Source organism: Chanodichthys erythropterus, chromosome 15, assembly GCF_024489055.1.
Source record: "Chanodichthys erythropterus isolate Z2021 chromosome 15, ASM2448905v1, whole genome shotgun sequence".
In the NCBI taxonomy this organism is placed as follows: Eukaryota; Metazoa; Chordata; class Actinopteri; order Cypriniformes; family Xenocyprididae; genus Chanodichthys; species Chanodichthys erythropterus.
The window spans coordinates 37,081,448-37,225,626 of NC_090235.1; the positions used below are offsets into that span (position 1 = coordinate 37,081,448).

A 144,179-nucleotide genomic window follows, 5' to 3' on the forward strand; every position below is an offset into this window, starting at 1 on the left:
TGGGACGAGGTGGGGTGGCTGCCGTCCAGGAGGAAGCAGAGGAGTCGCCGCCGTCTGCCGGAGCCTGCTGCCGTCCGCCATGAAGGAGAGGAGCAGGGGACGGGGGACTCGCTGCCGGCTGCCCTCAGCCGGAGGAGCCATCACCGGCCGCCAGGAGGCGGTCGAGGATCGGGCCATCCACCAAGCGTCCAGTGCCATCGCATGTGGCACTGCGAGGAAAAGCCTCTCGGCAGGTTGAGGACCGAGCGGCAGTGTGTCTGGGAACCGGACCCAGATTTTTTTTAAAAAAAATTTCCCTCTCTCCCCTGTCTCGTCCTGTCGCTCCCCTTCGCTTCCGTCTCCTTTCTCTCGTCTCGGCCCCGGGGGGGGGAGTAGAGTGCAGTCTCGGGAGGGCGATGGGGGTATGTGGCGACCAGGGCGGGCGAGAGCCGTGAGGGAACGGCGCGAGGCCGGTGGCTCGAGTGTTAATGTGCTTCACCTGGGAGGCGCACCGGCTTTGAGTCCCTCACGGAGGAGCTCCGGGAGCATAAAAGGAGGAGCGACTACAGTGAAGGACGAGAGAGGACCAGGCCTGGACTTTATTTTATGTTTTATTATGTTTGTGTGGCTGGCAGACGTCCACGAGGGTCTGCTGGCATTACTTTCATTTTGTTCTTTGTTTATTTTATATTAAAGTTACGTTGAATGTTCGCCGGTTCCCGCCTCCTTCTTCCCACATTTACGAACTGTGTTACATAACCATAATAAAATTGTCTGATATTCCTTGTGAGGTATAAAATACTGTAATTATTTATTACTTTGCAATCTAACGGTTACATTTCTTAAATTAAACTCAATGATGTATGCAGCCTTCAAATGTGACCTCCGGAGGATGCAGCCCCTTAATTGGGACACAGCTCTTGACTGTGGCCCTGAACTAAGAGAGGGGGGAAGTAGTCATCTGATGTACTCATAACACACCTTAAGTGACATGAGATTAAAAAATCACAACATCATTTGTGACGCTAGTACCAATCCCTACAGCTGGATGTATTCTGTCTAGCTAACAAAGCATGCTTTGTTAGCGCTTTGTTAGCACGTTCACTTTGTCAAAATATTAAATAATCCTGTGGATGAATCTTGAACCATCCTCTATCTTGCCTACCATGAATACTTCAATAGTCAAAGACAATCGGAAAAGAGATTTTTTTTGTGCAATTGCCAATCAAGTTAAACTTCAAATATTCTACTATCCCTATAGTCAAGTCAAGTCAAGTCATCTTCATTTATATAGCGCTTTTTACGATGCAGATTGTGTCAAAGCAGCTTTACATTGATAATTGGTATATAATTTTTCCTTTTAAAGAATAGTGTCAATGCAGGCAGATCAAAAGCACTGTTGAATAAATGTCAAGGATACTGTTGAATATCAAATGTCAAGTCAAATTAAATTAAATTAGGGCTGCACGATTAATTGTATTTTATCATGATAACGATATCTGCTTCTCTCGATTGATTTTAAATAATGGTCACAATATTGGCCCGCTCTATGAAAATGAACATAATTTGGAAATATTGGAAGTAATATTAGGAATTTCACTGTTTTATCTTTTGAAGTTCCTAAAGGTTTTACCAGTTTTCATAATGTTGATCAGCTAGAAATGATTTTTCTTTGCTTTACGAATTTGCCGGGCAATTTGAATCTGGTTTGTCTTATTGCAAACGAATTGTGTTGCTTTAAAATCTAATGTGAATACATATTACAAAGCGCTCACCAAAACCATGTTTTGTATTGATTTACCAACTAACGAAGTTATCATAGTTGGTTAAATTTAAGTCTTTGTGCCACTTACAGGCCTTTTGGGTGAAGTGTAGGTTGGTAAAGAACTTGCAAAATAGCCATAGTTACATTACTCTTTTGATAGAATAAACACGATTAATAATCGTGATTATAATTTTGAGGAAACTGTGGCACTGGCTGTCGTGTTGATGATGTCTTCACAATGGATGATCTAGTCGACTCGATCTCTGCTGATACAGGGCTGCGTTGTGGTCGTGTCAAGGTACCGGTCCTCGGTCTCATCTGGAAACGGCCCCGAATCCGGTTGACTACGGTAAACCTCGGGATAAACAGAAAGACTAATATTAGCGTAGATGCCATTCTTTTTCTGATGTAACAAGTACATCTGGTGTTATAGGAAGTGTTCCCGGTTCCGGCTTAACTAATTTATGCAGCCTAATAATCCTTTAACGGATTTGAAAATATAAATATATAATGTGTTATGTGTATGCCAGGTTAAAGAGATGCGTTTTTAGTCTAGATGTAAACTGACAGAGTGTGTCTGCATCCCGAACAATGCTAGGAAGGTTGTTCCACAGTTTAGGTGCCAAATAGGAGAAGGATCTACCACCTGCAGTTGATTTCGATATTCTAGGTATTATCAGCTGGCCTGAATTCTGAGATCGCAATAAACGTGAAGGACTATAATGCATTAAAAGCTCACTTAGGTACTGGGGGGCTAAACCATTTAGTGCTTTGTAAGTAATTAGCAAGATTTTAAAATCTGTACGATGTTTAACAGGAAGCCAATGCAGTGACGACAGAACTGGGCTAATATGGTCATACTTCCTAGTTCTAGTAAGGACTCTAGCTGCTGCATTTTGTACGAGCTGTAGTTTATTTATCAAGCGGGAGGAACAACCACCCAGTAGAGCGTTACAGTAATCTAGCCTTGAGGTCATGAACGCATGAACTAACTGTTCTGCATTCTTCATTGAGAGCATATGTCGTAGTTTAGATATATTTTTAAGATGGAAGAAAGCGGTTTTACAGATGCTAGTAACATGGCCTTCAAATGAAAGATTGGTATCAAAGAGCACACCCAGGTTCCTAGCTGACGACGAAGACTTAACAGAGCAGCCATCAAGTGTTAGACAATATTCTAGGTTATTACGTGAAGTAGTTTTTGGTCCAAAAATTAGAATCTCTGTTTTTTTCTGAATTTAGTAGTAGGAAATTACTGGTCATCCAGTTTTTTATATCAGCTATGCATTCTGTTAATTTTGTGAATTGGTAAGTTTCGTCAGGGCGTGAAGAAATATAGAGCTGAGTATCATCAGCGTAACAATGAAAACTAACGCCATGCTTCCTAATGATATCTCCCAAGGGTAGCATGTACAGAGTGAAAAGCAATGGTCCTAGTACTGAGCCTTGCGGTACTCCATATTTAACTTGTGATCGATATGATATCTCATCGTTTACTACTACAAACTGATAACGGTCAGATAAGTATGATTTGAACCATGCCAATGCAATTCCACTAATGCCAACATAATTTTCAAGTCTATTTAAGAGAATATTGTGATCGATAGTGTCAAATGCAGCACTAAGATCCAGTAACAGTAATAGAGAGATACAACCACGATCTGATGATAAGAGCAAATCATTAGTAACTCTAATGAGAGCAGTCTCAGTACTGTGGTACAGTCTAAATCCTGACTGGAAATCCTCACAGATATTATTTCTTTCTAAAAAGGAACATAGTTGCGATGAAACTGCCTTTTCTAGTATTTTTGACAGAAAAGTAAGATTTGAGATCGGCCTGTAATTGACTAATTCTTTAGGTTCTAGTTGTGGTTTTTTAATAAGAGGTTTAATAATAGCCAGCTTGGTATGTATCCTAATGACAAAGATGAATTAACAATATTAAGAAGGGGATCTATGACTTCTGGAAGCATCTCTTTCAATAGCTTAGTTGGTATAGGGTCTAACATACATGTTGTTGATTTTGATGATTTAACAAGTTTAGAAAATTCTTCCTCTCCTAAAGCAGTAAATGAAATGAATTTTTCCTCAGGGACACTACAATGCAATGTCTGACACAATACTGTAGTAGACAGTTGCATGGTTATAATTTTCTCTCTAATATTAACAATCTTGCAAGTAAAGAAGTTCATAAAGTTGTTACTGCTGTGCTCTTTGGGAACATCAGAAGTTGAAGCTTTATTTCTTGTTAATTTAGCCACTGTATCAAATAAATACCTAGGGTTGTGTTTATTTTCTTCTAAGAGTTTTGAAAAATAGGCAGATCTGGCAGTTTTTAAGGCCTTTCTGTACTCAATCATTTTCTCTCTCCACGAAATGCGAAATACTTCTAGTTTGGTTTTCTTCCAGCTATGCTCCATTTTTCTGGCTGCAATTTTTAGGGCCAGAGTCTGCTCACTGTACCATGGCATTGGATTAAATTCCTTAATCTTTTTTAAACGCAAAGGAGCGACTGAATCTAATGTGCTGGAAAAGACAGAGGCAATAGTTTCTGTTGCAACATTGAGGTCTTCTAAGCTGTCTGGTATGCTAAGGCGATGAAACTGATCAGGAAAGTTATTTATAAAGCGATCTTTAGTGGTAGAAGTGATGGTTCTACCATATTTATGGCAGGGAGGCAGTTTAGCCTCTTTAACTAAATGTAGTATACACGAGACTAGATAATGATCTGAGATGTTGTCACTCTGCTGCAGAATTTCAACGGCATCAATATCGATTCCATGTGACAATATTAGATCTAAAGTATGATTACGACAATGAGTGGGTCCTGACACGTGTTGTCTAACACCAATACAATTTAGAATGTCCGTAAATGCCAATCCCAATGAGTCTTTTTTATTATCTACATGGATATTAAAATCACCAACAACAAGGACTTTATCTGCAGCTAGTACTAACTCTGATAGAAAATCAGCAAATTCTTTAACAAAGTCTGTATGGTGTCCTGGTGGCCTGTATACAGTAGCCAACACAAATGTCAACTTACATAATGTTACGTAAAGTACCATCACTTCGAAGGAATTATATTTGAAAGACTTTTGACTAATACTGTAAATATTACTATAAATTACAGCAACACCTCCCCCTTTGCCTTTCTGTCAAGGATGTCGATAATCATTACCTTGAGGGCTAGACTCATTTAAAGTAATGTAATCGTCCGGTTTTAGCCAGGTTTCTGTCAAACACAGCACATCTAGATTATTGTCTGTGATAATATCATTTACAATAAGTGCTTTTGAAGAAAGTGATCTAATATTTAACAATCCAAGCTTTATCATTTTTTATTTGTTGAACATCAATTACAATTTTTCCATTAAATGGGTTTAATTCGGGGTACAGACACAGTCTCTATGTGATAATATCTAGGTGTAAGAGTTTCTATGTGTTGGGAATTATCTGACTTCTGTAACGTGAGGCAGCTAGCAGACGGTCGGTTTAGCCAGTCTGTCTGCTTCCTGACCTGGGCCGTAGTTTGTCATGTTTCAGCTCTAAGACTATGTGCCATATTACTAGAGAGAAGAGCAGCACCATCCCGGGAGGGATGAATACCATCTCTTTTCAACAGGTCTGGTCTGCCCCAAAAACTTTTCCAATTATCTATGAAACCTATATTATTCTGCGGACACCACTTAGACAGCCAGTCATTGAGTGATGATAATCTGCTAACTATATCATCACTCCGACGAACAGGAAGGGGACCAGAGCAGGATAGAGATAGATAGAGGATCTTGATGGTGCTATTGCTATACAGTGACCAGGTTTCTGATGGAGGAATATGGGACAGGATGGACAAGCACCCCATTTCACATTGAAATGAGAAATTTTATTTCATGATAATGATATATATCATTAAGTTATATTTTTTTATTTAACCCTCAGGTTGTGTTCAAAACCCTATAACACATGTGATGTTCCCGGTCAAAAATGACCGGCCCATAAAAAAAAGCATATAAATCACTCATTATACCATATTTTCACCCAATCTTGGATTCAATCTTTTTGTCAACAAGTTCTCTTTCAATTAGGACTGGTTTTATATTTTGATTTGGATCTGAATAATCATAGGCCTCATTTATTTGAGAGTAGGCATCTCATTTTTTTAGTAAATTTTTTTTAATTTTTGAATAATTTTGGAAATATTAAATAAAATCTGAAGAAAATTGGTATTGTTGATCACACTAGTCTACTCTAATGTTTCACCAGGAATTTTGTTTTGAAACTTTTGTTTTGTAAAAAAATATGGCACATAGTCACACTTGTGGTGTTCCCGGTCAAAAATGACCGGCCTATAAAAAATAGCTTATAAATCACTCATTATACCATATTTTCACCCAATCTTGGATTCAATCTTTTTGTCAACTTGTTCTCTTTCAATTAGGACTGGTTTTATATCCTGTTTGCATCTGATTAATCGTGGGCCTCATTTATCTGAGAGTAGGCATGGTCAAAATGGTCACAATGGCCGACCATTGAAAGTGAATGGGAGAGACTGAAAATAACAGAACAATTTAGTTTTCAGGAGCATGTTCATTATTTTCATGTACACATATGAGCATATGTGCTTGCAAACATCGAGCCCTTGGACCTGTGCATGTAAACTTTTGCAGCTCGTTTTTGTATTTGGTTGCGTTGTGAACTTTTGCAGCGCGTTTTTGTATTTGGTTGCGTTGTGAATTTTTGCAGCGCGTTTTTGTATTTGGTTGCGTTGTGAACTTTTGCAGCGCGTTTCTGTGTTTGGTTGCGTTGTGAACTTTTGCAGCGCGTTTCTGTGTTTGGTTGCGTTGTGAACTTTTTCAGCACGTTTCTGTATTTGGTTGCGTTGTGAACTTTTGCAGCGCGTTTTTGTATTTGGTTGCGTTGTGAACTTTTGCAGCGCGTTTCTGTGTTTGGTTGCGTTGTGAACTTTTGCAGCGCGTTTCTGCATTTGGTTGCGTTGTGAACTTTTGCAGCGCGTTTCTGTATTTGGTTGCGTTGTGAACTTTTGCAGCGCGTTTTTGTATTTGGTTGCGTTGTGAACTTTTGCAGCGCGTTTCTGTATTTGGTTGCGTTGTGAACTTATGCAGCATGTTTTTGTATTTGGTTGCGTTGTGAATTTTTGCAGCGCATTTCTGTGTTTGGTTGCGTTGTGAACTTTTGCAGCATGTTTTTGTATTTGGTTGCGTTGTGAACTTTTGCAGCGCGTTTCTGTGTTTGGTTGCGTTGTGAACTTATGCAGCATGTTTTTGTATTTGGTTGCGTTGTGAATTTTTGCAGCGCATTTCTGTATTTGGTTGCGTTGTGAACTTTTGCAGCGTGTTTTTGTATTTGGTTGCGTTGTGAACTTTTGCAGCACATGTGTTGTCAAACTCATGAAGAAGTTACCCGTTGTACTCCAGTGAAGTCCACAATATGGAGAAAAATCCTGCAAAGTTTTCCTCAACCTTATTTTCCTTTCAACTGAAGAAAGAAAGACATGGGGTGAGTGAATTATCAGGAAATTTTAATTATAAAGCAAATCCTTCTTCTTTTGAAGCCGGGTCACTGCAGTCACGGCCAGTTTGTGTTTGTGTGTGTGTGTGTGTGTGTGTGTGTGTGTGTGTGGTAATGTCAGATGGATAAATGTATATTAGATGCAGGTTAGGGTAGGATCAAATTTCTCTCTGTGGAAAAGAATGTGTGTAATACTCAAAAAAGTTTGTATGTTTTAACGTGTGTGTGTCTGGGTAGCGTGTGTATAAATGTATCGATACATGCACAGGTCCAAGGGCTCGATGTTTGCAAGCACATATGCTCATATATGTACATGAAAATAATGAACATGCTCCTGAAAACTAAATTGTTCTGTTATTTTCAGTCTCTCCCATTCACTTTCAATGGTCGGCCATTGTGACCATTTTTGACCATGCCTACTCTCAGATAAATGAGGCCCATGATTAATCAGATGCAAACAGAAATATAAAACCAGTCCTAATTGAAAGAGAACAAGCTGATAAAAAGATTGAATCCAAGATTGGGTGAAAATATGGTATAATGAGTGATTTATAAGCTATTTTTTATAGGCCGGTCATTTTTGACCGGGAACACCACAAGTGTGACTATGTGCCATATTTTTTACAAAACAAAAGTTTCAAAACAAAATTCCTGGTGAAACATTAGAGTAGACTAGTGTGATCAACAGTAGCCATTTTTTTCATATTTTTTTTTAATATTTCCAAATTTACCCACAAATTATTTGTTTTTTACTCAAAAAATGAGATGCCTACTCTCAGATAAATGAGGCCCATGATTAATCAGATGCAAACAGAAATATAAAACCAGTCCTAATTGAAAGAGAACAAGTTGACAAAAAGATTGAATCCAAGATTGGGTGAAAATATGGTATAATGAGTGATTTATAAGCTATTTTTTATAGGCCGGTCATTTTTGACCGGGAACACCACAAGTGTGACTATGTGCCATATTTTTTACAAAACAAAAGTTTCAAAACAAAATTCCTGGTGAAACATTAGAGTAGACTAGTGTGATCAACAATACCAATTTTCTTCAGATTTTATTTAATATTTCCAAAATTATTCAAAAATTTTAAAAAATTTACTCAAAAAATGAGATGCCTACTCTCAGATAAATGAGGCCCACGATTAATCAGATGCAAACAGAAATATAAAACCAGTCCTAATTGAAAGAGAACAAGTTGACAAAAAGATTGAATCCAAGATTGGGTGAAAATATGGTATAATGAGTGATTTATAAGCTATTTTTTATGGGCCGGTCATTTTTGACCGGGAACACCACGAGTGTAACAAGGTAACAAAACCCCCACAAAAAATTAAGAAAATGTCCAAAAAAATATTGAGATTTAGTTATACCCTTTGGGAACACAGTCACTAAGTTTCAGTCCAAAGCGATAACATTAACTAGTATTTTCGGGAAAAAGAAAATTGGTGTTCGGGTCAAATTGACCCGAACACAACATGAGGGTTAAAAATGAACAAAGCAGCAATCTACAAACAATAGGACAAATATGATAGTTCCCTTTCGTGGGAACCATCGACGCTACGTCAGTGACGTGATGGGAATCCTCTGCATTTTTGTGTTCGTGAAGCACTATTGTATCCAACCAATGAGAGAACGTGACGTCAGACGCGGGCGACGTCGCGGACCGGAACCTATAAAGCATGCCCAGAAACAAAGAACGCTAGCTTCTGTTGTCTTCAGTAAGCGCTATTTGTATCTTGTCTGTCTTATTTACTGTTGTCTGTCTACCATCTCGCCAGAAAGTGATCTCTTTGTCTGAGGACAAGAGTTTCTAACAAGTGAAACAAGACACATAAAAGACATACATATATATATATATATATATATATATATATATATATATATATATATATATAAAATGACGGAGAAAAGCCAGCGTTTCACTAAGTGTGCACCTCCTTGCCCGCGATTCATCGTGGAGGGAGATACACACGAGATGTGTGTGAAATGCCTGGGAGTTGAGCACGCACAGGCAGCTCTTGCAGAGGTACAGCGAAGGCTGCACTCGTGGGGTTCACAAATGGATCTAGCAGAGGGGGGAGAGACGGGCTCTGCCTTATCGCTTCCCTTACCTGCTAGATCTAGTGTCTCTCCTTTGGTGGTGGAAGCACGCGCTGCGGTTTCTTCCCCGCAAAGGGAGGCACCGGCACTGAATATATCTTCCTCCGAGGAGGTTGATGTTGAAGGTGTCGAGGGTGGTGATGAGGGACCGTCATCCTCATCTCCAGCCCATGAGGAGCTTATGGAGGTAGTGACCCGGGCAGTAGAAAAACTGAAAATAAGCTGGCCCGCGGAGGAGAGCGTTCCAAAAATAAGCTTCCTCCCAGCTAGGTCACTACCCCAGCGTCGGGTAGCCGGCTCCTCGGGATACAGGTCCCAGCAGAGAGCTAGTGTGGCCGCCCGTGCTCCCCCACGGAAAGCTTGGGGACCGGTGCGCGCTGTACAGCAGAAGCCTTCTGGGGGTAGGGCGGATCTGAGGACCATCATTATTTCCCGGAAGGCTTCCCAAAAGAAATCCTGACGGTCATGGATCAGGGTTTCTGAGGGCAGTCCCCTCCGAAGGGGTTCGACGATTAACATCTATCGTTCCCCATCGGTGCCCTCAGGGGGCTGTTCTGCCAACCCTGCCACCCAGTGTGCGACAGGGCGCAGCAGTCCCCGTCGATCCTTTGAGGAGGGTCGGCCAGCACATGATTCGCTTATCTGCCGGTGCGCCGTGCCAGATAAACGAGCCAAGTGCTCAAAAAACACCAGAGACCAGTCTCGAGAGGCTGGCTCCCTTAGTAGAATTTTTGGGGGAATGGAAACTTCTTCCGAATATTTCGAAATGGGTGCTGCTCATGGTAGAACAGGGTTACAGAATTCAGTTCGGTTCTCGTCCGCCCAGGTTCAGTGGAGTGATTCACACAGTGGTAGCTCCAGAGCAGTCTCTGGTAATGGAACAGGAGGTTACGACGCTTTTGCAAAAAGGGGCTATAGAACGGGTTCCCTCTCCCAGCAAAATGTCGGGCTTTTACAGCCGCTACTTCATTGTTCCAAAGAAGGATGGGGGTTGCGTCCGATCATAGATCTTCGTATAATAAATCGATCTGTAAAGAAGTTGAAGTTCAAGATGCTTACACTCAAACAGATTATTCCATAGATCAGATCCGAGGACTGGTTTGTGGCGATAGATCTAAAGGACGCATATTTTCACATTTCCATCCATCCTTCTCACAGGAAGTTCCTCAGGTTTGCTTTCGGGGGCGAAGCAATCCAATACAAGGTTCTTCCCTTCGGCCTATCACTATCACCCCGCACGTTCACAAAGTGCGTGGATGCAGCCTTGGCTCCGCTGAGACTCCAGGGCATCCGCGTGCTGAACTATATCGACGATTGGTTGATTTTAGCTCAAACAGAACGTCTGGCAGCTCAACATCGAGATGTTGTGTTGTCGCACATGAAGAAGCTTGGGCTGAGGCTCAACGCCAAGAAAAGTGTGCTGGTTCAGAGTCAGGTTGCCAACTATCTTGGGGTAATCTGGGATTCCATCACGATGCGGGCGCAATTGACTCCCGCTCGTGTGACTTCCATTCTCGGGGCCGTGAATGGGGTGAAGTTAGGCCGGTCACTCACTATAAAACAGTTTCAGAGACTGTTGGGTCTGATGGCAGCTGCGTCCAACGTTGTTACTTTTGGCCTTCTGCACATGAGACCCTTACAGTGGTGGCTCAGGACCAAGGGGTTTTCTCCGAGGGGAAATCCTTTTCGCATGATCAAAGTCACGCGGCGGTGCCTTCGTGCTCTGGTCATGTGGAAAAAGCCCTGGTTCCTGTCCCAGGGAACCGTGTTGGGAACTTCATGTCGTCGCGTAATGCTTACGACAGATGCGTCCCTCACGGGCTGGGGAGCGATCATGAGTGGTCGCTCAGCTCAAGGTCACTGGGAGGTACACCAGCTCTCCTGGCACATAAATCGGCTGGAGATGCTGGCAGTGTTTCAGGCTCTGAAGCACTTCCTCCCCGACCTGAGGGGCCACCATGTGTTGGTTCAAACAGACAACACTACGGTGGTCTCCTACATAAATCACCAAGGGGGACTGCGGTCTCGGCCACTATGCAAACTGGTCAGTCACATCCTCCTGTGGACCCAGGGGAAATTACTCTCGCTAAAGGCGGCGTATATTCCGGGGTATTTGAATATGGGGGCGGACGCTCTGTCGAGGCAGAGCGCGAGTCTGGGGAAATGGAAGCTTCACTCAGAGGTAGTGGAGCTCATATGGAAAACATTCAGTCGAGCGGAAGTTGATCTCTTTGCCACAGAGGAGTCAACTCAATGCCCTCTGTGGTACTCTCTGAGGCACCCAGCTCCTCTGGGGTTGGATGCCATGATACAGACGTGGCCGAGGCGACATCTGTATGCTTTTCCCCCAGTCTCTCTGCTCCCGGGAGTTCTGGACAAAGTCCGTCAGGAAGGGGTAGACCTGATATTGGTGGCTCCTTTCTGGCCAACAAGAATATGGTTTGCGGACCTAGTATCACTTCTTCACGGCTCTCCTCTGGAGCTTCCAGTCAGACAGGATCTCCTGTCCCAAGCGGGCGGCATGATTTTACATCCCCGTCCAGAAATGTGGAAACTGTGGGCCTGGCCCCTGAGGGGGCAAGGCTCATAGAATCTGGTCTCCCAACCGAGGTTGTGGAGACCATCCTTCAGTCCAGAGCTCCATCTACAAGGAAGCTTTATATGTATAAGTGGAAGGTTTTCGCTACTTGGTGTAGCCATCATAGGGTGGACCCGGTCCACTCATCTGTCAGCTATGTGCTTCAATTCCTCCAAGAAAAGCTTTCAGAAGGCTTAACTCACTCCACATTAAAAGTGTATGTGGCTGCTTTTTCAGCCTATCATGTTCCTATGGGTGGTGTCTCGGTAGGTCGAGACCCCTTAGTTGTTCGCTTCCTTCGTGGCGCACTGAGGCTGAGGCCTTCAGTACGCCCAAAATCTCTGACCTGGGACTTAGCCATTGTGTTACAAGGGTTGGCTGAGGCGCCCTTTGAACCTTTGGAAGATGTGTCAGATAAAATGCTCACATTGAAGACTGTGTTTTTACTGGCCATATCATCCTTGAAAAGGATAGGTGACCTTCAAGCTCTTTCGGTTTCACCATCATGTTTAGAGTTTGCACCAGGCATGGTTAAGGCCTTTCTACATACAAGGCCTGGTTACATTCCTAAGGTCCCCACTAGGGTCCCAGGTCCTATCGTTTTGGAGGCTTTTTATCCCCCTCCGTTTACTAATCCGGATCAGGAAAAACTTAATCTGCTGTGTCCTGTGAGGGCATTGGACGCTTATGTTCACAGAGCTGCCCTGTGGAGAAAATCAGACCAACTATTTGTATGTTATAGGTCCCCGAGTCGAGGGGGCCCAGCGTCTAAGCAGAGGATGAGTAAATGGGTGGTTGAGGCCATCTCATTGTCGTATAAAGCCCTGGGGCGTCCATGCCCCTTGGATGTTAGGGCACACTCAACTAGAGGTATGGCTGCTTCAAGAGCTCACCTTCATCAGATTTTATAATCTTAATGTGAGTAGTACTCCGGGTGCTTTGGTGTTACAAGATAGCAGCCAGGCACTCGGAGGCACGGCGTAGTGGGGACAGCGTTCCCATCACGTCACTGACGTAGCGTCGATAGTTCCCACGAAAGGGAACGTCTTGGGTTACGAGTGTAACCCTTGTTCCCTGAGTAAGGGAACGAGATGCTACGTCACGTTGCCGTACCTCCAGCATGCCTGGGGCGCTTACTTCAGACATATCACTGAAGCTAGCGTTCTTTGTTTCTGGGCATGCTTTATAGGTTCCGGTCCGCGACGTCGCCCGCCTCTGACGTCACGTTCTCTCATTGGTTGGATACAATAGTGCTTCACGAACACAAAAATGCAGAGGATTCCCATCACGTCACTGACGTAGCGTCTCGTTCCCTTACTCAGGGAACAAGGGTTACACTCGTAACCCAAGACGATTTCCAAATTAAATAAACTATGTTTTCCAATTAGGCTACAGTAGGTTTATTTAACATGTATACATTTATTTAACATCTTTTGTTTGATTAACATTAATGACAGACAGGTATTTTAGGCTGCTGTCCCTTTAAAACTTAATGCTAGAATTTTCTGACACATATCTGGTTTTCACCAAGTCCAAGTACGTTCACTTAAGCCATAACATCTTAAGCCATAATTGACTGTATTTACGTGAGATACTCCACATGATGGGCATTTTGACAACTATGTCTGTATTTGACCATGCAGGCGCAAAGATAACTGAATTGAGATTGCGCACTGTCTGACAGCATGCTTCTGGTGTGTATCATTCAGCATGACACCACATTGAGTTCTTTTTGTTTTTCACAACTTACTGCACATAATAACTTGATAAACTCTTTTTGAAGTTTCTCGTTTAATGTACACATACGCTTCTACGTATTCTTCGCGTCTGTCTTGATCTCCCCCGCACTTTCTAATATCGAGGTAATATAGCTGATGATTTCTAATATCTAATCATTTCTGATATATGAACTGCAAGTCAACTAATAACAAATTGTGACTGGATGGTCATTCTCGCATGACAGAAGACTGATACTTGCTTTTATATGATCACCTAGCAAAGACCATTTAGGACAGAAGAAATACGGGACAAAACATGATTTTTTCATAATAAGTTGGGACACTAAATATAGAGCTGAAATACGGGACTGTCCTGGGAAAAACAGGACGTCTGGTCACCCTATATTGCTAGCGGTATCAAGCTAGCCCCCAAGAACAGCAGCACACACTGGATTTAGTAGTGGCATTGGCAGTCAGAGAAGGAGACTCATGTTTAGACATAAATGACCAACAAATCTGTCAAGCAGTTACACTGTAAATGATTTCTGTTGTTTACTTTACTGTGTTCTTAACAGTTCCCTACTGTATAATCTGAGTACAGCATATTACTGTAGATTTGGTCATTTTCACAGCATTGTTACTGTATTCTTAACAGTTTCCAACTGTATAAGCTGTGTACAGTATGTTACTGTAGATTTTCAATGCATTTTGGGAAAATATTAGCCTACTGTATATCTAAATACAGTACTAAATGACAGTGAAAAACAACCACACACCTCCTCACACGCAACGACTCTGTGACAGACTCGTGAAGATTAAAGCCCACAAAATTAGGTTAACTTTTCTTTTTTGTTTTTGCTTTATATGTTTTTGTGGCGAGGGGGGCGTGGTTTAGCGGAATCTGCAGCGGGAGAGAGAGAGAGGAGACGCGCGGTGTCTGAGTGGATTAGACGCAAATGATAATCACCTGTTTCTTGTTTCAGTAATTGGCGTGGAGAGAGTATTTAACGCCAGGAGAAACAGGAGCCTGCGAGAGAGAGAAGGACTGCTGGCTGTTTTCCCCACTTCTGGATCTTTATTATTGGAGTGAACTGTGGATTTGTGTTTGATCATTTTGTGCCTATCTGCACGCTGTTTTGTTATTATTGTTTGTGTGAAATAAACAGCCAGTAGTCACCGCTGACCCTGTCCTCTTCCCTCCTTATCTTACGAACTTTGTTAGTTTTAATCTGGTGTTATTTACAAGATTGCAAGGTTATTTAATCTTACATTTATGGTCCCGATTCATGCCTCATTCTCAGTTTGTCTTTTTCACTCATTGAATGCATAGGCCTATGGGAAAGAGTCATGAACATGAAGCCAATCCGTTCACAAAACCTCCTCTCAGACTTACTTCAGTACAGGGCTTTTAAACATGTTCAGGGGCTGGTGTAACAACTGTCCAATGAGAATATACTTTCATGATATATGAATGTGGTACATATAGAAAAAACAAGTCTAAATATGGTCAACATCTGGTCGAGTGCCCCTGCCTGCCTGGGGATCCAAGAAGACCCCCTCTATACTTACAATACAAAAGACAGGGACCCTTTCTTGGCTGCTTTCCAAGAAACACACACACATATACATTGTGTACATTAAAACCAGATGTGTGACGAAACCATGACATCTAGTCTCCGTTGTACCCTTGCATCCATGAAGACCAGGTGAGGGAAAACAGGGAGAAACAAGGAAAGAAAATCAGGCTGATAAGAAAATCTATCAGTTCCCCCATTTGATCATAAAATGATCACTTAATCATAGCATGACTTTTCCTCACAACACTTAATCACTTTCCTTGACCTTCAATTAACATTTTCCTATATTCTAAAACAGTGGGTAAAAATTCACTGTAGACAACTATTTTGTCCTCTTCCGCATGTAAATGTCTTCATTCTGTGCTTCAGCATCAGGGTGATTTAATCAATTTCTGTTGAATTACTCTTTTTGCTGCTAAGCACTGTGGTGCTCGTCGATCCTTCATCTGTTTTTGGATGCTCTTGATCAGTTGGAGCAAACAGCGGGCTTTTAAGCCACCAGTTGAGTCTGCTCAATCTCCTCGTTGGTCCCCCTAAGGAACTCTTCTGCCTCTGCCAGGGTTAGAGGCACGCCTGGTGTGAACTCAGGGTGTTCCACTTTTCAGCACTGCCCTAGTGTGCTCATGGATCTCACTCTGCCACTCGAATAGTCTTCTCTTGTGGTCCTCACTCTGCCACTCGGATAGTCTTCTCTTGTGGTCACAAGCAGGTGTCAGTCAAATCTGGTTCTATGAAGATACCGCATTCAATCTCCTGATAGCATCTACTCGTACCTTATCTATATATGATGATAGATAGATAGATAGATAGATAGATAGATAGATAGATAGATAGATAGATAGATAGATAGATAGATAGATAGATAGATAGAGGAGACATGGAAGATACACACACAAAATAACAAGACCAAAACAAGACAATAGCATTGTCATTTTCCATACCGTAAAAATACATCAGTACCCAAATTGTAGGACTAACATTTTTTGTAATAAATTGGTGATGAACTGAGAAATCATATTTTCCTTGAGTTTTTTGATATATTAGAGGTCATCATATTTTAAGAATATCCTGTAACTCCAATAAAAGCTTTAATTGACACCAGACCCAGCAAACGACAGGATTTACAAAGTGGGGATCTATGACGTCAAAGCGGGCAGCAAGCACCGCCTCTGCAGAAGAAGATCAACGCATACTTCATCACTGCCTGTTTAGCCCCGCCTACCGAATCGCGCATGACATGCAATAGAATAGGTAGCCTATAAGTAAGTAACATAGGCCTACATGTTGCTAAACCGGATTGAGCTACTAAGCAATAAACATGCCATTGAGGATTACAAAATATTGTGCAGTGCTTGGTTATGCAACATGTAAGTAACTGTGTTAATTCTAATGCCTGCTCTGATATTAATGATTCATGTACAGTCAGATGTTCTTTGTCTGTGTCAGTAAATCAAACACGTTACTAAACATCAACTTGCATAGTTCCCATTCAGTCGGTCACGTTCGACGTACGTCGGACAGACCGACGAATAGGAATCTCGCTAGAGAGGCCAATCTACTTCGAGTGTAACTAAACGAGCCAATGCACATTGGCATGCAATCATATGCATCAGCTGCTCGCCTCGCAGCGCGGGTATATAATGAGCAGCAGGTGCGTTGCATCTTCAGCTTTTCGCTTCGGAGCCGAACGGTGTTTGTTCCTGTTCTCTGCAAGCGAGTGTCTGCTAGAAGACGAGTCAAGCTTTTTGGTTGAACTTCTCTTTTTTTCCGAGTGCGGGCGAACAGCACAGCAGCGGGGTCGACGTCCTCTCTTTTTCTGTTTCGTTTGCCGTTTTTGAGCAAATAGCTGTTTGACAGCGTCAGAAGGCTGTTCTCACGGCCGGTACGGTGCGCTTTTGAGCGCTGAAAAGCCGTTTTTACGGCTGGTAAGAGTGAGCGCCTTCAAAGAGAGAGAAAGCACATGACAGGCTGCACACAATCCCTGTCTGTGTTGCGGTGGCCGTTCCCCTGCGTGCTTCAGCACTTCTAAAAGAGTAAAGTCCCTGAAAGAGCTTACACAAGTAGATCCGCGTCTTTTTAAAGACGACATCCTACTTGTGTTTCTGGATGCGATCGTTCCTGTCCTCACTGACGGCCACGATCACCGTTTCGCATGTCTGGGCGCGTGCTGAAATGATGTTCGTGGGTGTTCATGTTTTCATATGAGAACATGATCACGTCGACACGCCGGTCGTGACTCTTCTTTCTCCGGGAAGCTTGAGTCCCCTCTGTTGTTGGCCAGCTGCCGCTTGTGTGTAAAAGCACAGCCGCGGCTCTGCCCGACACTCTGGGAGACCGTGGAGATCAACGAGAGCAAACCTCTCGCTCCTCTGCGTGTCGTGTGCCGTCGAGCTGCCGGGCTGCAGCGCGGGTTGTCACGGCAACCCAGCACTCGCTCGGCGCTCTAGATGCGCAGTTCCCTTGCGTAATCTCCATTGTAGTGCCCTCTCTGGTGCACGAGAAGAGGTCTACTTTGCTGATAAGGCCTTGGTGACATGAGGTTGAGGGGTTCCTTCGGGGAACCAACCCCCTAGGGCCCCTCCCTCTCTAGCGCATTGCAAGCTGTGCAGTTTCTGGATTGGATTGCTGGTCCTTTTCATAGGGGAACCTAGCATTTCATTCAGAGCTCCAGCTGAGGGACAGACGTCGATTGCAGCATCGGAGAGAGTGCTGTTATGCTCTGGAAACGCTGCCCACTGTAATGGTGTGTGCTTATGCTGACTCAGATTCAGAGTTTACAGCCATGCTTTCCTGGGTCTTCCAGATGTGCATGGAAAACTTGGCAGTATCGGGGTATATTGGTGCCATAAATATGGAATGCCAAAGGTGCCAATCTGCATAAGTTTTTCCTCTCTCACTACCCTCTTGGATGGGGTGGCTGTACACAGACCACACCCACCCTGCATGTGAGGCCAAGGCACTCTTTTTGCATGAGGGTAGTTCTGTGCTGGGGTTGAGCTGCGCTTGTTGACTAACCGTGATCAAAGTCACGGCGCAGGCCCTCAGCCAGACGATGTCCACCTCCGTGGTCCAGAAGTGCCCCCTGGCTTACCTTGTGAGGTGTGAGAGGTTGTCAAGCTAAGTGCTTTCTCAATGCTCCCATCTTACGAGGTGGCCTTTCGGTGACACTGTCGAGGACTGAGCCCAGCGGTTCTCCTCAGTTAGTAGCGGATAGGGGAGCTTCCCATGACAAACCATTGAGTTCCTCTTGGGCCGCCCCTCAGTCTGCTCGTCGCCAAGGGTGTCGTCCCCTGCAAGAAACTCCGGCCCAGCAGGCTCTGCTGTATCCATTGCGGGGAGATGACGCCTCCCGTCTCTGCAGCTGTTTAACTGGTTGGTGAGAATCACCCCTGAGACGGGCGACCCAGAGATGGGTGGGGCTGCTCTTCCACCCCTGGAGGAGGGCCAGGTGGTAAATCCTTTATTGGGTTTGTTTCTGTTCCGCCACTGACCCAAGAGGCAGCGGTACCCAAATTTTAAAGAGCAGTTCCTCCATTTCCAGGTCTGAAGAGGGTTTGGAGAGCAGTGGGAGGAGAAAAACCTCACCACTCTCATCCCCCTCTTCTGTCGCCAGCGGACAGCAGCGAGCAGCGGGCAGCCAAAGCCTCGACTGCTCCCTCTGTCCATCCGTGGAGCCAGGTAAGTGTTGCCTAGCACACTGTGACGCCGCTTCGGGCCGCCTCACAAAGAGAGCCCCCCGAGCCGCGTCCCTGTGTTCCACCTCGCTGCCCTGCTGCGGGTACACCGGTGGTCCCTTTGGTCCTGCTTGTACGGTCTCTGCGAGCCAGGTTAGCGCTCCCCAGTCCGTCTTGCTGGCTCCTTCGGACCATCAGGGTCGGCTTTGCGATTCAGTTCGCCCGGCTCCCCCCCCCAAGTTCAGGGACGTCCTCTTCACTACAGTGAAAGATGCCGATGCCCCTGTCCTGCGTGCGGAGATCGCAGTCCTACTGGCGAAGGACGCGATAGAGCCGGTCCCTCCAGCCGATTTGAGGTCGGGGTTCTACAGCCCCTACTTCATTGTACCCAAGAAAAGCGGCGGGTTACGACCGATCTTGGACCTGCGAGTTTTGAATCGGAGCCTCCACAAGCTACCATTCAAAATGCTCACGCAGAAACGCATTTTCGAGTGCATCCGTCCCCGAGATTGGTTTGTAGCGATTGACCTGAAGGACGCGTACTTCCATGTTTCAATTCTTCCGCGACACAGGCCATTCCTGAGATTTGCGTTCGAAGGTCGAGCATATCAGTACAGAGTCCTACCCTTCGGGCTGGCCCTGTCTCCCCGCGTCTTCACGAAAGTCGTGGAGGGAGCCCTTGTTCCCATGAGAGAACAGGGTGTTCGCATTCTCAACTATCTCGACGACTGGCTCATTCTAGCACAGTCCCGGGATCAGTTGTGCAAACACAGGGATTTGGTGCTCAGACACCTCAGCCAGTTGGGGCTTCAGGTCAACTGGGAAAAGAGCAAACTCGCCCCGGTGCAGAGGATCTCTTTTATCGGTATGGAGTTGGATTCGGTCGAGCAGATAGCACGCCTCACAGAGGAACGTGCTCGGTCAGTGTTGAACTGCCTGAATACATTCAATGGCAGGACAGCGGTCCCACTGAAGTTCTTTCAGAGGCTCCTGGGGCATATGGCGGCTGCTGCGGCTGTAACACCGCTCGGTCTGCTTCATATGAGACCGCTTCAGCACTGGCTTCACGGCCGAGTCCCGAGATGGGCGTGGCAGCGCGGCACATTCCGGGTGCCAATCACTCAGGAGTGCCGCCGAACCTTCAGTCCGTGGTCGGACCCCTTGTTTCTTCGGGCAGGAGTGCCCCTAGAACAGGTGTCCCGGCATGCTGTGGTGTTCACAGATGCTTCTGCCACCGGCTGGGGTGCCACGTAATACGGGCATGCAGTCTCAGGGGTTTGGACGGGACCCCATCTGCATTGGCACATCAATTGCCTCGAGTTGCTGGCAGTACGCCTTGCTCTGAGCCGCCTCAAAGGCCTGCTTCAGGGCAAGCATGTACTGGTCCGTATGGACAACACTGCGACCGTTGCGTACATCAACCGTCAAGGTGGTCTACGCTCCCGTCGCATGTCACAACTCGCCCGCCATCTCCTCCTGTGGAGTCGGAAGCATCTGAGGTCGCTTCGCGCCATTCATGTCTCCGGTGTGCTCAACCGTGTGGCCGACGAGCTATCACGAGCTGCGCTGCCAGGAGAGTGGCGACTCCACCCCCAGGTGGTTCAGCTGATCTGGAGAGAATTCGGAGAGGCTCAGGTAGACCTGTTTGCCTCACCAGAAACCTCCCACTGCCAGTTGTTTTACTCTCTGACCGAGGGGACACTCGGGACAGATGCACTGGCTCACAGCTGGCCCCGGGGCCTGCGCAAATATGCGTTTCCCCCAGTGAGCCTACTTGCACAGACCCTGTGCAAAGTCAGGGAGGACGAGGAGCAGGTCTTGTTAGTTGCGCCTTACTGGCCCAACCGGACCTGGTTCCCAGAACTCTCACTCCTTGCGACAGCCCCTCCCTGGCCCATCCCTCTGAGGAAAGACCTTCTTTCTCAGAGACGGGGCACTCTTTGGCACCCGCGTCCAGACCTCTGGAAACTCCATGTCTGGTCCCTTGGACGGGATGCAGAGGTTCTAGGTGACTTACCCCCTGAGGTACTTAACACCATCACTTCGGCACGTGCACTGTCTACGAGACGTGCTTACGCCTCCAAAGTGGAACCTGTTCGTCGAGTGGTGCTCTTCTCGCCGGGAAGACCCCCGAAGATGCTCGATCAGAGTCGTGCTTTCCTTCTTGCAGTAGGGTTGGAGCGTAGGCTGTCCCCCCTCCACCCTCAAAGTCCATACTGCTGCTATATCCGCTTACCACGACCACTTAGATGGCAAATCTGTTGGTCAGCACGACCTGGTCATCAGGTTCCTTAGGAGGGCGAGACGGTTAAATCCTTCTCGTCCCCTCTCCATACCCTCTTGGGACCTCACTCTGGTGCTGAGAGCACTTCAGATTGCTCCCTTTGAGCCTTTGCTGTCAGCAGACTTAAAGATTCTGTCTATGAAGACTTTGCTGCTGGTGGCATTGGCCTCCATCAAGAGGGTAGGGGACCTGCAGTCATTTTCGGTCGACGAATCGTGCCTGGAGTTCGGGCCGGGTGATAGCCACGTGGTACTAAGACCCCGGCCTGGCTATGTGCCCAAGGTTCCTGCCACTCCCTTCAGGGACCAGGTGGTGAGCCTGCAAGCGCTGCCCTCGGAGGAGGCAGACCCAGCCCTGGCTTTACTCTGTCCAGTCCGCGCTTTGCGACTGTACATAGACAGAACCTAAAGCCTCAGGACCTCAGACCAGCTCTTGTCTGTTATGGAGGCCAGCCGAAGGGAAAGGCTGTCTCCAAGCAGGGGATGGCCCACTGGATAGTGGTTGCCATCGCCCTGGCTTACCAAGCTCAGGGTGTGCCCTGCCCACTCAGGTTGCATGCTCACTCCACGAGAGGTGTCGCATCCTCCTGGGCGCTGGCTCGTGGCGCCTCGCTGACAGACATTTGTAGAGCTGCGGGCTGGGCGACACCTAACACGTTCGCTAGATACTATAGCCTTCGTGTCGAGCCGGTCTCCTCCCATGTTCTCGCCACAGGTCAGAGGCACGGAGAGGCCCCGGCTTAGTGTCGGCTTGCTGCGCTACATGCGCTTCTTTTCTCCAGAGAGTCCCTACAAGGCAGACCCTGTCGAGTCCTCCGATATCCCTTCGGCAGCCGACGTGGCGGAGCGTCTGGCGCCAGGCCTATACTCCGTTGTATCCTTGAGAACCGGGTTTAGGCTGGGTTCCATATGTGTGACCCTACGGGGATCCCATATGGTTGGTTCCACGGTTGCTCCTAAACGAAGCCAGTGTCTTTCCCTCTGGGAGAACCTACCCTTCATCGGGTTGGAGTCACCCCAGCTCTTCCATATGTAGCACAGCCCTACAGGGTTAGTCCATATGTACTTCTCCACATAACTCCTTCGGGGAAGGATGTGGCTTCCGCAGCGTTCCTTTCCCAGCGAAGGGTACGCTTTCCCAGCGTTATCCAATAGTCTCACTGAATGGGTTTTGGGGAACAGCAGTGATCGACTCTCTCTGTGTTAGCCCTGTCCCACCATCCTCAGTCAAGGGGGTTCAGGTGGCTTACAACAGAGCGCTGGAAGGGGGCAGCTCCTGTGGCGCTTTGGTAGGGATTCCTATTCGTCGGTCTGTCCGACGTACGTAGAACGTGACCGACTGAATGGGAACGTCTCGGTTACAAAGGTAACCCTCGTTCCCTGAAGGAGGGAACGGAGACGTACGTCCCGTCGCCACAGTCGCTGTACCCCGCTGATGCTGCCGCCTATCCGGTTCGGCTCCTCAGCGAAAACCTGAAGATGCAACGCACCTGCTGCTCATTATATACCCGCGCTGCGAGGCGAGCAGCTGATGCATATGATTGCATGCAAATGTGCATTGGCTCGTTTAGTTACACTCGAAGTAGATTGGCCTCTCTAGCGAGATTCCTATTCGTCGGTCTGTCCGACGTACGTCTCCGTTCCCTCCTTCAGGGAACGAGGGTTACCTTTGTAACCGAGACGTTACCTCAACAGCATCCTCAAAACATCCTCAAAATGTTGCAGGGAAAATGTTCTAGATTTGTTTGCACTTAACATTATAGGAACATTTTCTGAATTTAAAAACATTCTTAAAATATTTTTGGAACATTACATTCAAATGTTTTCTTTAAAACATTAAAAAACCTTTACAGAATGTTAGCCAAAGTTCTGAGAACGTTCCCTGCTAGCTGGGATATCTGCAGGACATTCTCTTGTTTTATTAACAACTTTATAAAGTTTCTTAATATTTTCCTGATACTGAATTTCAATGTTTCATTCACACAGAATTACAGAGAATTATAAATTCTGCATTTAGAGCTCAAACACGACACACTTCTTCCACACATATTACTAGACTGACCTAATTAAAACAATGATTATAAGAGAAAGAAGATGCATACAGGACTACAAACATATAAAGCATTGACTCCAACATATTAGTAATCACATCATAGCAAATGTTATTCTGGATATAGTTAATACTTTAAGTAATCGACAATTGTCCCTTTTGAGATTCAAGATTGAGTCCTAAGCATAGTTTAACTTTGACCGGAGTCATGGGTGACCGGGTCACGATGGACGGTCACACAAGGGAGGTATTGATAGGACAGATTTGTCTTTAAATCCGTTGATGGGTGTTTTCCTGTTCCGTCCGATAATACAAGAGGGTTTTGTGAGAGAATCAATAGATTTAATGTGATCAGATCCACGTGATGGGTTCTGATTAGTTTATTGCTGATGAGCAAAGAAGTCCTTTAGACAGAGTCCTTTGTTAAAAGAAGTCACGTCATCATTTCTGTAAAAGCTAGGTTTTTCCTGTCAGGAAATGGATCTTTTGGACCAAATGAAGCTTTGTTCAATCATGCCTCTGGCTGATAAAGCCATTTGGTAACGTCTGTCGAACGGGTCCCTACATTATCTTCTTTTATGTTCCACAGAAGAAAGAAATTCTATATATTCAGCAGATTAACTATACTGCAGCATATATTTGCAACACTATACTTCATATATGCAATATACATTGTATTTAGTGAACCAGACTACACCATTACAAAACTCTGAGTAATTGTTGAAATCTTTGGAATCTTTAAGAGACAAGATTGTCTCAGCAACTACTAGGTTTCTTACCAAGTGTCTAACCGAGTAGATAAGTGTTCGGTTTCAAAGACATATTTCGTGTAACCTCCACCCACCCTACTATCAGTGAGAAAATCTGCTCTAAAGATCAAATGATCATGTGCCTGGAAAACAGGTTTAACAGGGATTTAAGAAAAGAGAGACATTTCAGAGAAAAGAGGGAAGAACTTAGTAATTACCTGACATGTCACAATCAGCTCTATGCTTGCCTAAATCTTACAAAATCAAAAATAAATCTGAAATACACCTGAATCTACATGAATGTTGGAGAAATTATAAATGTGTTTGTTTAACAAAGTGGTGGTTGAGAGTATTTAATGGCTCAGACAATTAAAGCCTCTTCACCCAGTGCCGATTTCTTTAAGATTGCAAGGGAAGCTCGGCTTCCCTTATAATGTCACAAAATTAATGGTCAAATATGTACTATTGTATTAACATTTTATTGACTAAAAATGTGTTAGAAAACGTTCATCTCAAAGACGAGTTCATTCAGAATCAGTTACATATAGCAGGTCGGATGACTCGATTTCCTTCTCATACATTCCCGCAGCGTCACAGTGCATTTCCCTATAGAGATCGCTAAGACATGTGACCAACTGGGTGGCAACGTCATCAGAACGCAAAGAATTATGGGTATGTTTGGCCAGTTTACATGGGCTGGCATTGCAGGCTAGTGTTCTGGCATGAAAATAATTAAAAATTAGCGTGATAAACAGAATATAATCCTACAAAATGCAGCGGGCTAAAGAAAACATTGTCGGACCATACCGCCTAAAACTAAATCCTAAGGCAAAGACGAGATATGACGAGAAAATAAAGAGAATCAAAGGACTGGATCCTTAAGAGCAGCGCGACTGGTCAAGGGACGTCAAACTGTTGCCCAACTTCCAGCACCCATATATGTATATATATATATATATATATATATATATATATAATATATATATATATATATATTAGAGAGAGAGAGAGAGATTTTAAGCACCCTCATAAACACTAATTTGTCCTCCTTTTGGAGTTGCGCTGAATCAGCCTAAAACACCCGCTCTAGAATCTTTATTAGGACGCTGCAGCATAGCGTTTAGTGCCGTAAGATCTGGTTCTGGTCAAACAAACGATTGTCTGAAAGCGGTGTCAAATAAATATATATCATTCATTGGTTAAAAACGTAAACAAGCCGGCTGGCTACGTCATATCATCACGTTTTGTATATGTATTTCTGTTATTTCCAGAAGTCCAGAAATTGTATGATTCCAGGCACTGTGCACTTTGCAAGACTTTTTTGAAACAGACATCACAATGTCTTGAATAAATACAAATACTGTGAACAAACACTTTTTGCCTCTTCTGTTACACATAGGTCTACATCAAATTGTCCGGCAATGAATTCTTTTTCAGAATCACTGTATCATGATACCATCGATATAATGGACAAAATTGTATTACGAGTACATTGTAGTCGCGAGTACATCAGAGTCCTATGCAATTATTCTTGCCTCACTAAATGCCGCAAAGTGTCCTCCTTTTTGGTGTTATGGAAATGGCCACCATATATATATATATATATATATATATATATATATATATATATATATATATATAATTTTACACACAAATATATATTTACACACAACTACATGATATTAAGTGTTAGTACACACACGAAGATTTCAGTAACTTCAAGTCGCTGCAACAGGCCCAAGTTTACATATGGATGGGTCCAGAACCTGGAGATTGTAAAAGTGGGGCAGAAAACTGTCTTCCGTTCAAAGGTATGCTAATGTTTTTAGCACACACTCCTCGCTCTCTCTCATCTATCTGCGTGCAGTCAGAATTCAACAAACCATCGTGTGTGTGTGTGTGTGTGAGAGAGAGAGAGAGAGAGAGAGAGAGAGGCGCGGGCGAGATCGAACAGTGGAAACATAAAAACATACTCCGTCATTTTGTTAATACAGGACATCTTTCAAACTGCAAAGTGTTTACTTATATTTGTGTACACACAATAAAACACAACATTGTGCTTTTGTCAAAATGTAACCTACAACTGTCACCCAACCAAAATCTCACACACACGCTGGTTTGTTGAATTCTGACTGCACGCAGATAGATGAGAGAGTGAGGAGTGTGGTGCTTAAAACATTAGCATACATTTGAACGGACGACAGTTTTCTGCCCCACTTTTACAATCTCCAGGTCCTGCATCCATCTGTAAAAAAGACTTGTGCCTGCAGCAGCGACTTGAAGTTACTGTATAAAACAGCAGGTAGACGGCATCTTGAACACTGCGTTCTTCCCTCCATGCAAATAAGTCTGGCGCCTTGTGTATGTTTGTGCCGCGGATTCCCAAAATGCTTTGCGATCACCACCGGGAATACGTCATGATGACGACACATTAGCAATCTCTATTGAAGCCCAGCGTCCATTGACTTCAATGGGGCTGCTTTGAACGTTTTATTTCAGCGCTTCGAAACTAGACGGTCATTGGATAAACGCTGCGATTATGTCCCGCCCACGGACGCTCAGCGTCTCTGGGGGTGAATGGGGATTGGGCTGGCCCGAACTCCGAGCTTCTGCGTGATGATTGGAGGGTCTGTCGAAAGACTGCATCTCCTTTTGACTGACAGCGATTGTGTACTATAAGGAATCATTGAAGCTATTCGCGCTCAGTCCCATCGCGGATTTCTCAAGTTCAGTCGAAATAAAAACTGCTGCAACCTATTTCTTTGATATTTGCTTGGCGAAATTGCTTGATTTTCATCATACATTTCACACAATTATACACCACATTCCTTGTTTCAGTTTTACAGAGTTTAATATTTTTTTTAGATCGTTCATTCATTCATTCCTTCATTAATTCATTCATTCATATAACGTTAAGGCTAGCGTCGTGGGTGAAACTGCGCACGATGGCAGACGGTGCTAATATTGTCGACCAGGCACGTGCACAGGTAGGGCTCAACCTGTGCAGAGCACATGTCCTTTCATTCCGAAGTGCCCTTTTTTTTGGAGGTGTTTTATTTTATTTATTTATTTTCTTCAATAAATTAATGCTATTGGTCACTGTTTACGTCTGTCTGTCTGATTTACAAATATATTTAGCCTAATAAAAGTATTAAAACGAGCTTGTGACAAAATCTTTTTGGATCCGCTCAAACTGTCAGTCAAACCTCTTAACTCCGCCCCCTGAGTGCGCGAACTGAAGTTCCACAGCATTGCAGCTGAACGTCTTGCAACGGTAAATAAATATCTTGTTTGAATAAGTAGGCTACAACATTGTCTTTATGAAAGAAACACTAGTATGTCTATAAAGTTTCATATTTTATACATTTGAGGCCTGAGACCGGCGACCTAGAGAGAGGGAGGGGGCTGCAATCTAAGTTAGTCATCATATCCAACAGCCTACAAATAGCCTTAAATTGCCTGTGCATACAGTACAGTAGTATTACATATTTTATAAATTGTGATTTTGGCCAAATGTATTTTACAACACGAAAAACTGAGCGCTCATAACCTAATGATGACGTAGCCTAATGTGATGATGTCGTTTTAATGACAAATATTGCACATTTGCACACATTCGCTGGTCAAAAACCCGGCGTAACTGCATTTGAGTTTGACACGAAGCGAATGATCCTCGTCAGCTAGGTAAAATATATTTCTAAGAAATTTCTTCTTTGATTTATGCATGGCTATCTGCCGATACACTTAATTCATTAATATTTAACGTTAATCACATTATATATGGTCACACAGTATGGTTAATGTTTACAACGTTAATATGTATTTGCTCGCTAAATAATTTTTTTAATCTAGTATTGTATACTCCCCGCTCGTCTTCACATGTATAAACATGGTTTTACTACATAATGTACAAACTAAAAACATTACAGAATCATCAGGTCACTGTGCTTCTTTATATTTAATCATGCAGAATGTGTGTATTAATGTGTGTTGACAGTGAAGTCATAAACATCTTCAAGCACATGGCTCACAGATGATTGCTGTATAATTAGTTTTAAAGAAGCCCTGAAACCCTGTATATATATATATATATATATATATATATATATATATATATATATATATATATATATATATATATATATATATATATATATATATATATATATATATATTAGGGCTGTCAATCGATTAAAAATTATTATTGTTTATTTTTATTTATTTGGTGGGGTGCCCTTTTTCATTTTTAGCACATGCCCCACAAAAGGTCTGTGCACGGCCCTGTTGTCGACCTGATTTTGGCGAAGCCATTTGAAAGTGTTCCTTACGAGGAAAAACTTAGAATTAAACAGCAGGGCAGATCAACACCTAAGATTGATTTAGTGCAAAAGATAGCAGGTCTTTTCAGCTCTCCTGGTATGAAAAAGTTAGCTGTCTGACTGGAAGTGCTGTGACAAATAAAATGTACTGCTGGCCATGCCTCTTGATGAAACCATCTCACGGATGTGTTGTTTGGTCAAAGGTGGGGTTTGGAGATCTGGAGATCTGTCTAACTTTGACAGGGCATATAAAAGACATGAAAAGAGCAATGAACATGTGAGTGCATGTGCAAGATTAAGTTGCATGGGCAGGATCAGGGTTGAGCATGCAATAAATGAAGGTGCTCGCATTCAAGTGGCTAAACGTAATGAAATAGTCAAACAAAACAGGGCCTTCCTAAACCGCCTTATTGATGTGACATCCTTGCTTGGCCGGCAGGAGCTGTCATTTAGGGGACATGATGAGAGTAGTGAATCCTCCAACAAGGGGAATTACAGGGAGTTCACAGAAACATTAGCTAAATATGACTCTGTCCTGTCCACACAATTCGAATCCTCAACTGTGTTTTCTGGTATGTCCCATACTATTCAAAATGATTTGATCTCTGCTCTTGCAGCCACCGTTTCTGATCAGATCAGAGATGAAATTCAGGATGCTCCCTTTTTTGGATGGCAGGTGGATGAAACAACTGATATATCCTGCCGTGCCCAACTCTCTGTCATCGTTCGCTATGTGGATAGTGCAGGTAAAATTCAGGAGCGCTGTATTGGATTTTTTGATGTTTCGGGGGGGGCGAGATGCCCAGTCCGTTTTTGAAATATTAAATGAGAACATGCAGGGCTACAATTTTAAGGACAAGCTTGTGGCACAGACCTATGATGGGGCTGCTGTCATGGCTTCAGATCTCAATGGTCTGCAGGCCAAAGTGAAAGCAATAGCCCCCAGTGCAATGTTTGTGCATTGCTATGCACACCGACTGAATCTGGTGCTGTCACAGGGGGCTAAATGCTTGCCTGAATGCAGAATTTTTTTTGCATCACTCTCTGGATTTGCCAGGTTTTTTTCAAAATCCACAAAGAGGACATCTTTTCTGGAGTCTGCAGGCTGTTCAAGGTTGCCCAGAAACGCTCCTACTCGATGGAATTTCACATCACGGATAGTGAGCACTGTGGCAAACAATTATGATGGCCTCCTGCAGACATTTGAGAACATCATTGCAGATACAACAATGGATGATGATACACTGGATTGTGCCAAAGGCTTTGTGAGGAAACTGGAGGATTTTGAGTTTGTGTTCATGTTGTACACATATGAACAAATCTTCTCTGAGACTGATGTGGTCTTTGATATTGTCCAGCAGAACAGAATTGAATCTCTTCTTGCATTTGTCAAAGAGAAGAAGTCAGAGGGGGCTTTCCAAGCCATTTATGCCAAAACAGCAGATCTCACATCAGACCCACGAGATGAGCCCATGAGAAAGCGCCGTCTGACCCAATTGCAGGATCCCCAAGTGCGATACAGAAATCTGTACATGGCCATCCTTGATAACATCTTGGAGCAGATTCCTCGACGTTTTTCAAATTTGGAAAGAATGCTCTTCTTAGAATTAGTCAATCCAGGGAAATTTGATGACATGAGACAGGTATTTCCAGAGGAGGCATTCCAAAGTGTCCTGAAAAGTTATGGCCATCACTTTGATTCAGGAAGACTGAGGTCAGAACTTCAAGTCCTGTATTCAGATCAGGACTTGCAGGGTAACAGGGGAAAGCTGTGTGATTACTTGGTGTTCCTTAAAGACATGGAGTTTGACAGTGCAATGCCTCAGCTTTACAAACTTTTCTCATTAGTGGCAACAATTGGAGCTACATCTGCAGGTGTAGAAAGGAGCTTCTCCTGTTTAAAGCGACTCAAGTCCTACACCCGAAACACAATGGGCCAAGGCCGTTTAAGCAGTCAAGCTCTGCTGGCCATTGAGAGGACACTGGTCAAGTCACTTGAAAAGACTCCTAGTTGGTACGACAGGGTCACAGACCATTTTCTTGAAAAGGAACGTAGGGCAGAATTTACTTTTAAATAAATAGACAATTTTATGATGTAGGCCGAAAATGAGCTTCCCCTCTCTGACAGACCAGTAGCCGCCACTGTCTTCACCACATTGTTTACCCTATTGCCTTTATCCTACTTGAATGGTTTTGTTTAAATGTAGTTCCAAACATAGGTTCGGGAGGAGCCTAAACATTCAGTCCTGTCATTCATCATTACAAGCATATAAGCAGCAGTCACTGCGTCATCCTAGCGACAAGAATTCTTCCAGCATCCCTCCTCCACCCCATCTACTCCTCTATTTCTCTTATTCTCCCTCTGCGCAGTACTGTTATAGGGGGGTTCAACTCGAAGCTCAAGCCGATGCTCGGGTTCGAGCCTCCTTCGAGGACAGCAAGCCAAGTTTGTTTTACCATTAACCATTCAGACTGAATGGGCCGGCGAACTTGTGAATTGGTTCATGTTTAAAAAAAAACTGTGACTGGAATTAGAACTTGAAAATAACTATTTCAAATATAACATGGATCATTCAGTATATGATATGTGTAGCTATTCATTGTGTAAGCTTGAGTAAGTGTGTATGGACGGGGATTAGTTTGCTATAATTTGGGTACAGAATTATCTTCAGAATTGAGCTTCATCAGATAAAAAATAAAAAAATCCTTAAAGGTAAAAATGATTCATAAATATGTTATTGTTTTTGTACATTTTATATAGGAGGTTAACTACTGTATATTAATCTATGATATGCTCTCATATAGATATAAAGATAAACATGGGTGAGTGGGTGGGAGTGGTAGATAGGAGGGGTGACTGCTTTAATCCCGTATCACTATGTTAAGCGGTCTTAATGTATTTTTATAAATGTATATCAACTGTGGAAGGCGTAGGACCATAAAATGTTTGTTCAATTGGACTGTTTGGTCCAAGCGGTCCAATAGCATCTGTTCCCTGTCGGTCAACGTGTGTTTGCATACCACTGCGCAGCCTGTTCACGCAGACATCATACGTCATCAGCGTGTTTCTTGTAGGTGGTGCAGAGTCAGCGCGAGAATGACAGATGAACAGCACGTTTCCTTCTGAACTGACAACAAGTGGGTCTGGAAAAGTAACCAATAATGTTGTCTCAGGTCGTCAGGTTAAAGTTAGCATTTTTTCCCAGAACTCCTACAGCACCTTTAAGTACCACCCAGGGTGTGACCGAACCAGCCTGTGTAGATATGTTTTTGTGAGGCTGTCAACTAAATTTAGTCTCTCTCTCTCTCTCCCTCTCTCTGTGTGTGTGTGTGTGTGTGCATTTTTTTGATTTATGAGGACACAAATTTGTACAATGACATGGGTATTACACTGGTATTTGTTACAATTGCTGGTTAGGAGCATAAACACGCACGACGAGGAGTATAGAAGTATAACTTTCTTTAATAAATCCACAAGGAGAGTAATCCATTAACAGGTACAACGAGGAGACAACCAAACACCACATGAACGATACCGGACAATACTACACAGGAAACACAGGGCTTATATACACAGAAACATAAGGAGGTGATAAGACACAGCTGAATGTGATGATTAAGGTGATCTGTAACCATGGTGATAAAATAGTGGTGGGAAATGGAACAACAACAAGTCCAAAACAGAGTACACATGTGACATATCGCCCCCTCCCGGAAAGGTGCGTCCTCACGCCGTGCAGAGGGGAAAATGAAGATGCTGAAGCTGGTGTAGGAGGTGGCTCAGGAGGTGGACGACTAACCGGGAGGAGGCGAAGTGCAGGAGTTCAGGGTGATGCAGGTGATGGAGTCCAGGGAGGTGTAGATGGTGATAAAATCCAATGAGTAGCCTTGAGCAGGGGAGTCCAAGTGATGCTCCAGGCCACAGCCAGGACGGCGACCCACGGCGGCGATGCTGGAGGGAGGCGCCAAGGTGGTGAATCTCTCCAATCAACCTTGGGGAGGCGTGGAAGCAGCGCAGCCAATGGAGATGGATCCTTAAGCAAAGACAGAGAGCCGAAGGAGCGGAGTGATGCCGATGGTCTCGGAGTCCACGACGGAGTTGAAGCAACGAACCCTGAGGCGGAAGCAGGGTACTGGAGGGCTGAGGTGGAGCTGGAACGACTGAGGGCCGAGGCGTAGTCTGAGGGAAGGCGGAGCCAATCGGATCCGCAGGGATGGAGGGTCGGAGAAACTCGAATGACCCTCCAGTGGAGCCGAATACTCAATGGTCTCTGCTGTAGACGAGGGTGGAAGGAGCAGCGGCGGAGGAGTCAGGACGATGAGCCACGGTGTTATGACGTGATCTGAGGCCGGAGGCGGAGCCGCAGGATCCTCATCGCCTGACGCTGGCTCACAGCAGGCCCCAGGTGTAGCCACGCCACTGAGAGGAGGCTGGTGTAAAACCGGGGGAATGATGTGAGACAGCAAGGGCTGGGTAGCAGGCATGGTTGAGGGCTGGTGAACAGAGGAACTGAAAAATAAAAAGTCTTGAATAGAGGTTTGGAGAGGAGATGGGAGAGGGAGGCTGGGCGGGACCAGTTCATCCAAAATGGAAATGACCGTTTCAGGAGGAATTAACTGAGGTAGGGAATCCTCTTCAAACTCACAACAAAAGTCTCCAGTGTCTGCCTGGTACTCACTCTCAGTGGCAGGAGTGTGGGTGGGGCTCCATTCCAAACCCTCGTCTTCCTCACTGACTCTCTCGGTGACGGATGTAGCAGTCGACTCGCACACCTGGTCAGACGCGCTGGGCTCCAGCTCCGCGGCAATGTTACGCTCAGTCGTTCCACTCATCGCTAGCTCTTGCATCGCGGTGGAGGTGCGCTCTCTGTCATCGGTGGGGTCGCGCTGACTTTCCATGCCGTCTGGAGATTCCTGGCTGGGCACTGGAGTGGGAGTGGGAGTGGGACTGGCGTCGTAGTTGCAGAAATCCACGGTCATAGACAAACCACAAGACACCAGCACCCACTCCACGTATTCAGGGAAGCTCCCTTGAGGCCCTTCCCCGGAGAGCAGCGCTTTGGTGGTGGTGTTGAGGCCGGTATACAGTAAGTTGCAAAGGCTGCTGTCTGGGAAATGTGTAGCTGGTGCTAGGAATAAAAAATTGTCCAAATGTGCCTCGAGGGAGCGGTCCTTCTGCTCAAGGCAGAGCAACAAAAAAGCGAGTTTGTACATCGTGACGGTAAAAAGTGAAACACAAAAAACACTGACATGAAAAACAAACACACGCCGCAATCTCTATAACTGTTTTGGTCCGGTATTCTGTTACAATTGCTGGTTTGGAGCATAAACATGCACAACAACGAGTATAGAAGTATAACTTTCTTTAATAAATCCACAAGGAGAGTAATCCATAAACAGGTACAACAAGGAGACAACCAAACAACACATGAACGATACCGGACAATACTACACAGGAAACACAGGGCTTATATACACAGAAACATAAGGAGGTGATAAGACACAGCTGAATGTGATGATTAAGGTGATCTGTAACCATGGTGATTGTCACAAATACGGTTCCCATGGCTCTTCCTCCCAGCCGCCAGAGGGAGCCGTCTCCTGAATTCTGATCATCTTCCAATTCGGACTACATTACCCATAGGCCCTCATTCCTGGGACTGATTGCATACGCACCTGCACTGCATCACACTCACACTACTTAAGACACACACGCTGGCTGCGTCCGAAATCGCCTACTCAATGAGTAGGTACTTAATTTCATTAAAAAAGAGTAGGTACTTAACAGCCAAATCTCGTCGAGTATGAATGAGATCCGATAATAATCCGCCATGTTGACGTTATCATGTGACCTACGACTTTCATCACAAACGCAGCAACTGAAAATATATGAGTGACAGGTTTAATTCTTCTATCTGTAAATATCTTGATATTGATCAAATAATTTTGTAATTGTAGTACAATTAATATATATTTGGGTTTATTTAAAGTTCTTATATTATTAACTAGCTAATGTGATTTATGTTTTGTTATAAAAACCCCAATTCGCTTGAATATATTGTTAATTTCTTTATTTTATATGCAAAAATGTCCATCCACAAGCAAAAGTGGCATAAATCTCATTTGTTTTCCTCTTTTTCTTGTTGAATTAGCTCTATTTTCAGAGTAATGTAAGAGTAATGGCCCCAATGTTCCAATTACAACCATTGTATTTTCCCTGATCTTGTATGTAATTATAGGTCCTGCAATAAAAATATAGATATGAGTGACAGGTGCACTAACACCTCACAGCACCAGTAACGCCATAACACTACCTAGTGCGGTTTTCCTCAGTGTTAGCAATGTCTGCACAAAGAAGACGTCAGACAGCTACTCGAAGATCTCGCCTCTGGAGAAGACTGATTTTATACTAAAAAAATGTAAGTATAAACTACTTAAAATTAAGATTACTCCAGAATGAATTGCTCTGCTAGCCCACCCCAACACTTACATACAATAGTAATGATAAATGCTGACCAAAACTTAATTATTAATTACTTTTCATTTTACTTCTTTAGTAAAACAAGGAAAATGTAATGTTTCGTTATATGACAGCTGTGCATGAATACACACTAGACAAATACAGCTAATGTGAATACATTTCCATTTACAGTCAAGCAATGAATTAATGCATGAAGTAATATATAAATTCACTGATAATAGCATAATTAATAAATAAGTAAATTAATAAAAGTAATAATGACAATAAATTAATGCATATAGTCAACAACACAAAGCTTTATTCAAATGTATTGATCTAACAATCCCATATTTACAGTCCTGTTGTCATCTCAACATGTCTGTGCCAATTCTGCAGCTTTATTCTGATGAAGCAGCTAATGAACACCTTCATCCATCATGTCCCTCACTGCTGCTCTTCTCAATGGGGACATTGTTGATTCAGAGGATGAGGAAGACCATGATGATGGACCCCTGAACCCTCAACCTTGAAGCAGGAGTGGAAGAAGATGTGCGGGACAATCTGCTGCTGCAAACATTCATGTGCTCTCCATCAGCATGACTAAATAAACATATTAAAACATTTTACAGTTCATTCATGTCAGCATTCAGTTTCTTGTCATATTTCATTTCATATTTTTACAATTACTTGATAATTTTTGTCATAGCTTCATTACATTTGTGGTGTGGTGGGCTAAACCACTGAGCTGGTCAGCAGAAGGTTGCTGGTTCGATCTCTGCAGCATCACCTCCAGTGTGTCCTTGATCAAGACACTTGGAAGGAGGAGTGATGGAGGATCTCGTCCATGACACTGAACCATTTCCAGGATCTGCTGTGGCTCTCCATCCTCCGTGCTCACACCAGTCTGAGGACATTTCACATCCTACAATAATACAAAAGCAGTCATTTTAACAGTGTCATTTGATTTCTGTATTAGAAGTAACAAAATGATCTTACTTTATATTTTGTTTCAGGTTTTCCTCTTTTTTTTCTAACAAATGCCACCATCACCTTTCCTTGCAGGTCCTGCTCCACCACAAAACATCTGCAGCAAACCTACAGACATCAAGAACCAGAAAAGTGCTGTAATAACTCTGTTTAAATTCCAATAATTAAAATAAACTACAACTTAAGATTTAAATAGAATTTATATTCATTTCTGTAGTATACTCACTCAAAGCCTTTGATGGCATCATTCTTTCATCACCGGATAAACACACGTGATAATTTGTCCCTGTAACATCAGACAAGATTCAAGTTTCCTCTGAGATTTATGTGCTCAAATCTACATTCACATGTTGATGTGTTAACTCACTTCTTACCCAACACAAATGTTCCTTAATTTATTAACAGTATAAAGGACAAATAAAATAGATTATAAACTTATGTGTAGTTACTGTAGATTTATTTATTTACATTATTTTCATTCATGTAATGTAAACAGTGTTGACAACAGTGAATAATAGCACAAACACATCACTCATAATACATAATCCATCATAAGTCATAATACTTAAAGATGTTGTCAGATGTTAAATAAACATTTAATAAGCACCTTTAAGATGTATATGGTTTATAATATGTAAATCCTCTTTGGAGAATTAAGTTATGTGTGTTTACTAGAGAATAGTCCACCGGAAGGGGATCAGGTGCGCGCGTGATCAGCGCCAGGCAGTGGATTATGGGAGATGAAGTCCGGATGAATTTAGTACTAATAATAATAATAATACATTTTATTTGTAATGCGCTTTTCTTAAACCCAAAGTGCTACAGTAATAGAATAAAACAAAAACAACAAAAGCAATACAATTCATTAGAGAAAGACAGCCTTAAATAAATGTGTCTTAATCAACTTTTTAAAATGATACAACGTTGGTGCATTTCTAGTACTCCGGTGACGGAGCCCTCAGGTGGTGATCGGAGGCAGCCACAGAGGCCGCATTTGTGACACTTATATTGTAATCTCACAATAGCAGTATATTTTAGTCCATACATTTGAGAGACATGTTCTTAAATGTGACTCATGTCTTGCTTGTATTTGTTATATCCAGTGTTGGTTAAGTTACTCAAAAAAAGTAATCCTCTACAATTTACAAATTACTACATTAAAATTGTAATTTGATTACATTACTGATTACTGCATGTAAAAAGTAATCAGATTACTAATTACGTTACATTCAAGTTACTTTGAAAACCTATAAAACCTACAAAGATAAACCACAAAGTGAAACTCATAGTTCTTTCCGTAATTTAAAATTGACTGAAAAATATTACAGAATTATGAAAACAGCAACTTGACCTAAAGTTCGAATGCATTACTAGAACTTAAACTTAACATTCTTAGAACCTGCTTAACAATGAAAACTGTAGTCTCTTTAAATTTGTCTGTACAGTTTGGCTTATCTACAACATTCCTTGCTGTATGCAGCATGTGTGTGCTATCTTAACTGTGTGTATATTTGTATGTAACTGCATTAAAGAAAGGAAAAAATTCTTTTAGAAATGCATTTTACCTAATATTTTTTCCTTGTAATGCAATTTTATTGACACCAGTAACTGTCATCAAATTACATAAATTTAAAATGTTATGTGTTACATTACTGCGTTATCAGGAAAAGTAATTAGAATACAGTAACTGTAACTTTGTAACACGTTTTACCCAATTCTGGTTATATCATATAACAAATACAAGCATGGAAAGTTTTTTACACTTCTTTAATTGGCTCCGCATGTTGTATTAACTGTTCCAGTCATTCTCAATGTTTAGTTGGCTGTTATTCTCCTGTGTTTTGTAAAATGCAATACTGCAAACAGTTAGTAGCCTCAATTCCCAAACATTTAAAAAGTGTAATTAAAAGGAAAGGTGATTTGACACAGTGTGAAACATGTCTCTATTTCAACTTTTTTGGAGTATGTTGCAGCCATCAAAATCAAAATTTGTTTATATTTACAAAATACAATTAAGTTGTACTAAGAACAGTACAGTTGTACTAAGGTTAAAGATAATTAACAAATCAAAGATTCTTGATTTTATTGCATTTTACAAAATGTACCAACTTTTCTGGAATTGGGCTGGTATGTTTACGGTTGTGTTTACGGGTATGGTTAGGTTTGGGGAATAAAATATATCGTTTGTACACTATAAAAGTCATTATGTGTATGGAAAATCCCCATAAAATGTGTGAAACCCAATGTGTGTGTGTGTGTGTGTGTGTGTGTGTGTGTGTGTGTGTGTGTGTGTGTGTGTGTGTGTGTGAATAATCAAGTATCTCTGAACTCCCCAAACCAGATTGCTCTGCTCATTCTTCACATTCAAATGCTTCTTTACACCTGCACATATTCTTTGCTCTCCCCCGTGTCAAAAAACTCCACCCTCTTTATCATGACCATATAATAGACGTATTCAAACAAGCCATCTAGCCTGCTGCTGTCCAAAGACCCGTTCACCTCAGAAAAACCATCTGAAGATCTCTCCTTTTAGAATTCATTTTGCTCACTGCTTTTCACATTGTCAACATGATGAACAGAATTGTGCTTGGAGTCATTGCAGTGATTGGATTCTTCACTCTATGTAAGTCTACAGAGAAATAGGTTATTATGACAGGGCAATTCTTTTAATTTGATGGGAAATGAAGCAATCCATCAGGTCAACAAATTGTTAAAACAAAATTGTATTCATATTTTAATTTATATTAAATAGGTCAATTAATGTCTTTAAACTCAATTGATAGCTGAAAATGATTTGTTTAAAACATGTAGATAGTGACTGGTAACTAAAACTAAAGGACCTCTGGGTAACCAGCAACACACAAATCTTCATGTGTATTGTATATGAATAACATGGCTTAATTATTATCAATCAAAATATTAGAGCATTAAATATTCCTTGAATGTTTTATTTATCATTTATGTATGTATGTATGTATCCACCCATCCATCCATCTACAGTAGCCTACCAGTTTAATACATGCGTGGAATTTGTTTGGGTACATAGTTATTATGATCATATAAATCAAGCATAGGCCTATAACGTCAGTTCTGGCAGACACATTCATAAACATAATAAATACATAGACGCCTCATTGGCTCGCTTTGGACTGTTGCTGCGATAAGTCAACGAGTCCGCCATATTGCACGGTGCAAAACTCCTCGTTAAACAAATCCAAGTAAATGGGGAGCTGCTGCTTTTCTGGACAAAAAGTGCAATAAAGTTTACATTTCTCAACCAATTTCAACTGTTTATGATCTGCGTGGAGTACGAAAAATGTTTTGTCTCCAATTACTCAGAATCTCACTAGTTAGAACTTGAAAATTATTAATTGTCATAAGGAATTGTAAAAACTGTTTTGGTTCATTTTTCAAGGTTAATGATTGTGGAGACATCCATAATACCTAATATAATTTAATGTACATGAAATGTGCACATCAATTTTAATTGTGGAAATGGCTTGTTCTGTCTTCAAGAATGGCATTTTAGTTTTTTTCACTCATGCCTTTGTCTTTTCCTCTTGAATCACATCACAGGACACCACAGGACAATTTCAAATGAATGTAAAGATAATTTGCACCTCAAAACCTTATTATTCGGAATTTATTATTTATTTCTATACGTGTTGCCTCCTAACTTTATGCTTGCAGTTTAACACACAAATCTTTGCTTTATTATTTATAACACAACAATAAATGTCTATAGAAATTATATTAAAAAAGACAAAATTGTCTTCATTTTAAATGGACAGCATTATATTTAACTGTGTCTGGCAACTTTATTGGAGTCGAAAGAAAGTTAAAAAAAAAAAAAAATGCTATAGACCTAAGCATTTCACAGATTTACTGTCAGTACACTAGTTATACAAATGTACTAAATTTATTTATTTCGATTCAAATGGATTGCAACAAGACATAAAAGGATTGGGCTTAAAAGATTCCTGATCCTGTGGCTCCCTCTAGTGGACAACATTAATAGCACAGCTTGCACTAATTATAAGACAACCCAGTATAGAATAACTCCAGTAGCAAACCTATTATAATAACGTCGTTTCCATTATTGTGCAGTGTTGCTATATGGCAACACAGGCATTTTATCGATTTACCAAAAACTAATTTCATAAATACTTTTTTGAGTGGTGAATATGTCATCATACCTTACCTGAGATGATGTTAACAATTTTTTTGTGAATGTGTTACGAATGGGAGGCTCAGGCAGGAGATCCAAGTGCAGCGTTTTATTAAGAATGAGAATGGTCGTACAGGCAGGGTCAATCAGGAACAAACAGGAGCAGCAAAGGACAGGCAGGGTCGTAGTCAGGGTACAGGCGGTAGGTCACAAGGCAGGCAGATAAAACTCACAGGTCGGTATACAAAGCAAGGATCAGGACAGGCAGCAACGGGTCAAAAACAAGAAACAGGCCGGAACGATAACAAGCAGGCAGACAGGATAGAAACGCTCAGAAATTGCAACAATAGTTAAACAATACTTCGCGGTGAGGTGGTGTGAGTGGAAGTCCTTTATAGTCCTGATAATGAGCAGCAGCTGGGTGTGGTGATTAGTGATTAGTGTTAAGTGTGTGCAGGTGAGTGGCAGAGAGGATGATGGGAGATGTAGTCCGGGAACTGACAGGAACAGACGGTGATCATGACATAACGCCCCCCTCCCGGAAGGCGCGTCCTCGCGACCTAAAGGAACAGCTAGGGAGGGGGGGGTGGGTGCATTGGAGATCTAACAGTAGCCGGGAACGGGATCTCCAATGCAGCCCTAGGGACTCAGGCAGCCACGGTGGGTCAGGTGGCTCGGGCGGCCACGGCAGGTTAGGTGGCCTGGGCGGCCACGGCAGGTCGGGTGGTTCAGGCAACCACAGCAGGTCAGGTGGTTCGGACAGCCACAGCAGGTCAGGTGGCTCGGGCGGCCACGGCAGGTCAGGTGATTCGGACAGCCACGGCAGGTCAGGTGGCTTGGACGGCCACGGCAGGACAGAGTCCATACATGGCCCTAGTGGCCTACAGTCCATGAATGGCCATAGTAGTTCAGAGGCCCTTAAAGGCCATGGTTGAGCAGGGTCCCCACCCACAAGCTCCCCACCCCTAGGTATACTGCCCCCCCCCCCAAAAAAGTTCTTGGGGAAATCAAGGGAGGCATTGGCGGGTTCATGGGCAAGGAGCTCGGGTGGCGCCAGCAGGGCAGATGGCCTGAGCGGCAGCGGTAGAGCAAATGGTCCAGGCGGTGGTGGCAGGGCCTACCAAGGCTGCTCTGTGGCCTTATCAAGGAGAGCGGGCAGTTCGGTGACGGCCTCCATGGCCGTATCAAGGAGAGCGGGCAGTTCGGTGACGGCCTCCATGGCCGTATCAGGGAGAGCAGACAGCTCCGGGACGGCAGCGGGCTCGGGCTGCTCCGGGACGGCAGCGGGCTCGGGCTGCTCCGGGACGGCAGCGGGCTCGGGCTGCTCCGGGACGGCAGCGGGCTCGGGCTGCTCCGGGACGGCAGCGGGCTCGGGCTGCTCCGGGACGGCAGCGGGCTCGGGCTGCTCCGGGACGGCAGCGGGCTCGGGCTGCTCCGGGACGGCAGCGGGCTCGGGCTGCTCCGGGACGGCAGCGGGCTCGGGCTGCTCCGGGACGGCAGCGGGCTCGGGCTGCTCCGGGACGGCAGCGGGCTCGGGCTGCTCCGGGACGGCAGCGGGCTCGGGCTGCTCCGGGACGGCAGCGGGCTCGGGCTGCTCCGGGACGGCAGCGGGCTCGGGCTGCTCCGGGACGGCAGCGGGCTCGGGCTGCTCCGGGACGGCAGCGGGCTCGGGCTGCTCCGGGACGGCAAAAGAGCTTGAGTTCCTCAACGCACGTAGGACAGCCAAGACATAAAAAGTGAGCACAGCCCTCTGGGCCAAGACAGGACAGACCAGGAGAGCAGGCTGTGCTGGAGCGGACTTACTGGCTGGAGCGGACTCAATGGCTGGAACAACCCCTGCATCCTTGAGCACCGCAGGGGCGGCCATCTTGCCCGTGGGCACTGGCAAAGCAGCCATTTCGTCCATCGCGTCCAGGGTGCTTAAGTCCACTGCAATCGGCGAACAAGAGTCCATAGCAACCGGCGAGCTTGAGAGCGTTGAAACCGGCGAGCTTGAGAGCGTTGAAACCGGCGAGCTTGAGAGCGTTGAAACCGGCGAGCTTGAGAGCGTTGAAACCGGCGAGCTTGAGAGCGTTGAAACCGGCGAGCTTGAGAGCGTTGAAACCGGCGAGCTTGAGAGCGAAGCGGCCACCGGGCTTGAGAGTGAAGTGGCCGGCGGAGACTTGGGGATGCCAGCTGCTCGGACTGAAATCAACGGTGGATCGGTCACACTGGAACGCAACCCTCTCCGCTCCCGGACTGATCTAGAGACCTGACGTGACGTGACTCTGGGCGATCGGCGGAGACGTGACGTTGCTCATGGAGATCAGCTGGGACATAGACTGGTGTTGTTGTAATGGTGGCCGCCATTTTGTGAATGTTCTTTGATGCGGCGTCCATTACGTGATCAAGCATGGTGTCGCGTTCTTCTGCGACACCCACAGTAAAGGGAGATCCGCTCAGTAGTAAAGCCTGTTCAATATACTGTTCCAACGTCCCGTTGGGATCGTGTATCGGCATGACGGCACTGAGCGGGTCAGATAGTCCACCGCGAAAAAATATCATAAGACACTCCTCGGTAAAGCAGGTCAAATGTGCCAGTTCAATAAAGTCTGTTACATAATCCTCAATGCATCTATCTCCCTGACGGAGACCGATCAACTGGGCGGATGGATTCATGGTGGTAATGACAGGAACACTCACGAAAGCTGCTGGATCTGTGTTGGCGAAGTATTCTGTTACGAATGGGAGGCTCAGGCAGGAGATCCAAGTGCAGCGTTTTATTAAGAATGAGAATGGTCGTACAGGCAGGGTCAATCAGGAACAAACAGGAGCAGCAAAGGACAGGCAGGGTCGTAGTCAGGGTACAGGCGGTAGGTCACAAGGCAGGCAGATAAAACTCACAGGTCGGTATACAAAGCAAGGATCAGGACAGGCAGCAACGGGTCAAAAACAAGAAACAGTCCGGAACGATAACAAGCAGGCAGACAGGATAGAAACGCTCAGAAATTGCAACAATAGTTAAACAATACTTCGCGGTGAGGTGGTGTGAGTGGAAGTCCTTTATAGTCCTGATAATGAGCAGCAGCTGGGTGTGGTGATTAGTGATTAGTGTTAAGTGTGTGCAGGTGAGTGGCAGAGAGGATGATGGGAGATGTAGTCCGGGAACTGACAGGAACAGACGGTGATCATGACAGAATGTGACATGGGAGGGTCCTTGTTTGTTACTGACGTTTTAGTTTGCTTTCAGCAACTACCGACAAGAGATGGCAGGCTGTCAGAAATCGCACCACAGAAAAAAATTGCATGTCATTTGACTTAACCAAAGCACATCATTGGCTAAACTAAGGTCTTCTCTTACCAACAAAAAAAACGAGAATGTTCTTTTAAAGAGACAGTGGCAAGGAAATGAACACAAAGAGTATGTTGCCATATGGCAACACTATGCGCTAGAGGCAGTGTTGGGAAGATTACTTTCAAAATGTATTCCGTTACAGAATACAGAATACATGCCCAAACATGTAATTTGTAACGTATTCCGTTACGTTACTCAATCTGAGTAACGTATTCTGAATACTTGGATTACTTCCACATTGAATTGCATTTTAGAAGTGTAGGAATGCGGCCATCAAATCCTGCTTACTAAACAGGCCTATTCTGGTGTGTTTTTCTGTTCCAACTGGCTGAATGTGTTAGGCCCAAGTCTCCCTGAAAGTGCAACATTTTTTAATTTTCTGTAGAGGAACAAAGACTATTAGGGTGTTTATGCAAAAGAGTTTTGCTTGGTTAAAAAAAGAGTAGAATTTGCTAATTTTCCTTTTTCAGTTTCTTTATTTACTTTATTTTAATTGTGAACATACAAATATTCTGTTTCTGTAAATCTTCCATAAAAAAAAAAAAAAATGTCCAGATTGTTACAGCTAACTATATTCACATTAATGTTCTTTCATCAAGATAGACACACTAATAATGGTCCATCAAAATAAAACAGTCTCAAACTGAATGTGATGGCAAAATAATATTATTTTTTTAAACTATGCCACCAAATATAATTTTAACCTCATGAAACAATGTTATATTGAAAAACATTCTTGGTAATGTAACAACAAAGGCTAGCAACAAATCAGCCTATCCAAAATGTCAAAGTTGAACATAACATAGGGTGAAAAACTTTTTTTCTAACATTTGCAGTAGGCATTGTAAGGTGTTGATTTTATATGAATGTCAGGTGAAAAAAAAAGACAATTGTTTTTATAATAATGAGATTGCCAATTTACATGCTTTAAAAAAGCCTATGAACCTAAAGACCAATATGTTTTGAACCACCTACCTACATATTTGACCCACCTACTCTACATGTCAACACTCCAGTAAAGTCGGTTGTATCGCAGCAGGAGAGCCTGCTCAAAGTGCTTATCTGTCATTTTGTTACGGTGTGGAGTGAAAATAAGTCCTCCCTGGCTAAAAAGCCGCTCGACAGGAGCACTTGATGGCAGAGTAGTATTGTACTTTAAGAAGAGGTCTCTGATCATTGGATACATCTTCAATGAAGCCAATGACTTGTCTGGATCCTGGAGATACCTCTGCACCTCTTCCTCGGCTGATGAACTTGTCATCTGTGTTGTCTCAAAAGTGAAGAAGTTTTCATCATCTTCTGGATCACCTCCAACTGCTGCATTTCCAGTGGTGCCGGCATCCTCTGAAGGCTCTTTATGAAGAAGACGAGACTCTTGGACCATTGCTGTTTTCATGGCTCCCCTCTCTTCATCAGCAAGCCACCACAGTCGAAACTTTGGGATGGTGGAAGCCGCCATCCTTGCCTCATGGGAGGCCAACACCTGCCCAAATCGAGTGTCAATGGCTTTTATAACAGCTGAGAGGATGTGGGCTGAGAACTGCACTTGGGTCAACTTTTCAGCTAACTTGGCTTTTAGGCTGAGAATGGTGGGAACTATGTATCCAAAGTAACAGTTCTTTTCTCCCTGGAGCAGGTTGATTGAGTAGGCAAGAGGTTTCAGTATGGCTGTGTACTCTATTAGAAACATTGTCTCTTGAGGATGCAGTTTGGCCAATTTCAGCTGGTCACAGATTCCATTGAGCTGACTCTCAGTGAGACTCATCAACTTCTCGATTGCATGATACTCTGAGCTCCACCTAGTCACTGAAGGTACCAAACATCTCATTTGGGCAATTTCCTCAATTGCATCAGCAGCACCTGATGAGCGATGAGCCTTATTCCAGATTGCAGCACATTTAGACATTGCACTTCTGTATAATTTTCGAGAAACACCCTGTGAGGCAGCTTTGTCAAGATCAGTTGTGGCAATAAGATTCAAGGTATGCGCGGCACATCGATGGTGAGGTGGCAAAAAAAAGTTTAGCTCCTCTTCCTCTTCCTGAAGAACTGCAGAGACATCAGCAAACTGCACATCATCTGTGTTATCCATCTCATCATCCATTTCACAGCCTCCATATTCACTGAATGCCTTAACGAAATTGCTACCATTGTCAGTGACTGTGGCACTGACTTTGCCTTGGATCTGGAATTCTGCATGAATCTGACTAACTTTGGCAGCAATGACATCATAGGTGTGGCGGCCCCTTATCCTTTCACATGCCAATGCAGCAGACTTTCGATCTAATGTCTCTGGCTCAATCCAATGACACGTGATTCCCATGAAACTCCTATGATGAGCCGTCCATATATCTGCTGTTGTGCACACGGTTTGAACATCCTGAAGAGTTTCAGTAATTGCCTCCTTCATATTTTGAAATCCCCTTTCAATGCGCTGCATCAATGTTTTTCTGCACATGTGTGTCCTACCCCCACTAATTCCTGCAATCATCTCACGGAATGAGGCATTGTCCACCAAAGAAAAGGGCTGCACATCTGCAATTATGAAATTAAGAACCAAGGAGTTTACTTTACTTTGGGTGATTGATGCTGAGGTGCTGCAGAGTGTTGCTTGTTTGAGAGGAGGTGGGGTGGGCATGGCACTTCCTTCACCACCATCATCTGATGCCATTTCTGCTCTATGCAAGACACTGGAATGCTTCCTCTAAAATAAAGAAAGACACAAAGAGCACAAATTAATAACACTGAAATTGTTTTAGCACTATCCTGAACCCATGTTGCTAGCCAAGTGGTATGAGTATGCTATATTTACTTATTTATTAAATCCATGAAATTTTTTAATGAAACGTTGATTAAAATTAAAATAAAATTAATACAAAACGAAATTAACTTTACAGAAAGCCTTTGTGCTTTCTGTTTGAGGTCTCTGTGAAAGTTTTAAAGCAGTCTTTTAGTGCTGAAACACCTCATATGTGCCACTCACAAGTATAACAAGGGTCGTTCCTTACCATTAATGCTTGGAAAACACACATACATTTCCAACAATTAATAATAATGGCCAGCGCAGTGGCTGGGATATAGCCTAGTACATAAACCTACCAACGTCCGTTGCCATGGTTTTTGGAATGATTTTGCTTTTCGTGCGAGAAAAAAAAATGTAAAAAAAAAAGTTTTAGTCGCATAACATTGGTTAATGGAAACACCGTCATTTCAAAATAGTTTTTTGTCGACATTTAGAAAAAAAAAAATCGCAAAAGTTTTGCTCAAATCTGTAATGGACACGCAGTTCGTCGATATGAGTGTCATCGTGATTTCGGTTTCATATCACATTGCATATCGTTACAGACCTGGTAACGTTAGCTACCTGATACAACTATAAAATAGCAAGGTGACCAGTAAAATTACAGCAGACGACTAAACCTGGCTAATTTAAAGAAAAAAAAATACTTACTTTAAGATGCTTCTTCAGGTTGGAAGTGGAGTCTTTGGACGCTGAAAGGAGGTTGGTTGCTGGTAAGCAGAGGTTGCATTGCACAGATATATTTCATTCTCCCTCTTTTTTTAGTGTGAAATGCTGTTTAAATTTCCAAGATATAAACGCATTCTTGCCCTGGCTCTGTTGTTTCGGCTCCATCTCTACCTGTAGCTGAGCTCCCGCTGCTTCTCTTCCGACTGATCACGCAAACCGCGCATTTTTTCGTTTTTATATTGGGGCTTCTGGGAAATGCATGAAGTTGCCTTATTTTTATTTTTTTTTATATATATATATAAACGTTATTTAGAGATTGTGAAACAGAGAAGTATCCTCATGTAATCCATTGATTTCAACAATGTAACTGTATTCTAAATACCAACTATTTAAATTGTAACTGTAACGGAATACAGTTACTCATAATTTGTATTCTGAATACGTAATGCCGGTACATGTATTCCGTTACTCCCCAACACTGGCTAGAGGGTTAAGAGTCATTTGCATTTGCCTGATTTGATAGGCGTCATAGTATAATTTCAAATGCTATGCATTGTGTTTTGAACCCTGTTAAATATATCTGTAGGGCTGTCAATACCAGAAGTGGAGCATTCCACAGACGCAATCCATGAACCGCATTATCAGACCGTTTTCTAAGGATGCATGATTTAAAATGCACCATTTAAAATCATAATACAGCATTGCATGATGCTATGATTCTTAAATCTGTGCTTACATAGGAGAATACATTAATAAAAGTTTAAACCCTTGCTCTGAGCATGCATGTTTGATGTCCACATGTAACCCAGTTAAAAACATGAAGTAATAAGTAATGCTTGTAGTATCATTTAATAAGAGTATATAAATAGTGTGATTAAAAAGGTTGGAATTCATATGATAAAAATGTTAAAAGCAGTTTCATTATTATGTTGTTGACTTTTATTGGATAAGTTAGGTTAAAACTGTTAAAATCATTTTAAAAATGATTGTATGTTGTTTTATGTAAAAGATAAGGTATTTCTGAAAACTGTCTAAACCAGCATTTATGGGGTTAATAACAATCGGCAGTAGAGTGATGGTCGGTATTGCAGGACGGAGAGAGGAGGGGACGATGAGGAGGAAATAGTGAAGCAAAAGAGTGAGAGTGACACAGAGATTTTCTGAGTAAAAAGGTAGAATTAGTAGTGCACAACTGAGTATGTAACTTGTTTCTGATGATTGTCTGCGCGACAACCAGATGAGAAGAGTGACAAGGTGCATATTGAGAAACGGGAGGAATTTCTACGCGAAGTTCAAAGACTGTTTACTTTTGTGCTATTGCTAATGCTAACGCTGAGTTACATTGAAGTACATGCTGAAGTCAGTTCATTACAAGTGAACGACATTTTCCAGTTAAAGTTTGACTCTCAGTTGAACTGTTTGATGCGGTTATCTGCTGTTTTCAATCTGAAGACGAAGAGAGGACTCATATAGAGCTTGAAGCAACCAGGATTTCGCTCGTGAGCTTTACTGAAAACTTGGAGGAGAAAAGGGAGACTGACTTCGTGTGGTAATGCTGATCGGATGATGCGACTGCACCCGTGACTGTTGGAGAAAGGACGGGACAGAAACATTATCGCAAGGTATCTTTTGTTTTGTTTGCTCGCTGACGAGTGAAGCGGCCATTAAGTTTTGGGCCACTACGAACACAAGCCACGCATCAGGCCTGCTACGGTATTTTAGTTTTATAAAAATTTGGTTGCCGGCTTTATATTGTATTGAGGTGTGTTGTGGGCCCACAAAAAGTCTTAAAGTGATTTGAAAGGTGATATATTGAGGTTTTCTGAATTAATCCATTTGAGGGTTAATAGAGTTTACATTGTTTCCTGTGCATTTGTATATGACACAGTATTGACAGTGTTTACATTGTTGTGTTAAGAAGAGAGACAATTCAATTACAGTATTTTCATTTAAAAAAGAGAAACATTTTATGCTGAAGGTTTAAAAGGAACGATTATATTTTTATTTAATTTGTTTATTTCCTTTGAGATAATAATTTATTTTTTAAGTAAATAACTGAGAGATATTTTCTAAAACATTGTGTTGTGTTATTTTATTACTTACCTGGAAAGAGGTTATTATTATTTTTTCGGGGAGAGACATACACAGACACATGGCTAAAATCTTTATTAAGACTACAACTTAAGAAAAGTGAATTCATAGTTAGGTTAGGAAAACATTTCATGGGTGTACTTTAAAAGAGAAATCCAAGATCAAATTTAAAACTGAGTTAAGTGTTAAACACATTCAATTAATACCTTGAAAGAACCCAAAGCCCTGCCCTAGTTAATATAAATACTGAGGGGAGCGCTACATAAAATGGAGGCACCGCTGGGATCGTTTTGGATTTTTCAGTAAAAAAATGAAAAATAAAAAAGTTAAAAAGTAAAGTGACCCACTTAAGATATTAAGCTAATTTACAACCAGTATTAACATGGAAAAAACTGAACTAGTATCAGAGTTAAAACGCTGGTGCCGTGGTGAGGGTTTGGATGAGACTCATGCACTTATGACCATCGTCCCGGAAGAAGTAGAGATCAGTGAGGTGGAAGAAACACTGGAAACTATTAAGTCGTTAGGACGGGTGCGTGTCCGTGGGAGAAACTTCAGTGCAAGACTAAACCAACGGATGGTTTTGTGTGAGAGTAAAGAGACTGTGCAAGAGGAGAGGGTTCCTTCTGAAGTTGTGCCTGTTAAGGGTGGCGAGATGTGGCCTGTTATCATTATAGGAGAGGCTCAGACGGCTGCTGAAGAGTTTAATATTAAACTAAAAGGGTTGCTGCAGGCTGAAGGGAAAACTATGGAGGACCTCAAATCATTATTCCCCAGTACACCCCCGCCCACTACCCCCACTGAATCCATCCTTCGCGCTGTCGGAGATTTGTTGGAAAAGACAACTAAACCAGCTGATGGTGGGAGTTATGGTCGACTACGCATGTTCTCAGGAGCCCTACCAACGCCACCAGGTGAGGAACCATTTGATCATTGGCTGGAGCAAGCATGGCTTTTGGTGGAGGAGACTGAAGGCTCTGATAGAGAAAAAAGACGCAGACCTATTGGAAGTTTAAAGGGGCCCGCACTAGAGATTGTGAAAGCAGCACGCCAAATCAATCCTGATGTCAGCCCGAAAGAGTGTTTAGAAGCCCTTGAAAGTGCTTTCGGAAGTGCTGAGTCGGGTGATGATCTCTACTTTGCTTTCCGATTGATGCAACAGCAAAAAGGAGAGAAACTATCAGATTTCCTTCGACGTCTAGAGAGGTCTCTAGCTAAGGTGGTTCAAAGAGGGGGCCTACCTGCTGGCTGTAAGGATCGAGCCCGCCTGGAGCAACTGCTGAGGGGTGCTATCGCCTCAGACTTGATGCTGATCCAGCTGCGCTTGAGAGAAAGGAAGGCTGCACCCCCAAATTTTCTACAGCTGTTGACTGAGATTCGTGCTGTGGAAGAGTACGAAACCGCTAGAAAGAAGCTTAGTGCATCAGTACATCAAGTTCATGCTAATACAGAAGTGGATACAAGGCAAACTGAGATCCAGAACTTAAAGGCTGAATTAAAAGAGCTAAAGTCAATGGTTGCATCAGTAGTGACCAAATCCACTGCAGTCAAAGATGATTACCGGGAGGTAAAAACCAATAGTGCACCACCTGGCTCTGAAAACCGGCAAGATGCTGAGCTGGCTGCTTTGAAAAAACAAGTGAAACGACTAAAACAGAAAACTAGCAACAAGATGCCTGAGCATGATGCTGCAGTCACTGTTTCAACCATGGAGGCTTCTAAACCGGTTCCAAACTCCCCCAAGGGAGCCCCTAAGAGGTCAGAAGAGAATTTCTGCTATAGGTGTGGTGAGAACGGACATTTTGCCACAAAATGCCGAAACCCTGAGAATCAAGCCAAAGTTATCAGAAAGCTAATTCATGCTTTGAAGGTGACAAAAGACAGACAGCAGTCTGGGGATACCACCACCTATGTAGCTAACTGTGAGGTCAAGAAAAGTGTAGTTACCTCCTCAGAGCCGGCTGGCCTCCCTGAAGGTTTGATTGGTCCACCCAGTATAGTACCTGTGAAAGTAAATGGATATAGCTGTGATGCCTTGCTGGATAGTGGCTCACAGGTGACTATTATCTTTGAGTCTTGGTATCAAACTTACCTGTCTGATGTCCCAATACGCCCCGTGTCTGGTTTAGCCCTGTGGGGATTAAGCGATTCTGAGATCAGTTATCCATACCGTGGGTATGTAGTGGTCGACATCGAATATCCAGCCAAGGTTGCAGGTGCTGACCAGATGGTGACAGTTCTCGCTCTTATCTGCCCCCAGCCCCGAACTGCAGACCAGACTCCTATCATTGTGGGGACCAATGCCAGTCACATCCGACGTCTCGTACAGCAGTGTAAGAACCATGGTGTTGACATCACGCAGACACTGGGGATACAAGCATGTTACAGAGACAACAATCTAACAGCGCCTTGCACAGCTACAGCCCTGGAAGAGGAGGGTGATATTGGCTGTGTGTTATGGCAAGGCCCTGGCCCACTGACTCTGCCCCCTGGTGGTGACTGTACTGCAGTCTGTAGAGTTGAGTACAAGCTCCCGGTTGACAAAGAAATCTTGATGGTTGATTCGTCTCCTTTAGCTCCACTCCCCGCTGGTGTGCTATTTCAGCCCCTGGCGGTGCCCAGCGAAGAGGTGAACGTCAATCATTTCAGAATCTTGATCCAAAATGAGTCCTTGACAGAGACAGCCATACCAGTTGGAACAGTTATAGGGCATATGTATCTGACTGATGCAGTCATTTCTCTTTCTCCTTCCAAGACAGCTGACACAGAGTTCGATGCGAACTTGATCAACTTCGGAGACTCACCTGTCTCAGATGAGTGGAAAGAGAGACTCCGTCAAAAGCTATCCGCAAGGTCCCAGGTGTTCTCGTTACGGGAATGGGATGTTGGATTGGCAAAGGGAGTAGAGCACACAATCCGGATGTCAGATCCACGGCCATTCAGGGAGCGCTCTCGTCGTCTGGCTCCAGCTGACCTGGAAGATGTGAGAAAACACCTCCAAGAACTGTTGCAGGCGGGGATAATTAAGGAGTCTCGTAGTCCCTATGCATCCCCCATTGTAATCGTTCGCAAAAAGAATGGAGCTGTGAGAATGTGCATCGACTACCGATTGTTAAACAGCCGAACAATCCCAGATCAGTACACAACACCTTGTATTGATGATGTGCTAGATTCAATGACTGGAAGTAAGTGGTTCTCCGTTCTTGATCTGCGGAGTGGTTATTACCAAATCGCTATGGCCGAGGAAGACAAGGAAAAGACGGCATTCATCTGCCCACTGGGTTTTTTCCAGTTTGAGAGGATGCCGCAGGGAATAACTGGAGCCCCAGCCACGTTCCAGAGATTGATGGAGAAGGCTGTGGGTGACATGAATCTGCTCGAAGTCCTTGTCTACCTTGATGACTTGATTGTATTTGGCCGAACTTTAGAAGAGCATGAAGAGAGACTTGTTAAAGTCCTTGATCGCCTGGCAGAGGTTGGATTGAAGATCTCATTCGACAAATGTCAATTCTGCCTCCCAAAGGTAAAATACCTTGGACATATTGTGTCGGCCAATGGAGTATCGCCTGACCCAGACAAGATCGAGGCAGTTACAAGTTGGCCACAGCCTACACATCTTAAGGCTCTTCAATCTTTTTTGGGATTTTGTGGCTACTACCGCCGTTTCATCGCCAATTATGCAGCAATAGTCAGGCCATTGTCTGAACTCACAAAAGGCTATGCTCCGACCCAGCGGGGCAAGAAGACTGAGAAAGACCACACAAAGACTTACCTCAAAGAGTCTGAGCCCTTTGGTGAGAGATGGGACCAGTCCTGCACACAGGCTTTCCACAAGATTATCCACTGCCTTACCCATGCACCTGTGTTGGCCTTTGCGGATCCCAACAAGCCGTATGTCCTGCAAGTAGACTCCAGCTTGAGAGGGCTGGGTGCTGTTCTATATCAGGAACACAGTGAGGGTCTGAGACCAGTCGCCTTTGCTAGCAGGAAACTAAAGACATCTGAGCGGAACTACCCCATTCACCAGCTGGAGTTTCTGGCCCTTAAATGGGCAGTTGTGGATAAATTCCACGATTATTTGTATGGGGTCAGATTTACGGTCCGGACGGACAATAACCCGCTTACATACGTGTTATCGACTGCCAAGCTCAGTGCTGTGGGGCACAGATGGCTCTCTGCCTTATCCACCTATGATTTCGATGTCCAGTACCGACCAGGCAGACACAACATAGATGCCGACCTGCTCTCTAGGAATATGCCTGAAGAGGATTCGGAGGAATGGGAGACCATACCACAGCCTGGTGTGAGATCCATCTGCAAACGAATCTGCATTCCGAGTTTAGTGGGTGGTCCACAGAGGTATATAGATCAGTTGGGAGCTTCGCCTGATTGTGTGCCTGATATTTATGCTTTCCCAACTCACCTGGAGTTGAAATCCTTGGGGCAGATGTCAAAACAGGAACTGATTGCAGCTCAGGAGGATGATGCCGCCATCAAATCTGCCATACAAGCTGTTAAATATGGCAAATGGCCAGAAGAGAATGGATCTTGTTCAGAGCACTCTCGTCTAAAAAAAGAGATAGGGAAACTGATGATGAAAGATGGGCTACTCCATCGCTTAAGCAAGCGGCCCTCCGGTGAAGAACTCACTCAACTTGTCTTGCCCAGCGTGTTCAAAGAAGTGGTGTTGAAGGCCACCCATGATGAGCTCGGACACCTTGGTATAGAAAGAACTACAGACTTGTTGAGGAGTAGGTTCTTTTGGCCGAAACTGGCAGGTGATGTTGAGCAGTATGTAAAGAACTGTGGAGAATGCGTCACTCGGAAAACCCCCTGTCATAGGGCAGCGCCTTTACATCACATTTCAAGCAATGGACCGATGGATCTGGTATGCATCGATTTTCTGTCCATGGAGCCGGATTCCACAGGTATCAGCAATGTGTTAGTGGTCACGGATCATTTCACCCGTTATGCGCAGGCTTTCCCATCCCGAAATCAGAAAGCGCAGACGGTGGCAAAGATCCTGGTGGACAAGTATTTCCTGCATTATGGTTTGCCAGCCAGAATCCACTCAGATCAGGGGAGAGACTTCGAGAGTCAGCTAATAAAAGAGCTCTTGAAGATGATGGGAATCCGGAAATCACGGACCACTCCCTACCATCCGCAGGGAGATCCGCAGCCGGAGAGATTTAACAGAACTCTTCTTTCAATGCTGGGAACCCTGGGCAGTGAAAGGAAACGGCAGTGGAGCAAACACATTGGCTACTTGGTTCACGCTTACAACAGTACCAAATGTGATGCTACGGGGTACTCACCGTATTTCTTAATGTTTGGGCGAGAAGCAAGGCTTCCAATAGACTTGTGCTTTGGAACTTCTACTGATGGCAAAGCTGATGGTGGCCATTCACGCTATGTAGCCAAGTTAAAAGAAGACTTGCAAAGAGCTTACAAGCTTGCCTCTGAAGCAGCATATAAGACACATCAGAGGAACAAGAGGTCATATGATAAAAGAGTGGGATTCCAGACATTGGATATGGGCGACAGAGTGTTGCTTAGGAACTTAGGATTGAAAGGGAAGCATAAGTTGGAGAGTCGTTGGAGTCCTATACCTTACGTGGTCCTGGGAAAGATGCCCAACCTTCCAGTGTACAAAGTGAAACCAGAGGATGGAAGAGGAGGAGTTAAAACTCTCCATCGTGATCATCTTCTGCCGATTGGTCAGTTAGTGAGAATGCCAACAGTGGAAACTGAGGACAACTCTCGTGTCAAGACAAGACCAAAAACAAAAGCTGAGACGCAAAAGAGATCAAAGGAAGTCTTACCTGAAGTACTTACAGATTCCTCTTCAGATGTGGAGTGGAGTTATGGACATGGAAAACCCTGCAGTACTTGCTTGGAGGAGATCCTGACAAAGGAACAGACAAAGGAAAGAGTTACTAATGGACAGTCAGATCTCATCCAAGATGATAGTGATTCTTCCCAACAGTCAGATGGAAATCATGCTGAGGATAGTTTGTCAGAGGGAAATCGTTCGGAGGAGGAACGCCACAGTATGAGAGAAGAGGATGGAGATCAAGATTCTGTTCCTGAAGAAGAAAGTGATCCAGAGTCTGATAACCCTTGCCATGATGAGCATCCATAGATAATCTCTAAGACAGATGTGATTAGCAAATCTGAAAATCGTCCAAAAAGGGTAGTGAAACCAGTTATCAGGTTAACTTATGATGAGCCTGGTAAGGCAAAAGATCAGCCTCTCACTATTGTGCATAGAGGTGTTATCATTAAGATTGGAAAGAGTTAATTTAAAGTAGTCATGCACCTTTTCCTCTAGTACACTTTAAAAAATAGAGTTCGTTATGTTTGATGAGGACATCAAAAACATTTAGAAGGGGGAGGGTGTAACCCAGTTAAAAACATGAAGTAATAAGTAATGCTTGTAGTATCATTTAATAAGAGTATATAAATAGTGTGATTAAAAAGGTTGGAATTCATATGATAAAAATGTTAAAAGCAGTTTCATTATTATGTTGTTGACTTTTATTGGATAAGTTAGGTTAAAACTGTTACAATCATTTTTAAAATGATTTTATGTTGTTTTATGTAAAAGATAAGGTATTTCTGAAAACTGTCTAAACCAGCATTTATGGGGTTAATAACAATCGGCAGTAGAGTGATGGTCGGTATTGCAGGACGGAGAGAGGAGGGGACGATGAGGAGGAAATAGTGAAGCAAAAGAGTGAGAGTGACACAGAGATTTTCTGAGTAAAAAGGTAGAATTAGTAGTGCACAACTGAGTATGTAACTTGTTTCTGATGATTGTCTGCGCGACAACCAGATGAGAAGAGTGACAAGGTGCATATTGAGAAACGGGAGGAATTTCTACGCAAAGTTCAAAGACTGTTTACTTTTGTGCTATTGCTAATGCTAACGCTGAGTTACATTGAAGTACATGCTGAAGTCAGTTCATTACAAGTGAACGACATTTTCCAGTTAAAGTTTGACTCTCAGTTGAACTGTTTGATGCGGTTATCTGCTGTTTTCGATCTGAAGACGAAGAGAGGACTCATATAGAGCTTGAAGCAACCAGGATTTCGCTCGTGAGCTTTACTGAAAACTTGGAGGAGAAAAGGGAGACTGACTTCGTGTGGTAATGCTGATCGGATGATGCGACTGCACCCGTGACTGTTGGAGAAAGGACGGGACAGAAACATTATCGCAAGGTATCTTTTGTTTTGTTTGCTCGCTGACGAGTGAAGCGGCCATTAAGTTTTGGGCCACTACGAACACAAGCCACGCATCAGGCCTGCTATGGTATTTTAGTTTTATAAAAATTTGGTTGCCGGCTTTATATTGTATTGAGGTGTGTTGTGGGCCCACAAAAAGTCTTAAAGTGATTTTAAAGGTGATATATTGAGGTTTTCTGAATTAATCCATTTGAGGGTTAATAGAGTTTACATTGTTTCCTGTGCATTTGTATATGATACAGTATTGACAGTGTTTACATTGTTGTGTTAAGAAGAGAGACAATTCAATTACAGTATTTTCATTTAAAAAAGAGAAACATTTTATGCTGAAGGTTTAAAAGGAACGATTATATTTTTATTTAATTTGTTTATTTCCTTTGAGATAATAATTTATTTTTTAAGTAAATAACTGAGAGATATTTTCTAAAACATTGTGTTGTGTTATTTTATTACTTACCTGGAAAGAGGTTATTATTATTTTTTCGGGGAGAGACATACACAGACACATGGCTAAAATCTTTATTAAGACTACAACTTAAGAAAAGTGAATTCATAGTTAGGTTAGGAAAACATTTCATGGGTGTACTTTAAAAGAGAAATCCAAGATCACATTTAAAACTGAGTTAAGTGTTAAACACATTCAATTAATACCTTGAAAGAACCCAAAGCCCTGCCCTAGTTAATATAAATACTGAGGGGAGCGCTACACACATATTCTTGTTGAAGAAATTACTTAAGTGGCTGTAGCAATTCTATCCTAACCTTATTTAACTAATATTATATTTTTAATTATGCTGGTTGCCCAAAAACAAGGATTTGATCGTGCTGTGTAACAATAACAATTACCAGGCCCTCTGCAGGCATTTGTCACATATTATGCACTTATAACATTTCAAGGGAAAAGACTCTTGATGTGTTTAAATATGTAAATTAGCTTGTTTTGGTTAATTTAGAAGAAATCTACAGATGCAAACAGACGGAGGGCAGTAGGCTTAAAACAAACACCATTTAAAAGTGTGTTAGGGGTGTTTTCTTTCCATTAGAGTAAAAGAAGACATGTAAGCAAAAATAGACCAAAATCTTAAAATTGTCCACTGCATGAAAGAACTAGAAGTAGGCTATTCCAATATCACCAAAATAATTAAAATGATTTATTTATTTGTGCAAAATAAACAAATTATTAGTGAAACTATGTACCTCTCCTTGGTGCAGTCATTATTCTAAATATAGCTACTTGAAAATAGTAGTGTAGAAAATATGCACATTTAGGCATAGTTTCCTTTACTGCTGTGATAAACCTAAAGAAGACCATGGACTCTGTGTGAAACGATTATTTTGTAGAAATCTGTGGAGTATAAAACAATTGCATGAGTGTGAGGGAATTAAAATAAATTTGTAAGGAAGTCAGAGTTGTGTTAATATATTTAATGTTTTTTTTTTTTTTTTTTTTTTTTTTAATAAATAATTATGAGAAGTGCCAATTGAGCCCCTGCCTCCCAAAATGTATGTGCAGGTCCCTGATAATTATCAAATACAACCAGAAACAACTGTTCAGACTTGCATGTAATTCCCCGATATGTGGTTTGCATTGTAAGTCAAGTCTGACGTCACGCTGCAGCGCTTCCGGGTCCAAACGCTCTATCTTATACCACAAGAAAAACAACAAACAGTGCTAATATACACACACAGTGTGGTGTAATACTACAAAAACATTATAATCATAACCTTTATCTCCATACAAAAATTCCAGATGGCCAGACAGTGATTCATCTTTTATAAATCATTAAAATATTAATGTCTGTGACGCCATGAGCACGGAGACTGTTGTGTAGACTGTAAGTATTTAAAAATGTTTAACTTTTTAAAATGTTTGATGTTTAATATGAATAAATAGCGCTCATAAACGGTGGCATTTGCCAGTGAAACGAGTTGAGGCTTGGACCCAGAAACAAGGTTCCTTACGTCACGATTTAACAAGCGGATAGAGTTATGGCAAGTTGCCCCTAAATATATGGCGTGTGACCCAGCGGCCAATGGGGCGTCTATATAAGCTATATGTATTTATTTTAGGTGTGTTTGACATCAGATGCGGCTGGATGCAACCGATCGGTGAGAGTAGCCACGTGCAGGCAGGGAGGAGCTGAAAATGGAGACGTGAAGTCAGGCACTTTCTGCTTGCCGTAATGACGCTCGCGCTGCGTTTGCATACTTTATCACAGCTGAAGTGAAATAAATGCAATATTTGACTAATACACTGATGTTTCAGAGATATTTACTTTATGTAGCCTACTGCTTACAGCGTCTGCTTTTACAGGAATAAAGTTCAACATAAGCATCTTCTTTAAATACCATGGGGTCTACTTTTTTATCAGTTTTATTTTGATAAACATGACACAATACAACATCGCAACTACATGAAAAGAGCTTTAATTGTTATAAAAACACAGATTTGTGAGCATTAGTGGAACTGAAGGCGTGACAATAAACACGAAACGTGATCGTTGTCATGCGGTGAATCCAGCCAATCATGAAACAGCTATGTCATTATCAACGCTCGTGCAGCTCCTCTTCAGAAACTGCGCTGGCTGACTCAGGTGGCTGATCTCGAATCGTTCTCATGGTACTTTGATGCCACACGTCACAGTCACATGCCGTCGGCGCTGTCTCAAGTCAGAAAAAATTTCTTATCGGCATGCACTGCTTCAAGTCAGCCGCTAATTGGTCTGTACAGCGCTGCATCAAGTCGAACAAGCCTTGTGCTGGATATTTAACTTTTATTTCTCTCTTTTAAATTTGTCTGGTTTATTTTATGTATGTATTTGTCTTTTTTGTTTATTCAATGTACCCCCCTGACTGTAATTGTAATTCTTTAAAAAAAAAAAAGAAGAGAGAAACTCTGCTGGCTGACTCGGGCGGCTGATCTCGAATTGCTCTCGCGGTACTTTGAAGCCATATGTCACAGTCACATGGCGTTGGCGCTGTCTCAAGTCGGACAAAATTTTTTACTGGCAGACCTTGCCTCAAGTCAGTCGCTGATCAGTCTGTGCGGCACTGCATCTAGTCGAACAAGACTTATGTCTATAGACATGTCAGTCAAGCTCGCGTCAGCTGACATTCAGCTGATCCATGCCATCCAATAGGAATACATTTCAGATTAGATCGCGTCTTTCAAAAAGAGCCACTGGAAGGCAAGCCTCCAACCAGAGATTGTATATTATAGGGAGATGAGAGAGCCTGAATCCCTTACCATTGGAGAAAGCGTAACGGCTAACTTAATCACGTGCAGCACCTCTCAGCCTATAGTGAAATAGTTATGCTTTTTTGGCTAAAGATTGCTGGCTCTGCTCATGTAATCCGGGTTATTATTGTTGTTCTTATTAATTCCTCATGTCTGTTTATTTCTCTTCAGGTAATGTTCATGTGTATTTTGAATACTTATCAGTTCTGTGAGATGTCTCTTTTCAATTATTTTGATAAACTGTTCTGGTTCCTGGGGAAATTGCTTTTGCCCAGAACAGTTTCATACCGCCAAACTTAAATTGTTATTATTATATGCTTATTACTATCTTATCAATTGTTTTTTTGCTAACGTTCTTTGTGATCATTAATAAATCTTAGACGATGTGCAAGTGAAACAGACGTCTGACAGAAATACTTTTTTTTAATTACACTTTAAGTGTATTTACACATGCAAAAAAGGGGGCTGTTAAATAAAACATTACTAAAAACATAACATTATAATAATTATTATAACTTTATTGTTTTTTTCCAGTAGGTAATGAAAATTATATTAGGCCTACATTTTTCTTGGTCTATAAAGGAATATAATGTAAACATTCAATCAATCACACAATAACTAATTGTATTCTGATATTAAGTCATTGTGATTTTAAATTGATTTACCCAGATCATTTAAGGTATTCATTTCATTTCATTATGTGTTTCTCCAGCTGAAGCCCTGACATGTAATTCGTGCAAAATAGGTGTTTAGGCAAATGTTTGTTAAGTTCCAAAGTGGATTGCACCACCCCCTCAAACAACTGCTTCTCTGCAAAAGCAGGTCAGACAAGACACACGCACACTGTTTCATAGGACATCATTTGGTTATGGTTGCAATGGTTTTCATATGGAGTTGAGGATATTTGCTAAAGCCCAACCCTAAACCTCACACAAACCAGTATATATTTGTACTGTAGTAAAAATGTATTGCTCTTTCATATAGTTTACCACTTCAAATACCCTCATACAGTACCTTACAAAAGTATTCATACCCACTGAACTTTTCCACATTTTGACAAGTTACAACCACAAACAAAAATTTATTTTATTGGGATTTTATGTGATAGAGCAACACAAAGTGGCACATTGTAACGGAGGGGGACTCAGGCAGAGATCCATTTGCAAGCTTTATTTCAAAAGTAAGCGTGGTCGTACAGGCAGGGTCTAAGCAGGGGCAAACAGAAACAGCAAGGGCTAGGCAGAATCGTGGTCAGGATACAGGCAGTAGATCAGGGCAGGCACATATTGTTCACAGTCCAGATAACAATAAACAGTCCACAGGTAGGCAGCAAGGAATCATAAATGGGTAACCAGACAGGATCAAGAACCGACAGGCAGACAGGATAAACACAGGGGAACACTCAGAAATGACCACAGGGTGAATCAAGACCTCGCAATGAAGTAGTGTGTGAGTGAGTCTTAAATAGTCCAGATAGTGTGCTAAGCTGTATGTGGCAACAGGTGATTGGTGTGGAGTGAACATGTGACTGGCAGGGAGGATTGTGGGAAATGTAGTCCGGAACTGTCAGGATTCGTGACACACATAATTGTGAAGTGAAAGGAATATGATAAATAGTGTCCAAATGTTTTTACAAATAAATATCTGAAAAGTGTGGCGTGCATTTGTATTCAGCCCCCCTGAGTCAATACTTTGTAGAACCACCTTTCGCTGCAATTACAGCTGCAAGTCTTTTGGGGTATGTCTCTACCAGCTTTGCACATCTAGAGAATAAAATTTTTGCCCATTCTTTTCTGCAAGCTCAAGCTCAGTTAGATTGGATGGAGAGCGTCTGTGAACAGCAGTCTTGCCACAGATTCTCAATTGGATTTAGGTCTGGACTTTGATTGGGCCATTCCAACACATGAATATGCTTTGATCTAAACCATTTCATTGTAGCTCTGGCTGTATGTTTAGGTTTGTTGTTCTGCTGGAAGGTAAACCTCCGCCCCAGTCTCAAGTCTTTTGCAGACTCTAAAAGGTTTTCATCTAAGATTGCCCTGTATTTGGCTCCATCCATCTTCCCATCAATTCTGACCAGTTTCCCTGTCCCTTCTGAAGAAAAGCATCCCCACAACATGATGCTGCCACCACCATGTTTCACGGTGGGGATGGTGTGTTCAGGGTTTCTGCCACACATAATGTTTTGCATTTAGGCCAAAAAGTTTTGGTCTCAATTTTAGTCAATTTTGGTCTCATTTGACCAGAGCACCTTCTTCCACGTTTGCTGTTTCCCTTACATGGCTTGTCGCAAACTGCAAATGGGACTTCTTATGGCTTTCTTTCAACAATGGCTTTCTTTTTGCCACTCTTCCATAAAGGCCAGATTTGTTGAGTGCTTCTCTGATTAATGCTCTCCTTGCCCGGCTTGTCAGTTTAGGTGGACGGCAATGTCTTGGTAGGGTTGCAGTTGTCCCATACTCTTTACATTTTCAAGTGATGGATTGTACAGTGCTCCGTGAGGCGTTCAAGGCTTGGTATATTGATTTATAACCGAAACCTGCTTTAAACTTCTCCACAACTTTATCCCTGACCTGTCTGGTGTGTTCTTTGATCTTCATGATGCTGTTTGTTCACTAATGTTCTCTAACAAACCTCTGAGGGCTTCACAGAACAGCTGTATTTATACTGAGATTAAATTACACACAGGTGGACTCTATTTACTAATTAGGTGACTTCTGAAGGCAATTGGTTCCTCTGGATGTTAGTTAGGGGTATCAGAGTAAAGGAGGCTGAATACAAATGTACGCCACACTTTTCAGATATTTATTTGTAAAAACGTTTGGACACCATTTATCATTTTCCTTCCACTTCACAATTATGTGCCACTTTGTATTGGTCTATCACAAAATCCCAATAAAATACATTTTTGTTTGTGGTTGTAATGTGTCAAAATGTGGAAAAGTTCAGTGGGTATGAACAATTTTGCAAGGCACTGTATGTCAGCTTTAACCTGTTTCATTATATTTGCAACAATTTGCAGGAAATTCCATAGAATTGTATTGTTTTATATATTACATAAAGATAATTAAAACTTTTTTTGACTGAAAGTAATTGGCAGAGAGATGTTGAAAAATTCACGGTAAACATGAAACCAAGACTGAAACCAAACTATTAATTTTTTTACTGTAAGCATTTGTGGTTTTGAATACAGTATAACACAGTATGAAACAAAAGAAATACATCAACCATATGTAGTTGGACAGAATGGTTGTGTTTGAAAAAGGAAATCAAGATACTTCCTGTTATATTTTTGTGTATTACATAGAGAATTGTGTGTTGTGTTTTGCAAAAAGTGTTTTATGAAATTGAACACTGAGTCTAAGGCTGAGAATTAGTAGCCTGGATGCCAGACGAACTTAGCCCCGCCCACAACATTTTGAGGTTGGGGAGTTCGGTCTGGACTCGATCCGTAGAGGAGTAATTATGTTTGTCAGAGCGATCACATTTGTCAGAGCGATGATTGACAGATTATCACCAGAAACGTAATCAGCCACGTCGTCAAAGAGCGCTTGGGTTGAATTAGTTTACAACAATGATGGTTGTTGAAGAACTGAGATGTGTAGATTCCGCCATCGCGTCCGTTATAGAAGATATCGACAGCGCATTAATTGGCAAGTACTCCGTGTATACTTATTCTTTTTACAACACCGGCAAAGATTGTTTACGCTCATCTTCTACTAGTTCCAGCATGTGTACAGTTGAGTTCTGTTGACAACTATGCGTCGCTCAGCATACATCACTTACTCTGTAGCTCTGATTGGTTGTAGGTCTATCCAATTGAGGTCTTTCCTGGATCGGTTGAAATACGCCCCCATAATCAAAGCCCAATGGAGCAGTATCAGACTCATATTCGAACTAGAATTGAGTATGACCACGTCAGGCTAGAGAATTAGTGTATGCTTTTGCAGATTTGGTGTGTGGTTCTGGCGTTTGAGTGTCAGGTTTTAGAAATTGTGTGACAAGTAAGGATTTTGTGTGTAAGCAGTTGAAAAAAAACTGTATGTCAGTACAAGTGCTTTCAGTTAAAACAGTACAAACATGCATTTTAGTCTGGGATTAGGCTTAAGCCTTCTGTGAGACCAGGAGACTATATTTATCTATCTATCTATCAGGGGTGCAACGATTCTGTCACGGTAGAACACAAAACAAACAGGTAGATCCAAGTGCAGCAATAGGTGTTTATTTAGGGCAAATCCAAAAGGTGTAATCCAGGGTACAGGAAAGCGTCATAATCCGTAAACAGCAGTCCAATCATAAAACAAGAAACACGAAACAATAAAACTACAAACCAAAAACAGGAGAACATGAAAACCAGGGATCAGACACGAGGGTGACATCAAACAACGAACCACAAACACAGACAGAAACACCTCAGTATAAATACACAAACACTAGTGAAATGATGCCAAACAGGTGAGTGCAATGATAATGAGATAATGAGTCTGGGGAGTGCGTGAGGGGATATGTAGTCCTTGGGGTGAAAACAGTCCAGGATGGAGTGCCCTCAAGTGGCTAATTCGGGCACTCTCACTGACGGTCGTGACATTACCCCCCCCTCAAAGGAGCGGCTACCAGACGCTCCACCAGAAAAAAAAAAACAAAAAACAAAAACACCAGCAACTCAGGAGGGAGGTGGACAGGAGGAGGATCAGGGGGAGGGTTGGCGGGTCAGATCCTGGGTGTCCTACTGGACACCAGGGCGGTGCTGGAGGATCTAACCAGGCAACCACTGGCAGGTTTGGAGTCCTGACTGATTTCCAGGGTGGCGCTGGAGGAACCGCCCAGGCTAGTTCCAGTGGTTCAGACGGCCCGGGCCGTGGCGGCAGGGCAGAAGGCTTGGATGACGGCAGCAGAACAGAGGGTCTCGGCGGCAGTGGCAGGACAGAAGGTCTGGGCGGCGGCGACAGGACAGAAGGCTTGGATGACGGCGGCAGGACAGAAGATCTGGATGGTGGCAGGGCAGAAGGATTGGATGATGGCAGAGCAGGAGGCTTGGACAGCGACGGCGGGGCAGGAGGCTTGGGCGGCGGCGGCCGGCAGGGCAAGGCGCTTCGTTGGCACCGGCAGGGCAAGGCGCTTCGGTGAAGCCAGAGCAGTCTCTATGGTCGGAGGGTCTTGCAGATCGGAGGAAGCCCTCTTCCTCCTTCTCCTCCACTTACGAGAGTGAGGCAGTGGCTCACCCAAACTGGACTCACCGGCCGGAGCGGGCTCTGGAGTGGACTCACCGGCCGGAGCGGGCTCTGGAGTGGACTCACCGGCCGGAGCGGGCTCTGGAGTGGACTCACCGGCCGGAGCGGGCTCTGGAGTGGACTCACCGGCCGGAGCGGGCTCTGGAGTGGACTCACCGGCCGGAGCGGGCTCTGGAGTGGACTCACCGGCCGGAGCGGGCTCTGGAGTGGACTCACCGGCCGGAGCGGGCTCTGGAGTGGACTCACCGGCCGGAGCGGGCTCTGGAGTGGACTCACCGGCCGGAGCGGGCTCTGGAGTGGACTCACCGGCCGGAGCGGGCTCTGGAGTGGACTCACTGGCTGGAACATTTACACTGGTGACGGCCTCCGTGCCCGTATGAGGATGACTCTGCGAAGCCCGTTCTCTCCGACGGCTGAGATAAGCGGCAAATCTCCAGAAGTCTACACTCCGTAGCCCCTCCATCTCGCATTGGGGCAACGGCTCATCAAGGCAGCAATTAAAAAGGTCTTTCAAAGCCGCATCATTGTAACTCAGCCCCACCGCCATCGCCCAAAAGACCTTGGCAAAGCAGCCTACCTCCCATCTGTCTTGCCGTAGGGCACTCAATGCCCGAAGTTGAGCCATCCGCTCCTTACTGTGGAGCGGGAAAGGTATCCGGAACTCTGGATCTATTTTCTGGTGGTTCGTTCTGTCACGGTAGAACACAAAGCAAACAGGTAGATCCAAGTGCAGCAATAGGTGTTTATTTAGGACAAATCCAGAAGGCGTAATCCAGGGTACAGGCAAGGGTCATAATCCGTAAACAGCAGTCCAATCATAAAACAAGAAACACGAAACAAGAAAACTACAAACCAAAAACAGGAGAACATGAAAACCAGGGATCAGACACGAGGGTGACATCAAACAACGAACCACAAACACAGACAGAAACACCTCAGTATAAATACACAAACACTAATGAAATGATGCCAAACAGGTGAGTGCAATGATAATGAGATAATGAGTCCGGGGAGTGCGTGATGGGATATGTAGTCCTTGGGGTGAAAACAGTCCAGGATGGAGTGCCCTCAAGTGGCTAATTCGGGCACTCTCACTGACGGTCGTGACAGATTCAAATTGCTCACAGTTCGGTTCATATCACGGTTTTAGGGTCACGGTTTCGGTACGGTTCGGTATGTGCTATGTTTAGGGAAAAAAGGACTACTGTCAAATAAAAATAAAGAAAATAAGAACAAACAAACTACAAGCAACATCACAAATAAGTACAATAAAGCAAATATTCAAATAAAATAAACAGAGCTTTTCAGGTTTTTCAGGTATCTAACAGTAGTTTTCAGGTACAGAAAATGGATAAAGTAATCAAATATAAAATATCACTGCATATTATCTTTACTGTATAAAATAAAGCTTAATCATTATTGAAGTTACAAAAACTATTGTCAAGAGCAGTGAGTGATTTCTTTGTTATTTGTTGTTTGATTTAACATTAAAAACAGGCAGCGGGAATAGTTTTTTTTTTTTTCCTTTAAGACATGCACGATTACACATGCGCTGTCTTTCTCGACTAATATACGTTCACTTAAGACATAACCGACTATGTTTGCTAGGTGTGGCGAGGGGGGCGTGGTTCAGCGAGGTCTGCAGCGGGAGAGAGCATCGGGAGATCTTTGGTGAGTGAGCGAGTTAAATGTAAATCACGAACACCTGTTTCTCGTTTCAGTAATTGGCGCGGAGACAGGTTAAAACGCCGCGAGAAGCAGGAGTCGGTGAGAGAGAGGGGGACTGCTGACTGAGCCGCTGGTGCACGACACGTTGGAGTGAAGCCCTTTGTGGATTGTATATGCCGTGACCAGAGTGAAGCCCTTTGTGGATTGTATATGCCGTGACTGGAGTGAAGCCCTTTGTGGATCGTATATGCCGTGACTGGAGTGAAGCCCTTTGTGGTTTATTTTGTTTTGTGCCTTGCGCTTTTTTTTGGTTTTACGCGCTGACTGAAATAAGCGTGTGCGCGCTTCGGATGAGCGCACAAAAATCTTCATACAGCGCGTGCGAGTTCTCTTTCGCGTCTTGTTCTTGAAGGTTTAAATCAGCAAGACTTAAAAGAGTTCGTTTAAACACAGATAGTAAAGTGTGCTGTTCAGGGGTGCGTTTCCCAAAGCGAACTATGGTCGCAAGTTCCGTCGTTACCAATAGAGTTCAATGGGACTTACGACCATGGTTCACCAACGATGCTTTCGGGAAACTCACCCCAGGTCTCACCTGCGCTCGCGCGCTATCAACACCCGGGTGATGACGGCGTAAATGACTGGACATTAGAGCAGACCGCACTCGCAGTACAAACCTCATTCAGCAGCACATCGAGACAGAGCCGGGCGTGGTGGTTCGCAGCCGGCCGTATAGATTGCCTGAACACAAGAAAAATGTAGTTCAGGCAGAATTAGAGGCTATGCTTGAAATGGGAGTAATAGAAGAGTCCAGCAGTAACTGGGCGAGCCCGATAGTTTTGGTTCCCAAGACGGACGGCTCAGTTCGGTTCTGTGTGGACTACCGCAAGGTGAACGCAGTGTCGAAGTTCGACGCGTAAGTTCGACGCGCAAGGACCATTTGTGGTGACACGACAAGTCGGTCAGCTCGATTATGAGGTTGTGAGTTCCGATAGGAGAGGAGCACGTCAGATTTACCACCTCAATCTCCTTAAAAAATGGAATGAGGCAGAGTCAGTGATGCTGGCGACTGTGATTAGCGGAGAGGATGATCTCGGGCCAGAGGCGAATATCAGAAAACAATCCCTCGCTCTGGCCCCGGGGGGAGATCACCTCTCGCCCTCACAGCTCACTGATTTATCCAAGTTACAAGCAGAATTTGCAGACGTGTTTTCTCCCCTACCGGGCCGTACAAACCTCATTCAGCACCACATCGAGACAGAGCCGGGCGTGGTGGTTCGCAGCCGGCCGTATAGATTGCCTGAACACAAGAAAAATGTAGTTCAGGCAGAATTAGAGGCTATGCTTGAAATGGGAGTAATAGAAGAGTCCAGCAGTAACTGGGCGAGCCCGATAGTTTTGGTTCCCAAGACGGACGGCTCAGTTCGGTTCTGTGTGGACTACCGCAAGGTGAACGCAGTGTCGAAGTTCGAATTGTATCCAATGCCTCGGGTGGACGAGTTGCTTGACCGGCTAGGTACGGCTCAATTTTATTCGACACTGGACTTAACGAAAGGGTATTGGCAGATCCCCTTGTCGCCATTATCCAAAGAAAAGACAGCTTTCACGACGCCGTTCGGATTACACCAATTCGTTACCCTTCCGTTCGGGCTGTTCGGGGCACCGGCTACCTTTCAGCGTCTCATGGATAAAATTTTTGGGCCCCATGGTGCATATGCTGCTGCCTATCTGGACGATATTATCATCTTCAGTAATGACTGGCAGCGGCATATGCAGCATTTAAGGGCCGTCCTGAGATCGCTGAGGGGGGCCGGGCTCACGGCCAACCCAAAGAAGTGTGCGATTGGGCGCGTGGAAGTAAGGTATCTGGGCTTCCACTTGGGGCATGGACAGGTGCGTCCCCAAATTGATAAGACGGCAGCAATTGCGACCTGTCCGCACCCCAAGACCAAAAAGGAGGTTAGACAGTTCTTAGGGCTGGCGGGATATTACAGGAGGTTTGTTCCTAATTATTCGGCCCTCACCAGCTCGTTGACTGATCTAACTAAAAAGGATGGTGGGGGGGGGTGGGCTGCAGGCCGGACGGCTCCCCGGCCTGAGTCGGGCGGTGGGGATATGTGGCGAGGGGGGGCGTGGTTCAGCGAGGTCTGCAGCGGGAGAGAGCATCGTGAGATCTTTGGTGAGTGAGCGAGTTAAATGTAAATCACGAACACCTGTTTCTCGTTTCAGTAATTGGCGCGGAGACAGGTTAAAACGCCGCAAGAAGCAGGAGTCGGTGAGAGAGAGGGGGACTGCTGACTGAGCCGCTGGTGCACGACACGTTGGAGTGAAGCCCTTTGTGGATTGTATATGCCGTGACCAGAGTGAAGCCCTTTGTGGATTGTATATGCCGTGACTGGAGTGAAGCCCTTTGTGGATCGTATATGCCGTGACTGGAGTGAAGCCCTTTGTGGTTTATTTTGTTTTGTGCCTTGCACAGTTTTTGGTTTTACGCTTCTGAATTTTGAAATAAAGCTCAGTCAGCAGTTAACCGCCGACCCTGTCCCCTTCCTTCCTACACTAACGAACATTGTTTGTACTACACTAGGATACTCGCCAAGATGGGCATGTTGACATAATTTTTTTATGAATTTGTCCGCTGAAGCGCAAGACTTGAAAGAGAACTCAGTATTGAAGTACTGACTCAGTACTGACTGAAATAAGCGTGTGCGCGCTTCGGATGAGCGCACAAAAATCTTCATACAGCGCGTGCGAGTTCTCTTTCGCGTCTTGTTCTTGAAGGTTTAAATCAGCAAGACTTAAATGAGTTAGTTTAAACACAGATAGTAACGTGTGCTGTTCAGGGGTGCGTTTCCCAAAGCGAACTATGGTTGCAAGTTCCGTCGTTACCAATAGAGTTCAATGGGACTTACGACCATGGTTCGCCAACGATGCTTTCGGGAAACTCACCCCAGGTCTCACCTGCGCTCGCGCGCTATCAACACCCGGGTGATGACGGCGTAAATGACTGGACATTAGAGCAGACCGCACTCGCAGTTAACAGTTTACAAAGAGTGACTGTTTTGTCCACGCATTCTGATTATCGTTGTTGTAACGTTTTGCGCATCCATCGACTGAAACATACATTATCTGAACTCTGTCTGTCTGTTTTCGACGTTGCTATTTTAAACAAACCACATTAACCAATAGATGGAGATGGACCGCGGTGCAAGTGCGCACCGAACCGTAAGTGGAGAGCCGTACGGTTCGATTTTTTACCGAGAACCATTGCACCCCTACTATTTATCTATCTATTTATTTATTTAAAAGTAGTATAAATATTAATAATAATAATAATAATAATAATTTACTTGAAAACAAAAGTCAAATCCTGACATGCTTCTGGTGTTCTCTATGGTATAATACTTCACAGAGTTCAATGTGACTGGTTTTCTGAGCCCGTCCATGAGTGGCTGCACATCTGATTGCACCAACACCAGTGGAACCATCTTGGGTGCGGGATACACAGTGACCAAATTCTGCTGTACCACAGATCTGTGCAATGGAGCAAGTGCTGTCCAGCTGTCCATGGCTGCAGCTCTCAGCACCGCCCTATTGGCCTCCATCTGGAGCAGTTACATTCTGTAGATTTAACACCTCCTTGTCTGTAAAAACATTGTTCACAATAACTCCTTAATCCAGAATCAATACAAATGTAATCTAAAGTGCATAGATCCCATAACTTTCTGTAACTTTAATTGTTGTTGAACTCTGTTTACTTTTGATGCATTGATAATGTTTTTATCAACATTTACATAGTATAAAACACATTAAATTTTCAACACCCTTGCTTATGTTAATTTTTAATGAAACCTGCATGCACTCTTTGGAATGAGGTGACGATTTGAGCTGAATAAACAGAAACATTACAAACAAACATTATCTTGTGTTAGGCACTTGCTTGGGGTATTTGTTAGTTACATAAATTAAAATTAGGTAATGTAATAAGCAAAAATTTATTAAAAATAAACAATAGTATATATTTAGAAAATTACATTAGTCTATATTAATAAATTCATTTAAAAAAAAACCTTATTTGTTAGTTCATGATACCTTGCATTATTTAACCTTATTGTAAAGTGTTAACATTATTTTGTATCTATAATTTCTCATCTATAATCTACTTATTAATTATAATGCAATAATGATCTCATTCTTTCTTGATGTTTTCTTTAACATTATTTATTTGAGATTTTAACAATACAAAACAAACCACAAGGATCTCATAACATATAAAAAATACCTTCTTTAAATAACTTCTTTAAATTAATCCATTGGAGATCAAATTAATGCTCGATATTTTGCTATAAATTACGGACATGGCATCTAAGAACTAATTCTTACCTTTCTCAGTTTTTTTTGCTTTATTTCCAGATTCAATCATAGGCTCATTCTTACATACCAGTGCACGTACGCACATGCGCACTCTTCAAAAACGATGCTTAAAATCTCTTGACAAACTAAAATATGTAAATGACATTTGTATATATTCAAAATAAAAGATATTGTAACGATCACCGTCTGTTCCTGTCACTCCCCGGACTACACTTCCCACAATTCTCCCTGTCAGTCACATGTTCACTCCACACCAATCACCTGTCGCCACATACAGCCATGCACACACTCCTCACTAATCACCACACCCAGCTGCAGCTTGTTACCTGGACTATAAAAGGACTCTCACTCACACCATCTAATCGCGAAGTCTTGATCCAGTGTGTCATTTCTAAGCGTTTCCTTGTTTCCTTGTTTCCTTGTTTCCTTGTTTCCTTGTTTCCTTGTTTCCTTGTTTCCTTGTTTCCTTGTTTCCTTGTTCCCTTGTTCCCTGTCTGCCTGTGTTTGATCTTGCCTGTTCCTGTTTATTGACCCGTTGCTGCCTGCCCTGATCTTTGCCTGTCCCTTGACTACGACTCTGCCTGTTCCTCACTGTTCCTGTTTGTTCCTGTTTTGACCCTGCCTGTACGACCACTCTCTCTTGTAAATAAATGCTGCATTTGGATCTCCCGCCTGAGTCTCCATTTGTAACCGATATACATTGTACTTAATGTGTATGAAATCAGACTTTATATTTATCACTTGATTTATTAGATGAATTGGACTTCAGCTAAAATAAAATTAAACTTCTTAGTATCTACTTTCATTTTACTGGTAGGCTACTTATTTTTTAGTTTCTATAGGCTCAGTATTCCAATACTAACTAACCCCCTTTTTTTTTTTCTCCTGACCATAGATGGCACAAAATCTCATCTCAGCACTTTTGATAATTGGCTACACTATTTTCTATTTTGTCATTTGATTTGAATATCAACATTTGTGAAGTTTAGTCAATCGAAATCGAGTTTTGAGGTTTATTGATCTAATTTTGCGTCTCTGGAAAATATTGAACTATGACATTTTTGTCAGGGTTATGTCTGTTTTGAGTTTGTTTTTGATCTGGGGCCATTTCAGAAAGGAGGTTAAGTGAGAACTCTAAATATGTTAACCCTGAAAAGAGAGAAAACTCTGGGTTTTCTGTTTCAGAATGGGAGGTATGTCAAACACGAGAAAGCAGGGTAAGTCAAGCCTGTTTTTGAAAGAGAGTTAACTTCAATGGTAACAATGGTAACTTACTCTGTGAACCTAAATTGGTCAGGAGCAGGTTTTCTTCGGTAAACCCAGAGTTTCTTTCGGTCTCTTCCCCCTTTTTAAAGTGCAAGTGATGTTTCAATTGTTCATTCATTCGTTCATGCAGCAAAAATGCTTTTCTTACTGAGTGTTATTTGGTTCTATTTCAAGTACAAATATCTAAATTTTCTTAAATCAAGACAGATATATTTTCTATATAAGAAAATGATATAAGATATTTAGTCGTGTTTCCTGGGGGGATCTGAAAATGAATATTAGTTCAATAACTTACCGTTCTGCCAGTTTTCACCTCTGATATCATAACAGTGATAAGAATTAAACTTGCATTGACTAAGAAGTATGCAGACTCATTTTGTCATGTGCTGTTGCCATGGCGAATCGTAATATTGGAGCTCCATTGATTATGGCTTTTTATAGTCGTGGTGCACATGCTTAACTCCGAGTCAACCTACTCAGAGTCGATTGAACTAACTGAATTCAGCTGTTCTGAAACAGAAAACTCAGAGTTTCCCATTTCAGGGTAAGTCAACTCAGAGTTCAAGTTTTAACTCAGAGTTTGTTGAACCTCCTTATTGAAACGGGCCCCTGTTTTCATGCTTTTTCCCTGTCTTCAGTTTCTTTGTCAGTTTTCTAGTTTGTTAATTGTTTCAGTTCTCCTTTTGTGCCTGCCTGTTTGTCCCCTTGGTTACTGATTTGATTTGTGTCTTCAGTTCCAGTGTTTCTTGTTAATTCTTGTTAATTACTCTCATTTACTCAATTCTCTCTGTGTGTGTAATTATATATATATATATATATATATATATATATATATATATATATATATATATATATATATATATATATATGATTTTCATGTTCCTTGTTCCTAGTGTTCCATTAAATGTTATTTGAAGATATCTCCTTCATCGTGCATTCGTATCTACAACTGACAGAAAGCTAGACCCTTACAGAAGATTGGATTTCCCAGTACTGCTAATATCAATGGTCACAGTGTCTCTCAATCCAATGCCAACAACATCAAAGATGGCAGAGGAGTACCTCTCCGTCCTGCGACAGGATGGACATCCTCTGGAGTGGTACGTGGATGAATTTTTGGATTATTCTCATCTGGTGAGTTGGAGTGAGTCCTCGCTCAAGGCCTTCTTTCGGATAGGACTGGATAGTGAGCTATATCAGTTCCTGTCTCCTTGTCATTATAATTTGCCCCTAGTTGATTTCATTAATTTCGTCGTCTGGCTATATAAGTCTGATTTCTTGGCGCCGCCAATTGTCAATATACAATTTTAAATACAATAGCTTATTTTGTGTTTTACATTAGTGACCCTTTAAATAGTTAGAATTATCTTAAGTCATATACACATTCTGTAAATGTTTTTTGGGAGGTTATAATAACCCAGGGGACCAACTTACACCAGTAGGGGCCATTTCTCTTTTAATATTTGACATTTTATGCTGTAACAACTAAATTAGCAAATGTTTTTTATTTATTTTCTATTATAACACATCTGATGCATCATAGTCATCATCATCCTGCACATGCTTAACTTATATCTAAATATGTTACCATTTAAAAGTAAATCCACATTTTTCTTAAGGGGGGCATTTTCTCCCATACTCTACTTACTCATTAGATACTAGTATTCATTAGATAATATAACTTGTACAAAATTCATGTTTCAGTTATCTACCACTAGGTGTCAGAAGGCACGCTGTAAAAGTCACACTTCCCCTTTAACGCTTAAAGGAATATATTATAACCTAAACACTACCTATGCAAAAGTGTTATTTTAGTACTTAATAAATAATTTCGGGATACCATTTGCTCTACCTAGTCATGAAGTTGAATTTGTTAATATATTTGGAGTAGTAAATATAGTAGTAAAAGCTATATCTAAAAATACTAATGTAGACTATTTTATAAATAGACTAGAAACTAAAATATGCAGTACTTATTAAATATACAATACACAATTGACTGTCAGCATGTTTACTGATCAAATGACTAATTCTAAATGTTTTCAAATGTTTAGTCAGTTACGCGTCCATTTTTGAGTGTAAGCTGTAGCATCACAGTTAGTATAATACGGTAGTTAGAGGAAGTTCAAGCTCGTCAAAATCAGGAAACGAGAGAGAGAGAGAGAGAGAGAGAGAGAGAGGAAGTATGGCTGATCTTGCTGTAGGCGTTATTGATTTCGAAACTAAACACGAACAATAAACCGTTTATACGTTTTTACATGTTATAAGTTACACGGAAATTAGACACTTTTTGGTCGCCTTTGCTTGGGCTTTGGTCTAAATTTTCCACCCACTATCATATTCGTAGCTCAAAGCGGAGAAGCTGCATACAGTTTCAAATTGACCTAGGCACAGCGGAAGTGAGCTCAGAAAAAAAGGCGACAGGAATACAAGACATTAATTTATTGAACTATAAGCTCGCTGTAATTTGGCCTTTGCTAGAGGACTGTTGTTTGGACTCCAGCATGAGTGAGGAGAAACCTGAGGTTGAGCTCTTTGTGAAGGTGAGTTTACCTGCAGGCCATTATTCATGATTTCATTTAGAACTAATGCCGTTTTAGCAACTTACAATTTAATAACTGCACAATGTAATAAACGTTCTATAATAAATGTATTGAAATGTTTATAATGTAATTAATGTAATGTTATTATTACTAGCAATAATGTTATTGTACATTACTTCTACTAGATGGGTGATAATTTAAAGGAAAAAAACAACAACATAAAGTGTCCAGCACATCAGCAAAACTTCAATGCCCCAATTCTACTGGAGGAAAGGAACACCATTCCTCCAAAACAATTATTACATATTGAACATTTCATTACATTAATAATGTAATATATATTACATTATGCTGTTATTACATTATGCTTTGTTATAAAAAAATAAAAAAAAACAACGTAGTAGAACTACGCCCAAACAACATTTAATGTATTACTATGTATGCAAAGTGCACAAAAAAAAAAAAAAAAAAAAAAAATATATATATATATATATATATATATATATATATATATATATATATATATATATATTCACCTTGTGCTATATTGAAAGTATAACCCCTCTGGTTCTACTTGCACCCCTCCGAGCGGGATTTGAACTGTGTTTCCGGCATGGGAGGCAAGCATGCTAACAAGGATGCTAAAGACCACAACCTCTAGTCAGTCGCTAGTGCACCTCTTGAGACCTGGGGAATGAGGTTTACTTGCACAGTTCTTTACTAGCTAGCCTCCATTACAAAAGCATTATAACAAGACATTATTTGATTAAGACCTAAGACCTACAAACACGTGCAAATAATAAACGTTCACTATATAATGGCTAAATGCAGTTAATCCATGAATCACATGCGTTCCCAACCGTGGGGCCTGGTTCGTACGGATCACGGATCAACGGCGATCCGTTACACCCCTAACACTTAGCATTTCAACATTCAAACAACCACTCAGTCTCATCCTAAATGATAACGATTCTCCTGTGTCTATTAATCCTTTGACAAAATCACACCAGAACATTCAGATCTGAGTTTGCTCTGCCGCTGATCCAGAGAAAGCAGTAATCATGTATAGAGTATGAAACAACTTCACAAACAGTCTTTTCAACCACACAGTAGGCCTATCGCTTTTTCTGTGTTACAAATATTCATATTATCATAGAAGTACTAGGATAAAAGTTTATGGTTAGAATATAAACACTGATGTCAACGTAATCGATCAAAATAGTGCGCTTCAAATAAAGACTGTGCCAGTTACATCATTACGCCACCACATGGCAACAAGTGACTGTTAAAAAATGTATTTTTCATTGAATCATTAATTCGAGATTCGTTCAAAAATGCTGATTCATCCAGTGATGAAAAGTGAAGTATTTAAGAGTGAGTCATTCATTAAAGGGCAAGTCATTCATTAAATCATTCATTCAAACTGTTTTTTTTTTTTTTTTTTTTTTAATAATTCATTAAGAAATAAATATTTTAAAAAGACTAGGTCGACTGACTGATTGATTGGCCGGCCGATATATCGGGCCGATTTTTGGCATTTTTTAATTAATTGGCATCGGCCAATTGTGCTGAAAATTAGGCTGATTAATAGGCAGGCACATCTGTGAGCAGCTAAGCATTGTTGTGGAACATGTGACTCTGCCTCTTGTGGCAAACAGATTGCCATTCCACCGGCATAACCCTGTGATGTCCCCATTTGCCTGCTAACTTTTTGAACAGAACTACCTAGTAACTTCCCAAGAAAACAGTAAGATTTAAGTTCTTATCCTTCATTCTTAATCTAGCCTTATATATTTCATTGGTTGAATATAATGCTGCTTTTGGAGAGAGAATGAGAATTCCTAAACAGGAGCTTGCTTTGCAGCCTTGGCTAAATGAAGTATTCATGAGACTAGATAATGATCTGAGATGCCATGGCTCTGCTGCAGAATTTTATTGGCATCAATATTGATTCCATATGACAATATTAGATCTAAAGTATGATAACAACAATGAGTGGGTCCTGACATGTTGCCGAATTCCAATAGAGTTTAGAATATCTCTAAATGCCAATCTTTATGTGCGTCTTTTTTATATGGATATTAAAATCAACAACAGTAAGGACTTTATCTGCAGCCAGTACTAACTCTGATAGAAAATCAGAAAATTCTTTGATAAAATCTGTATGGTGCCCTTGTGTGTCCTGTAAACAGTAGACAGCACAAATGTGAAGCGGGATTTATCACATACACTAGATAATGTTACGTAAGGCACCATCACAAAAAATTATATTTGAAACTAGAGCTCTGAGTAATACTGAAGATATTGCTATAAATTACAGCAACACCTCCCCCTTTGCCTTTCAGACGAGGCTTGTGTTTATAACAGTAACCTTGAGGGGTGGAGTCATTTAAAGTATTGTAATCATCTGGTTTTAGCCAGCACATCTAGGTTATGATCTGTAATCATATAATTTACAAAGTGTAATTTTTTAGAAAGTGATCTAATATTAAGCAAACCGAGCTTTATCATTTGTTCATCTAAATTTTTACCCTTAAATGGGTTTGAGAGTTTTTTGTATTAACTAATTCCGGGAACAGACACAGTCTCTATGTGATGATATCTAGGTGAAAGAGTCTCTATTTGTTGGAATTAATCTGACTTCTGTGACATGAGGCAGCTAGCAGACGGTTGGTTTAGCCAATCTGTCTGCTTCCTGACCTGGGCCCCAGTTAGTCAAGGTTTATCTCCAAGATTATGTGCCATATTACTAGAAAGAAGAGCAGCACCACCCCAGGAGGGATGAATACCATCTCTTTTTTTCAACAGGTCAGGTCTGCCCCAAAAACTTTTCCAATTGTCTATGAACCCTATATTATTCTGCAGACACCACTTAGACAGCCAGCCATTGAGTGATGATAGTCTGCCAAGTATCTCATTACTCCGACGAACAGGAAGGGGGCCAGAGAAAACAGTGTATTACAGTGTATTACATCGTACTTGCGAGTTCACACACCTCTTTAATGTTAATTTTAGTGCTCTCCCGACTGGCAAAGTGGTTCATTAGTGCCGATGTGAATAATAATCTTAGAGAATTTATGATAAGCATTAGCCAGAAATTTTAAATTGCTTTGATGTCAGGTGCTCTGGCTCCCGGCAAACATGTGACTATGGTGGCTGGGGTCTCCATTTTCATGTTTCATGTAATAGAATCGCCAATAACTAGGGCACTTTCAACAGGATTCTCAGTGTTGCATCACTGAATGGGGAGAACCTGTGTGAAGTTCTAATCAGAACGGAAGAGCGGTGTTTTGTCCCAAGATTATGCCGTCTCACAGTCACCCAGTTGCCCTGCTGCACAGGCTTTACAGCCAGACCTGAAAAATGAACAGAGTTCACTAAGCTAGTAGCATCCAAATCAGTATCTATAGCCCTTGCATTCTTACTATCCTCAATTAAAGTTTGGATGCGTGTCTCTAAATCTGAAATCTTCTCCATCAGCCTGACATTCTCTCTGCATTTATCACATGTGTAACTCTCACCACAGAAAGAGAAGGCTATGCTATACACGTGGCAGGCAGTGCAAATGACAAAAATGTGAAGATGACATGACCACGTTTGTTGACTGATCCAACACGTAAAGATGCGAGCACACGAGAGAAAAAGATGGCAAGCACGTATGGCAGGTTTACAGGCCAGCAAAATGCTAGCGCATTGTGCTAGCAATAACAATTTAGATTAAAGTTAGCCATGTCAGATTAATTTGATAGGCAGTGTTAGACAATATCTGATATATGGTGATGAGTAAGTTATATTTCACAAATATAAATAAAAAGGAATGATAGTAAATTGAGATTCAAAACAAAAAGCTATACAGAGCTTACAGATGCAAACAACTCAGCAGCGAGGCTGACAGGAGCAATCGAGCAATCTGTAACCCTGAGTTTGTTCAACTACTGTGCCATGGTACAGGCCCCATGTGTTTCAATGGGGCCCAAGCCACTAAGGTTCAGGGCCATATTGTTTTTCTAAGCATTATTTTTTTTTCAATCATCTGGGGCTTTTTGGGGGACTTAAAGGATTAGTTCACTTTCGATTATTTACTCACCCCCATGATATCCAAGATGTTCATGTCTTTCTTTCTTCAGTCGAAAAGAAATTAAGGGTTTTGATGAAAATATCCCAGGATTTTTGTCCATACAGTGGACTTCAATGGACTCCAAACAGTTGAAGGTCAAAATTACAGTTTCAGTGCAGCTTCAAAGGGCTCTACGTGATCCCAGAAAAGGAATAAGGGTCTTACCTTGCGAAACGATTGTTCATTTTCTGAAAAAAAATAAAAATAAACGTTTTAACCATAAACGCTCATCTTGAACTGGCTCTCTTCTACTTCTCTATTAGAATTCCAGCAGTGTAGACACTGCTAAGTGTATTACTGACCTCCACAGGTCAAAGTTTGAACAAATTGTTACATACTTGCACAAGCATATTGTATATGAGAATTTAGTTCACACTTTGACCTGTGGAGGGCAGTAATACACTTATCATCTACACTGCCAGAATTCTAATAGAGAAGAAGAAGAGAGCTAGTTCAAGACAAGCATTTATGGTTAAAATGTATATAATTAAAAAATAAATAAATTAATAAAAAATAAATGATTGTTTCACTAGATAAGACCCTTATTCCTTGTCTGGGATCGTGTAGAGCCCTTTGAAGCTGCACTGAAACTGTAATTTTGACCTTCAACCATTCGGAGTCCATTGAATTCCACTATAAGGAGAATAATCCTGGAATGTTTTCATGAAAAAACCTTAATTTTTTTTGACTGAAGAAAGTAAGACATAAACATCTTGGATGACATGAGGGTGAGTAAATTATCTGGAAATTTTAATTCAAAAGTGAACTAATCCTTTAACATGCTTAAAAACTCTTGAAAATTGGCACACACATAGTATGAAAGTTGGTACACATATAGACCTCATCGGGCCTAACAACTTTCTAACAACTTTTGGTGTATAACTAAGTTATACACCAGCTCAACAGGAAGTCAGCTATTATGTAACATTGTTTGAAAAACACATGCTCTGGAATTTGATATACTCCTCCTGGGCGATTAATCTGATCACCGCCAATCTCGGTCAGCATGAAGTCAATACATTGAGGATGCTAAATTGCAAGCAGATTTTTGATATCTCAAATGGTTTGGCTGTGGCGAGGCAACAAATTTATGGCGAGATAAGGGAAACAGGAAGTGTGTTATAACCTCTGCCAACATTGATTGATTTTTATGAAACTTCAGCTGTGTGTTCATTGTAGGAGGCTGATCACATGGATGTGACTATTGTGAGTCAAAGTTATAGCACCACCAACTGGCAGCAGGAAGTGTGTCACTTTCAAAATGCTTTGAGTTCACCCTCTTGTTTTTACCTGGTTTGCTTCAAACTTCATTAAAATAATGTCAAGACATGGTGAATGTAGACCTGTGAAACATTTTTAGATATTTTAAACACTGTTGCCATGGCAACAGATCAAACTTCAATATTTGTTTTGGATGCTTTTGAGACTCTTGGCATGCTTCAAATTGCATGAAACTCAACACACGTCAGGATTGTCATCCAGTAGACATGGGCAAAGCCTTAGAAATGGGTGGGGAGGAGGGGCTCTACAGCAACCACACTTTGACAAAAAAAGGGGGGGGGTTTAGTTTAACCCACAGTCACCAAACTCGGTACACATATCAGTCTCATTAAGCCGGACAACTTTCTAATTTACAGTCATTAGCTCCAACCAACAGGAAGTCAGATATTTTGGTTTGAATGTGGATTTTTTTGAATAATCAAGCTCTAAATTTTTAATAATAATACCTTTATTTTATATAGCGCCTTTAAAAGTGGCTTTCTCAAAGCGCTTTACAAGAAAACATAACAGAGAAAACAACACATATAAATACAAAAAATACACATCAAAGAAATGGAAACAAAATAAAATGATAAATCAAGTAAAAGCAATCCTAAAATAGTATGTCTTAAGAAGAGATTTAAAAGTCGCTAATGTGTTTGCTTCCCTGATGTCAGCTGGAAGAGAGTTCCAAAGCCTAGGAGCATAAGAAGAAAATGCTCTATCACCCCTGGAGCGAAGCCGTGTCTTAGGAACAACTAAGAGTCCACTCTGAGAGGAACGCAGATTTCGACATGGAGTGTAAGGCATTAAAAGATCAGTCAAGTACTGAGGAGCCAGATCATGCAAAGCCTTATATGTTAACATAAGGACTTTAAAATCAATACGATACCTGACAGGAAGCCAGTGCAAAGACTTCAAGACAGGGGTAATATGATCACCAGCCCTGACCCCAGACAGAACTCTAGCAGCCGAATTTTGTAAATACTGAAGTTTGTTGAGTAATGATTTAGATACTCCAGCTAAAAGACCATTACAATAGTCCAGACGTGAAAAGACAAAAGAATTTATCAACTTCTCAGCCACAGCAAAGGACAACATAGGACGTAAACGTGCTATATTCCTGAGGTGAAAAAAGGATGTCTTAACTGTATTCTGAACAAAAGGCTCAAATGACAGCGTGGCATCAAAGATGACACCAAGATTTTTTAGTTTGCCTTGAAACTCCAAGGTGACACCATCAACAGACAGATTAAGAGAACCACCAGCATTTCGCAGTTGATGAGGAGAGCCTAAGAGCATAATGTCCGTTTTGGAGCCATTTAAAGACAGAAAATTTTTAGACATCCAATTCTTGATCTCAGTGATACAGTTGGAAAGATGCACAATGTCCACATGCTGACCTGGTCTTGAATGGATATAAATCTGCGTATCATCGGCATAAAAGTGATAATTAATGTCTAGAGATCTGAGTAGTTCACCAAGTGGATAAATATACATACTAAACAGTAATGGACCCAATACTGACCCCTGTGGGACACCAGTATAGAACCAACTTTGGACCTATAGCCACCCATAGAAACAAATTGACTGCGGTCAGTAAGATAAGACCTAAACCAGTCAAGAACTGTCTCTGACAAACCAAATACAGTTTCCAGACGATTAAGTAATAATGTATAATCAATAGTATCAAAGGCAGAACTAAGATCCAAGAGAACGAGAAGAGACAGGGAGCCTGAGTCGGAAGCTACTAGCAAGTCATTAGTGACTTTAACCAACGCGGTCTCTGTGCTGTGCAGTTTCCGAAACCCAGACTGATGGGGCTCAAATAAGTTATTTTCAATTAAGTGATCGTTCAGTTGGGCCACAACCACACCCTCCAAGATTTTAGCCAGGAATGGAAGATTTGAAATTGGGCGAGAAAGAGCTTTCACATCAGAATTTTGCTTTTTTTTAAATGAGAGTGACAGCAGCAGTTTTAAGTGCTGCTGGCACCACACCAGTTGACAAAGAGTCATTTATTATAGCAAGAACTGAGGGACATAAAGGACCAAAGCAAGATTTGAATAAATTACAAGGCAAAGGATCAAGTATGCAAGTGGAAGCTTTCATACGAGAAACATGCTTGCAGAGTAACTCAGGTTGTAATGCAGTAAATTTGGAAAATGGAGTGCCAGAAAAGCTTGGTGTAGTATCTGTTTGAACAGTAGATCCAGAAGAACTACGAATATTTGTGCGAACATTATCAATCTTCTCGCTGAAAAATTTGAGAAACTCATTGCACAACCAATCAGATGGAATCAAAGAACTGACACCATCTATATTAAGTATACTATTAATTGTGTGAAAAAGCTGTCTAGGATTGTTTTGATTATTTTCAATAATATTTGATAAATATGTTGATCTTGCCGTTTCAATAGCTACTCTGTATTGTGTCAAACAGCTTTTCCAAGCTTGATGAAACACATTTAGACCAGAGCAACGCCACTTTCGCTCCAATTTCCGACATGCTGCCTTCTGGGAACGCAAATCATCATTATACCAAGGGGATGACTGTACAAATGAGACATTACGTGTTTTTATGGGAGCAAAGTTGTCCAAGTTGGCTGTAAGGACATTGTTAAATATAGTGATTTTATCCTCAAGAGGAGCAGAAGTCATAGCATTTAAGGAAGAGACAATCGAATTAGCAAAAATAGCATGATCAATTGATTGCCATTTACGGAATGAAATAGATCGTGAAGTTTCTCTACTAGAAAGTGATACCTCAATATTAAAAAAGATAGCAAAATGGTCCGAAAGACCAACATCCACAGCAGAAAAATTAGAGAGAAAAGAGTCATTTGCAATGACTAAATCCAATGTATGCCCCTTACAATGAGTGGGAACATTTACAAACTGAGAGAGATTAAAACAGTCCAAGAGTGACAGAAAATCCTTGGCCATGCTACAGGCTGTCTGATCTACATGTTTGTTAAAATCACCCAGAATCAAAATTCTCTTAAATTTGACAGACAATATGGACAGTAGATCAGCAAACTCAGAGAGAAAATCCTTATTCGGTTTTGGAGGTTTATAAATAGTGACCATAGCAGCACTGTGAGCAGCATGAGAAGCAGATACATTTAAAACAAGGCATTCAAATGTTTTAAAAGGAGGCACGGACACAGGGTGTATCTTGTATTGTAGTTTATAGACCACTATAATACCCCCACCTCTACCTGTAGTCCGGGAGACATCAAAGAGTCCATAGCCCGTTGGAGTCAGCTGATTAAAAAGAAGACCATCGTCCTGTTTGTGCAAAGTTTCAGTAAGAAACAATAAGTCCAGTTTTTTGTCCATGATAAAATCCGACAAAAGCAAGGGTTTATTGTTCACAGAGCGCACATTTAATAACGCGGCATTTAAAGGGCTTACAGTCACCGCAGCGCAGGATTTCAACTCACCCGAAAAAACTGACAAGTTAGTAAAATCAACACCAGAATAAGATGGTCTTCTAGTCCTTCGTCGACAGTTCAGAACTGGGATGGAAAAAGACGAGGAAGAGACATAGTTTCGTCCTGAGCTCCGATGAATGTATCGCTTGGGCCGCAACAATCCAGCCCTGTTACAGTGATCGTAGATGTCTTTAGACAGGAAATAATTCCGCTTCAGGGATAACAGCTGCAGGGAGGTGTACTGCAAGGCCATGTTCATTGAAGCCGTGTCAACACCAGCTCCAAGCAGGCCTAGCCGTGAGTCCACAGAGCAAATCGTAAGCCTCCAGGCCAGCACCAAAAGAAGCAAAATCCTGGCGTACATAGGTAGAATGCACTGCATCGCGGCAAAAACGTAAGATGATAGAAGATGTTTACATAGCACAGATTCGGGGAGCGGAGCGGCAGCCAAACGCACCAGCATACCCAGCTCAACCGGAAAACCTCTGTTGATTCGGCTGTGTGCAGCTCCAGACGTTAACTGGCTGCCCTTGTCTAATGCCTTTTTATAATCTTTTAACTGCTCCTCTTAGGGGATTCATGCAATCACCACCAAACTTTCTGGATATGATGACAAGATACTGAAGATGCTAAATTGCAAACGATTACAGGTTATAGGATATCTCGAATGGTGTTGCCATGGAGAGGGTTTAAAATAAAGTGTCTCATATCTTGTAAAATCATTGTTTGACTTAAAGTCCCTGTAAAGTCATTTTAAAGTATGTGTTTTGAGCTTGTCACACCACAGAAAAATGTGTTATTAACCACCCAGCCAAATTTGAATTATTAAAAAAAATCTGCAAGTAAATGAAATAAGTTATCAAAATCTCGAAAAAATAGGCAGCGCTCTCTGCTCTCAAACGCTGGGGGCGTGTCGGCGTTGAAACCACGCCCACTCGCGAGAGCTGCCGTCTCAACTGACTTTTCTAGTCAAACTGATGCATACAAACAAAAGAACCACGTTAGAGGGTTGCACATTTAGTAGAGTTACTGTGGAGTACCTATTATAACATAAGCACACACGACAACTTACACTCATTGGGCACGTACTGCCGGACTGTTGTCGAGTCGACAAATGACGGTGCCGCGAGACGGGAGGATGAAGGCCGGGACGGGAGAGACTCTGTCCGGCCACATATATCATTGGTTATCATCGGGACGGTAAGAAGGCCGAGGCGGGAGGGGTGGACGAGGTCTGTTCAGTCACATTCACCAAAAACAGCGGATTATCTGTGAATCCCAGCTGTCTGATGAAAGTTTGTAAAATATCCGGTTTACAACGATCACTTTAGAATCCTTCATATCGTTTAGGAAATTTAAATAAGGAGACCGATATTGTATATTTTAACAACCATGTAATATGCATTTGCGTGACGAAGGCATTACTAAATGTACAAAGGGCTGTATAACTGTAATGACACTCGACACAGCGAGTGAACCGCTGTAGAGTTAGAGGCGGCGCCACGCTCGGTGCGTCATCGACAGTGTCAGGGGCGGGGCTATGCTCGGGGGACGATGTGCGTCATTAGACCCCCGTTTTAGCTCCACCCAAAAAATCCTGAGCAGAGACTTGGTGAAAAACTGTTTAATGCTCTAACTTCACAATTAAGCATTAATCAATTCACAGACTTTGTAATGTGTTTCAGCAATACATTTGTAACTTTTTTAAAGTGTTTAGAAAGAATTCTCAGAATTGACTTTACAGGGACTTTAAATTAAATTAAGATTGTATGTTTGGTAATTAAACCTGGATGAATTTAAAATGAATGTACTATATTTCAGATCAATATATTTGATCTCTCTCTCTCTCTCTCTCTCTCTCTCTCTCTCTCTCTCCCTGTCCTCCCCCTTCACTCCCTCAGTCTCACTCTTTCTCTATCTCTCTGTGTGTGTGTGTGTGTGTGTGTGTGTGTGTGTGTGTGTGTGTGTGTGTGTGTGTGTGTTTTACAATCTTGATTAGTGGTCTTTAACCCTTTTACTGATTACCCATTTATTGAATTACAATTATTATTACCCGACACCTGTGATTTCATGTACTCATTCATACAAGACTAACATCTGTTTTATTACAGAGGAGAGTGTGAGTTTTCTAGACATGGGCATTACAGAATGTCATGTGCTGTGTTTGCGAGCATTATGTATGACGCATATGTCTTTAAATTAATTATTTATTGAAATAATTCAAATTTATTAAAAACCCCTATTTAAGTAAATTTCACATGATTCTGTAAAAGTGGCTGTTTAAAATAAACTTACATAAGTGAGCAGAAAAATCTAGACATTTACCTTACTATTACCTGAGACTGATATTAAAATCGTCTTTGCAGGTTCTGTGATTTGTCCCTATTTGTTAATTTTATAATTTTATTTTTTCATTGTATACCACACATTGAAATTAAATGAAAGCATGTTTTTGGTGCATAAGATTGGTACACAAACAATAGCTCAGAGAGGTCAAAAAACACATGAAGAGAAGTGTTAGAATAATACAACATCAGCAATCACAGACATTTGCATTAAGACTGGATTACATTTCTGTTGAGTTTGCGTAAATAACAGTATGTTATTTTCTCTGGAATTTTTATAGAGGTTGTCTGAGAAAAACACAGACATGGCAAATAAGGTTTATATTCTGCTACTCATTTGAAATATGACTTATTCTATGACATGAAATTTATCTAAATTTAAAGGATCTCATGGATGTGGCTGTTGTGGTTTGTGATCATTTGGGCACCAACTGCTACAGTAAATGTGTTGTATTCAAATGACTTTGACATAGTCCTTTTGTTTACACATTTTAAATGCCTATTGCCCACCATGCACAGTTGCCCTAAAGCCACCAGGTCGGCGGTGCCACCGGGCTTGGGCCCATCTTTGCTGCTTGCAGCTATATTATCACCTTGTTATTTCAACTCCTGAAGTCATATTCTTCTATGTTCTAAATTGTCCTAATCTTATAAGTCTCAACTTTTTCGGAATGTGTTGCAGGCATCAAGTAAGGGATAATGTTCATCCATCCGGCTCTTATAGCAGAATAAATCCTGACAGGGTGAGAGAAGACCAATTACCTTGTATGGTCTTGTATTACCATAAAAGGGTGTATTTTGCGATGACATCCAGCTAGATGTATATTATCCCACTTGGTACATGGCTGCTTCTCACATAAGTAAATAATTGGACAAAAAAAATATAGATTTTTGTTGAAATTTTATTTTAATTGTATTAGCTCACTTAGCACAAAGCTTCCGCAAAGAAATAGTTGCTAGCATTCCACTTTTAGCCAAGACGACAGAACAAGTTCAAAATAGACAAACATTTATTGGATAATGTACAGTCATTCCAATTATTACACATCTCTTCACCACATAAATAATTATGGGGACAAGATTATTTGATATTAATTTGATATTATTTGATATGTTTTGAAATCTTACCTGTTTATTATCTTATAATCCATTACAGTGTACAAAACAATCATCCTGACAAGAAGATGGACACAGCAACAATATTACAGTACTATTAATACTGAAGTCCTCTGATTTCATTGTCAATATATTCAATAAATATAACAGAGATGGCAGCAGTTGTGTTTGAAAGAAACAAGCGAGAGCAGACAACATGATTCATTCCAGTGAGCCATGTAATAATTTACAATAATATACATCTTTAAAAAGCAATGCAGTTGATTAGCCAAAACATGAAGTATGCTGTCTTTATACTCTTTTTGTTTGAATGCATAGGATTATATATTAAATAGGCTATCCATGTGCTCTCGGAAGAATTAACATGCTGTCACAGAGAAAGCTTGACAAAAAAAAATTAGGTACTAATTATTCTGACTGCAAACTCACATTCATAATTTGGTTACAATATGATTCCATGCCATGCCTCTGTACAATTTGCAAAAAACAAAAATCAAGTACTTTTTTGTGATTACGTTTAAGCATAATTTGGGGCTACACAGTCATTCAGAAACCTGTAGTGATTATCTGTGTTTGTATATGTGTGTAGGCAGGAAGTGATGGTCAGAGTATTGGGAACTGTCCATTCTCTCAGCGGCTCTTCATGGTCTTGTGGCTGAAAGGCGTGACCTTTAATGTGACTACTGTTGACATGAAGAGGTTAGTAATTCTGTGCAACTCATGCAGACATTCACAAAACTTAAGCAGTTGAATAAAGTTATCATTTCAAATATGCAGTGAAACCTAGCTTATTACTGTTTCAATCCAGTAGTAACTGGATTGTGACGATGCCATCATGAAATAAATAAATAAATTGCAAAGAATTGTTCATCCGTCTTGCACTTATCAGTCATCATTCATCTGTGAAATAAATCTGTGGTCATTATCCACAAATATCAAAAATATGTCACTATTCTTTGGATGTAAAGTCATTGTTCTATAATGTCCAAATCAAGATGGCGACGTCTTTAGTCCAGCCCCTAGGCTACCTTTACACTGGCAAAAAAATCGAATTTGTTGAACACATGTAAACTCAAAATTCTGAACAAGATTGCACTCTCTCGTGTGTGCTCTCTCCCTCGCTTTCTCTCTTGTTATCATTATATTCAAATTCATTCAAATAAATGTAACCTTACCTGCTACTTTATTTCACTTCAGAATTCAGAATCACAAATTACCTTTATTTTCCAGTCTATATTCAGTCAGATTGTGCGCTGCAAAACATCAATGACACTCTGTTAACTTATCCATTCTGGCAGGTAATCATGGCCACCCGACATAAAAAAAATATATAAATAAGGTTAATAGTATGGCCATTTAATACCCGAGGGTCTACCATGTGCATGTAAAGCTATCAATGACCATCATTTTGGGCAGGAATCATTTTGGGCAGGTCAATTCTTTGCCTGCGTAAGATGAAATGCCTTACCGTATCAGCAGGTGGCAGTAGCTGAACAGCCAACAAGAATGATCAGATGGCCCGACGAGCTCCGACGCCGATTCAACATGCCGACGGTGCAGAACACACTGAGAAAACTTACTTACGATGAACAAAAACTGCCCGACGGCCGAACGTCGGCTTGGTTTGTTCCTGCCTTAAAGTGAATGTAAACTATGGAAATAAAAACAATAAATACATAAATAAATATACAAATAAATGTAAAAGAGCAAAAGTAAATAAATAAATATATAAATAAATATACAAAGAAAAGCCTAAATAAAAAAAAAAAAAAAAAAAAAAATCAATTTATTTCCTTATTTATGTGTATTTTTTTATTTATTTATTTTTGGCTTTTTTTTTATTTCCACATTTATTTATTTATTTATTTATGTTTTTTTTTCATATTTGTTCATTTCCACATATATTCATTTCTACAATTCTTTATTTCTACATTTATTTATTTTTACATTTATGTATTTTTACACTTCTTTGTCTGTAGGGTAAAGAGGAGGTTTATTTCAGACATTGCAATTGAGCTCAGAGTAGGCAAGGGCGGGGCATTGAGGCAACAGTGACACCTTGTGGTGTGCCCGAAATACATGAAGTGTAGCCTACTGATGAGCCTGTTGATAGTGGGATAATGACTTGGATGGGTAATATGGCCAAAATCTTATATCACGTGTTAAGTCATATAATATCACCCTAACTGTACTGTGTGACGTGGATAGGCTACTCTTTATTCTGGACATGGCCGTAGAACATCTTCTGGTTTGGATTTACAATTAGGGTGATATTATGACTTAACCCGTGATATAAGATTTTGGCCATATTTCCCATCCAAGTCATTCATCCCACTATCAACAGGCTCATCAGTAGGCTACACTTATTGTATTTCGGGTACAATGCTGGCCCTCGCCTATCTGAGCTCGATTGCTATGTTTGAGGTAAACCACACCCTCCTCATTACCTTACGGACAATGTAAGGTAGGACAAATGTAGAAATACATAAATGTGAAAATAAAGAAATGCAGAAATGAATAAATGTGGTATTGAACAAATATGGAAATAAATAAATAAATAAATGTGGAAATAAATAAAAACCAAAATGAATAAATGTATAAATAAGTAAAAGAAAAAATAAATGTGGAAAAAAATAAAAATATACATAAATAAGGAAATAAATGTATAAATAATTATTTATTTTTGATTTTTTGCTTTTCTTTGTATATTTCTTTATATATTTATTTTTTTTTGCTTTTTTATTCTTTGTATATTTATTTATTTATGTATTTATTTATTTTATTTTGGCAGGTTTGGCATTCCATAGTAAACAGACTGGCCAAAAAATCGGATATGGTCAAAAGATCGGATCTGTGCATTAAGACTTGCAGTGTAAGTGCATCCCTAGTTAACTTTATCTGGATGACATGCATCACTCACAGCAAGATGGCGGTGACAGCCGGGAGGCATTGAGTATACCTCACGGAGCTTCTTTTGAAGACTCCTGTGGCGATTTATTGTTTTATCTGCGGCAAAGTGTGCTTATTGTTGGCGTTCTACTGTGATCATGCTTATTGGATTACGCAAAGGAAAGTATCCTTGACATTATGTGACTAGCAGACAGTCGTTGAGGCACTGCAGTGAAAACAGTAAACTAAAAAACGGTGGGAACTGTCACTAAAACTGTGAAAACTGCCGGTGACCGTGTTAAAATTTGTTTGGCTGCCCTGCCAACAATGCTGGAATGTGTGTTCAGACCGCCGCTGGCTGGAGCGGCAAAGCAACCATCAACCAATCGGAATGTAGAAGTTCTTGAGAGGATTCCAGAGACCGCAGAGGACAAATTGCTTAGCTGGAGAAAATAATGATAAATGTCATTAGGCTTAAATATATAGTGAATACAAATATATATTTATATAGTAAAATATATGTAGTAAATATATAGGCAAACAGCTATGCAATTTCAGACATTGCATGCAAACAATGTCAGACACCTTGGTCCATGCATCATTTTTCTTATTTATGCCCCTGTATGCAAAAAGAGACACACGTCATATATTATTGGGAAACCAGCCACGGCAATTATCCACCTCTCCTCCATTTTGTTTGGGAATTAATGTTTGGTCAGAACCAAAGTTTACATGACTGCATTCTCTGGAATCCTCTCAAGCGGAGGACCTCTACATTCCGACTGGTTTCCTTCAAACCGCGTCATAGCTCATTACTTCAATGAATTACTTCCTGTCACTTTGATGCTTTTGTCGGCAGCGGTGTGAATGCATAGTAATACGAGTGTGTAATTCCAAAACCTGAACTGGATTGGTGGAGGGGGAGCCTCCAGCCTTGTATATACAGTGCATCCAGAAAGCATTCACAGCACTTCACTTTTTCCACATTTTTTTATGTACAGCCTTATTCCAAAAGGGATTCAATTCATTATTTTCTACAAATAATTCTTTATTTCTACAAACAATACCCCACAATGACAACGTGAAAGAAGTTTGTTTGAAATCTTTGCAGATTTATTAAAAAAAATAAATAAATAAAAAAATCACATGTACATAAGTATTCACAGCCTTTGCCATGACACTCAAAATTGGACATGATTTGGAAACACACACACATGTCTATGTAAAGGTCCCACAGTTAACAGTGCATGTCAGAGCACAAACCAAACCGTGAAGTCCAGGGAATTGTCTCTAGACCTCTGAGACAGGATTGTATCGAGGCACAGATCTGGGTAAGGATACAGAAAATTTCTGCAGCATTGAAGGTCCCAATGAGTACAGTGGCCTCCATCATTCATAAATGGAAGAAGTTAGGAACCACCAGGACTCTTCCTAGAGTGGGCCATCCGGCTAAACTGAGCGATCGGGGGAGAAGGGCCTTAGTCAGGGAGGTGACCAAGAACCCAATGGTCACTCTGACAGAGCTCCAGCGTTTATCTGTGGAGAGAGGAGAACCTTCCAGAACAACAACATCCCTGCAGCACTCCACCAGTCAGGCCTGTATGGTAGAGTGGCCAGACGGAAGCCACTCCTCAGTATAAGGCACATGACAGCCTGCCTGGAGGACTCTCAGACTATGAGAAACAAAATTCTCTGGTCTGATGAAACAAAGATTGAACTCTATGGCCTGAATAGCAAGTGTCATGTCTGGAGGAAAGCAGGTACCACTCATTGTCTGGCCAATACCATCCCTACAGTGAAGCATGGTGGTGGCAGCATCATGCTTTGGGAATGTTTTTCAGCGACAGGAACTGGGAGACTAGTCAGGATCGAGGGAAAGATGAATGCAGCAATGTATAGACATCCTTGATGAGAACCTGCTCCAGAGCACTCTGGACCTTAGACTGGCCGAAGGTTCATTTTCCAACAGGACAGCGACCCTAAGCACACAGCCAAGATAACAAAGGAGTGGCTACTGGACAACTCAGTAAATGTCCTTGAGTGGTCCAGCCAGAGCCCAGACTTGAACCCGAATTAACATCTTTGGAGATATCTGACAATGGCTGTGCACCAATGCTCCTGATGGAACCTGAGAGGTCCTGCAAAGAAGAATGGGAGAAACTGCCCAAAAAATAGGTTTTTAGCTTTTAGCATCATACTAAAAAAGACTTGAAGCTGTAATTGGTGCCAAAATTGCTTCAACAAAGTACTGAGCAAAGGCTGTGAATACTTATGTACATGTGATTATTTCATTTATTTATTTATTTAATAAATTTGCAAAGATTTCAAACAAACTTCTTTCACATTGCCATTATGGGGTGTTGTTTGTAGAATTTTGAGGAAAATAATGAATCTAATCCCTTTTGAATTAAGGCTGTAACATAACAAAATGTGGAAAAAGTGAAGTGCTGTGAATACTTTCCGGATACATTGTACCAATGCCTAAAAGGTCCTGGAAAGTGTGTACAAGACTATTTAAAAAAAAAAGGAGTTTTGAGTACAATTCAGCCTGCTGTAGATGACTATTTGACTTGACTGTTGACTGTTTTTAAAAGGGGGATTTTTTTTTTTTTTTTTTCCTTCTGTTTTGACTATTTGAATTCTTTTTGCTGCTGATTATTTACTGTTTGGATTGATTGCTTTCTGGGCTGGACTTTTGTTTCTTTTTTGTAGCCTATGTTGTGGCTGGACAATTTTGAACTGATTTTTGTTTTGTTTTTCTTTCTTTTTTTTTCTTTCCTCTCTAACTAAAATTCAGTTTTGGGACACTTGAAATGGTTGAATTTTGAATACAGATTTGAATACAATTCCACATCTGAGTCTTGCTGTGCTGAATGTTTTGTGTTTTCTATTTAAGAGTGATTATTGTTTGTATTATTCCATTGATTGCTGGTGTAACATCCTCACCTCATTAAGTTACGAGTTTTGTGTAAGACAATTTAGACTACCTGATGCCTTTTGTATGTTTTTTTTTTTTTGTTTTTTTTTACTTGAGACTTAAACAATGACCTCAAACTTAAGCCTGGGATACACTGCACGATTTTTGGCTGTCCCAGATGAAAGACTGCCATCGTGAAACAGTCATGGTGATTTCTGTGATCATGGTTCTTAATCGGTGATCCTATGTCTTACAATGAGAGAGGTTCAAAGATGGCAGTTTTCCCGGTCTTGCGACCAAAGATGGTCTACGATTAGTTTTCTGACAGTGTCAGAAATTCAGCATGATCAGTGCACAGTGTGTTTGCTGCTTCGACCTACATCTACTGACCAGCCAATAAAAAGCTAAAACTTAAAACTGCTTACCTCAAGCTCTTTTCCCTTCTTTCGCCGCTTCCTTTTTATTTTCAGCACACATAAAAACTACAACTGCCAAAGTGTGATTCAACATGGTGTTTCGTTTACCACTAGCACATGCTGATGACATTTTATTCTTCTATAGAAACTTGCATCATAGCCTACGATTCAATAGGTGTCATCATCGTACAGTCTACATGCATGTCGTACCCAAGTTTAGTGTATAGTTTCGTGCAGTGTATCCAGGGCTTAAACTAATGACAGAAATCCTGTCTGGTGCCCCAGCATATATAATATATATATATATATATATATATATATATATATATATATATAAAAACTAAGCGTGTGGAAAATGTTAGATAAAAGTGGCACCCCAGATGGGACTCAAATATTAAACTTGTGAGGAGAAAAATAAACTCAAATAAAACCACACTTCATCAATCATCATTCACTTCACATAATTCACATAATTGATCTCAGACCCCCATTATCACCTTAATTTCAGCCCTCATTAAGGCCCCGGTATACTTCAAATGAAATCGAAGAATGAACTGATGTGACGTCATTTCGAACAAAATCAGGCCAAAACGAATTTCGTTTTGTGTTCTTTTTGGAAGTTCGAAACGGCTTGCCAAAGCAAACTTTCAGGAAAAGTTTGCACCAGCTGCAAAACACCTTCGTACTACCATTGGTCAGTGATGATAATGTAATAGGAGGTGTGCGCTGAGGCTCCGCCTTCATTCATGGAAGTCTTCTCTGACTCATTTGATCTGTAAAGTTCGTTGAGGTAAGATCTCCGTGGGTGAAAACATGAACACACTGGATAGCCGCTTGTAGTACAAAATGAAGTTGTGCTTTTGATGAAATGAGGCACAGACACTGTTTTTCATGTTTGATACTGTAAAGCTGCTTGATTTTAAGCAATCTATTAAATAAAGTGCTTTATGAAGACGTGACATGACTGGAGTGCTACTTTGCATAGCTCGTGCTAACATACCCATGTTGTTATGATCAGACGCTTTTCTTATGCTTTCTATAATAAATGCTTGCTGTTTTCTCATTTTTGTTGGGTTTGTTTTGTTACTGAGAAGAAAGTGCACGGCATATATTTACATATTCATCTAAAAGTCGATCACAGCAGTGTGGGCGGCGTCAGATGTTCGTTTACAGTATATCGCTGGTCACGCATTTCGAACTTCGTTTTCCACTTTTATTGCTCAGACAAGTTCAAATAGCAATTTAGAGGATTAACTCCACCAGTGCATGCAACATTTTAATAAATTAGCTCTGGAAGCTCTCAAGTCATCACAGCAGAGTTCAGTGAAAGCAAATGCTTCTGTGCAAACAAGTATGCCACCATCCCCTTCTGCTAAGGTGGAAACTCTGGTGGTGAATACCAGATTACAGTGACTCAATTTAACATTTCATTATGGACTTGGTGATTCTGAGTTTAATTCCACAAATGAATATGTTACCGCTGAAGGTAGAGGACGTTTTTTGGGGAAACAGTCCATTAAAATCCAGTTTCCTTGCTTTGGTTGACTACAAGACTATGATAATCCTTTGATCTTTCTGGAGAAATGTTATGATTTCATGGCTCTTCACCCCCTTTCAGATGAAGAATTAATAGCAACCCTCAGGAGTGTGTTCCATGGAACAGACTGGTGGGATGTTGCTCGACTTGAAACAATCACTTGGCAACAGGGACTGCTCTAGGCATGGGCAGGGGTGGGCTGAGTTCACCAAACGTCTGCCTTGCCCACCCAATCAGAATTTAGGTACAGATAGCATAAATTTTTTATGATTTGTGCATTTATGAAAAACATTGAAGTTTGATGAAGGGCTGTAGAATACCGAACCAATAAAAAAATAACAAGAAAATTGCAGTAGGCTGTTTTTCTTTTCTTAGCTGAAAGTATACGGCGAGGCTCATTATACACTCACGCGCCTCAGTGTGTAGCTGAAAAACAGAAGCTGAAAATCACACAAGCCAAAAAGGAGCAGAAAAATGTGTGTGCTAAGGTGCGAATTACAGGGTGTTGTTGCTTAAATCACTATATTAATATATACATTTATATCTCTGATTGACTTTAAAGTGTCATTTGGCCACTGGCGCATAATAAAATGGGTCATATGAGTTACATTTACATTTACATTTATTCATTTGGCAGACGCTTTTATCCAAAGCGACTTACAAGTGAGGAATACAACAAGCGAGTCGTCATGACGAGTCAAATAGACAAGAAGTGCTCATAATACAAGTTATAGGCATTGCTCAGATTATCCTAAGATACAATAGAGAGGGATTAGAGGAAGTGAAAGGATAGGAATAAGAAGTTTTTTATTTATTTATTTATTTATTTTTTTTTTTAAGATGAGGTTAAGTGCTCACGAAAGAGATGGGTTTTCAGCTGTCTTTTGAATATTGCCAGGGATTCCGCATTCCAGATGGAGGCAGGAAGATCGTTCCACCAGCAAGGAACAGTGAACGAGAACGTTCTGGAAAGTGATTTTGTGCCTCTCTGTGATGGTACCACAAGCCTTCGCTCCTTTAATGAGCGCAGGTTTCTGGTAGGAGTGTAGACTCGTAAGAGTGAGTGGAAGTAGGAGGGTGCTGAGCCTGTGGTGGATCGGTAAGCAAGCGTCAGTGCCTTGAATTTGATGCGAGCAGCAAGTGTTAGCCAGTGAAGAGAGATGAAGAGAGGCGTGACGTGGGCTCTTTTGGGCTCGTTGAAGACGAGACGTGCTGCTGCGTTCTGAATCATTTGTAGAGGCTTGATTGTGCATGATGGCAGTCCAGCCAGAAGTGCATTGCAGTAATCAAGCCTAGAAATGACCAGAGCCTGGACAAGAAGTTGTGTTGAATGTTCTGTTAGAAAGGGCCTGATTTTCCTGATGTTGTATAGTACAAATCTGCATGACCGAGCTGTCTTTGCAATGTGGTCTTTGAAGGTCAGTTGGTCATCAAGGATTACTCCAAGATTTCTGGCCGAATTTGACGGGGTACTTGAGTATGTACCTAGCTGGATGCTGAAATCGTGATTTAGAGTCGGATTGGCAGGGAAGACGAGAAGCTCAGTCTTAGCCAGGTTGAGCTGTAGATGATGTTCTTTCATCCATGCCGAGATGTGCGATCATCTGGTTGGAATGAAAGGAAAGAGTTGTGTGTCATCAGCATAGCAATGGTAGGAGAAACCATGCGCCTGAATGATGGGACCAAGTGATGTAGTGTAAATGGAAAAGAGGAGGGGTCCAAGAACTGAACCCTGAGGAACACCCGTGGTCAGTTTATGAGCTTTGGATACGTCCCCTCTCCAGGCAACCCTGAAAGACCTTCCTGTGAGATAGGATTCAAACCAGTGAAGCGGAGTACCTGTGATGCCCAGTGATGAGAGGGTGGACAGGAGGATCTGATGATTCACCGTGTCAAAGGCAGCAGATAGATCGAGCAGAATGAGAACTGATGATTTGGAATCAGCCTTTGCAATCCGCAGGGATTCAGTGACCGACAGCAGTGCAGTCTCAGTCGAGTGGCCACTCTTGAAACCAGATTGATTGACATCCAATTGGTTGCTCTGTGAGAGGAAAGATGACACCTGGTTGAAAACAACTCGTTCAAGTGTTTTTCCTATGAATGGTAGGAGAGAAACAGGTCTGTAGCTGTCTACAAGAGACTTGTTTAATGTGGGTTTCTTAAGCAGTGGGGTTACCCGAGCCTGCTTGAATATGTTAGGGAAAGTGCCAGTGTGGAGAGATGTGTTGATGATGTGTGTCAGTGCTGGTAAAAGTGTGGGAGTGATGGCTTGTAGAAGGTGTGTGGGTATGGGATCTAGAGGGCAGGTGGTGGGATGGCTGGAGAGGAGAAGTTTGGATACTTCTGTCTCAGTGAGGGGGGAGAATGAAGAGAGGAGGTGTGTGGCTGTGTGTGTGGTTGGTCTGAGTTCCTGTGTGTGTGGAGCGGAGAACTGACTGCTGATGGTAGATGTTTTGTCAGTGAAAAATGTAGCAAAATTATCAGCAGTAAGGGATGAGGTGGGTGGTGGAGGGGGGCAGAGGAGAGAGTTGAATGTTTTGAAAAGTGTGCGTGTGTTTGAAGCGCTGTTGATTTTGTTGTGGAAATAGGAGGATTTAGCAGCATGAATTTCAGCAGAAAAGGATGAGAGCAGAGACTGATAGCTACTTAGGTCAAATTGGTCTTTTGATTTGTGCCACTTCCTCTCTGCAGCCCTGAGTTTGGTCCGATGTTCACGAAGAACATCCAGGGATTAGAGGGAGTGGCACATGCAGGCCTGGATGACAGAGGACAGATACTATCTAGAGAAGAAGTTAATGTGGAACATAAAGTGTCTGTTGCTGTATTCACGTCCAGAGATGAGAATTGTGAGGGTGAGGGAAGGGAGGATGATACAGTAGAGGAAAGATCAGAAAAAGAAAGAGAGCGCAGGTTTCGTCTGAAGGTAACTGGTAGCGGGTTGGTGGTGAACAAATGGGGAGTTTAAGATTAAAAGTAATGAAAAAATGATTGGAAACGTGCAGAGGTTTTACCAGAATGTTGTCGGTGATGCAGTTGCGTGTGTAAATGAGATCAAGTTGGTTGCCAGATTTGTGTGTACTTGTGGTGATGAGCCGATTAAGATCGAATGAGGCTAGAAGAGAGTGGAAGTCTGAAGCATAAGGCTTCTCTAGATGAATGTTGAAATCGCCAAAAACTACAAGTGGGCTACCATCCTCTGGGAATGAGGACAGCAGCATGTCCAGTTCCTCTACAAAGGTACCCAGTTGGCCTGGGGGGCGATAAATTACTACGATATGAATTTTGACAGGAATTGAGATTGTAATAGCATGAAACTCAAATGAATTGTAGTTGCAAAGAGAGGAATGAGTCGAGAATTTCCAATTGTCAGAAATGAGAAGACCTGTGCCCCCACCCCTCCCAGATTGGCGAGGGGTATGAGAGAAAGTGAAGTTTTTAGAGAGAGCAGCAGGAGTTGCTGAGTCCTCTGGACGAATCCAGGTCTCAGTCAAGCCCAAGATATTAAGAGAAGAGTTAGTAGCAAAGGCTGGAATGAAGTCAGCTTTGTTAACTGCTGACTGACAATTCCATAGACCCACAGAGACAGAGAGAGGAGTATTAGTGTTAGAAGAGGAGTAAATAGAACGCAGGTTAGAAGCATTGCGCTGCCTTTTACGTGGGTTAGTGGAGCGTTGCAGAGAGACAACAGGAATGAGATGAAAGCACATGCTGAGGAAGAAGGAAAAGTGTGAAAGGAGGGAAGAAACTTAAGTGCCTACCGGTGTCGTTGCTAGGTAGAGTCGCAGGTCTTTACCCGAGTTGGTCTTCACACGAGGAGGCTGAACGCTCCCGCTGACGCTTCCGCGACAGCGCGCACACACAATTAATATACTGCTTATTAACACGTGATTGAAACGAGCTAGGCCCGCCTTGCAAATCAGCACTGCAAAAGCCTAAACCTGTGAATGGCTGAAAACCAAAACTAACTAAAGCTTAAGTGTGGGCAATAACACCAATAAAGTCTGCAAACGCGGCTGTTATTCTAAACAAGTACAATTAAAATACAATTATAGTCGAGGTAGGAAATAGGACTAACACAGATACGAATTAAATCCTTCCTAGCAGCAAAGAATAAACAAAGCAACTGACCCAGAACAGATATTAAGCAAAACACTCACGCGCTCTTGCGTCCGTCACCACTGCCAGCTCGCTAGTCCTGTTCACTTCTTAATTACACGAGTGTAAGTATGCTTAGCCTCGCAAGGCCCGCCTTGCAAATCAGCACTGCAAAAGCCTGTTGCGGCAAAAATGAATTAGCTGACATCACTAGTAAGAGACAAACCTCAGGAGAATTCACTTTATAAAGATTTTATTTCTTGCAAGAAAGAGTCCACAGTCGACACAACCATACAATGTCTGCCCCGAGTGTGAACTAAGGACACAAGAGAACCCACAAACATTTATACCCCCAATGTTTGAGCAACTCTTCTCAGTACTTTTCCATACAGGGTAAAAGTGACAATACACATACACAAATGGCTAGTGACAATACACATACACAAATGGCTTCCCCTTCTGTCTTTGAACTTATTTAAATTATCCGATACCCTAGGTTCGGGAAAGCTCTCAGTTTGGGTGTCTCACCGTTACCCCCCTGGATTTCAGCAGACACTGTGTCTGTTGAGCTCAGAGAGGTGTTTTGCATAGCTTGAAGCAGATATTGGCATATTAAATTTTTCCCCAACAATTCCCCCTTTTATCATTCTTTGATAACTCACAAGAAAAATTTAAAATGTGTAGGTATGAATAAAATAAGAATAATAAACAATAATAATAAAACAAGCTAATTTAAGTTACTCATCACACTTACACTCTTCATCTCTAATTTGTATAAATGATCACTCTCTTAAATTTGTAAATAAAGAAACATTTAGATATCTGGGTTCCCTTCAAATGTTACCCAGATTAAATAAAATAATAAAAACAAATAAATAAAAATCCCCTAATTTATTTTAGTTGTCTCCTCGCTAAACATCTCATCAAATTCGTTCATCCACTCATTGTAATCGTCATAAACAGTTAGTTTACCCATTTGCTGAGACATATTAGTCTTCAACATTCTCTGTACTATGCTGGAAATGCACTGCTAAGTGGATCGCACAGTTGTACATCCAGGACGTACGAGGAAGATTAGTTTTGATGTGTTTTCTTTGAAAACTGGTTGGCTCAGCACCATGTTGTGCCAGTGTCTCTGCTCCTCTCCTCTCGGCTCCTCCTCCCCGATCACTGGTGGGACCTTTCTGCAATGGCTCGCATGCACCCACGTCGCTCTCTCAGCTACCTTGACGGCGGTGTGTCGTCAGAAGCACGATAAAAGGCTCAAGCTTTTTCACCTTCCAGCTCTTCCTCCTCAGGTCCCTTATCACCATGTAATCTCCCGGCTTGATGTTGTGCAAGGGAGTCTCAGCCGGTTTCCCCTGAGAATCTTTCTCCCGCACACAGACATTAGACAACAGAGAAGACTTTTCTTTGCAGTAATTCAACATATTGTGCTCACACAAATCTATGGATGGCAACTGTTGTTTACCCCCTTCCATTCCCATGAAGGGCGGTCGTCCAAAAACAATTTCAAATGGGCTTAGATTTACTCTGGTTCTTTTTCTCATTCTCATGTACATTAACACAATAAAACCCTTTGTGAACCACATGTCTTTCATCTGCCCTACCATAGCCCCTTTGCCTCCATGGTCTCGCCCATGGAGGCATTTAGCATAATGAGAGAAAAAAAAAATGTCGGGGTAAACAAGGCTTGCCATCCACGCTCATCCACACATCATTCTCAAGTTTGCAGCCACAACGTCTCCACAGGTTCTTCTCCGCTACTGTAGCAAATGCCTGCATACTCTGTAAGGAAGTCAAAGCATTTGTGTTAGTTTCAGATAATAAAATACATTCTGGTTCCTTTGACTGCTGTGCTGCCGCGGCCTTCCCAGCCATATCTGCTCTTGTGTTTCCTGTTGAAATGAAATCTTTGTTTTTAGTATGCGCTGCGCATTTACAGATAGCAAGTTGTTTTGGCAAGAGAATTGTGTCTAGAAGAGTAGACACAAGAGAAGCATTTAGAATTGGCCGGCCATCAGATTTCAAAATTTTTTTTTTTATATATGTTTCCATAAAGCCCCAAAATCATTCTCAACCCCGAACGCGTATCGTGAATCTGTGTAAATCGTTACACTTTTACCCTCCATAAGCTAGCATGCTTCTGCTAGGGCTACGAGCTCCGCCGCTTGAGCTAAAAAAATTTGATGGCAATGTGCCAGATGTCAATGTTTCGAATTCAGTGGTCACTGCGTAACCAACTTTGTTCAGGCCTGTCTGTGGATCTCTGAACGCAGAGCCATCCACAAACAGGATATGCTCACTGTTTTCGAGCAGTGTGTCCGAAATGTCAGGGCGCGGGGTACATATCTGTTTGAGTGCAGTCAAACAGCAATGATGTTCCTCCCCATCCTCCTCTTTTAGAAAGAGAGTGTCAGGATTCAGCACTGTGCAACGCTTGACTGTGATGTTTGGCATATCCAGCAAAATTGTGTGATACCTCAGCCATCGTGCTGTTGACAAATGTGATGTCTTCTGTTTCTGCAAAATCATGGAAACGGCATGCGAAACCATTAATGTCATGTCAGAATACCCCACAAATTCTCTAGAGGCCATCACAGCCTGTTCAGCAGCTGCCACGACCCTCAGACAGTGCGGCAGGCCTGCTGCTACTGGATCTAATTTGCCAGAGAAATAACCCACTGGTCGCATTCTGTCTCCATGTAGCTGCAAAAGAACAGAAGACATGAACCCTTTTTTTTTTTTTTTTTTTTTCTCCATAGTATCTCGTTCTGTTGCGAAGTGACGTGCAATGCAAATTGTCAGGCATCATAAAATCTGTACCAAATGACAGCGTTCTATTTTTCCCCAATTCACAGATTGTTTTTGGCCACTCAGTTTTGGTTATGTGCCATTTGTAAACCCATTTTTGGTTCTGTTTTCAAATACATTTGCTCACCCTCTCTCACTACAATGCCCGAGGGATCTGCAACCATTACCAAATTTAATTTGTACATTAAATCTTGGTCCAGAACGGGTACTGGGCATGTTTTTGAAGTTAAAAAATGCATGCTTCAGCATGTGGCCCCCTTCCGTCTCACACTTTAGTGGCACAGTGAACAGTTCTGTTATATAATGTCCTGATACAGACAAAGAACCATGCGTTTTGTTTGTTAGTGCTGGTTCACATGGCAAGTCACATGATCGCAAAACAGATCGGGTCGCCCCTGAGTCTACCAAAAATGAAATCATTGTCCCTTCAACTAGCAGCGGATATTCAGGCATGTTTAAAAATCCCTTACTGCTATACATAATCAAACATTTGTCAAAATCTTCTCTGTTTGTTTCAGAAACACACAAAGAGGTGCAAGCCTTTTTTTTTTTTTTTTTTTTTTTTTTTTTCATTGCATTATCAGTGCATGTGTTCAGGTGTGGGTGCGTTTGTGTGTGTGTTTGATATTAGTAAATGTGTACTTCCCTTTGCGGCGGTTTTTGCATCCTTGGCCGTGGTCCACCCGATCTCCTCCTGCTCTCCGCATCCTTTTTCCTCAGTCAGCCTTTCGCAGTTCAGGGCAGTTTATTGCCCAATGTCCATCCATTTTGCACTTCCTGCATCTCATGCACTCACGAACAATGTGGTCATCAGCTCCGCACAGATAACAGCCATTTTTATCTGAATTGTGTCCCCATATGTTCCCGCTGAATCTTTGCGGTCTTTGCACGGCTGCCAACTGCAATTCTTTTATTCTTGACCTTTCCTTCTTTGCCCTCAGCTCATCTTCCGCGTGCAAGGCATGTTTCATGATGGTGCTTACTCGTCCTTCAGTCCATTCAATATAGCTGTGTTTCACGGCTTGGGAAATCTCAGGTCTCAGTCCATTCAAAAGACTATTCGCCAAACAACTTTCCCATGTGGTTGGTCTGTCGCCACGATCTGCTGGTTCCTTTAACCCGCTGTGCTTGCAAAACACACTGTAGAGTCGCTCATAATAAACTTGAACGCTCTCACCTGGTTCTTGACGGCAGTGGCTCACTCTGGACATGTCAATGCGCGCTGGAAATGCTCTCCTCACAGTCTCAGTCAGTCCCGTCACAGCTGCTCGATATCCGTCGTTTGAAGCATGATGCCAGTTAACGTGACTTCGTCTGTGATCTGCTGCTGGTAATTCTGCGCTGATCTTGTGCCAGTTCATTCCTCCCAGCTTTGCCATCATGATTCTTTTCAGTTCATTTAGCGTCGGGCTGAACTCTTGGCAGAATGTCATCAGTTCGGTGGCAAAACGGTCCCCTGCGTCGTCGGGATTCGGCAGGTGGGCCATCGCCTCTTTCATGTCGGTTAAATTCCAAGGGCGGTATACTAATTCTATTGAATTTGTTCCCATAACTTCCACCATGGGTGCTGTGATGCTCACCCGCTCTTCCTTCGCAGTTCTGTCCCAGTTCTTTGTTTTCTTCGGACTCTGGATCTCAAAATCTTCCTCTTCCTCGTCGCTCTCTGTGAGGGTATCAGGATTCAGATCGAAGTCCCCGTCTGACTCCAGCATTCTGGCTCGTGCATGTGTGTTGGAACGTAAAACATATGATTGCGCACCTTTCTTTCTTTGCTTTGTCTTCCGGATCACTAGTCTCTTTCTCCTTCCGGACGGCAGTGTTTCTTTGCCCCGGAAGCTTTCAGCTGCGTGCGCCCCCTCTGCTGTTGGCTCGGCTGCGCATGCTCCTCCTTCTGTTGACCGTTCAGCTGTGCGCGCTCTCTCTTCTCTCATCTCAGCGGCGCGTGCTCCCCCGTCTCTCTGCTGGGGAGCTGGAGTTGGTTTGGCTGGTAGAATTGGTTGGTTCGGTGGAAACGGAGAGCAGTCGAGGTCGGGGTCCACTTTCAGGCCTTGGAGCTCCGCATTGGGATAAATTGTGTAGCTCGGCGGTGTTTCATGTGGAAAAGCACAAGCATAAGATGTGTTAGTAATAGTAATCTCATTCTGTGGAGGCGCAGTCGCCTTTTCTTCATTTTTCTTTTCTTTTTTCAACATTCTTCTTTCCCTATTATCTGCCTCTTCCACCCAGCAATTAATTGTTTTCTCACATTTCCCACATACATGTTTTTTAGCACAACCCTTCGTTATGTCACTCCCTTCTTCGATCGACAATTTTACCGTTTTCAACCTTGTACTACTAAGTGTTCCTTCTTTTGGGAAATCATGATATTTGATCAACTTTTCTATATCTTGCATGCATCTTTGGCCATATAATTTTCTCATTTGACAAAATACCGGTGTCTCATATTCAGCTAGCTTGCTTTGGGATTTCCCCATATTGGCAGTCTGACTCTGTGGCTTTTCGCGCGCGCGCTATTAATCTGTTGGACGTCTCCGTACAGATCTGATCTCTTCACCCAAGATCAGCTGGGCGGACGCTCTCAATAGCGCCCTATTCGGGACTGCACACAACTCAGTCCCCGGACCGCACACAACTCAGTCCCTCTAGTCCCCGGACCGCACACAACTCAGTCCCTCTTATTCGCCCACGTGATTTCAGTTTTTTTTTTTTTTTTTTACCTCGTAAAAAAAATCAGTTCACGCTGCATTTGCCACAGATTCAGTCACCCCTTATGGTTTTTCCCAATACATTAAAATTTAAATTTCACCAAATTATATTTAAAAAAAATCTCCCCTGAATTTTCCAAGTTTGTCTCTTACCAGCAGCTCCCGTTGCCGTCTCGGGTTCTTTTCTCTTGATTCCAGTGGTCGTTCTCCCGGACATACACAGCACCGGCCCCTCGTCCCTGAATCTAAACGGGGTTAGGGCTGACTTGGGTCAGGATTGCAGGTCACCGGTGCTGCCCAGGTCCAGTAGGTCCGTCCAAGGAATCCCGCTTCTGACACCAAAATTGTTGCGGCAAAAATGAATTAGCTGACATCACTAGTAAGAGACAAACCTCAGGAGAATTCACTTTATAAAGATTTTATTTCTTGCAAGAAAGAGTCCACAGTCGACACAACCATACAATGTCTGCCCCGAGTGTGAACTAAGGACACAAGAGAACCCACAAACATTTATACCCCCAATGTTTGAGCAACTCTTCTCAGTACTTTTCCATACAGGGTAAAAGTGACAATACACATACACAAATGGCTAGTGACAATACACATACACAAATGGCTTCCCCTTCTGTCTTTGAACTTATTTAAATTATCCGATACCCTAGGTTCGGGAAAGCTCTCAGTTTGGGTGTCTCACCGTTACCCCCCTGGATTTCAGCAGACACTGTGTCTGTTGAGCTCAGAGAGGTGTTTTGCATAGCTTGAAGCAGATATTGGCATATTAAATTTTTCCCCAACAAGCCTAAACCCGTGAATGGCTGAAAACCGAAACTAACTAAAGCTTAAGTGCGGGCAATAACACCAATAACGTCTGCAAACGCGGCTGTTATTCTAAACAAGTACAATTAAAATACAATTATAGTCGAGGTAGGAAATAGGACAAACACAGATACGAATTAAATCCTTCCTAGAAGCAACTGACCCAGAACAGATATTAAGCAAAACACTCACGCGCTCTTGCATCCGTCACCACTGCCAGCTCGCTAGTCCCGTCACCACTGCCAGCTCGCTAGTTAAAATTAATTCAAGAACGTGCATTTATTGCATGGATGTAGCAAGAACATAATGTAAGTGTTTAAAATGCTAATGCATTGTTTATTTGAAACCTTGCACTCTTTTGCTTGCTTTTAATTCTGTTAAACTGAATGTACGAGGCAAACTGTCTGCTTAAATAACACTGAAGTAAGAATTCATTGTTTATCTTTCAACTAGTCACACAGAAGGCGTTTTTGTGGTTAAAATTGTGAGGCGCAAGTCAGTGCAGGCAAGACGCCTTTTTTAAAAGTTGAACTTATTTTAACTTAAGCGCTGCGTTTTTAGTACACCGTGTCATGCACAAGACAAGGTGCAAAGGATGTGAGACATGAGCGCAAAGGTCAAAATCTGTCTACAGCGTGTTTAAACAATGAAAAAAAATGGAAAAGTAGCACGATGGAATTGATAAACGTGTTCTGTGTGAACGGCCCCATTCTGCGTAATTTAAGTTGCGTTCATTACTAAAACAGTAGGCTTCCAACTCGTTTACTTTATAAATTGTCACTGGACAGTAGAAAAGTGAAAATGCTAGCATTTTATGGAAAGTGAAAATAAGATATAAACTTGTTATAAAAGTGTGCAGTTTAAACAGCCTATCTATCTATCTATCTATCTTGTGTATTACCTGACCCCCCCCCCCCCCCCCCCCCCCCCCCCCCAAACTAAAATAAAAAATAAAATAAATAAAATTAAAAAAAATGCCCACCCAGTAAATCTGTCCAAAAATGCCCACCCAGTAAATTGAAGCCCAACCTTCAATAGCTGCCAAGAACTGGGTCTGCTTGCCAGGAGTTTGAATCCAAGTTTCTTTCTACTTTCTTGCCAGAAAGCTAGCAGAGAGAGTAAGAACGTGTACAGCAGGAAGGTGAGGGCATACAAGTTTTTGCTTACATGTACAGAGCTCTGTGCAAATGTTGGAAGCCACAAATTGAAGAGGATGAAGTCATTAAGCTGATCTTGAAGAACATCAATCCTCAGATGGCAAGTCAACTTCGAAGTAATGGAGTTACTTCTGTTGATGGTTTAGTGCGTCTTGGGCAACAGCTGGAAAAAGACAAGGAAAACCAGTTACATTATGAACAACGGAAAAAACCTTGGAAACTCAGAGTAACTAGTCCTGTTGTTGTTCAGTTTAATAACCCAGTAAAGGCTCCAGTACCACAGGACTCTAAAACTCCCTTCTGTTGTTGGTGTAAGGGCCCCTCATTCTCCAACTTCTTGTCCTCAGAGTGGTTCTGGTAAGAACAGAAACTATAAGGTCAGCAAAGTTCAAATCCTGTTAAAGGTAACCATGGTAATCATTCTACTGTTAGCACTGTCATTCAAATGGAGTCTGTATACTCACCTACTCATCCTTTCTCTTCATCTCTACCACAGCAGTTGATTGTACCTATAAACACTGACTCTTGGCAAGGCCAGGCTTTGGTTAGTACAGGATTTTCATATAGACTGTTAAATGAGAAATTGTGGTTAACTATGGGATATCCACTCAACACCTCATACCCTGGACTGAGGGTCCCTTTTATCTGGCTGATAGAGGAGCCGATCAAAAAACTGAGCAGTTCAGAATTTCCTGTGCCAAAGAACATAAAGGAATACTGACTGAGCTTTTGGCACGCTGCATTAACGGTGCACATTCTCTTAGAGACGATGCGAAATGAATATTGTGGCCAATAGTGAGAAAAAATTGTATTTTTCGTGAATCGAGAAGCAGGCTATTTCGTGTTAAACAAGTAGTATATAATCTTTTTATTATCCTCACTCACAGTGCGTCAGTTATGCGGTGATGCGCTATGATATTGTGGGGCAAATGAATTGCCATATTAATTTAATAATAAAAGTAGCATAATAATAATAATAATAATTTAATAGCGCTGCGTGCCCGTCCGCTATATGCCACTGTGAAGGGATAAACGGTGTTCAGGCACGGCATCAAAGTGATTACCTGTTTAATCCAATGTTCAGTAGGCTACTGCAAAGTCTCTCCTGTCTCATGAGTTTTCAGTCGGCGCAAGCAAGAAACGTTTACTGTGTGGACTAACTTTGACTCTCTGAACAGTGGCCGCGTTTTTTGTGACCACGGACGGTGCTCGTGTGCATGCCATGGACCGAACGCGTCTTTCCGCGCTCACAGGCAAAGGAGTATCTTTGAAAGTCTCACGCGCTCAACTGTGCACAAGACGGAGCGTAACACGGAAAATGGAGTATACCCAGACCTTGGAGCTGACGGCTCACAGTATTCCATTAATAAAAATTCATGGTCCAATCCAAAACAAAAAAAAATAATTCATTCACGCTGGAAATGGAAGGTCAATTTAAGTGCATTGCATTGTGGAATCTCAAGCAGTGTGCTTTTGACAAATGAAATAGGTCATCCGGGTATTCCATCCATGCCGATTGCCAAACTGTGCACAGTGTGTATACAGCATTTTACAAAAGTAATGCTATTCCTCTCTCTATGTTTTGTGACTAGGAAGCCAGACATTCTTAAAGATCTGGCCCCTGGTGCTCAGCCCCCTTTCCTGTTGTACGGCACAGAGGTGAAGACGGACACCAACAAGATAGAAGAGTTTCTGGAGGAAACCCTCTGCCCTCCTAAGTAACTGTCTTCATTATAGCATTCTCTATTTCCCTTCATTCTGTGGCTCCATATATCACTGTGCTTGTATTTGTATTCCATTTCATTATGTTTACTCTCTGTCCTTCCTCTTCTTTTACAACACAGATACCCACGGCTGGCAGCTCGCAATCCTGAATCTAACACTGCAGGTCTTGATGTGTTCTCAAAGTTTTCAGCCTACATTAAGAATTCAAACCCTCAGATGAACGAAAGTGAGTGCAAGAATGCTGCTATTTGTTTTCAGTCATTTGTAAAAAAAATATGCCCATTATTAAGTTTCAGATGTGAGATTCACAACCAACTGGCCAGCTGTAAACAGACAGTATTGTTTAATTTTGTCTGTCAAACTTAATCCAAATCCAATGTTCCTGGATTACAGAAAACATTGTTTTGTTAGTGCATGTTTACATTGTTTCCATGTAAACATGCGCTAGACCAGTGGTTTTCATACCTGTCCTGCACATTTTGTAAGGGAGACAAAAAAAATGTGCAGGGCTGGGGTGCCTCCAGGACAGGTTTGAAAACCACTGCCCTAGTCGGATGTATATGACCATTGCACTCGCGTCTTTCTTCTATTGCAGTCTTGCACATGAGTGCCACATTTTTAAAATGCCATATCAAGTTAAAAGAATTTCAACTTTTACACACAGTGTCACTCATCAATGTCAGTTCCATAACAGTGGACCAATCAGATGACCGCGGAGGCAGGGCAAGCATTGCAAGCCTTTTGTTTTTTGTTATCTGGTCTACTGTTTGGCTGTTTCTGTTATTTCCGTTATTACATCACATCTCAAAAGCACGTCTCTACACCCTCACACTGTGTCGTAACTACACACAGAAAATGCGAAATATCGAAATTTCTTTTTGTAGGTATTGGGCTGTTAGACATGACAAAATCAATCAAAAACCACAGCCAATCAGAAGAGTGTGAATGCGGGCTCTCTTGGGAAGTACATACGGAGTGACTAAAACGATCTTTGGCATAGAATACACTTGTTTGTTCACATTGAGTTGACAGTTTGAACATTCATTTATTTATTTTCAAGATTTGAAGTGAATTAGCCAGTGTTGTTTTTGTTACAGCTAAAAAGCTGGGAACACAGAATGATATTCAAACTCACATTAGATGATTTTAACATTAAATAAAGCACATAAACAGTAGCTGATATTATCATTGCCATAATCTGTGTGGTTATTCCAACTGCAACTTCGCGGACAAATAAGCTGTGTCTCATTTCGGAGGCTGCGTCCTCTGGAGGTTGCATTTGAAGGCTGCATACATAATCAAAAATGTCTTATTTAAGAAAAGTAACCATAATAAAATTTATTGTTATTCCTCGTGAGGTGTAAAATATTGTAATTTTATTTTTACTTTGCAATCTAACGGTTACTTTTGAGACCACCTTAATAACGTATGCAGCCTTCTAATGCGACCTCTGGAGGAAGCAGTCTTTGAAATGAGACACAGGGATAGAGACCGTTTCTAAAATAGAATCATTGTGTGTTGCCGTTGCGGCTGGTTAGGACAAAAACTCAGATTAACATGGAAAAGTCACGTGTAGTTAGGACACCGTGTCACATTCTGCTTTGCACTTTTTTTAAACCATTCCTGAGCGCTGCGTCTCATGTTTTTAGATACTTAGGGCCAGATTTACTAACAGCTTGCATCAGCGCAAACCCTCTTTTAGTGTTAAAAACTACTGTCGGGATTTACTAAAGATACGCAGTGCAAATTAGCGGTGCAAATGCGTGGACTGAGTTGTTTTTGCGGCTGACCTTATTGCTGTTTGATTGGCTGAGTTTTGAGTGTTTTTTTTTTTTTTTGATTGATTGATTGATTGTGTTTTACCATGCCCCATTTTTGTGTTTAATGTGGACAAACAAATTGCTTGGTCACTGGAACCATATCATGTTTCACCTGGTTAAGGCCTGTTCAAACCAAGATGGTTGTTTGGTGCAACATTTCAATGTGATAAACATTTTAACTTGAATTAAAGTTGCAAACAGCGATGAAAGGGCCTTCGCACCCGTGCCACCGCCACCCGGTAGCTCTAGGAAAATAGAGCGCCGTGGGCAATATGCATTTAACTACATAAATATAAGAGGACTACGTCATTCAGTTGTATTTGCCACACTTCCTGCTACCAGCTGGTGGCGCTATGACTATAACTAAATTTTGGAATGTAGATGTCGTCAGGCCAGGGCACTTATCAAACGTGAAGTTTGAGGCAGATTGGACATTGTATGCTTGAGTTACAACAACTTCCTGTTTCATGCTTTAGCACTCAGCTAAGTGTTGCTAGCATGTTTTAGAATGTTGGTAGCATGTTTAGCACTCAGTTGCATATTTTAGCATGTTGCTAGTAGTGCATCACAGTGTAAAACACGTCACTTCCTCTTACCAGTGGGTGGCACTATTACTGTAACTGAATATTGTCATGTACTGTAGATGTGTTCAGGGCAGGACTCTTCTCAAATATGTGAAGTTTGGAGCAGATCGGACATTGTATGCCTGAGTTACAACAACTTCCTTTTTCGTGGCGTTAATTGCATACATTAGCACTTTGCTAAGTGTTGCATGATTTAACGTGTTTTTTGCATGTTTGGTACTTCATGGTATATTTAAATGTGTTTCAGGGAATGAATTACAGTGTAAAGCATGCCATTTCCTGTTGCCAGCTGGTGGCACTATGACTAACTGAATATTGGCATTTAGATGTCTTAAGGCCAGGACTTTGGGGCAGATCAGACATTGTATGCCCGAGTTATAACAACTTCCTTTTTCATGGCGAAAACTTTTTGTCAGTCGAAAGAATTTTGTCAGGCGAACACACCCTTCAGCATAAACTCAAGATCTTCACAATTTAACCCTTTGACGCATATGATCACACCGGTGTTATCAGTCTTGGCTGGTTCCTGGATCATGCGATCACACCGGCGTGATTAGAACGTTGAGCGCATCACATGATCAACTGCCAAATTCAAATGTGCTTGTGCGCTTTGGCTGGCGCCAAGCCAGAGCCAGACGCACTCAGTGCTTTTCATATCACAAATATGCAGTGTTTTCAACCACATAATGTTTATTTTATGTTTCAGACATTTAAATAAACATGAGTACTAACAAAACAATACATTTAGAGTTTTTTAAAATACACACTGATTGTCTATAGAAGCGGCAACAACAATCCTTTCCATTATAATTAGACAACATGTTTTATCAGATACACATAGCGTAAGTAACTTTAAAGTTTACTCTATTCTTCCCCAGTTCACTTGTTCACTTACTTTCATGTATTTTGGGAAAAACTCATGCTGGGAGATCAGCCAGAATATTTTAAATTTACATGTGAAAGGGTTCATGTCACAAAGGCCTTTAGATTAAACTGATGAAATATTATGTTTATCTGATTAAATCTCTAGGAGGAGTCTATTTTAATAAGTGACAATGAATACCAGAGAAAGTCACCAGACCCAGCTCTCTTTCTCTGTACTCTTGTACTTGCTGTTGTTCGATAAACATCATAGCGAGAGAAAAATAAATCTGAAAAGCTGTTTGAAAACATGTAAATGCTGTTTGATTTTGTTTTCTTCTCTGTGACAAGTGGGTGTCAGAAATGTATAGTAGCGCAGCATTTTTTTTTATTGCAACATTATGAACAATGAACACATAATTAAAGGAAATTATACAAATATCAGTCATGGCAAATTAAATACTGAGACAAACTGAGACAAAAAGAAAACAGTATAAATACTGTATATCAGCATCTTGTTTTCCCTCTGTTTTCTGCTGTATTCCTGCTTTACCTTAAGCGCTGCCTACTGTCAGAGACTGAAATTGCATTTTATGCATTGGTCTGAACCAGTGGTCACCAACCTTTTTAAGCCCAAGATCCCTGACCTCGACCTTTTTGAAAGACAAGATCTACTTGATAGAAAAAGACAGCCCAGATTGTATTTAGTATTTTTTTCGTGGTCATTGTAGATTCTGATTTATTTATTTATTTTTACAAGCAAATTGGCCGATTCCGATACTGGTTGCAGATATTTATTATTAATATTATTATAATAAACAAAAATACATAGCCATTTCAAATTAGAGGAACCACTGCTTTTTAATCACAATCCAAACAAAGATGCTACGCACATTGCATGAGCAGTTGTTTTTTATTTGAATTAGATTTAATTTCAAGATTTAAAGCAAAAACAGAACGGTCTGACTTTATCTTTGTGAAATTATAAATGCTACACACAAAAACAGCAGGCTGAATGGGACGCAAATTCACTCTCTGACAGCAGGTGGCGCTTATGGAGCAGTTTCCTTGGTTACCGCTGTAAACAAAGCTGAAATGTGCTAATAATTAGCTACTTTATTCAGAGGTAAGAGGAAAATAAAATGCCATTGCCATCGAAATCTTCCTGAAGACTGATCTCTTTTTAGAGATGAATTCATAACCCTTCACCCCCAATTCAATAGTTATATTTTCTTCCTATATTTCGAGCATCGTGAACAGTGAGCTGCTCTGCCTGCTACAGAATTTTCTCCTCTTCACGTCCGTCTTCAGCATCTCTGGCCTCTTGTTTACGGTCGTTTACAGACTCGGACATTATGTGGGCTATTTACCTTTATCTGTCTGTCTCCAGAAAATAACATAAAAATAAATACAAAAATACAGTACAAAGACTGGAGAAATGTAATGTATTTTTGTACTCATATTTCTGTTATTTTCGCGAGCTACTGGAACAGTGATAAAGATCGACCGGTCGATCGCGATCGACGGGTTGGCGACCACTGGTCTGAACAGACAAATCGCATGTGAAAAATCGGGCCAAACTTTCATGCCGAACATTCTTGCTGGTGTGAACAGGCCACTGTGGACAAAGAAAATTGTGGTTTTTGTGTGTAGTGGCTATTTAAAATTGGACAATCCCCCTTTCAATAGGAAATACATCAATGCAGAAAAGGAAAATGTTTTTAAATAAAGTTTCTTTGTGCAGATCTGGAGAAGGGTTTACTGAAGGCCCTGAAGAAGTTGGATGACTATCTGAACTCTCCTCTACCGGATGAGATCGATGAGAACAGTGCTGATGATGTCACTTCTTCCACCCGCCCCTTCCTGGATGGTCAGGAGCTCACTCTGGCTGACTGCAACTTACTACCCAAGCTACACATCGTCAAAGTGAGACAGACACCCAACGGACTAATCCTTAAGCAAAAGAGTATGCAAATCAAATGCTTAGCTTTTCTTTTCTTTTCTTTAGGTTGTGTGTCAGAAGTTTCGAGGTTTCTCCATCCCTCGCTCTCTGACATCTCTGTGGCGATATCTGGATGCAGCGTATGCCCGGGAGGAATACTCCTCCACTTGCCCCAGCGATGAGGAGATACATGTAGCCTACTCCTCTGTTGTGAAGGCGCTCAAATAGAAGGACACACACATACAGTCACACACTCATATGCGTTATTATTCTCTTTCCAGATTATTTCAAGTGTTTCCTTTATGTCTTAAGCTCCTAAGGTTGTTTGCACCAGCAGGGTTCTGAGGTCTCACTTTTAAACTAAATGTGGTCTTATAGTTTATATTTTATTCAAAATCATCTGAACTGCAGAGGTCAAGGTCCTTTCAGTAGTGGTTAGCAATAGCGGTTCTTTTTCAGTATTTTTCACATTGGTTGGACAAGTGCTTTGCTGGCAGTTAAACAGGATGTTGTTGCCTCATTCCCCCATTACCTCCCCCCTGCTCGCTGTCATTATCTAGATTATGTAATACAAAGTGTTTAATGGCACAGCTGCAACATCACAGCTTTTCACTGGCAGCTTCTTGACTTGCATTGCATTTCATAAACTGGTTTCCAAGTTGTCCAAACTGCTCTTTACTTTCCATAGATTGATATGTCACAAAATCATAGAAGTATCCTAAATGTATTCCAACTAATCAGTTCATTAGTACAGACTGCAAGACTTGAATTGGGTGTGTGAGGGAGACAGGACAGGTTTGAGGAGCACTGCACTAGAAAATGCTTCCATCCAAATATCAGTCAATGTCCACATTGAAGAGACTGTGTTTAATGTGTGTGAAGATAATGCATGTTTTTTGCTTTCTGCAAAAGAGAAAATCATTAACGACAGCAATCAAAATTTTTTTGATATATATTTCAAGGAAATACAAAAGAAGAAGCCATTTTATTAGATACACCTTGCTAGTACCAGGTTGGACCACATTTTGCCTTCAAACTGCCTAATTTTTCAAGGCATAGATTTAAAAAGGTGCTGGAATAATTTGGTCCAAATTGACATGATAACATCACACAGTTGCTGCAGATTTTCCATCCGTGGTGCGAATCTTCCGTTGTTTTGGATTGATATCTGCTGACTGTGGAGGCCATTTGAGTGTAGTGAACTCATCGGCATGTTCAAGAAACCAGTTTGAGATGATATGAGCTTTGTGACTTGGCTCATTATCCTGCTAGAAGTAGCCATCAGAAGATGGGTATGCTGTGGGCATGAAGGGATGGACATGGTCAGCAACATTACTCAGGTAGGGTATGGCATTTTAACGATAGTCAGATGGAGTATGGGGCCCAACGTGTGCCTCAGTATATTGTAGTCTCTGTTTCCTGTTCTTAGCTGACGAGAGTGGCACCTGGTGTGATCTTCTGCTGCTGTAGCCCATCAAGGTTCAATGTGCTTTGCATTCAGAGATGCTCTTCTTCATACCTCGGATGCGACATGTTTGAGTTACTGTTGCCTTTCTATCAGCTCAGTTTCATCACTGAAATCACCTTTCTTCCCCATCCTGATGCTCAGTTTGAACTTCAGCAGATCATCTTACCATGTCTACATGCCAAAATGCATTAAGTTGCTGCCATGTGATTGGTTAATGTTTGCATTATATATTATATAGATATTTGCGTTAACAAGCAGTTGAGCAGGTGCACCTAATAAAGTGGCCAGTAAATGTATAAATGGGTGACATTTTAGTGTTCAATTCGAGTTTCAGTTTAAGTTTAGTCACAGGACTTGATGAAATTATTTTTCAAGGTACTGTCGTTAACAGGTTCAATGCTGTTTTGTGTTTTAGTCTAGTCTGCCTTCAAGTTGATGCAATTTCCAAGAGAACCTTAAATATATTTTTATATATATGTAGTATCTGTATACCCAGCCCTCTTCCTGTGCACTTCTGTTTTCACTTCCTCTTAACCGCTTCATGCTCATTTCCAAAAGTCTTACTCTGCACTCAAATGGACAAATGGATAACACAACATCAAATATTGATTAGTGAGGATTTTATTGATTAGATTAATTGTTACAAACATATGAAAGTAATTTGTTTTTCTGCATTTCTAAAATTGTTACTCAAAAGATTATAATAAAGATTAAGTAAAACAATGAATGCGGAGTACATTTGTTCTTGATCCTTCATGTTTAGATATTTCAGGTTGAAACACTTACATTAAAAGAAAATGTTTACTTAAAAGTACAAGATATTTAAAATATATTTAATTCAAAGATTAAAACAGATTTTTTAAAAAAAGAACAGAAAACTTATGTTGTGGTCTTTAGAAAAGGAACAGGCTCTGGAATATGACCTGTTCATATGAATATAAGTATTTCTTTTTTCTAGAATTAAAAAAAAATGTTACCTTATTGTTGTTTTACTATTGTTAGTTTTTACAGCAGAAAACAAGGCAAAGCAAATAAATCTAAACTCAGATTAACTGTTTATATTTAAAAGAACAAGTTGTGTGCTTTTTAAATTTAAGTGTGTGTGTGTGTGTGTGTGTGTGTGTGTGTGTGTGTGTGTGTGTGTGTGTGTGTGTGTGTGTGTGTGTGTGTGTGTGTGTGTGTGTGTGTGTGTGTGTGTGTGTGTGTGTGTGTGTGTGTGTGTGTGTGACATCAGGACACAAATTTGTATAATGACATGAGTATGACAAAGGTATTACAAGGAGAGGGTGACTTATGAGGACATTACCCCATGTCCCCATTTTTCAAATGGCTGTGTTGGGTAGGTTTTATGGAGGACCAGGAGTGCCACATAAAATTAAAATGAAGAATCAATTAATTAATTGTTTATTTAATTACTGTTTTTAAATATAGTTTAATAAAATATTAAATTTTAAAAATCTTTTTTGAATGTATAAATAAATAGACAAATTTAAAACAGGTTATTTAATTCATTTTTTAAACGTAGATCAATAAAACAATAAAAAGTTCATTAGTACATCATTTTAAATGCGCATTTAAATAGCCTTTTTAAAAAGAATTTGGCAAATGCTTTTTTCTCTCTATTTACCAATTGCTTTTCTTTGTTGGTTTGCCTAATGCTTTTCTTTATCCATTTGTCAATCGAGTGGTAAAATGCCATTGGACAGTTCACACGTGGGAGCAACCAATCAACTTTCGCCTCAATTTGAAGAGCCAATCCTCTCTCACTAGTAACACGCACTGTCATTGGACAGTTAGTACGGTGACCGGGAGAGGACATGATCGGTTCATTTCGTTTTGTCTCGGCAACAGCATAAGGCTTGTTCGACTTGATGCAGCACCGCAAAGACCGATCGGCGGCTGACTTGAAGCAGTGCATGCCGGTAAGAAATGTTGTCCGACTTAAGACAGCGCTGACGTCATGTGACTGTGACGTATGGCTTTAAAGTACCGCAAGAGCGATTTGAGATCAGCCGCCTGAGTTAGCCAGCGCAGTTTCTCTTTTTTTTTTTTTTTTTTTTTTTTTTTTGTCAAAAATGATTCAGAAGATTGAACATAATATACAAAAATAATGCATCGCAGGACAAATGTCACCTATTCTCAACCAAATTAAGGCAAAAAAAAAAAAAAAAAAAAACAGCAGCAGTACAAATAGAAAGTAAAGAATTAAAAAAAAAAAAAAAAAAAGGATTTCTTTCTTTTTTCTTATTGACAAATTTAAGATTCATAGAATTTGGTAAACATAGTGGGGACATTACAATATAAAGAATTCCTCCATAAAATTTAAAATTGTTCAGCGCTTCCATCTTTTTTAAAAATAAGCTGCATTTAGGAGTACATTTTGCAAATTTCTGTTTATGAATATAATATTTACCATGCAAAATGTAGAAGTTCACCACAAATTCAAGCATTTTACTTCTGTTTGTGAAAGAGCATATATTGTCTTTTAGAGATAATTTATAATTCACATTTCTTGGGGCAAAAAGAAAAGAACTAACATCAGACCAAAATTTTAAAGATAAATCACAGTTGTAAAACAAATGTGCCAAGTCTTCCTCGTGTACATTGCAAAAAGAACATTTGCTGTCGATATCCATGAATTTTGATAACGAAGCTTTACATGGGTAGATTTAATGAAGTGCCAGTGCAGTTTCTCAAGAGGAGCTGCACGAGCGCTGATGACGACACAGGTGTTTCATGATTGGCCGGATTCACCGCATGACAACGATCACTTGTGTTTCGTGTTTGTCACTTCAGCTCCACTAATGCTCAAAAATCTGTGTTTTTATAACAGTACTAATGAACTTTTTATTGTTTTATTGATCTACGTTTTAAAAAATGAATTAACCCGTTTTAAATTTGTCTATTTATTTATACATTCAAAAAAGATTTTTAAAATTTAATGTTTTGATGTTTTATTAAACTATATTTAAAAACAGTAAATAAATAAACAACTTTAAATTTGTCTATTAATTTGCCCACATAAAAAGTGATTTATTTATATACATTTTTATGTTTGAATTATTTAATTAATTAATTGATTCTTCGTTTTATTTCTATCAGGCACTCCTGGTCCTCCATAAGGTTTAGGGGTAGGGGTAGAGAATGGGAATAGAAAATATGGTTTGTACGGTATAAAAACCATTACGCCTATGGAATGTCCCCACAATTCACAAAAACAAACGTGTGTGTGCGTGTGAGAACAAATGACTAATGAGTAACTACATGACTCATTCTTATAAGCCTTAACTTGCTCTGTGTGTGTGTGTGTGGTTGCAGACACTTCCGTTCAAGCATGCTGTGTGCATGAAGGTGCGCATTTGGACTTATAGTTTCAGTCATATGTGCATTTAAAATTTAAGCTTTATAGATGCATTGGTTTTAAACAGATTAACAAGTCTTGTTATGTAGTTGTGTTTGTAAATAAAAGTCTTGTAATTGGAGGTGTAATTGGCACCTCCTATAAGATTAGACCTCATTCATCCCAGCTGGAGCAAGAGGGTCAGACTGCAGAGGCCCAGTACTGCTCCTGTCCAGAAGAGGGGGCTGATGGTTGCAGCAGTGTTGCAGAGATCTGTGTCACAGCACTCATTAGTGTAATTGAAGTTAAGCCCTGCTGCATGCTTCTCTCCACTCAGGTCACACTGTGATGGCAGGGCACAGCTCCGCTCGTACAGAACAATGTACACTGATCCTGGACGCACACAAACACGACATCTCATTGCTGATGCAGGGGATGATATATTTTAATATACTGATGTTGGTTCATTTTAAAAGTACATTCCTGTTATTCATTATAGTTTCAGCACCTGATTGCATTTAAAATCTGTGATGGTGGATGGTGTGCACATTAATTGAGAGCAGTGTTTTCAAACTCAATTCCTGGAGGGCCAAACCCTGCACAATTTTGCTCAAACCCTAATTACACCAACTTGATCCAGCTAATCAAGGTCTTCAGGATTACTAGAAATTTTAGCTTGTTGGAGCTAAACTCTGCAGGGCTGTGGCCCCCCAGGAACCACCGGCGTAGAGAATAAAGAATTCAATGCAAAAAAAAAAATAAAAGTGTCATTCAAACATATTTGAGCAAACATGGTCACAATTCTATCACATCTCCACATAATACAATTTTGCAAACCTTACAGAGGTGAAAGCGGAATTTATTAAAGTTTATACGGAATCTATAAATTGTACACAGTCCTAGTCTACAGTGCAGACTACACTCCTATTGTTATCAACTGTCTAACTCAGGGTTTCCAAAACAGGTTTTCACACGGACCCCCCAAATCAAACTCTTACTGCCACCACACACACATCACATGAGTAGGAGTACGATATGGCTCTAAATCTTAAATTTGCCCTTAGCCAAATCGATTTGCTCTTGAACAAGTAATAGATTAAAAAGACCAAAGATTGACAGTTTTATATACACAAAATGAACAGTCTGGAGCTCACATCTCCAAAAAGGTCTAAACAATTGTTCAAAAAGGCATTGTGTTTAAATAACTACATTATCAATACCTACATTAACATTATCATAACAAAAACTCTTAAAACTACATTCCGTGACACAATAACAGTTGTATTTTTAAAATTACAGTGGGTTTTTCTCTTCTGCCATTGACACTCAATGTGAGAAATGCTGCCTGTATAGAGATCATAGTTTCAAAAAAGATTTTTAAAATTTAATGTTTTGATGTTTTAGAGATCTGGCAGAAACAAGCAAAGTGATTCAAATTGTGAAACGGTTACCATGTTATATTAGTAGAATATCCCATGGCTGAAATAGGCTCTCAGCCAATCAAATTCTGTATATATACACACAACAGTTCATTCTGGTTCTCGAATCTGATTGGCTGAGAGCCTTTTCCAGCCATGAAATATCTACCAGTATCACTCAATAATCAAAGGAACCGTTTCATCGTTTGTATCACTCCGCTTGCAGCATTTATCACAGCTAGTGTCATGGCGGACGAGCAAACCCACCATAATTTTACAAATACTACTGTTGTGTCACGGAATGTAGTTTTAAGGCCGTGTGCCTAATAAAGTGTTTTTAGCCAGCTGAAAATGCTAGGTGCTCTGCTTAAAACGCCTATCTGTGAGCGCTTGAGAGCGCTTCTGCAGTGCAGCGTTTTTTTCAGTTGAGACGCTTTGTTGCTATGATACGGAATATCCGTGGCACTGTTACTTATAACTGATTTTGCAGGTAATTTGTTTCAGACTAAAAATGTCGACACAATGTGGAATTACTTGCTATATATGTTTGGAGACCAGCAATATTAATTTCTCATCCATTTTGTTTCGTTCTCTGCTTGTTGATGTCGCTGTACAGCAAAAATGTTGTGACAGTTGGCCGGTGTTGTATTTGTCCCGCCCCTCCTCCACTCTGATTGGACGGCTGGCTAAAAAGTGATAGTGCAGCGTTTTACTCAAAGTTGAACATTCTTCAACTCGAGGCGACCAGCAAAAAACGTTGAGCTCTCAGCGTTTGAGCATAAAAAAGATGCTCAGTGCCTCGTTACGCTCCTGCCGTTTAAAAAACGTGGCCTTCCCATTGAAAACAATTGAAAAAGTACGCTAGTCACTGGAAAAAACGCTTTGGTGGACACAAGGCCTAAGAGCTTTTTTTTTTTAGGTGAGAATGTAGTTTCCTTTCGATACTTCACACGTATTGCGTATGGGGAAAGGTCTTCTTTTTCCCCGTTACTGAAGCCTTTTTCAATAACGCAGTGTAACTGCATCGTCATTGGTTCACTCATAGACAAGTTCTTGAACCAATGACGGCGCGGCCTATGGCGACAAAGCACACGATATACAGCTATATAAGCAGGCATTTTGCAATAGGATTTCAGTTCTCTCTCCTTCAGCGATGACTACGCATCTCTTCGCTGATCTCCGAGCTGAAGCCTTTGCCGCCTGGAAGAAGGTCTCGCCGATGTCGAAGAGTTTTCCCACGGTTTATCACCGCTCTAAAAGAGCTTTTCCCAGTGGTTCACACCGCTCTAAAAGAGCTATCAAGGAACTCAACCTTGAATGGGCCCCACCTGAAGAGCCAACGATGAGTAGACTGGATGAGTGGTTCCTGCCGGGACGTCGCCAGGCCCCCCGCCAATGCTCTGCGCTGTTCTTCCCGAGGTTCACAATGAGCTGACTAAGTCGTGGCGTGCACCCTACTCGGCCCGCTTACACACTTCACATCAGTCAGCTCTCACTTCGGTTGATGGCTCCCTAGAGAAGGGCTACGAGAACTTACCGCCCCTGGACGAGGCAGTGGCGGCTCACCTCTGCCCCCCCGCGGCTGTGGGGTGGAAGACTAAGAGGGCCCTTCCTTAGCCGGCAGAGCGTATACTTCTGTGGGCCAGGCTGCCTCAGCGCTGCACACCATGGCTATCCTCCAGGTGTTCCAAGCTAAACTCCTCCGCTCCCTGGACGAGTCTGGAATCGACGCACCTGCCTTTCGCAATCTCCGCAGAGCCACGGATTTGGCCCTGCGTGCCACGAAAGCTACAGCCCAGGCCATCGGCCATGGCCAGCCTGGTCGTGCTTGAGCACCATCTCTGGCTCAACCTGATCGAAATTAAGGATGTGGACAAGACGGTCTTTTTAGATGCCCCTGTCTCTCCAACCGGTCTCTTCGGGCCACTTCCGATACTTCCTGCCCAAGCGCTCACTCGCCGGTGTGCGGGTCCCCTCTCAGTGGCCCGCCACCGGGCGCCATTCAACCCCTTGTCACGCGGGCCGAGGCCTGGCAGGCCATCCCTGGAGTGTCAAAATGGGTTCTAGGGATAATAACTCAAGACTACTTGCTCCAGTTTGCTGGCAGACCCTCGCACTTTGGCGGGGTGCTTCCCACTTCAGTAAACATGGACGACGCTCACATCCTCCGAGCCGAAGTGATGTCTCTGTTAGGGAAGGGAGCTACAGAAATAGTCCCCCCCTCAGAGAGTGAGTCGGTGTTCTACAACCGTTATTTCCTTGTCCCCAAGAAAGATGGCAGTCTCAGACCCATCTTAGACCTCAGACTCCTGAACCTTTCCCTAATGAGACGGAAGTTCAAGATGTTAACCCTGAAGCAGATCCTCGCAGATTTGCGCCGGGGACTGCTCACTGGACCTGAAAGATGCTTACTTTCTCATCCAGATAGCCTCCCATTACAGGCGATTCTTGAGATTCGCATTTGAGGGCGTGGCTTACCAATATACAGTCCTTCCCTTCGGGCTGTCCCTAGCTCCTTGCACTTTTACCAAGTGCATGAACGTGGCTTTTTCCCCAATAAGACAGATGGGAATCCGTGTTCTGAATTATCTAGACGACTGGCTGATTCTCGCCCAGTCCCGAGCCGAACTTCACTGGAAGTTCACAGATCCGTGTTCCTCAGCCACTTGGAGTGCCTGGGACTCAGGGTCAACTTTGCCAAGAGCTCACTGCTCCCCAGCCAACGTATCAAGTTCCTGGGTGCATTTTTCGACTCCTTCTGTATGACGGCTGTAGTCTTGCCAGAACGCACCCTGGCTATCCAGCAGCTCGCGGCTTCAGTCAGGAACAAAGCCTACTTCCCTCTGAAGTTTTTCCAGAGGATGCTAGGGCTGATGGCTTCCGCCTCCCCATTTCTGCAGCTCGGCCTTTTTCGGATGCGGCCTCTGCAATATTGGTTGAAGTTTCGGGTCCCTTCTCATGCCTGGCGGCACGGCCGCCTGCGTCTCAGGGTCAGTCTGGCCTGTTTGACAGCTCTGAAACCCTGGACGAACCCTGTATGGTTCAGTCATGGAGTACCACTACAGGCGGTGTCGAGAAGGACGGTGCTCTCAACAGATGCGTCCAACATGGGTTGGGGCACTCTTTGCGAGGGCAGACCGGCCTTCGACTCGTGGTCTCGTGATAAAGCCATCTGCACATCAGCTGCCTCGAGATGCTGGCAGTTATCCGAGCCCTTCAGGCGTTTCAGGCACACCTGACGGGACGCCACGTCCTAGTCCAGTATACATAAATCACCAGGGCAGCCTTTCGTCCAGCCACTTATGCGCACTGGCAAAGCATCTTCTGGAGTGGGCATTACCGAGGTTACAGTCGCTCAAAGCGACTCATATACCCGGGAGAACGAACTTGGGAGCAGATATGCTATCTCAGAGCAATGTCCCCTCAGACGAGTGGATGCTCCACCCCCAGACGGTTCTCACGATCTGGGAGTTCTTCGGGAGGGCAGAGATAGACCTCAGTCAGTGGGACGAAACAGCCTTGTGGTGCGTTTCTTGAGAGGTTCTAGGCGATTGAATCCACCTCGTCCTCTCACCGCTCCCACCTGGGACCTCTTTTTGGTCCTCAGAGCTCTCAAAGGGCCCCCCTTTGAGCCACTACGGTCAGCTGACCTCAGGCCTCTGATGCTCAAAACCGCTCTGCTACTTGCACTAGCATCGGTTCAGCGTGTTGGTGACTTGCAGGCCCTCTCCGTGAGCCCTGCATGCCTTGAGTTTGGGCCCAATGACAAGTCGTTTTGAAACCTAGGCATGGCTACGTTCCTAAGGTGCTCTCGACTCCATTCAGAGCACAGGTCATTTCCCTCTCAGCGCTTCCTCTCTCGTCGGATGAGCGAGAGCTGGAATTACTCTGCCCTGTCAGGGCATTGAGGACCTATGTTGAGCAATCACAGCCTTTCTGGCAATCTGATCAGCTGTTTATCTGCTTTGGCGGCCGCACCAAAGGGTCTTCGGTCTCAAAGCAACATCTTTCACATTGGATAGTTGACTATTACTCTTTGTTATTCTTCTATGGGCCTGAAATGCCCCATAGGAGTTAGAGCCCACTCCACTAGAGGAATGGCTTCCTCTTGGGCCTGGTCCAGTGGAGTTTCTATTACAGACATCTGTGAGGCGGCCGGCTGGTCCTCGCCTTCCACTTTTGTCAGATTTTATAATTTGGATATCCCGACCTTACAAGCTCGGGTCCTCTCGGTATGATACAGCGGCCTCTATACAGCGAGCTCTGCCTCATGCCACTCCGGGAGTTAGCTCCCCTTTTGCAAGTGTAACAAATGGGTTTGACGGCTCCGGCCCTCTCACTTGTCTACTGGTTCCCTCGCGGTGTCATAGACAAGTTCAGTCGTTCCCTGCCTTGGCACGGCGCGGTTGAATTAGTTCCCCATATGCAGTACGAGTGAAGTATCGAAAGGGAACATACTTGGTTACTAACGTAACCTCGGTTCCCTGAGATACGGAATGAGTACTGCGTTACATGCCGTGCCACGAGGCTGCGGCTTCAGTGTCGTCGCTTCAGTCGTATGACCTGAAATCCTATGGCGAAATGCCTGCTTATATAGCCGTAAGCCTCACCCTTTTTGGCTGGCTTTTTTGCATGCTTTGTTGCCATAGGCACTGCAGCTATGCCACATCGTCATTGGTTCAACAACTTGTCTATGAGTGAACCAATGATGATGCAGTTACACTGCGTTATTGAAAAAGGCTTCAGTAATGGAGAAAAAGGAGACCTTTCCCCATACGCAGTACTTGTTCCGTATCTCAGGGAACCTCAATATGCGACTTATAAATAAACATATCGCTTATTTGATAGTTTGTGATGTTTTCGGAAATGTGACCTCAAGGCCATCAGCAGCCGTTCAGCGCTCAAGTATCCACGCTGTTTACACCCAGTATTAAAATGCATTTTGGTTGAACGGATCACAAGTGAATGATACTAAATACAAATGTAAATGGGATCTAAAGTGTTTCAAGCTTGTCCACTTTCGACCACTTCCAGAGGTATGGAAAAATTTGTGCAAGCTTATTTGGCCCATTATTAGATTGAAAGATCTGAATATAACTATACATTTACCTGCCATTAGACCCTCCCTTCAAAGAATTAAGGAATTAAGAATGTAAACGTGAATGTGTCTGCCTCATCTACTTGTGATGCCAGAAAGGCATCTTACTAGGTGTAAAGGGTCTTAATCTCGGCCAGTCCTTCGGGAATTTGCCGCTGGCTCTTTTGTAGAGTGTGGTTAAACAGAAGACATAATTCATATTTTGGGTATATCTAACAGGCAATCTTTGATTTCATTAATCCGTTACTTGTTCACAACTGAAATCCTATAACTAGAGCGTTGCTTTTGTACTTTTGACTGAACTGTTTGCTTGTATTGTACAAACTTCTTATACTCATAATGGCTAATATTGTTTATTTAAATATTATTTTGTAAATTAATAATATTTTATATAAATAACATGCCGTATTTGGTATTGAGAAAGGGCCCATTATTGATTTCGACTTTAATGAAAGTTATTGCGCCATTAGAGTGAGTCAGTAGCAAAGACTTTTATATTGAAAGGAAGTGAAAAAAGGTTGTAACAAGGTTGTAAACAAGGACTTTGTTTTTACTTAAAAAAAAAACACCTTGTAAGACGCTTTTACTTTAAACAACACCTTATAAGATGCAACTTACAAATGCATTGACTGTAGTGCCGACTATAGCGTATGCAATCACCTTAACTGTTAAAAGGACAAAGACAAAGATATCGCTTTCCTCAGTGGACATTTAAACAGATTTTGTGATTATGAATATAAGACTGACCTGCAGAATATCAGCTAGATGCAGGTAATGCACTCACATAGTCAATCTCTCTCTCTTAATACTATACATAATGCTAATACATAATACTAGATTCTAGGAAGTAGAATATGGATATGACAATGTTAATGTTAATGTATTTTGTCTTGGTGGAGTAGATCTGCTACGCTGCTGCTGCTGTAGATTATTGCTGTTGTAGATTGCTGCTGATTATTGTTGCTGCTGCAGAGCAAGTACAGGAACTTGCTACTGCCAATACATAAGCCGATACGCTGCTGCGAGTAAGACATAGTGCTGCTGCACAAATTTCATATATCAATAACCCCCCAACAAAGCTATGAGTGCTGACATTACAGCCAAATGTGATGCTGCTGAAGCATGAAAACATACTGCTGCTATAAATTAAATATGCTTGAATGATCCCCCATCAAAGCAGAAGATAGATTAAATTATTATTGCCCCCAAAACATGCAGATTTATTGCCAAGACATATGTACTGCTGCTGCTCCAGAGAGCCATGAGAACCGCACGTTTGTTTGCGTCTATGTGTGCCTGCGCCTAGGCTTTGTTGAATGGCTTAACGCTAGTGGACTATTGCTTTTCCAGGTTAAAACAAGTGACGTGTCTGGGCTAGTGAAGCCCAGAGAAAGTAGCGACTAGCAATGTGCACCTGGGTGCCGTACCCTAGGTTTAACTAATGAGAATTGGGGTAAGACCCAATTGCAGCTTTTATTTAAAGATATCCAAAGAGAAGTACAATGCCAGGCAAAGGGTCAAAATCTATGAAAACAGTCCACAAAAAGAAAAAAAAAAAGAAAAAAATAAGAAAAAAAAAATCGATCAAGAGGACAAACAAACCGGGTATTAATATGCAGAAACGAATGACATAAGTGAAAACAGCTGTGAACAATGAACAGTGATTAATCCAGAACCAAGGACTGTAGGAAATGAAGTCCATGACAAAGAGGCAAAAGTCTGGGGTGGAGTGCAATTGGTGATCATGACATAACCCCCTCTCTATGAAGCGGATACCAGATGCTCCAACTGTAACGTTTGTCGCCTTATATCCCCGAATAGATGACACACAAGAATCTGAGAAACCATAAAGTGTATTTTATGGACAAAGAAATACACTGCAGACATAAACCATAAACGGAAGCAGTATCAGCCATTTTCTGCTGATTCACACACAACCCGCAACAATTCCATGCAACAAAACAAGAATATACATAAAAAAAAAAAAAATTAAAAAAATTAAAAAAAAAAAATCACATACCTGAGAAACAATACAGTGTATTTTATGGACAAAGAAATACACTGCAGACATACACCATAAACTGAATAAAAAACAAAAAAAATGTGATAAAAGTGCATACAGAGTTTGTTCATTTTATAAGAATAATCAGGACAGAAAAGAAACATGCATACCCGCAGCAGTATCAGCCATTTTACATTTACTGTCTGCAATTTATTATCCACTAGGGGGCACCATTTGAAACACCATTTGATTGAACTTTCCCTCTAATTTCATGTAATTAAACAAAATGAATATTGTTAAAATTAACATTCTTTTTAACTCTGTTACACAACCAAAGCAAAAAACAAAACAAAAATATCAGGAGGGAAGTGGAACAGAGGAGGACCAGAGGGAGGGTTGGTGGGCCAGGTCCATGGAGGGGCAGGGGAACTAGGGACGAAGGCTTTGCAGGCAGCCAGGGCAAAACAGGCCGATCAGGTGGCCGGTGCAGGGAAATCTGCCACCACAGCAGCGCAAACGGGCTTGAAGATCCCCACCGTGGAGCAGATGCCCACCACAGTCGTGCAGATGGTCTTGTGGACCTCCACGGTGGAGCAGACAACCACCACTGTAGTGTAGACATGCTTGAAGACCCCCACGGCAGAGCAGGTGGATCTAGAGGCCAACACAGCTGATTGTAACATAAGGCATAGAGAAGTTAGGAGTGGCCACTAGGGCCATAACAGGACAGGCAGGGAACTCAGGAACACCCTCGAAGGCATTGCCCAGAGTGACCTCCAATGACCTGGTCGTATTGAGGCAGGCAGAGAGTTCAGGAACGACCTCTACGGTCATGTCGAGGCAGAAAGGAAACTCAGGAACCACCCTCGTGATCATATCAAGACTGATAGGGGACTCAAGGACGACCTCTGTAGTTGTATTAGGGCAGACAGAGAACTCAGTGTCGATCTCCATGGTCATAACATGGCAGATAAGGAACTTAGGGATGACCTCCTTGGTCGTATCAAGGCAGACAGGGAACTCATGGACTGGAGCGGGCTCTGGAGCAGGCTTATGGGCTGGAGCCAATGTGTGCGCAGCCCACACACACACACACCAAATGGCTGTGGCCATAATGGCCAGCACTGCAATCTCTGAGGGCTCAGGCATGGCAGCCATCTCGGCTGAGGGCTCTGAAGCAGGCTCATGGGCTGGACCAGGCTCACGGGTTGGAAGGGGCTCTGGGGCGGGCTCACAGGCTGGAGCAGGCTCTGGAATGGGCTCACAGGCTGGAGCAGACTCTGGAGCAGACTCACAGGCTGGAGCGGGTTCATTGGCTAGAGTGGGCACTGAAGTAGAGTCTTGGACAGAAGCAGATTTAGTTAGAGTGGACTCTGGAGGGGACTCACTGGCTGGAGCGGACTCAGGGACTGGCCTCTTTCTCCTTAAACTTGCGCTTCTCAGTGGGATTCAGAAAGTCAGGGTTTTGACTCAATGAGGGAGGGATGGTGGGAAGGTCTCTGCGAAAGGGTATTGGTTGACCTGGTATTGCCCATTGGCTAAGATGGAGGAGATATCTGACAAAGCCCCAAAAATCCAGGATCTGAAGTCCATCCATCTCCCATAGAGGCAAAGGATCATCAAGGTATTTATTAAAGATATCCTTAAGAGCAACATCATTATAATCCAGCCCCACCGCCATAGTCCAAAAAGTCTGGGAAAAGTCTCCTACCTCCATCCCATGTTGGTGCAGCGCAGTCAAAGCCCAAAGTCGAGCCATCCGCTTCTTAGTGGCTGGAGGAATAATCTGCATCCCCATACTCTGAGACTTGGGCTAAGATCCAATTGCAGCTTTTATTTAGGGATATCCAAAGAGAAGTACAATGCCAGGCAAAGGGTCTAAATCCATGGAAACAGTCCACAGAAACAAGAACAAGAAAACAAAAAACAAGAGAGTGCTCAGACATGAAGGTAACAAAAAACAAACCTCGATCAAGATGACTGAAAAAAACTGGGTATAAATAGGAAGAAACAAAGACAGCTGTGAACAATGAACATTGATTAATCCTGAACCAAGGTTTAAGGCAAATGAAGTCCATGATAAAGAGAAGCAAAAGTCCAGGGTGAAGTGCCCTCAGGTGGCTAACCAGGGCACTCCAATTGGTGATCATGATATTGCATGCCTGAGCAAATAGCTCAAACTTACCTAGGTAAAAAAGTGGACTATAGCCCTATTCGGACGGGACTAGTTTCACAGGGGGATGTTAGAGAAATTTCTGTTTCACAGACGTACTTTGAGATTTTAATCCCGTCCGAATCTGCCATGTCTGTCTTTTTCTCACACGACCTCTGTAAAAATTCCAGAGCAAATTACCTACTGTTTTTCGTCAAACTCGGCGGTCCTCAGAGAAATCTAATCCCATCCGAATGCGAATGTCTGTGATTTCCGAAAATGTTTTTTCCAAAACGCTTTTTCTTGTGTGTTTTGGTCAACGTGAACTACCGTACAAGCTCTCGCTATCGCGCCGGTATTCAAGTTTCTGCTTTTTGTGCACCGATAATGGATGTAGATGTGTTTGGTACACTGTGAAGAAATAAAAAAAAATAAATCAACAAGAAGAGCCAAATCACGTAAACTGTTTTAGTCTGGCTACTGTAATATCAGTTTCAGGTAAGATTACTTTCATTTCTGCACTTAATTACATAACGTGTAAATTATATAAGTTAAAACTTTTTATTCCAGTGGGTTTATTATAAGAACCCAGTTCTATCTTTTTCGCCGCCACCTTACCATTGATCGGTCATATGACCATACGCAATCCACGCATTCTGAACACGTGATCTTCTGAAATGCCCACATGTAAAACACAGACACTCCTACCTCGGTAATAAACACGGAGATGTTAGTCCCATCCGAATCCGTACATAAAATCACAGACGTAGGTTGATAAGAATTGTTACTCAAACGTCGTTTGGAAAACTAGTCCCGTCTGAATAGGGCTTATGTGTATCATTAAAAAAAGAGATTGCATTGCAAGCTGATAGAGATGAAGAAAAAAAAAAACCAGCAACCACCTGACCCAGACAGCAACATAGTCTGGTCCAGATCCGGCCCTCATCTGGTACATGTGGTTTATACGCGGACCAGATATGGGCCGGATCTGTGCCAGACTATGTTGCTGTCAGGTAGTGTTAATTTCGTCAGACGAGACGAGACGAAATATGTTCGTCAACGACCTTTTTTTTCATGACTAAGACGAGACGATGACAAGAATGCACCACTGTCCAAAAACGCTGACTAAGACTAAATTAACATGCATTATTGTTGACGAAAAAAGACGAGATGAAAATGTTTTGTATAAAATAAAAACTAAGATAAAATCTCTCTTCATTTTCGTCTACAATCGTCTCTGCTGCTCAAGTTAAGCCTCGTTGAAGCCTTGTTTACACTGCATGCGTGTGTGGCTCGTTACGGCTCCGGCAAGGTGTTGTTCCGTCCTCTGCGCGATGTCAACTCAAACAAAGAAATTTCAAGTTTTTCAACTTCGAATCTCTTGTCGAACCTCTTACACAGGGTGATTATTTTGACTTGAGCTGCGCGTCTTGGAGGCGAGGCGCCTATCTTTAGCGAAGCGGCGCGTCGAGCCGCTTCTCAAACGCTTCTCAAACGCACCGCGGCGCGGCAGGTGTAAACAAGCATTGACTAGAGTGGCCGTGTATCAGCTCCGCTAGCCGCGTCGCAGCCGTAACGAGCCGCACACGCGTGCAGTGTAAATGAGGCTTTACAGGTCTCATACGCCTGTGGCTGCAACACGAAACTGCTGAACACACAACACCCAAAGCGAACACGAGTGACGAGCGACGACGACATGCTAGCTTTTGAATTGTGTTGGTTAAAATAAAATACTGTTCAGAACAGGTTAATCATTTGTGAATGTCTCCTAAATCAGAAATTGAAAACCAGATACGTTTAACATTTGCATTCAACAAAAATCTTTCAACAAGTGTATTTTGTCAGGTAATTATGACATTTAACCAATGTTTGAGATATGTGAAACACTTTTTTTTTTTTTACTGAAATGTTTATCAGTAATAATCTCAGTAATAATGTGTTATTTCTTAAAAAAGACTACAATTTTTTGACTAAAACTAGACTAAAATTAAGACTTTTAGTCGACTAAAACTTGACTAAGATACCTTGAGTATTCTTTTGACTAAAACTAGACTAAAATGACAAGACGTTTAGTTGACTAAAACTTGACTAATGTGGAATTACAAATTTAAGAATCTGTTTAAAATCTGCAGATCCTACATCCTGACCATTTGGCAGGACAAGCTCAAGATACAGCAGTGCCTTTGTCTCTATGATAATGTAAAGGTATGGGCGATACGGTCAGACTGATTGGATTAGCACCTATGCATTTGAATGCGTTGATCTTCCAACTGGAAGTCAAACTATGTGTGAATGTTTACATAGTCTTAGTTCTCGTGACCAGCTACTGTTTACCATTTGGGGTACTATTATCTACACAGTCGGGGGTAATTTCCTGTATTGTCTTCAGATGCTTTTGTTTTAGTGGTCACTTCTAAGGCTGTGTGTAAGGGCAACACCTTTAAGGACTGCCCACTGAATGCCTATAAAACATCATGTATACACTGCATTAGTTTAGGTTTTGGATGACCACAGCGACGCACAGCGTGTTTCTCAATAAAGAGTAACTTCTGCTTCAAGAGATCCCAAAGTCTCCTGGTCTATGCTTCTGAGATTTCCAACAGTTTTGGTGCCGTGACCCGGATAGAGCTTCTCACCTCAATCCAGATTGGAACTTCAAGCACAACAGAGATCTGATCCAAAGGAAGATCCAGGCTGAATTTTCCTGTACACCCAAGGGTTGGTGAGTGATACTCTATCCAAAAGAACCATTAAGACCAGTTGTTATCCTCTGCGCCGTCAGAGAAGAGTTAACAGACAGCTGTAGGGTTTGGTTAACTAAGTTATCCTCTAAAAATGTTCTTTTAGAGATGAAGTTTATCCTCTGTTTAGGCAGGGAAGTTTAGCATCACATGCTAATAATTAGGTATCCTCTGTTCAGGCAGGGAAGAATTAGTGTAAAGTGCTAATAATTTGTGTTGTCCTCTGTTTTATCAGGGAAGGTGGTGTGTTAACAGAACAGCCATCCTCTACTTTGCTAGAGAAGAAGGTTCATCCTCTGTTAATTCAGGGAAGGTTATAACTGTTAAAGTGTGGTAGCAAGTTGTTTCAACTCTGCTCGTCAGAGAAGGTTGAATACATTACGATGTGTATTAACTAGGTTAACCTCTGCTCTGTCAGGGAAGTGTTGAAGTGTATTGTTGTACCAGAAAGACATTACACAATGTTGAGAAAGAACGCTAGACTTATTCCAACAACTGAGAAAGGTGGACTAGCTACTCCTTTATGGACAGATAGTGAGTTCAAATCAGTGTTAGGAAAGCACATGGACTCAATAGTGACTGAGTCAGTCAGATTTGATTTGACAAAGAAATTTGGGATTCATCCAGAAAAAGTTTGGTCCATTGAAGAATGCAAAAAGGTACTTGGTGCTTGTATTCGGAAGAAAAATATGAAGGGCATTATCTGCTGCCACAGAGAATTTACTCTATCCATTGCACAAGAACAAATCCAACATATTGCTAAGTTAGAAGACCAGAACAAACAGTTGCACACTAGAGTGTCTCGTCTCACTCAGAAGTTGGGCCTTAACAAAGCCTCAACCAAATGTGACTCAAAAGACCAACAGTCAGATGAAAGCTATCCTGACTTACAGTCTTTCTGTAGACTAGAGGGCAATAGCAATACTGGATTCATGGATAAAGATGTAAAAGCAGTTGAAGTGTGTGGAGTGAGACAAAAGGCTCAGAGTAGGGCAAAAGGGGTTGACACAGTTCCATCTGTAACCCCCATACTGCAGTTACAAGCAGTCAGTACCTCTATAGGTCCTGAAGACATAGAAAGAATTGCTGAGAATTTGCCATCAGTGCATAGAAATTTTTCTGAGTTTAGGACAGAGTTGTCCAGAAAAATGAAGCTCTATGATATGTCCCTAGCTGAAGTCACACAGCTAATGTCACAAATCCTGAAAGAGTCAGAATTCAATGATTTTGAAAGTGCTGTAAATAATTCTGAGTTTCAGCATTCCAGCAAAGGCGAATTGAGAGAAGGAGTTCTGAGAGTGTTACAGAACCTTGTTGGACCAAAGGTAGACTGGTCAAAGATCACTAGTTGTGTACAGAAGAAGGATGAAACTGTAAGTGAGTACACTGAAAGATTTTGTCAGTCAGCGGCAGCATACAGTGGAATAGTTGACACTCCAGAGAAGGTGTTAGAGGATAATGGACCACTGGTCCGCATGTGGTTTGATGGGCTTTCATCAGAATACAGAAATGCATTGCCTTTCTTAGACCTCACATGGTCCAATGGAACCCTGCAAAACAACTTGGATAGGTTAGCTATTTGGGAAAGAGACTCAGATGTCAAGACAAGAGTAAAGATTGCAGCAGCATCCTTTAAGGTCAACACAGAGAATCGACAGAAACGTAAATGTCCTAAGAGAGAAGGCAGATGTCATTACTGTGGTAAACCTGGACATAGGATGAAAGAGTGTAGGAAAAACAAAAAGACATTAAAAGAAATGAACAGCTTTACTCAGCTCCTACTCAGTCTACTTGCTACACTGAAACTGCCCCTCCCCTCTTCTCCAAACTCTTGGAGCAGCAGCTTGCTGAAATGCTAACCATTTGGGCTGTGAGTGCTTAATTTCCCCAGTCATTTACAAGAAAGCTTAAAGACTCATTCTGAACAAAAGAAAGTTGACTATCACTTCCACCATTTGGGGACACAGGTTAAGTACACTCACAGCCTTAAATGTTATGCTACAGCACACTCCATTCACTTGTCCATCCTCAATGGGGTATGATGTCTGCTATGACTGATGTTTCAATGGAAGATGGAGATGTAGCACCTTAAATTTGGAAACTAACTACAGGGAGAGAATAGGACACACAGACCAGTGAGGAGCCCAGGGAAGAACCGAAGTGCATAAGGCCTCGGGGGCTAAACCCTGTGGTGAAGACTTCCTCATAGGTTTCCCCCTCTCTCAGTTTATCCCCACCTTACTGGTCTATAGGTGTCAAATTGATTAAGACTAGGTTAAGAAAAAGAAGAACAAAACAACTATACGATCACTAGAAGTTTATGATGATCAGAGTTAGACAGAAAAACTATAGGATCATCAGAGGTCTAACGTACTAAAGTCTATGCATGAATACTGCTGGTCTGCTGTCTCTTTGTTTTCTTGTGTGCAGGTATGTGTATATGCCATGACGTCTCATTAGCAGCACCTGGTGTAAAGCATCACCTCAGATATCCATGAACAACCTTCATGATGACGGAGTCATCTGAGCAACTCGGAGTTGCACAAGGACAAATAATCTAACATGGAAAAGGACTCTACCGGGAACAGACTCCACAGATATTCAGGCGCCATGGACTTTTAGGACTTCCACGCTTATGCTACATGGTTTTTTTCTGTGTCATCATGTAGTTAATACAACACGTTACCACCCTGCGTTGTATATGTGTGTCAACAGTATACTCAAGTTAAAGAACAACACTTATGTAAATGTTGGACACGACACAGAATAAGATGTATGTGCCTGTAACTGTTACAAGTTGCATGACTGGAAGATGGAACTTATGTTAACAAACATATGTTTTAGAAGGGATTTAAGAAGGTTTAAATTTGTATTATGTGAGAGTTATTAGAACTCTCAAAGGGGGAACTGTGGAATTACAAATTTAAGAATCTGTTTAAAATCTGCAGATCCTACATCCTGACCATTTGGCAGGACAAGCTCAAGATACAGCAGTGCCTTTGTCTCTATGATAATGTAAAGGTATGGGCGATACGGTCAGACTGATTGGATTAGCACCTATGCATTTGAATGCTTTGATCTTCCAACTGGAAGTCAAACTATGTGTGAATGTTTACATAGTCTTAGTTCTCGTGACCAGCTACTGTTTACCATTTGGGGTACTATTATCTACACAGTCGGGGGTAATTTCCTGTATTGTCTTCAGATGCTTTTGTTTTAGTGGTCACTTCTAAGGCTGTGTGTAAGGGCAACACCTTTAAGGACTGCCCACTGAATGCCTATAAAACATCATGTATACACTGCATTAGTTTAGGTTTTTGGATGACCACAGCGACGCACAGCGTGTTTCTCAATAAAGAGTAACTTCTGCTTCAAGAGATCCCAAAGTCTCCTGGTCTATGCTTCTGAGATTTCCAACACTAACAAAAAAAGATATGTGAATGACTAAATATGACTAAAACTAACAAGGACATTTGGCACAAGACTAAGACTAAGACTAAATTAAAAATAGGTGATGAAATTAACACTACTGTCAGGGTAGCATTTAGTTTTAATTCTTTGCCATTGATAGTGTCATTGTCATTATCCTCTTACCAATTATCATCAACATAACTGCAGTGAGAAATACTTACCTTTAACATACTAATAAGGTAACGAAAGTATATGGCGATAGTATCAATTCCTGTTCACCCAGTAGTTGTGGTATAACATGCCCAGAAAAAATTCTGCCGGAAAATGCAGCTGCTCGCTTAAATCGTATATGATAGTTTAATACATTAATATTGCATATTAGAAAATAATGTTAGCATTGCATAATCAACTCATTAGCCAAATGCGTGATTCATACCAATATGATCTTGACAAGATGCTACAGTAACTTTAATCACTGGAATGTCTGCTTGCATGCTACTGATGTTAATAATAACAACAATAATAATAATAATAATAATAATAATAATAATAATAATATACTGCATACCACGAATTTACTATAAATGCTGCTGAAGTTTAATTATTTGGCCAAATTAATATTTGCTACATAATCGTAAAGAAGGGCTATGCATGCATGCTGCTGATAATAATCTCAATCATTACGATTACGCAAACACAGATATAAATGCGCGTTTGCAAAATATAAAATACAGGATTAACTAGGGTGCTATTGTTTTAGTATGAGAAATACCTGGAAAACTGCCTTGACAACTCTAGGCAAGTTGAAATTATGTTGTAATTCTTACATGACAGCAGTGATGTCACTTACCTTAAACCTACTAATAGGTGACAATAAGATATCCGATTAGCACAAATCGCTGTTCATCCTGTAGTTATTAAAATAGTTTTTCCCAAATAGTTCTCTGCCTGAATGCAGCTGCTCGCCTGCTTCGTATGTCAATAGGTGAATACATTGTTTGCATTTAATCATGTCATTGCATGATCTATTCTTTAGCCAACACATGACTCTTAACTCATTTAGCAAGACAGTGTATAGCGTTACATTTGCTAACATTCTGTTGCTGTTGATATTGCAATTTGATTTAGCTATATGCTGCTGCTGCTGCTGCTTTACAATCTAGTATTGCTGTTTGATATACTTATGAAAAAGCAAAGCTTATTCCTGTATCATCATGTACTACATTGTTTGCTTACTGCTGCAGCATAAATCCAATAGCACATTCGCTAGCTGCTAACATGCCTAGCAATTCACTCTGAACATTAAACAGGACTGTTAACATAACACAAAAATTAACCTTGTGTGGCTACTTCATAAGAAACCGATAAAGCAGACAACGCAAAACGCACGGTGATATAGAGCAAGAAAACCGTTCACTTATCTATAGATGTTGAATCCAGAGGAACTCTGAAACGTGCTGCAAACTGCTATAGTGAATATAACCAGCCATTTAAATGTGTGAGCAACAAGCTCATTGGCTGCAGATGTGACATGGACCAATCAGCTTGTGCCAGTAGTTAACGTTGTAATTATCATCAGCTTGTGTTAAGGTCCCATCAGCCTGTGCCCTCTAGGCTGCGTTCCAGTTCGGTTTTTAAATGCCCTTCCCTCGCTAACTTCACTCAGTCTCCTTGACTCGGATGTACGTCATTGCTTACGTTGCACGAGTGCCCACTTCTGGCGGAACCTTTGTATGGGCTGAACTGGAACGTCCTAAGCCCTTGATCACTTGGAATCTGCAATGGAGCTGATTTATTATTTATTTTTTCCCCTTACAAAATTGTTTAATACAGCATTCTATATGTATATATGTGTGTTTTAAACAGGGTTTATGCAGGTTTCAGTAAGTCAAATTTAAGACCTTTTTAAGACATTTTAAGACCATAAAGATTGGAATTTAAGACCTACACGACGAATTACCAAAAAATATTCAAATCAAAGAAATTCTGAAAAAAAATGAATTCAGTCATTGAAAAAGCATTAATTTAATTTACAGATAAAGCAATCACATTAGTAACCTTCCACACACATCAATGTGCCAAATGCCCAAAACCTTAGGCCCAAAATGAAAATAGGCTAAAACAAACTTGCCCTCAAACAGAATAGATTTCATCTCATATTTATTTTCATTACAAAACAGCATATTAATAGCCTAATAAAGATTGAACAGGCTACTCCAACCCATGTAACAACCAATGTAGCACACACACACACACACCAGATAATCCATTTTAGATAGATAGATACTTACCTCGGGATAATTAGAGTATCTATCTAACATGGATTATCTGATATGTGTGTGTGTGTGTGTGTGTGTGTGTGTGTGTGTGTGTGTGTGTGTGTGTGTGTGTCCCGCACTGTCCCATGAACTGTTAGCCCAGGTACCTCGATTTAACAATTCCATTGTTCCAGAACAATGGTCCTGGTGGTCTGATTTTGGCTTTCATTGAACTTTACGACATACGGCCCGGTAAGAGTACGAATCAATTCCCTCTTTATAAACTCCCCCAATCCAAATCTCGCCATAAGCGATCTTGTTGGGCCCGCAAGAGAACGGCTTCACGATTACTGAATCAGGGAACATCACTTGGAAGAGATCGCTAATCTCACTGTTGCCATTAAATGAGTGGTGTTTGTTTAGTCACCGTGTGTAGTATACAAATCACCTCGGCTTTCGATGTGTCAGTCGCTCAAAAAGCGACTGGAGACCGGAGGGACCAGGCATTGAGGAGGACGGCAGTGGTGAGGCTAATTGGCCGAGTCCGCTGAAGGGATTTTGCGGCTAGCTTGTGTTTCTCCGTTCTGGCGTGTGACTCCAGCGCCTCTACACCGCTTCACACCCAGACTCTCTAACTGATTTTTTTTTCTTTTTCAAAGTTTGCTGTGAGCCTCGTACCTGGAGCTGGGTACTGCTTGTAACCAACAGCAGAAATCGCTGTGATCTAGCCATGTCTCGTTGAAAGTACACTCCCATTTTCCACACGTAGCCGAACTTTAACAAACTCTGAGGAGACACAGATGTATTTCGCGGGCAGGTATTGCATTTATCACGGGATTTGTAGTTTTATCACCGCGTATACCAACACCAATATACCCCAGAAAGAACTACGACTCGCTACTTTTATGCTACTTTGTAATAACTTTCAGCAGGTAGTGTTTCTGGAAATGGGTAAAAAAAATTTAAGACCTGACTAAATGAAATTTAAGACCTCGGATGAAAATCTGGCCGTTTTTAAGACTTTTTAAGGCCTTAAATTTAAAGTTCAGAATTTTAGACTTTTTAAGACTTTTTAAGACCCCGCGGAAACCCTGTTTAAATTATTAAAAAATAATTAATATATCATAGAGTTGTTTGTGGTGGGGTAAATTAAACGCGATATGCGGTGACGTCACAATCGTGTTGCATTGTGGGTTATAGAGCTGCCTGAAGTGTACATATGAAGTAGACTCGCTCCCTCGGTCAAAATCGAGGGAGCGAGGGTCTGTCCATATAAACTTCCCTCGTCCACTTCACGAAGTGGAACGCACTTCAAAATGGCGGCAGGGATTCCCCCGAGGGGAAGTGTTTAGGGAAGTTCGCGAGTGCATGTCTAAAACTGAACTGGAACGCAGCCCTAGAGTTTCATGACTGAATATGCAGTGCACAGCATAAACGAGTACACCCCCTCTGAACAAATACAAAAGATGTATTTTCTTTATCACAAATACAATTCATGGAAAGATTCCAAAGCTAAAATGTATTAAGCATGTACATAATAAAAACTGAGAAATATGTCATTAATAGCCATAAAATAAGTAAATTAGCCAATTTTGTTTAAATTAAGGATTGTAGAAATGAGTACACCCTAGATTTAATTCAACAGTATTCTGGTACTTAGTATGCCCTCCATAATTTTGATTATACTGCTCCGACCCTTCTTGACACGGAGTGTACAAGTTCTTGAAAAATTGTCAAATCTGTCTTGTTTAATTCCTGGATGATGAGCTCCCTAAATGCTCTGATCTTTAATGGGGAGTGTTGCTCAACTCTTCTCTACAGAATCCCCCACAGGTGCTCAAAAGTGTTAAGAATGAGTGCAATACATGTCCACAGAAGGTTTTTCACCTTGGGAGAATGCATATCCTCATTGTCATGTTGAAAAAATGCCCAACAATGCAGGGAATGAGGAAAAGGTAACATCTTCTGTTTCAAGTTTGTGTATTAAATTACACAGTGGTGTGGGAATTCATGGCAGCATTGATAAAGCACAACTCCCTCACACCTTCATCACTCATACATCCCTATAAAAGAGCTTTACTACCACTGAACTTACTGTGGAAACTAGGCACTTCTCACTGTACTCCATAACACATCCATAACATTTTGGATGCTGTTAAATCCAAAATTATTGATTTGGTCTCATGAGACCAGAGTATTGATTCCCAGAATCTATATTTTGTAAATATGGGCTTTGGAAATGGCTAACTGACTTTATTGTACTTTGGCTACAGTAGGTAGTTCCAGTGAGAACAATAACCATGCATGTCATTTCTGCAGGCTGCATCTTACTCTGAGATAAACAGTCACTCTTTTCAAAGCTTTTGCTGACTCTGAGACACTCGCTTGCTATTTCTCCTGCTCTTTATAGCAAATAAATCCCTCATCACTATATGAAAGCTTAAAATGAAGGTCTGATTATTTCAGGGCCCTTCCCACAAGTCCATTGTTTTTGAATTTCTGTGTTACTTTTGCCATGTTTTCACACTTAAAATAATGATTTGGTAATCCTCTTGTACCAATGTCCTCTTTTGTGCTATGAAATAAGTCTCCTGACAGTTCTCTCCCAAGTGGTTCCATTGTTGTCAGCATTAAGTCTGAGAATGATTCAGTGGGCTATATAACACTTTTAACTGTCAAGAAATTACTTCTCTTTAAATGTTTAATTTTATTTAGTAACTTTTAGGAGGGTGTACTCATTTTTGCTTCACATTGTATCACCTTGATAAGAAAATCTTATTTTCCTGAATAATTTTGACATGCTTCTTTGTTAATTGTTTAAGCAGTCTTGATGGAACATTATAACTCTAAAGAACCCTAACATGTCTTATAACTAATTGAGTATTTGCTGACTTTTAGAAGTTTCAGAGGGGGTGTACTCATCTATGTTGTGCACTGTATACTGTATCTCACATAAATGAGTACACCCCTCACATTTTTGTTTTTATTTTATTATATCTTTTCATGTGACAACACTGAATAAATTACACTTTGCTAAAATGTAAAGTAGTGAGTGTATAACTTGTATAACAGTGTAAATTTGCTGTCCCCTCAAAATTACTCAACACACAGCCATTAATGTCTAAACCGCTGACCCCAAAAGTGAGTACACCCCTAAGTGCAAATGTCCAAATTGGGCCCAAAGTGTCAATATTTTGTGTGGCCACCATTATTTTGCAGCACTGCCTTAACTCTTGGGCATGGAGTTCACCAGAGCTTCACAGGTTGCCACTGGAGTCCTTTTCCACTCCTCCATGACAACATCACGGAGCTGGTGGATGTTATTAAAGCTGATTTATACTTCTGCATCGCTGTGCATCTGTTTTCATTTATACTTCTGCATTGTTGTCCGCGTCGACATGCATGCAGACCACTAGTAGGCAGTGTCCACGGCCATGTTGAGTATCAAGGCAAAAGCCGAAGAAGCAGCAGCTTGTCATGTACGTTGTCAGAGACGCTTACAAATAAAAGCGTGTTTTGCTGTCGTTTCTAGTTGATTTTAGTGCTGTATAGTTGCTTTACTGCTTGTTTACTGAGGTCGTTTGCTCTGGGTCAGTAAGGCGTGGTCAAAGCCAGCTTAGTATATAAACAGTTGTTATTTAGCATTCATTAGAGAGAATCATTGAAGCTACAAGAGGATCTGCATACTGTAAGTGTTTTGCTGTCGTTTCTAGTTGGTTTTAGTGCTGTATAGTTGCTTTACTGCTTGTTTACTGAGGTCACGTGGCAAATCGCGTTTGGTTTCGTTTGCTCTGAGTCAGTAAGGCGTGGTCAAAGCCAGCTTAGTATATAAACAGTTGTTATTTAGCATTCATTAGAGAGAATCATTGAAGCTACAAGAGGATCTGCATACTGTAAGTGTTTTGCTGTCGTTTCTAGTTGATTTTAGTGCTGTATAGTTGCTTTACTGCTTGTTTACTGAGGTCACGTGGCAAATCGCGTTTGGTTTCGTTTGCTCTGAGTCAGTAAGGCGTGGTCAAAGCCAGCTTAGTATATAAACAGTTGTTATTTAGCATTCATTAGAGAGAATCATTGAAGCTACAAGAGGATCTGCATACTGTAAGTGTTTTGCTGTCGTTTCTAGTTGATTTTAGTGCTGTATAGTTGCTTTACTGCTTGTTTACTGAGGTCACGTGGCAAATCGCGTTTGGTTTCGTTTGCTCTGAGTCAGTAAGGCGTGGTCTTCTGAACTAACGCTGTAATAAGCTGGTATAAGTGCACAGTGTACCGCGGCAGCCCTCATGTGAAGCCCTCCTCGTGTGAAGACCGAGAGTGTAAAGACTCTACCTGTGCGACTCCACCGAGCAACGACACAGACAAGACACTTGAGTATTGCTCTTTTCTTTCTTTCCTCTTTATACAGTGTGTTCTTGTCTGTCTTTTGACGTGTTTTAGGTATGTGCTTCCAAATTCCCACTATTACTAACCCTCGTAAATCGCATGCTACACGCTGTAAGCAGCGCAACCATAACAACCTGCGTTCTTTACCCATGTCACCTAGTACATTGTTTTCTATTTCGATTGGCCTCTGGAATTGTCAGTCTGCTGTCAACAAAGCAGAGTTCATCACAGCTATTGCTACTTATTCAGATCTCCATCTCATGGCTCTGACTGAGACATGGATCAAACCAGAGGACACTGCCACACCAGCAGCCCTCTCCTCTAATTTCACTTTCTCTCACACCTCACGCCAGATTGGGAGGGGTGGTGGTACTGGTTTGCTTATGTCCAATGAATGGAAGTTCAATCCTTTACCATCTCTCTCTGAAAATGGCTCATTTGAATCACATGCAATTACCATCACCTACCCTACCAAAATTCATGTTGTAGTTGTTTATCGTCCCCCAGGTCAGCTAGGTAACTTCTTGGAGGAGTTGGATGTGTTACTCTCATCCTTCCCTGAGGATGGCACTCCTCTGCTAGTACTTGGTGACTTCAACATCCATCTAGACAAACCTCAGGCTGCTGACTTCCACACGCTGCTTGCCTCATTTGATCTCAAGCGAGTGGCTACCTCAGCTACCCACAAATCAGGTAACCAATTGGACCTCATCTACACACGCTGTGGCTCCACCGACAATACACTGGTTACTCCACTACACACCTCAGACCACTTTCTCATTACTTTCACACTCAACCTGACCCCCAACTCATCACACACCCCACCACACGTCACTTTTCGGCGAAACCTACGCTCCCTCTCACCATCTCATCTATCCTCTTCAGTCTCATCCACACTTCCTCCCGCTAACCAATTCTCATCAATGGACACTAACACTGCTACTGACACTCTCTGCACCACTCTATCATCCTGCTTAGATGATTTCTGCCCCCTCTTAACCAGACCAGCCCGCGCCACCCCCTCTGCCCCCTGGCTCTCTGATGTTCTCCGTGAGCATCGGTCTAGACTCAGGGCTGCAGAGAGGAAGTGGCGCAAATCTAAAAATCCTACTGACCTTAGCTTATATCAGTCACTCCTTTCTTCTTTCTCTACTAATGTCACCAATGCTAAAACCTCCTACTATCACACTAAAATTAACAACTCAAATGACTCCTGAACACTTTTCAAAACCTTCTCTTCTCTTCTTTGCCCTCCTCCCCTCCCTCCCACATCAGTTCTTACAGCTGATGACTTTGCCACTTTCTTCACACATAAAATAACAACCATCAGCGGCCAATTCTCCACACCACACACTGACAAGAACATCTTAATTGAAAACACACAAATTCTCCCCTCCTTCTCCATGCTTTCTGAGGCAGATGTTTCCAAACTCATTCTTTCCAATCACCCTACTACCTGTCCGCTAGACCCTATCCCCACTCCTCTTCTTCAGGCCATCTCCTCCTCAATTCTACCTGCACTCACTCACATTATCAATTCCTCCCTTCACACTGGAACATTTCCCACAGCTTTTAAGCAGGCTAGGATTACCCCACTGCTTAAGAAACCCACTCTGAATCCAGCTCTTTTAGAAAACTACAGACCAGTATCCCTTCTTCCTTTCATTGCTAAGACACTTGAGAGAGTTGTATTCAACCAACTGTCTACTTATCTCTCACAGAACAACCTCCTTGACAACCACCAGTCTGGTTTCAAGAGTGGCCACTCTACTGACACTGCCCTGCTCTCAGTCACTGAAGCCCTGAGACTGGCACGAGCATCTTCAAAATCATCAGTACTCATCTTGCTGGACCTGTCTGCTGCCTTTGACACAGTGAACCACCAGATCCTCCTGTCTACACTCATGTCGAAGGGCATCACGGGAACCGCGCTCCAGTGGTTCGAGTCTTACCTCTCAGGTAGGTCCTTCAGGGTATCTTGGAGAGGTGAGGTGTCCAAGTCACATCATCTTGCTACTGGGGTACCTCAGGGCTCTGTGCTTGGTCCACTTCTCTTCTCCATCTACACGTCATCACTAGGATCGGTCATTCAGGATCATGGTTTCTCCCATCACTGTTATGCTGATGACACACAACTCTACCTCTCATTCCAACCAGATGATCCGACGGTTGCTGGTCGCATCACAGCCTGCCTGACAGCCATTTCTGCCTGGATGAAGGACCACCACCTCCAACTCAACCTTGCAAAAACGGAACTGCTTGTGATCGGTGCAAACCCAACACTTCATCACAACCTTTCAGTTCAACTTGGGTCTTCAACCATCACTCCTTCCAGGACAGCCAGAAACCTTGGAGTGGTGATGGATGATGGTCTAACCTTCACAGATCATGTTGCAGCAACGACCCGGTCCTGCAGATTTGCCTTGTACAACATCAGGAAGATTAGACCCTTTCTATCTGAACATTCCACACAAATTCTTGTCCAAGCTCTTGTTCTATCCAGACTGGACTACTGTAATGCTCTCTTGGCTGGCCTTCCAGCATGCACTATCAAGCCTCTACAACTGATCCAAAATGCTGCAGCAAGACTGGTCTTCAACGAACCGAAGAGAGCGCACGTCACTCCTCTCTTCATCAGTCTGCACTGGCTGCCAGTAGCTGCTCGCATCCAATTCAAGGCTCTGATGTTTGCTTACAGAACGACAGCTGGCTCTGCACCGCTATACCTTAACTCACTACTTCAGACTTACGCGCCCTCCAGAAACCTGCGTTCTGCAAGTGAACGGCGCCTTGTGGTGCCATCACATAGGGGCACAAAATCACTCTCATGGACCTTCTCCGGGACTGTTCCTGGCTGGTGGAATGACCTACCACGCTCTATCCGAGCAGCCGAGTCTCTAGCCATTTTAAAAAAAATGCTAAAGACGTATCTTTTTCGTCAGCACTTGACCCAGTAGTAGT

The 144,179-nt window shown here is 41.9% G+C and overlaps 3 protein-coding genes across 8 annotated transcripts; 1 reads left to right on the forward strand and 2 right to left on the reverse strand.

Annotated features, from left to right (window-relative positions):
* Nucleotides 1-44,273: 44,273 nt before the first annotated feature.
* On the reverse strand, nt 44,274-45,947 carry LOC137037182 (zinc finger BED domain-containing protein 4-like). Its single transcript, XM_067410994.1, has one exon. The coding sequence runs from the start codon at nt 45,945-45,947 to the stop codon at nt 44,274-44,276; it is 1,674 nt and encodes a 557-aa protein (XP_067267095.1).
* A 1,822-nt stretch (nt 45,948-47,769) lies between these two features.
* Nucleotides 47,770-115,164, forward strand: clic1 (chloride intracellular channel 1). Of its 6 annotated transcripts, none has more exons than XM_067361370.1 (6): nt 54,997-56,147; nt 87,262-87,371; nt 107,611-107,736; nt 107,863-107,969; nt 112,753-112,934; nt 113,017-115,164. In XM_067361370.1, the coding sequence occupies exons 1-6, from the start codon at nt 56,145-56,147 to the stop codon at nt 113,176-113,178; spliced, it is 690 nt and encodes a 229-aa protein (XP_067217471.1). In that variant the 5' UTR covers nt 54,997-56,144; the 3' UTR covers nt 113,179-115,164. The 6 variants fall into 6 exon arrangements, with proteins under 6 accessions (XP_067217467.1, XP_067217466.1, XP_067217468.1 ...); XM_067361369.1 differs by lacking the exon at nt 54,997-56,147 and adding an exon at nt 73,992-74,397; XM_067361366.1 differs by lacking the exons at nt 87,262-87,371; nt 107,611-107,736; nt 107,863-107,969; nt 112,753-112,934; nt 113,017-115,164 and adding exons at nt 80,452-80,575; nt 86,713-87,252 and having other exon boundaries at nt 47,770-56,147.
* On the reverse strand, nt 97,129-104,007 carry LOC137002056 (uncharacterized). Its single transcript, XM_067361504.1, has 2 exons — nt 99,593-104,007; nt 97,129-98,842 (listed from the first exon to the last, which is right to left on the reverse strand). Exon 1 carries the CDS (start codon nt 103,812-103,814, stop codon nt 102,057-102,059), a length of 1,758 nt encoding a protein of 585 aa, XP_067217605.1. The 5' UTR covers nt 103,815-104,007; the 3' UTR covers nt 97,129-98,842; nt 99,593-102,056.
* Nucleotides 115,165-144,179: the final 29,015 nt, after the last annotated feature.

Bases quoted from the DNA above. Each gene is read 5' to 3' on its own strand.
- LOC137037182 (XM_067410994.1), bottom strand. From the start codon at position 45,947: ATGGCATCAGATGATGGTGGTGAAGGAAGTGCCATGCCCACCCCACCT.
- clic1 (XM_067361366.1), top strand. From the start codon at position 49,219: ATGGAAAAAACTGAACTAGTATCAGAGTTAAAACGCTGGTGCCGTGGT.
- LOC137002056 (XM_067361504.1), bottom strand. From the start codon at position 103,814: ATGGGGAAATCCCAAAGCAAGCTAGCTGAATATGAGACACCGGTATTT.